Here is a 128127-nt window from a genome sequence, read left to right on the forward strand (position 1 = left end):
CGCCGGGCCGCGCTGGGCCGGCCCCCCGGGGCAGGGCCCGCAGGCGGCGGGGCTCGGTGGTCCGCCGGGCGGAGGCGGCGTCAGCGCTGCCCGGGGCTGGACTGGCTTGGGCCCCGCAGCCCCGGGCGGCCCCTCAGCCGGCCCCGGGGGCGGCTGGCTGGCTGGCTGCTGAGGGGGCAGTGCGGCCCCTCGCTGGGCTTGGAGCACGAGCGTCAGGCCGGGGCACGATGGCGGCCCGCACCGCCTGCCCGGCGCTGCTTCCCTGGCCGAGGCGCTTTCTCCTTCTCTAAAGGGTTTGCCCGCTGTTCGCGGTTCGTGGCCGGGCGCTGTCAGGCATTGTGTCGCTGCCGTGTGCCACGCCGCCTTGTCCCCGCTCGAAGAGGATCTATGCTGCTGCTGCGGCTGCCCCGGGCTCTGTAGGGAAAGGCCCTGGGCACAAAGGGGCCTGGCACAAAGACTGCTCTTTCTGCGGTCTTGGAAGAGCTGCTCAGACAGTGAGGCGGGACACAGCACATAGGGCGGAAGATGCAGCATTAAAAGATGGGAAAATGACTTACAGGAAAACAAGGACAACTCTCCCGACAGTGTTGTGCTGTTCCATACTGAGCTGGACAGAGCTTGAGGCACAGGATAACAAACACAGAGCATTTTACCTCTAGCCGATCCAAGTGGACAAGAGGATTCTCAGTCCTGTGCACCCTGAAGTGGTGTGTTTGAAAACCAAGAAATCCTAAACATTCAGGGCTGCAAGCAGCTGTACCTGTGAGTCTCCAGCGTGCGTTGTGACCAGCCAGCTCTCTCTCCCCAAAACATTTGAATTGCTGCTAGTATGGTGGTGGAAGCCGGCTAGCCAGTGTTTGTCAGCACGCATGTACGTGTATTAGATACATCTCTGTGTTTTAGATACACATATATATACACACACACATACTCATTCTGCATTGTGTGAGGGGTGTGTTGATGTTTCCCCCCCCCCGCCTTTTCTCTATTACTATACATTACCATGTTGACTAGATGAGACACTATGTTTCCAATATCCTTTTTGAGTTACATCCTGCCCTCTGGCTGCAGAATTCACTGATTTGCATTCATCAATATTCAAAATTCGATCCATCAGCCTTGAAATCACTAATCTGGAGCTATATTTACGCCTCAGCTCCTTACAGCCACACATTCAGGATTTCCTGCTGCCACTGAGCTCTGTTAGACTCAAGTCTTTTTTTTTTCCAGATGCTGGCCACTCGGTTACTCTTACTGCCTGTTCAAGTGCCAGCACTGTGGGATTCAGGAAGGAGTACCTTTATTGTATATTTGCATTCAAAGAATCCTCCATTATCCAATTCAGTTTTCAAATACAATAAATGCTGTCTTTTTTTCAAACAAGTGACTAGTTAGGAAAGGTGAAAATCGTTAAGGGAATTAATAGCTGAAATCCTAAACTGGGTAACTGTCAAGACGCAGTTTTATGATTGGCTTAAATCAACGTAAGTCCATGAGAATGTCTTGACAGCCCCATTCCTGGGCACCTGCTGCTCTTGGGCAATGTCATGGGCTGGGGTGGAGTTAAGTGGTCTCAGATCCTCATCGTCAGGATAGGTTAATGTATGCCAAAACAGTCTTCATGGCACTGCAGCCATGCTGTCATGGCATGCTGAGTGTCCCAGACTGGCATGCTGTGTCATGGCCTGCTGTGTGTCATGTTCTGCTCAGTGTCCCAGACAGAGGTCCTTGCAGCCGTACACAATGTCAGGAGGCAAATGGCAGCTTGGAGTTCCTTCACCTCGGCAAGCAGGTGTAGCTGTGCCCGTGCACAGTACATCCTCCAGAGCTGCTGACCACAGTCACTGCTGTGGGCTCAGCAAACTTCTTCTAACATGTGCACAAGACCATGAGTCTGCTGTGTGCGAGTGCCCTAATCTCGTGCCCTTGCAGAGCACCCTCAGCCACCCACATGGGGCCTCTGCACTGCATATCCCAAGCTCCTAAAATGAAAGGTGGGGAGTTACCAGCTCCAGAGTTGTGTACTCCAGGAATGACAACTCCAAAACTGTGCATGACTCACCCTCTGTTTTTAACACCATGGAAACTGAATAATGAATCAGAAGTGCTTGCTACTCTCTTCACCTCACAAGGTGCATACTTGAGGTACCCAGGCACTAAGAGCTGCTGCTGCTGCACATCACTGATTGGTACTTGGCAGCCATCAGAGTACAGAAGCAGCACAGCTGAAGGAGTATTTTCTGACTACAGAAATCTCTGAGACAGAAATGAGTTTACCAGAATTTGAGAGCATTTCTTAGAGATGAAAAACAGGTCACAGGTAAACAGAAAGGAGCTTCTTATTTTCAAGGAAATTAATTTTGAACTCCTGGTGACTGCAGTGATCAGAGGAAGAACTTGTGATAGAGCCCAGTGGTGAACTTTAGAGGCCACAGAAATGGCCAGTATCCAGCCAAAAGCAATAATGACCAAGCAAATCTTATTGCTGGAGCACACTCAGACAAAGCTGCTTCCTACTTCGGCATCTCACTGCACTCAGGAAGCATCGAGTTTCACTACCCCTATGCCACAAGACCTGCAGCCCACCAGGCAACACCGAAATAGCCCAATGATTCAGAGAGCCCAGCAGCAGCAGCACTAAAAGCTTTGTGAATGATACCCTCTGTGGAGTGCATGCCTCTGAGGAAGCCCTCCAAGCCTCCCCTCACCCTCTGTGGATGGAAGCAATGACTCACCGTGAAGCAGGAGGCACTGTTTGTTTGGATTCAACTCCTGGATGCTCATTAGTGAGAAATTATTATAATGGACTAAGCTGCCTTATGCATTGAAGCTCTTTGGTATCGCAGTCCTTTCCTTTAGTATGCTGTGCATCCTATTTGCTTCTCTGTCGTCCTCGCTGAACGCAGTGTTACCATTCCAGCTTCATTTCCCACGGAAGCAGGGCCTCTGCTTGGCCTCCTCAGGCATTCCCTCTCTCACTCGTGCTAGTCCTTGTCTCAGTGACTTTTTAACTTGTTAGCTTATTTGAGTTAAATCTGACAGAAGAATAGAGGTCACAAAAGTAATTAAGATCCTTAATTAAGTAATTAAATTTTATAAAATATTTCATTTGAGATAGAAGAAAGTGGGGCTATATGTCTACCAGTTCAATTCAGGAACCTGTTTGTTTCTGCTAGGAGACATCAGAGCTCTTATGATGTAGCCAGATTACCTTCAAGAAGAGGACTAAGCAGAGAGAAGGGTAAAGCAGAGAAACTTGCATAGATGCACACTGAAATAACAGAGTCTTAATATCATTTAGTTCAAAAAATCAACCTGTCAAGGGAGAGAAATCCATAGGAAACTGCATTTGATGAGATCTGTTGCTCAGGGCACTTCTTTTTCCCCTTTGATGTCCTGTTTACCCCTGCAAAATACCAAGTTTCCCTCTAACAGTTCTGTATTTTCAGTGGGAGCGCAAAGAATGCCAGACAAAGTCTAACTTTTGGTAATGTAAGAGAGTATTAGAGAAAACCCGTGAAATGCTAACTCTGAGTTTTTCTCTCTCCTTACACTGCAGATACATTCCTTTACAAAAAATTACAGTAAATATATTTGACTCTTAAGTTGTGGATCCTGGCACGATTTTGCTGCAAGTTAGCAAGATTTGCAGTGCCTCCCTGTGAGCTGATTCCAGGAGCCTGAAGCGAGGAGCAGGATGCCTGCGCTAGTGTGAGACACGGATCCCCAGCAAGCCCCATGAGGGAAGCTCCAGACTCCACTACCCCTTTTCCACGGATCACTTCTGCTGGTTTAAGCAGCCTCGTCCACCGGTACTGTCCCAAAATCCCTCTGGGGCTCCGAGCTATCGTTCCACTTGGCAGTGGCTTGGGCAGGGCTGCGGGCTCCCGAGGAGTCGGTCACGCCTGGTGGGCTCTGCCCGCGGCGGGGACGGGGCGAGCCGAGCGCGTTGCGTCACCTTCACCGGGAGCCGCGGCCGCCCGTGCCAGGACATTCCTCGGGTGAGTCACGGCCCGGCTGCTCCCGCTGCCGCCACCTCACAGCCCCGGCCCGCCAGCTGCTGCCCCCGGCGTGGGAGCGCTGCCTGCCTTCCCGCCGCCCTCCCCAGCCACCACCCGGGGCTCCGGGAGCCTCCCGCTCCGCCCCTCCGGCCGCAGCGCGGGGATGCGCTGCGAGAGGCGGGGTGCGCGGTCCCCGGGCGGCGATGCCGGCCTGAGGGCTGTCATGCTTCACTTGGGTAAAGCAGCCTCTTCCTCTGCCAAGCGGGGAAGGCTCTTTTTAGCCCGTGCAGGGATGCGGCTGAGGAAAAGCTCCTTTTCTCTCCCCATCCCCGCCCGGCCCCCCGCAAAGCTCGTCAACCATCCGCGTTCCCTGGACGAGTTGACCTGATGGCCGTATGCCAGAAGAGCAGGCAGAAGGAGGCAGCTGGAAGCGGCAGCAGCGTAAGCCCAGCAGGGATGCTCGAGGAGCAGCAGCCACATGTTTTTCGGGGCAGGGAGGAATTCCCCCTCTCCCGCCGTGCTGGTAACTCACACGTGCCACTGAATCACAACACCGGGCAGCCACGGGCCTGCCAATGGACAGCGAAAGATTTAATTAAAATGTTATGTCTTGTAATGACATCATGTTAGGGATGGCATTTAAACACAGAAAAAAAAAAAAGGAAATAAAAATTCCTCCTGTGAGAGAAACATAGAAAATAATGGCGGAACAGAACGAAAAAATCCCCTAAAGTCTAAAATACAGGGAAACTTCGCTCTTTACATGCTTATCACATATTCGACTTTCACAAAGGTTTGTACATTTGTAGCACTAGAAGAAATAACTGCTGTTTATCCTGCCAGCCTTTGTAATTCCTGTATGCCCTGCAAAATGTGCCTAACTGCTGCAGTGTCCTTCTGCTATGCACATGCATCGACAGCACTCAGCAATTTTTACACTTTCCCCATGTCTTACAACTTGAGTGATAGTCCATATGCTGGGAGTCTCCAAGTTTCTCTCCCCAAGCTTAGAAAGTCAAATTCTGCTGCCTTTTGTGCTAGGATTTCAGTAGAGTTACCACAGCACAGAAGCAGAAGTTTTTGTTTCTTTTAAAAATCAGAACAGAGATAAAAGTGAGGTTTCTTTACTTACCCTGTGTTGTGGCTCAACAGTTGGTTCTTTGCTCACAATATTACATTAATTATATTACATTACATATTATATTTAATATCTAAATATAATAGATCTTACACAAAGAAGGAGTAAGGACAACAGTAATGTTACCAAAGTGCATATCTACAACTCTCCTAACACTGAGTTAATCTTGTTTAGGTTTCTGAAAACTTGTTGAGCCACAGAGCAGCAACTCCTCTCAGCAGACGAGCATGACAGCTGGAAAAAGTCATTTCTTGAACAGCTTCAGCCTGTTTTGCAGGACAAGTGCCAGAAGTTAGGACACAGTCAGCCATCTCAGAAGACGGCACAATTTAACTGGTGCACCTCCAGGAAAAGGTGGCGATGGTTTCCAAAAGCTCTTTCCCTTTAGGATAGGTGCATGCAGACCTTCAAGTTGCTGGGGATGGCTGACACATAAGGTGTATAATGATTCAACTTTGTTATGTTCTTTTTTACAGAAAAGCCCCCCCAAAAGATGGGCTCCCTGAGACAGCCAGGGTTCCTGGTAGGACAAGGAATCCTTGTTTTTCTGTGCCTGGACAAGTGCAAAGCAGCACTATACACAGATTGTACACAGATTTCAGGCATTAATCCCAAGTCTTCCAGGCTTGGCCTGATTCTGCTACTAACCTTCATTGCTCTGGGCTTTTTTTCCTGCTGGGGTTATGTCATCATGTTGGAATAAGGTCCTTGGAAAATGGACTGTTTCTAATCATGATCAGCACTTCTATGACATTGCAGGTCTGATTTAAGGAGACATCTTTTAAATACAAGAAAGAATCACCAGCAAAGAATCAAATACTCTCCAGGAGATAGAGGAAGCCATGACAAAAGTGTTTAAATGTTGGAGATTAATTCATATGGCCTGTTTAGATTGGAAGTTGTAAAGGTCAGACAAAAAAAGAGGACAGACACTTTTGGTTCTGGAGTTTTAATACTCTTAAAATTGCTCCAGACAGATCTCGGACTCAGTTTGCAGCATTGCATCTGAATGAAAGGAAATTCTGTTTGATGAAGGTTGAACCCAAGGATTGGTTCTAAGAAACCTCTTAAAAGCAACAACTATGAAAACAAAAGATGCACAGTCTAAATCCATTCAAGCATGTCAAAGCTCCCTCAGAAGACATGGTGCTTACGAAGTTGATAGTCCCTTTTAAAACCCCTAAGTTTTTCTTTTTTCAGACAATCTAAAAATAAAACATTAGCTAAGCCTAACATGCTAAATACATGAGTTGAGATCACTTTCTGGTGGTTGAGGATGGGCTTTAGGATGATTGAGGCACAGGAATATTTATAACCATTGCTGGATTGTGGGACCTGTCGGTCAGTGCAGAAGTGTCCTCTGGTGACAGCAGCGCTCACAAGCTGTGCCAGGACTGCAGAGCCCAGCATGTGACTGATGGTGGGATCTGCACAGGAATGCTCACGAAAAGCAACTATGAAGCCCCACACTGCCCAGAGTCAAATGCAGAACTGCCACCCAAACCCCAAACATTTTAGCATCCTGGCTTCCATTTCTGCCGTTTTGAACACAGGATTCACAGCAGCTGAGCCACAGCACTGCCTGTCTCTTCATTCCTTTCCTCTCCAAGCTAATTTCATCTGTAGGGCACTCGATGGAGAAAAATTGGAAAGTACATAGATTATAACATACATTCTTATAGGACTGTTAACCTAGGAACTATCAATATAAATCCTAAATAAATTGGTAAGATAAGACTAGCAAATTGACAAAGCTGAAGTTGGACTGTGTGTTATCCTATTGAGGATTCCTTCTAACTTTGTTACAGGGAAATTACGGGACAAGCATGCCATTTTCAGTCCCTCCACATGGCTTGGTTAAAGCAGGTAGCACAAGCACCAGAATAACTCTAGACCACGATGCTGTGACACGATGTTGGTGCAGCAGCACTCTGTTAGTCAAATAAAGACCCTTTCTTTGAAATCAATCTAAGGAAAAAGACGAACAGCAGAGAAGAAAGAAGTGAAAGCTGATCTTCCATGGCCGTTGGCCAGCATTTTGGAGAGTATGCTGTCATGTAACATCCTTGTAGGAAACTTGGCCCAATCAAACATTTCTCTCATCAAAAGCGAGTGACCTGAACAGCTGGATAAACGCTGTGAGCAAGCAGGGAGGCACAGGCGGAATGCTGGAGCTTGCTGCCTTCTCCCCCCCTCTGGCAAAGGCTGTGGGACGTCGCGTGGGCTGAGCACCTCCAGCCTGGCCGGCTGCTGGCCATACCCAGAGCCTCTCGCAGGGCAGTGGCTGATACAGCCCCGTCTTTGGAAACACAGGAAACACTTTTTTTCCTTCTTTCATACCTAAAAAATTGTAAGGATTGAGTTGGACCTAAAAAAATATATTTAAAATAATTTCAGCAATTTTCCAGGAAAGAAGCACTGCAAACCCAGGAAACTGATACATTACGGTAAAGAAACAAACCTAAAGTTGGCCTCAGTGCACTTTTTGGAAAACACATGCAGTGCGTGGCTTTCTGCCCTGACAACATTTCACGTGTAGCTTGTACTGATGTGCATTTTAATGCACTCCAAAATGCCTTCCATTACCTGGAGAGAGCCTTTTTAGAAAGGCATGGAGTGACAGGACAAGGGGGAATGGCTTCCCACTGCCAGAGGGCAGGTTTAGATTATGTAAGAGGAAGCAATTCTTCACTGTGAGGTTGGTGAGGCACTGGAACATGTTGTCCAGAAAAGTTGTGGCAGTGTTCCCTGGAATGTTCAAGGCCAGGTTGGATGGGGCTCTGAGCATCCTGGTCTAGTGAAAGGTGTCACTGCCCATGACAGCTAGGTTGGAACAAGATGATTTTTTGAGGTCCCTTCTAACCCAAGCCATTCTCTGAGTTCTATAAATGAATGATTCATGAATGATAACCATTGTTTTAACAGTCAGTGACTTAGAGCAGTTAAAAATCCCAAACTTTGCCCAAGTACATACACACATATCCCCAAATACACAAACATATTTTAGGGATAGTGCTACATCAGCATCCCTACTGGGAAACAAGGTAATCAGTTTACTTACCTGTCTTTATAATTCTTCTGATTTGCAGCACAAGTTATTTTACCTTTTGCATCAGTCTTAATCCAGACATCATCTTCAAACCCAAGTGCCCCAAAATGGGAAGCTTTCTTTATTGGTGGTAACTGGAGATTCTCTGAGGGTTTTTACACAGGCCTGATACTGGACACATACACAGTCGAGCACTTCAAAGGCAAGGTTTTAGCAGAGCACTGTCTAAGGAAGCACCAAATTAAGGGGAGTAGGTAGCTGATGAAGGGGAGGAGGAAGAATACATCACTTGGTAGCAGGCTGAGAAATCTCAGAATATCCCCTTGCAGCAAGCTGCATAAAGCACCAGGAGCACCTCTGCAGAACTAGACCGTGTTGCTGTTGTGAACATCAAGGCAGTTTAGCAATGCAAGGGGAAGATCTCTTGGATTTACAGCTAAATGCTGTACAAAAAACTTTGCTGTACAAAACAATCTGGACACCGGCAATTTCTTTAGAGTGAGAAGGCTCTTGCAGGGTAGAAATAGTCCTTGGTAACCTCAAGAAGCATTATCTACAATTGCTGTGATCAGTTATCACAGTGATGAACAATAGGTAACATGACCAGTGCTAGATATTATTTATTGAATACAAACAGATAAAACTTAGAAGAGGCAAGATCGCTGCAGGGTAAGGGTTAATTCAGTGGTTACATCAACGATTCATAAACCACAAGTGTAATCTCCTAAATCCTAAAGCACTAGATTACCAGTGCAGCAGGAACACGGTGTTGGGCAGGACTCCGGTGCAGTCTGGCGTCCCCAGAGACCTGCTCCCTGCATGTGTCCATGAAGACTCTTCACTTCTGGACTGTGACAGATGCAGGGATGGCTGGGTGTGGGGCAGCTGGTGACTGCAGCAAGTGGAGTGGGGCTGTTCAGGGTCTGCCCCCCTATAACTATATAGGTTTCCAGCTGCTACTTACTGGTTTCTAATGCCCACATTTGCTAAGATCGTATTTCTTTATTATTAATACTAACATTTAAGTGCTCTCTCCCAAGTACTTAAAACCTCACCCCTCCACAAAAGAGGCATCCAGCAGTGGGTACTGGGGAACTGGCCCCAGCTCAAACCCCTTACAAAGAAGAGTGCTAGCTCACATCTATCACGTGAGCTGCCAGACCAAAGCAAACACAAGCTTTCCAGCATTTTTACAGGCTTCCAGAAATTAGACTTCCAGCAGGTTAATCTGACACTGGATATGCCAGTTAAGGTGATCACCTGCCTCCTAATACAGGTGAAAGGACTTGATACAACAAGTCCTAGCTACACTGGTGTTGACATCTAAACATGAACAGCCAGTACCAGCTTGACTGCAGCCACCACAGAAGGCTACAGCCAGCATTTGAAGAGGCCTTCTCCTGTGACCTCATCCTGCTTGGGTAGGAAGGGCTGCTTCTAATACCTGCAGTTACTGTAAGGATTGGTCTTCTAAATCTTTGGGAGCCTGTGGTGGCCAGGAGGTGAGCAAGCTGTCTTTGAGGAAATGCTGGTGTTTCCTGGACAAGAGAATCCTTTGGGTTGGGAGCCCAAAGGGACTGATTCCATGGCTATTAAAGAGTTATGTACAAAAAACATCAGAAGAAATTGCCTAGGGCAGCTACTCAGCTCTGACATGAATGAAAGGGGCAGAATTTGCACAGATACTGCTATACCACTTGGTACAGCAGTATCTGGATACATGCCAGGGCTAAGATCTATTGGAGCTACCAAGAAGGGCAAGACTTTCACTGTTGCAGCTTGTTAAAATGCTTAGAGAACAGGTGCTGCACTTGAAGCTCAAGGAAGCCTACTGCCTGTTTTTTTTAAAAGCCTGGTAGGGCCTCACTAGTTTGAATCCAAGACAAAGCTGTTTGCCCTATTCATTTTGACACCTTTGTGAAAAGCTTCTGCTTGGAGCCCCTGACAGATACTGTATAGGCCTTACCCTGGTGGTAAGATCAGGTGGGATGGCTGATCATGGTAACACACACATTTGTTAGGGGGGAAAGATGGATGAGGAGCATGAATATTTCAGCCCCTAAGACAAGGAGGGAGATAGAAGTAACTGCCCTCTTTCCAAGGGCCATAAAAAAGACATCCTGACATAGCTCAGAAAAAGCATCACTGAAGTTTGAAAAAGTTTCAAAGAAAGTACCAGCTCAGGCAGTCTGCTTTGAGGAACTTGGTTCATGCCCTGCAAGCACCACTAAAGCAAAGGAGAGTCAGATCTGAACTGCACATATGGGAAACAGGAGTATTTTAAGCACAGCTGTTCAAAGCAGAATACTACCTCCTGTATTTCACCTTCAGTCTACATAAGTGAGGCCTTAGGCTTTCAAACTTAATGGGAAATTTATAACTTTGCTCAGCACAAGCACACAAACACTGTTGTCATAAGCACAGATAGGGGTTGGACTATTCCCACTTGCTCCATCCAAACTCAAAATTATAGTTGCATTGTTGAGGGGATGCTATTGAAGGAAATAACCTTGGAAAGAGTGATAGGAATGAACAGCTGGGAGTAGGTTTGGGATAGAAATGATTTAAATTGCATCTGCCACAGATAGACTTATTCAGCTCACCATGCCCCTCCTCAAAATGTATTCACATTCAAGTCAATGGGGATTATTCATGTGAACAAGAACGAGCACAACTGTTTGCGCAACCTGCTAGGCAGGACTTTCAAAGCCTCTCGGGACTGGACAGATGCAGGGGTATCAAGTACATATACCCTGCAAAGAAGTCTGCTGCTGCTCATATTCCTTGCAGAATTTAGCATTCTTTACTGGGAGCATTTCTTTTGTGGGAACAAAAAATGTCTCTAATCTGGACAGAGAGGTCAGCTCTTAACAGGAAAGCTTCCACAGAAACTCTGAAGTATTAGCAGACATTTCTGACCAACATCCCTCCCCATTCTTATTCTTAGATTTTAATTATTTTAAAAATCCCCAACCCACAACTGCAACGCTTCAAACTGATCAGTCTCCTATCCACTGCCACCCATTCCCTAGGCTCAAGGGAATGCCCATTCTTACCCACCTCTAAGGCAAGGTAAGCACTACAGCAGCCAAAGAAAGCCCACAACTACATAGCAAGCAATTGTTAGGAGCATATTCAGGTTTTAACCCTTTAACACAAGCTGCATAAACACGGGGAAAAGATGCTGCAGCAGCAAGCCTCATGTTTCAGTTTTTCCTACCTCTCTCTCCTATCCCCCAAACTTCGTTCCACACTTTTTGCGCAGAGTGTGGCATATCTCCAAGAGGGCAGGACTGATTTAAAGATATTCACTCAAACTGAGCCTAATAAATTTAAATTAATAAATACTGAAAGTAAAACTCTCAAGGATAGTAAGGATAGCTTAAAGAAACTGCTGGTCAACTGAACAAATGTGTGAGGTTTTACACTGTAAGAGATCCAAATTAAAGATCCACGTAACTTACACTACTTAAGTTACTCTGTACATACTGATGGACACTTGCATCCCTAGAGGCCAGGTATCACAGTGGTTACAGCTGCCCAAAGTGCTGGTTGGGGTACTCATATTGGAACCAGATTCTGCTGTGTTGCCCCCAGCAGACTGTCCTCATAAGTTAATGGGAAGGTGGTGTAGCAGTACAACTCAAGAGGAAGTCCAAGCTCAACATACTTTGAAAAAATGTGTCATTTTATTTGTACACTTCCAAAGTTGTATGTAGAAATTTACGAGTACAGTCCTGCAAATTTACTCATTGCTAGAAGAACTGCCAGGGACACAAGAAAGTATTTATTGATTGATCATCAAGTCAGAGGGGAATAAACAAACAAACAAACAAAACCCCACCCCCCAAAATTAAAAAAGTTATGGGGCTTTTTTTTTTTTGCCCCAAGTACAAATTTTATAAATACAAAACAAATTCACAAATTACTTTGATGCTAAATAAATATCTACTTAATAAACTCAGACCGAATACCTCCAGCCAGCACTGGTACAGTACTTGAAAAGATATGCAGTTGTACTCATTAGTGTTGAGAAGATATGCTCAAACAAGTTTTAAAAACACACACAGTTTCTTCAACTGTGCTACAGCAGAAGATTTTCTCTGAGTTGATAAAGCCCTCAATACCACAGCTCCCACAGAATCTAGAGGATGAAACAAGGTTATTTTGTGCAGGAAAAAACAAAGTACTTCTGGAAGATATCTGGACACATGAACGTATTAAAAATGTACAAAACCTCTGTAAACCAGTACTGTATCCAGTACATCTATCAAAATTATTAGACACTGAATAAAACTGTAGCAAAGGTAATCTTTCCTACATTCTCCTGAGTGCTTAATATTATATTGAGAATATAGTGCAGGCCACACTTCAAGGTGGTTAAACAGTTGTTATTGCTTTAAATAGACATGACGACTGCGCAATTTAACAACCCATTTTAATGAATGTAATAAATTCCCTCAAAAAATCCTTTGGAAGGCAGAGGTTAGATTCGTGACTTCTTTGCCACGGGAGCGGTGTGGTCCACATTACCAGATGTGATTGGAAGTCCAAGCTTTTGAGCCTGAATGTGGAAGAAAGCTTGAAGTCTAGTTCCAGCTTTTGCTTCACTTGTGTTACGAGGGTTGTATTCAAAGCAGTTTGAAAACATCAGCTCAATATCTTCAATGAATTCAGCTAGTGAATAAAATAAATTAATTTAGCATGTCTCAAGTCATCAGACAGCAGTGTGATAAAGCAGTATGACATCAGTAAATTAATACAGCGATCCTACACAGAGCTGCAACACAAAAATGTCTTCACGTGTATCGAGTTTGTATCATTGTATCGGTGCTGTGCCATGTAAACATTCTTAAATTTCTCTGATTATCGGTACAGGAAACACAAATCAGACAGGAACACCAGTACCTTTTCTAATTATTTCATCAGTGTCACTCATTGACATCAAAGGCTTGAGAAATTACTAGAAGTTTCACAGCTGCCCATTTTTTATCTACCCATCATGTATGTTAGTAGTGAAGGATCTATGTTCAACAGATCTTATTTAAAAAAAATTAGTAACTGCTCTTTTAAAAAAACCAAAACACACCACAAAACCCCAAACCAAACACAATTTCAGCTTTCTAATCATCTGATGCAGTTCTATTTTAGGACAAGAACTTAAAGTGAGAGAACATGGTACAATATACCCCCTTCAATAAATAATACTTACATGCTAACTTATATTCACATTTATTCACTTTTTCACGGATTATATTTAAGGCAATAGGTTTTTTGATGATATCATAGTAGTCTGGTACCTAAAAATAAATCCAAACAAAAAGATTCATGGACAAACAAATGGAAGCTTAAATTCTGCCTATGTAAAACATTAAGGAAATCATGTATCAGCAAAAAGCATTTATGTTTTATTTTTAAATAAACAGAGGAGTCCTACACAACTACCTTCATTTCCTGAATTGAATACTAGTTTTCAGGCACTGCTTTTTCCTTTTTTTGTATCATTCAAATAGCAGACTACAACAAACATTAGCCAGAAATTAAATGAATAAATCTACTCCTAAATGCCCTGTGAACAACTGTAAGAAAATTGCTTGAACAGATAAACACTATGCTGTTCCATCCATTCCCACCTGTCAAGTACAAAAATTATTTCCAATATTTAAAATTTATTTTTCCTGTAATATATTACAATGTTAAAAGCTCTTTAATCCTGAGTAATGACCATTTTGACTCCACCACTATTCATTCAGAATTCTGAGATTCCATCTACTCGCGTTGAAGAGAAGGTAGTGAACCTTTCTGCAGCAAGCAGGAGATTGTACGCAAGGACCAGAGATAAACTGCCACTCCAGAACAACATCTATGTGATCAAGAGTGAGGGGAGAAAAGGACTGCCTAACCTTTAAGTGTACTGATCACTTGGCTCCAATTTTGAATTCCAGTCAGCACCAAGTCTAGGGTGACTGTCTCACAAAGTGAGGTGGGGGAAGCAAAAGAAAAAGGTTATCTGATCCAAATGTGATACCCACATGCACCATCATGTATGTTTTAAAACCAAGGTTTTGGTTATGGCCTGTAATTTTACTATAGATCAAGTGCAACCTGCAAATAAACCTAAAGGAAGAATGAGTAGAGAAACAGAATGAAATTGACTTTTTTCATTCCTTTCCCTTTAGAAGTGCTGTTTATGTAATTACTAAAAAGCAAAGTCATTCTTTCTGGCTTGCTGTGCACTGACCATTAGATGTATTCTTTACATTGTCTTAAAGGCAGCTGGAAGTTTAAACCAAAATTTCTATCATGATGAAGAAAGTTTGGGTCAGGTATGGGTTATTCCTTCCAACTATACAGAGATTATCTCTTAGTGATTGATTCAGGCAAACCAGAATGCACTGAATTCTAGCAGTTTAGTTTCAGGATCAAAATTAAGTTGAATTCTCCATCTTTCCTTGCATTCACCAGATGATTCTTGCCTTTCCCAACATAATTCCAATACTCTAGTAGGCAATCACTAATCTCCCACTTCATTCAAAATTCCTGTCCTCCTCCTCTATGCCTACTTCTTTCATTCACATTTGTACATCATTCTCTTTGTCCAGACAGATTAATCCTTCCAACTATTTATGACTCTGAATTCAGAGTTTCAGATCTTCATTAAACAGTTATCACTGATCATTTTAACAGAGCACTTAAACACCAAACTCTAGATCACCAAGAACGTCTGTGCAGAGTTGCCCCAGAGGGCTTGGAAAAGACAGGCACTTTGACAGGGTTGGATAGTTCCAGCAGTGCCTTACAACTGACAAGCCAGTGGAGCCTGCAGAAAGCAGGTTTGGGAACTTTTATTGTAGTTAGAACCTCTGGAGCAGCACTTACTTTGGGGTACCCACTTTATCATGCAATATTTTGAAATTTAAACAAGAGGGAAATTCAGAAGGAAGCTACAAGATCATCTTTTTACTGCATTATAGTTAACATCAGCATGAAGTTGTTTCTATCTTATTATTTATCGCAGGTCTGTTCTCAGAATGTCTTTGCATAAATTAAAGATTAATTCAACTAATTAATTAATAACCACAAGCTTACCTTTAGCAGTCCTGTGCTGTACTTGTTGGTTAGGTTTTTTTTCAAACCAAAGCATTTCACATTTTTAAATGCCCAATGAAAAGCATATTTAAAATTTTCCCGATACTGTATCAATTGTAGAAGTTATTGCTGGCACCAAATACCTGAGCTGAAATGCACGAGTTCTCCTGCATCCCACTGCTTAGCTCTATCCCCCTGTTGGGACCATGCTATAAATTCCCAAGGTTTACTGGCAGCAGGCAGGACTCTCAGCCATTACTATTCCCTCTACAGTTCTGTCAATTACCTGGATTTTGGAAACCAGTTTCATGAAAGGCCAGCTGTCATCATGTCGTACCAGTTCCACTATGAGTTGCTCAAAAGCTGAGAGTTCGTGGACTCCCCCCTGACGTCCTGAACTTCTCCTGTTCAGTATCGGAGGAGATTCTGGAAAAAAACCAACCAAACACCCCACCAGATAAAAATTAAAGCCTGACAAGTAAAATCTTAAAAAAATTTTTAGAAAGTGAAACACCATTATTTTGGGGTACTAAAACTATAGTTTAAAAGCACAAGGCATGTAGTTTGGCCTAAAGTATTAGCTATACTCCAGTCTTGTGTCTTACTACTAAAATGTCTCTCTCGTCATACAAAATGCTAAGTATCAGGACTTAGCTGGGTGCCTCCTCCATTGCATTAATTTTGGAAATGATTTTTTTCCACTGAATTCAATCTTAAAACAATCTGTTAAACACTTGAAGAAAAGTCCTATTAGAGAAAAACCAGAATAAGCTGCCTGCTCATAACTTTTACTTTCACAAAACCTCTATTCAGAGTGGTTTTATCTGCTTTCAAGAGTAGTCAGCAGGGTGGTTAAAGGAAAAGCTCAGAAATTCTGAATGGTGACGGACAGAAATGGTGCAGAATACAAGGCTGCCACACTGGAGTGGCAAGCTCTTTTACACTCTTCAGTCTTGCACTGGGTCTTTTTTGTTTTTAAAAGGTTATTGTATCTTTCCAAGTACTTCCTTACCATCAAACTATTGCCTTAACAAGCAAGGACACTGCTGGCCCTGTACCAGACAGACAACATTTTTCTACTGGCAGCAGTTTCTCATTGCATGTATATATTCCCAATTTCACTAACTTGCCTTTATCTGTGTTCTTCACTGTTTAATTCTTTAATAAAACAAAACCAAAAAGCTATGAGTAAATATTTGCATTTGTGTGGGTTAAAGCATTTTCAAATTTTCTATCCACTTATTATAGAGCATATTGTGTGCAAATATGAAATTTCAAATATGGATATGATAAATCTCAGATGGCTGAAATTATTTTTAATTTCAAAAAAAATTTTTTCACTTCTGTCACTGCAGAAGAAAAACTCTCATTGGAAGTGGCAAAACTGCCTTCAACCACCACTTCTAGTCTCCTTGCTCTACCACACAAATATTTTAGCAAGGAACAGAACATGGATTTTGCTGTGATAAACGCGTTTCTCTAACCTGTGGATTGTCGTTTTCTGCCTCTTCTCTTGGGCTCAGCAACAGGAAGAGAAAGCTTTGAAGCAGAAACTGGAAACTTCCTAAGCCGTTCACTAGAGTCTGCTGTATCAACAATTCTAAATCCAAGGGAGTTGGAAGGGCTGTTTTCCAGTGTGTTATCAGCACTCTTTCTTCCTCTTCGTCTTCTTCGAGGACCGAGTAATTCCACGAAAACATCTGCTTGTAATGAACTTTGGCTCTGACGAGTGGTCCGGCTATTAAGCTTTAAAGTAGGCTTTGTCACTGCTGAAGAGGCTGATTTTATGTTTCTCAAACCCCTTCTGGTAATTTTTGACGAAGATTCAATTTGCTGGCTCCGAGAAGCGTATCTTGCCTGACGCTGGCTGTTCTGACTTGAGAACGGATTGTTGAGTTTGGCTGCTCTCATTTTTAATGGAAACTTGACCTGGGATCTTCCTTGCTTTGATGGGCTGCAAAGTGAACAGTTACGTTTATTTATTCCAAAATTCCATTCGTCTCTTTTCCCTCAGTTTTCTAATTCAGCATTTAAGAAACCCAGCCATTCAAGGTTGAACTGGTAAGCAGCTGGCTTGTAACCTGATGCAGTCACCCATTATTACCCATCACCCATAATTACCATTACCTTAAATACTGCTCTGGGGTCTCTTAATGAAATATTATGTGGTGTACATACCTTAAAGAAATGCTCAGAATTCTGATCACCTTTGCAGCTTATGCAACAGGAATACATTAACTGGAGCACCAGCTATCAATTTCTTTAAATCAGTTCTTTCTCACAGCAAGTGTTAACTACTAGGATTTCTGAACATTATTATCAGCTGCATAAATAAACTGCAGTTGTAAAATGATACATATAAGAGTTATGCTCTGGTCAGGGTTTATAACTAATACTCAAGACTCCCCTTCCTTTACAGGGGAGAGAGAAGATCCCAAAGATAAATTTATTTCTCAAGGATATGCACATTCTCTCCAACTACTGCATTTCAACTGTCAGAGCTGTAAATAACTTGCTTCAGTCAGTTCAAAAGACTGTACCAAAAAGAAGAAAAATACTGAGATCAGAAAAGTTTCCTTCAATTTTTATGTTGCTGGCATGTGTATCAAATAAAATTTTTACTGAAATGATCACTTTGTATTATTTAGTTGATTGTGTAGGGTTTCTTGGTTGGTTGTTTTTCAAGGATGTTTTCTTGGGTTGTTTGTTCGGGTTTTGTTAGTTTTGGTGTTGTTATGGCTTTAGGGGGCTTTTTCAGGGGGTAAGGGTGGTGTGGTTTGTTTGTTGGCCTTTTTTAAACAGCTACTGCATTAGTCCTCACAAGCCTTCCCAATGCCACATGGCCTCCGATGGACTGCTTTCTCTAATGTTCTAATACAGTATGCATCTAGTCCTCCAAAATTCAAAACTGGACAAAACTAACTCCAGGGTTTCTCCAGAAAACCTTCACTGTTTGAAACCCTCTCCACTTTACATTCAAACAGTAGCTGTACAGAACTGCAGCTCTGATGGCCTTCTCTCACCCATACATCCAAAGTTGGAATTTTTATTCTGAAAAGTGGGCCTAAGTCCAGGAACTCAAGCTTTTGTCAGAATTAAATCTTTGGTAAGAGCCAAATTCGTAAGAGCTGCCGTTTGTCTAAAAATAAACATCTTTTTCAAACTAGACCTTCAAGAGACATGCTTATGTGAAAAATTACTCCACATAATGATCAAGGTGGTATTTTAAAGTCTATTTACCTTATCTCTTCCTCCTCTTGAGATTCATCCTCCTCATCTTGCTCTTCTTCATAATGCTCCTCCTCACTTTGTCCCATCTCATCGTAGTCTGCCTCTTCTTCCCCTTCTAGCTGTTCAGCAGTCTCTTCATCACTTTCCACAGAAGGTCTCTGTCTGGAGGAGAGGCGTCTAGAGCGCTGTTTTGGTCGGCACTCCGGGCAAAACCAATCTCCTTCAGGAATGACCTAGAAACAGAAGGGGAAAAGGAGAGGAAAAAGCATTAGCAATATACAATTAAGTTATAAGAACTATTCAAGTTCTGTGTAAAAAGGAAGCACTTCTTTTTCCTGAGATACCTTCAGCTTGGGCCTGATGCAGTAGGTATGATATCCTCGATCACAGCCATCACACAGCACCATGCTTTCTGCATCGCCTTTCTTCCGACACACTTTGCAGCGAGCATTGAGGATGGACTTGGACCAGATGACACTTCGATCCAATGTAGACAGATGAAGGAAGACTTGGGACAAGCTGGTAGAAGAAAGAAGTGACTCCCTCCAGCGATCCAGAACTGTTTTATAGGACCGTCCACCATCACTGGCATCTTCCATTGAAGACGGGGATTTAAAAAAATAAGAAAAATGACAAACCCCCACAGAATTATCAAACTTCTTTTTCAAAGATCCAGGTTATTCTAGAATATGAGTTAATACTGTGACTGTCAAGCAGACAGCAGTAGCAAACTGGGATAATATCTCAACCTTTGTCTTACCTCTTCAATACTGGAGTATTTTTTCTCCATAGTTTCCAAGAGGCTAAAGCTTTAAGATTTTACTCTTCAATACCTATTCAACTTAGAACTTGTACATACATAGGTCATGAATTAAACAGTAAACTCTGATATCAACCTGGAAACCTAACGATTTAATTTATAAAATATAAAAGATTACTTAAGATTATGAAAAAATGATCACATGTACAATTTACCTGCCTTTGTATTTACATTTGGAAATCCCCAAGTGTTTAAAGAAAAGTACCTGAAACTTCACTGGCAAGAAACAGCTTGAAGGGCACTTTTCACCCACACTTGCTCCAGTACAGTCTACCAGAGAGCCTTTCAGCCCTCTGCCCATGCCTCAGTGCCTTCATTCCTGCCCTGCACTCTGCCTTCACAAGCACCTGCATCTCTGTGTGGCTGACCAGGTTGGGTGACGGACCTGGATGAAATATAACTGTTTCCTTAATACCTTTTAAGCAATGTAGCACACAGGAATCTGTGGTACCCAAATGTGAAGCCAAGTAACACCTGGGTTCCTAATGATGTTAGAAATAAATAGTGGGGGGGAATAGTTGCAAATTAGATGGTATTTTCAAATAGTTTTGGTTTGCAATCCAGGCCATGGAAGTGGCCACACAAACAAACACACAGACTGAATAGTTAGGGGGACAGTACTGAATGGGAATGGGCAGCTGGGAACTAGAGAAGCAAAGAGGCTGTTTGAGGACCCAAGAGAAAAAAGAAGGTATAAATGACACCCTGCATTGCTGCTGCTGAGCAGAAAGCTAATTTCTTTATTGAAGCTGAAAGTTATTTCTTGCATTTTAAAGTAAGAAGGTTTGAGGACAGGAAGAGACAATACAACAGTGCTTTTGATTATGGAAACGTCCGCAGACCTCCCTTCTAAAAGTGACAGTCCAGCTACTGCTGCGTGATCTCAGCTGACTAATGCACTCTAATATAAAATGCCACTCTGCCTGCTGCACTACTGACAGTGGGCACACAAATGGCCTGTGATGCACCTGGTCTGCCAAATGATTTATTCTCAGGAATAGGAAGAGAAAATATCTAATAACAAACAAAAAAAGAACAAAAATGAGACTAATTGCTCTCCTGGCAAGGTCCTTCTGCCTACTCATCAACGGGCTGCCAGGATTTGTCTAATCTTGCATACATTTGCATTAGCAGCAAGCAGCACAAGAGAAGTGATGGGAGAAGGCAGAGGATAAACAGGCAACACAGCTTCATCAATAAAATACAGCCACTCCTGAACTGCAAACCTGTATTTCCTAACATTTCCTATTACTTAGTCCTTAGGCTTCCTGTGTTAAGTTCAGTCTTCTGAAGACAGTGGACAAGGTCCTTTTCACAGCACTGCAGTATACCTCCATGGATTTTTAAAAAATTCAGTAAGAAAATTAAAACCACTTAAATCAAGTTTGTACTGTAACTCTTACAAAGAACTTTATCTTAAGCACATACATAGTTTGGCAAGCATTTCTTTTGCTAACAATGGCAGCTTGAGCATTATTACTTTTATTTGGAGGTTATTTTCAGCCTGGATTGGTTCACCAATATAGTTCGTCACGCAACACAACAAATACACTGCAACTGCAAATTTGCAGAGCAAGTAGAGATGAAAATCACTGGCCACAACCTGCTTCAGCATGTCCTGCTGCTGAAACAAACAAGCCAAACAACACTCACTGTTTCAGATCCCAATTTGTAAAATAAGAATAACACTGCTTTCTTCCATCCATCATCTTTCTCATTTACATTGTTAACTTGGAGGGAGAAATGGCCTCTTCCTTTGTGTCTGAGCAGCTCTACACTGCACAGTGGGATACCCTTCTGTCAGCTAAGTCCTCCAAGCCTTGCTACAATGCAAATGAAGTCATTTGACAGATCTATGCACTCATCTATCAATAGCTAATTGAGTTCAGGGAAGGGTTTTCCATTCTAGTGTTTCTAGAAAGGATATGCAGTTGCACAATGCTGTAAGTTTCAGAAAAAATGGGGACATTAAAAGGAAGGGGAAAAAAACCCCAGGATTACGTGAACATGCAGATTTTGGTCCCCAAGTGGTAAAAAGAAAATACAGTTCTTTATTTCTGGTTGCAGAAACCTTTTTCTTAGTTTTAAATATTTGAGCTGTATTGTTTCAGTACCCATGTTTAAACCTTTGTCTTCAATACCACAATTCCTTCACTGTAAGGAACTGGCTACAAAATTAATTAAATAAAAAACAATAAAAAAAGAAAACCTGATAAAATATTCAATGCTTTCTAATTCTTAGCAATACAAATAACATTTAAAATTTACCATCTCTCTGACTAGTCTTGTCTTTCACTCTCTTCCTCCTTTTATACCCCCAGTGGTGCCTTTCATCATCTTCTGCATTACCTAACATTAAATTCATAGAGTTATTTCAAATACCTTTTTGAAGCATGGCAGATTATTTTTAATTAATTTTTATATTCTACACTTGTGTAGTCTAAAAATGTGACTTGAACAGTGATTCTAATATGTGCACACAGTGAAGGGTAAGACAGTACTGTGCATGGAGGAATTGCACATCCCAGTGTCTACTTTGACTCCCACTACAAACAGAAGGCTTGAACTGAAAGCTCTGAAGCCTACCCTGCCTTACCTTTCTGTCCATCTCTGGTAAAATGGCCACAGGAGCAGACACTAACCACAGGTTTCTCTCTCAGCAAACAGTTTGTCTGGTCTGTGCTACCACAAACCTCCTCACATCTCAAAAAATGTAGCCAGGTTATGGGCACAGTTCTCAAGGACCAAGAGAATTAGTTCATCTGTCCACCTGAAACAACACACTTTGGGTATTTTTGTGCAGGAGTGATCTCGAGCATTAAAATGATGAAATAACCTCCCAGGAAGGAAGAGCCATAGTTAACCTCATCTGCTCCAACTACAAGGCACCTTCCTTGACTGTCTTCTCTGAAGAGTAAACAAAAATTCTTCATCATAAAGAAGCCCATTTCCACCTTTGCTGCCTCTGCTCATAAAACTCTGCAGGGAAGTAATGAAAGCATGAGAACAAAGTATGTGCATACACTAATCACATCCCAGGATACTGCTGGGAGATGTCTGATGCTATTATGAGGGCAATTATAAATATGAAAGGAAACAACTTTGGGAGTAGAGGAAACAAAGATAATCAAAATCTAAAAAGAAAGGAATGGAATAAAGACAAGCAAAAATGAGCAAAAAAAGTTAGTTTGGGGTTTTTTGTCTCGCAAGAAGTGCGTGGCACAAGTTACAAAGTAGGCAAATGGTTCCCTCCATCAGTCTCAAAGGTGCTCCCATGAATTAGAATCCAACCTTTTGCATGGAAATCTGAAGGATGCTTAAATGACTGAAGTCCTGAACTAGTACAGAAAGCAGACTTTTTTTATGGATGCCTCACTGAACTCCAGGGCAACCAAATCACTTCATCATTTTATACCTCAACTTTCACATCTCTGTAAAAGGAATGATGAGACCTATTACTGCATTACAAAGTATTTTGAAATGTAAGGAAAAGTAAATTTATATCATGAAAGAAACAAAATTTGTAACAAAAATTGCTTGTACTACTTCTTTCCCAAACCATTTTTTTCTTAGAAGCAGCACTTCAGAGTTTCCTTCAAACAACTATTTAAAAAAGAAAAAGGCTTTTTTACATCTTAACTCCAAAAGTTTTGCAGGAAAACAACGTACTGCAACTGCACCCCCTCCTTTCCACGACTCTTCCCAAACATTACCTTGGGCTGCACTGAAGGAAGAAAAACCAAATTTTCACAATAATATTAAATATTTAATGAAAGGATTTCTAAAAGACAGTTCAAAATTAAGAAATGCATACAATTCAAATCATGTTACATTTAATCACCAGACAATAGAAGATTAGTGGGCATCTAGCAGCTCTGAGAGGCTGAGGGGGCCATTTCTGGGGTTTCCAGATCTCCTTTCACATCACTATCTTCTCTGTCAGTCTTTTCTTGCTCTTCCACTTGAACATTTGGTATGCACCTCAACTCTAAACCTATCAGAATCACCAGCAAGGCTCTTGGCAGCCTGATAGAGCCTCAGACAAAAACGGAGCTGGGAGGAGCAGCTGGTCCTTTTATTGCTGTGCCGGGTCCCTTTGTCTGCTCTGCACCCTGGAGGCCACCGGCATAAACCTGCCAGTGACTGCAGGGAATTTCAGTGTGCTGGCTTTAGGACTAGCAGCCATAAATGAAAACTAAAAGTTGTTAAGTATGGCTCCATTCTCTAACAGGAACAGAGTAGAGTAAAGGGGGGGATGGAGAGGGCAAAGAAACTTTGCAGTGAAAACAAGAACAGAAACAATGACAAAGACAGAGCATTTTCAGTGGGGTTTAAAGCAGAAATGTGGGGGCACTCTTTTTAATGCAAGTGTTCCCTTGTATTGCTACCAAAACAGAACTCCTAGCACTTCCTTGACTTCCAATATTTTTGCTTCAACGGTAAGTCTATCAGCCAAAAAGTTGGGATTATCAGATTTAACATTAGAAACAGATATGCAAGGCACTTTGTCTAGGAGCTGGTTCCCTTACATAACTGGAACAACTATTAAAAAAACAACCCTCCTGTTAGAAAAAAAAAGAAAATGCTGCAGAGACACAGTAATCTGTATAGGAACAGTCAAAGCCAGTAACTCCTCAAACTAAAACCCAGTGGTTACAAATTTATAGCTAATTTCTATCATAAGAATAATGATGGCCACACTCTACAGGGGTCAGGAAAAAGATGCATAACAGCTCTGAGCACATGACAGTCCTGAAAACGAAGCATCCACTTTTCATTAAATGGTTTAGTAGCACTATAAACACCTCCTTGCCAAGCTCAGTAGAGAACTTTTCTTTGTCTGTTACACATACGCAATCTTGCCTTCATTCAGATTCACCTCCTGCTAAAAGCAGCCCATTACGAAACTGAAAACATGAGATATTTGGCACCAAAAAGGAAGAGGGAACCCAACACCGTCGCTTAATGGTTAGGGCAGTAAGCCAGAGCAGAGGACACCTGGGATCCTTCCTGCTCCTCAGCAATGTAGGTTATTCTATACATTACTGTAATCTTAGAGCAGCAGCATTTTTTCACAGCAGAAGAGATGCACAGGCACGCTACAGTAAACAAACATCAGAGATTTAAGACATGCAAAACATGTACATTTGCTTTCCTTATATACTCCCTCTGTCACTCAGTATAAAACACCTAAGAGAGAATAGAATTTCCAAGTTAAAAAAAACCAAAACACCATCATTCCAAAGGTAAGGCAAAAACATGAACCAATGTAAGGTTATGGTAGAGTTGAAACTACCAAAAAAAAAGACACAGAAACTTTCTCTCCAATTCTTCTAGGACATTTTTCTTCTTTTAGTCTTCTTCCTCTAACTCAGGATCCATGATCAATGGCCGTAACCTCTAATAACCATGTTCTTCCCCTTAGGGAAATAGTAAACTTACAACTGTCAGAAGGGGGCCGTTGGCAAAACACTCTCACACCCCGCGTAGAAATGGAAGCATATAATGAACAATGTATTTACAACTTGTATATGAAAAGTAGGACAAATGCTAGCGGTACTGTCAGTTAACTGTTGCACAGGTTGCAAATCTAGTCATATAGCAGGAAATAAGCTGTATCATGCCTGGCTTAGAAAGTGCACACATATCTGAGTTGACTGAACACTAAGCCAAGTAAAGCTTTTAAACAGCTGTGGTTTAAACTATTCCTGTGCTCTCCCCTTTCATCTCAACCATTTGCTGCACTTCCCTCTTCTAGAGGTCATCACACCGATATCAAAAGCTTGTGGAAGGGAACCCGTGCCCACGTGTCAGTCTCTGGCACAGATCTAGCACAAACCCATCTTCAGTGGCAACTGATACCCAGACAGCAGGCTCCATGCAGGAGCTGCCAAAATGCAGAAACAACTTCAGGTCAACTGCACCACAGGGCACTAATATCTTGTGTTAACGCACCAAAACCTGCATCTTCGTCTTCAACTACTACAGCAGAGTCTGCCAGAGCATAACGATTTTATACACAGAGATTATGAGAGGAGAGTATCAGTCTACCAGGGTGTGTAGCAGTTGGTGCTCTGGAGGATCCTGGAGCGCGCTGCGCTGACAAACCAGAGCTGAGAGGTAAAGCAGCCCGGCAAGCACAGAGCACAGCTCATCCCCAGTGTGCCATCCAGACAGGAAATCTGACTAAGACAGCCACCTTGGGAAGTAGGAACCACCTTTACACATTTCTCTAAGATATAACTCCACTTCTGAGCTGTAAAAGGATTCTAAGGAATCCAGACCTGAGGGATCACGGGAAGACAAAGTCACTTTATGCACTTTGGACCCTTCTCTCTCACATCTGGAGCCCCATCAGAGGAAGCCAAGTAAGGAATATGTGTCAAAGTCAAGCTATAATCCTGCTTTGGTTTAAATTTTTCTTGCAACCTTTTATTTCCAAGTTTTACAGTATAAATGCAAAACCTAAGAATCTTAAAAGTTTGCAACGTAAATCTTTCCTACACTTACTATAAGTATTCTGTTATTGCTGAACAAGGTGATCCAGATACACCAGGCCTATATTGCTTTCACTGAAACGGTATAAAAAGCAGCACACATTTTTACAACCTAGAACTGGCCTCAACAGTAATTCTGAATTATAGTATTCCCCCACAAAGCTTGATCATTTCTGCCTAAGGGCATAATTTATCTCCCAATGCATCAGTAAAACTGTACGGCCACATAAACTCACTGAAACAATCTATGTTAAATAAGCATGTACTTAAGAGTAAAATTTGCTGTTAATTAATACATTTTATATATATATATATTTTAATATATACATATATATATGTGGGTGTGTTAATTTTTTTCTTTTCCGCAAGATGTCCCTCTAAAGCACCCAGTATCTTACAAAAAAACCAAGTGGGTTCACGGTAGGGGTTTTACTGCAGTATTGGGGTGGATGTCCTTGGCTGGTTTGTTAGTTACAAAATCTTACACAAGATTAGAGACATAGTTTCAATTCTGAGACTTACCAAGAGGTGCCTTGAGAAACCTGCGCTCAATTCCTTGTTCTATCTGAAGCAGTGCAGATGCCAAGTAGTGGACCACGTTACTGACTGGCTGAGGAGTACTTGTACTTGTTGATGCAGCACTTGGAGCTTCGGTTTTTAACCCAACAAGTCTAAAAGAGAAAGGTATTAAATTATCTTTGGCTCTGAATTTAACACCAGGGATATTTGCACATGTATGTATCCACAGCAGCTTCTTATTTTAACTTCATGTACATGGATTACGGACATGAACCAGTATGACACATTAGTTATCCCAGTTCCTATGTTTTCTCAGTTAGCCTAGTTCATCTAGATAAATCATCTTTAGGTAACAGTTATCCAAATTGCAAGAAATGTGGATGACAAATTTCAAGACAATTATTAATGTTTCCAGAAAGTCTGACACAACCTCCATCAGCTAGATTATGACAGATTTCAGTGAAGAATATAGTCCCAATCATTCATCGCTGAAAACACTTTCAGTGGTGAAGTGTAGCCTTTTAGAACACATCCATTTGCAGAAGTACACAGACCCCTACAATTCAAAAGATTTTTGAAAAGGAAATAAACAAAATAAAAACAAAGTAATTTAAAAATGTAAATCAAGAATTGTTAACTTGTATGTTCTCATCCTTGGAGGATCTCCCTAAAATACTAACTTCTTATGTAAGGGTGCTAAAAAAACCTCCCAAACAATAAAAAAAACAAACCTAAAAACCCCCTGAAACCAATCAAACAAAACACCAAAGAGGTAGTTTTCCAATAAAACACGACCAAAAGACTAAGTAATCATTTCAAAGTGTAGTTAATCATTCTGAACCACAAGCATTAAGCAACATGTATGAGAGCAACTCACACCACTGAAAATAAAATTCAATTTCTACTTAGGGTTTATAAAAAACCAACTAATTAAGACTGTCTGGATTCTGCTTTATTCTCGTGAATAAGCAATGCTTTTGGTTGTCCCTGTTCTTTTTTCACACTTAAAAGCTGTTCATTGTATTTTGCAGTCACACACATTTTGAGAGCCTGAAAGCAAACAGAAAGAAAGCTGCATAGTTATTTACATTTCACTAGTCAAACTCCAAGGTCTTAATGAGATGTCACTTGCTCTGAAATGGATAAAAAGCCCTGCATCAAAAGCAATCTGTCACATGATTTCAGAATTCCATAGTCTGATTTAATATGCAAGACTTTATTAGAGTAGACTTTACTCAGAAACTCTGATGGAGTCAGTATCGAATGGAAAAAAATTAAGCTACAAACTTCTGCAGTTGAGCTGAGAGGTAGCACTGAACAAGTACCCAGCATAAGCGGAAACATAAATTTCAGCTTCTCAGTTAAAACAGGGGATTATTTCTCTATTGTGGTTTTCAGGAACCAAACGTCTGTAAATTGTGTGATTAATATAAAGGATGACCCCATCCATTTTGCATGCAACTAGAGAACTCTGATTCAAAGGACAGTCTTAAAGGAAAACTCTAATTCAGAGTGATGAACAAGAACTGAAATAAAATGGGAGAACAACTTGAAGAACTTTAAATTCCCAACATCCAACACAGCACTCATTAGTCCACTGAGAAATACAGCTTTTATAAAAGTCTAACAGCATAAAGCCTCACAAAATACATAAGGCAAACAGTACGTTAGTACAATGACTGTCTTGAATGAATCTTTTTTCGTGAAGTATTTCAAGATTCACACCCTATCAAGACATACAATTTTGTACGTATTAACTATATTAAGGTGGACCTTTATTTCTGAGAAGTATATAACTTCTGAGAATTAAGAATTTGGAAATCTTCACCATTTCTGTGATTTCTGAAGTTCGATTTACAACAAGAACTGGTATCAGAGACCCACATCTGTCCCAAGTCTTTGTTTAAAAACCAAACAGAACACCACAGAACAGCTACAACACTGTAGGATTTGAGGTTTCCTTTCTTTTACTATGTTGCAGCTTGCTCTACAGAAGTATTATCATTCCTAAACTTGTAAGATCACATCTCCATTTCGCTGCCATGCTTAAAGTTAATCCAGACCATGGCCTGTTACCCTGGTGGTTCTTACTGAGACTCATGAGGTACACTGGCCAGTTCAACCAGCAATATGGTGCTATTACCATTTTTCCTTTTCAACACTCCATTTCAGAAATTGGAGTTTTTGTTGTGTTGTTTTGTTTGGTGGGTTTTGGTTTTGTGTCTTGTTGGAGGTTTTTTTGTTTGTTTGTGTGAGGTTTTTTCAGTTTGGGGGGTTTTTGGAGGGGGGGTTCTTCTGGAAAACAAAACATCAATTGCCAGTTTAATTTTTCCCTGCACTTAAAATTATTTTAAAATGAATCCACATGTTCCTTCTTTGATAATTAATGTTCACTTTGAACAGTGTAATATCTGACTACTGAAAGTTGTAAAAATTGGTGCCTTAGTCTTACATGGTAATAGAACAGCATCATTTAGAGACTTATAAACCAATGCAAAATCTCACATTTTAAGATTCACAATCTTAAAAATCACCATGTGGAAGAATTTGAGGGTAATAATAATTTGAAGGTCAAAAAACCCCCAACCAAACAAAACCAGAGCACTGCTATAAAACTCAAAGAGAAGAACCATTATTTAAGCTATAGCTCTTACCTGTCTTTCACAATGAACTTATCTTGATCATCAGTTTCCATTTCTTCAGGTTCTTCATTCACAGTTTTAATAATACCATTTTCTTTGTTTTCATCATTCAGAAACTCATATCGTCCATGCTCTAAGGCTGCTCTCCAAGCCTGTCTGTCTGTAACCTGAAGGAAACATACAAATTTGAGGTTTCTAAAGAATCAAAGGACACAAACTTTTAGTACCCATTACTGTCTACATTTAATTTAATTATGCTTTTAGTAAAACCACAGCATTCAAGAGTTCTCATTTAAGTTACAGACTTGACGGCACCACTGTGTTCCTACATGCTACCATTTACAAATACCTTAATAGCCCCCAATGTTCCTTGGTAGATTCTGTCTTCAATGTCCAAAAGGAAGTCTCTAAGTCTCAGTTCAAGCTGCTTCTCTGCAGGTAGGTGAGATCCATCATGGATATTCTGCATCCTTCCCCGTCCTATAGGAGGTCTGATGTCACTCTGAGGTTTTTCTGCAAGAACAGCAAGTAATTTGGCATCAGTAGATCTTGTTCTTTTAAAGCAGCTGTTGGCAGAGGAAACAACAGTACAAGCCAGAGCAAGCTGAATTCATGGGTTCAAAATTCCCTTCCTGTAGCAACCTGCCAACACCAGTATCTGTACCAACTAACCCATCCGATTCAACCAAGCAGGGTATTCTTTCAAGAGATGACCAACAGATTGGCATCCACTCGTAACAACACATGAGAGAAATCCTCACTAATTTAGAAGTAGTTCTTTTATCTTAAAATTCTTTTGAAAGTAGTAGGTAAGTAACACCAACCCTGCTCTAAGTGCAAGGAGAAAAAAAAAGAAAATAGTCATATTTCTATTACTTGATAGCTCTTACTTTACAAGAGAACTCTTCAACTGTCTTTCCTGCATGTATCTTTATCATAGAAACACTTGAAGTAAGCATGTGCAACTGAAAATCATAAAACCTAACAGAATGAGACAAGATAAAATCTCATTTAAAAACCTAACCTTAAAACAAAAAGAAATGATGATACAGGAACAGATGAGACTGACTGTGCCCTCTAATTAAACGCAGGGGGAAAACGAGCAAGATAACATGATAATTTATGAAAACAAGGTGAGAGCTGATGATGATAGGCTGTCAAGTAAAAACCTCTTCCTAAGAGAACTCAAAGTTCATGCAAAAACTTAAAAGCCACAGTAAAGAGCTGAAAGTTTGCCCAAATTCTAAATTAGTGCTTGCAAGTCTGCATAGGTGGTGAACATTTTTATTCACAGGATTTACCTTAAAACCTTTTGAGTGCAGTGATGAGAAGGTACATGCAAGAATTTAAGAGGTATTTAATAAATACCATACCATAAAGCTGTTGTTAAGAAAGCACAGAATGAATTCCTAAGGTGCTCTCAATTGCTGAAACAACTCCCTGTAACTGAAAGTAATAATGCAAATACTCTCAAAATATAGACTCTAACGCCTGGATGTGGGAAATGTCCTTTCTAGTTTAAAAGCAAAGAAAAAATGCAGTATTCTTTCTTGAGCAGAATCAGAAAAGCAGCAACTGCTTTTCAAACAACTGACAAGGAAAAGTTAGTGGATACTGGAATAAAATCAAGTTAACAGCACATATCAATTTTATTTCCATGTTCTTTTGAGCGGGAACTGGAAAAGGCAGAAGCACAGCCTGCAGTGCAGGAGAATCCCTCTTGTCCTGCAAGTCATTTGAGTGAAGATAACAGGGCAACATCTGGAGTCCACAGCAAAAAAACTCCCAACCAAGCACATCTACATGTGGCTATTATTCCTGCTTATCACAGTGGTGGCACCATTGGTACTGGACCACTGCATCTGAATTTCCATGATCTCTATTAAAGTGAAGCTCAAAGCTGCCTTAATTTTTTTCCCGATGTTATTCTACAATTCTAACATTGAAACTGAAGAAAAATCTATGTGGAAATCAAGTGGCTTCACACGAAGCAACACACAAAATACAGATAAAGGTGCAGCAATTAAGAAAATAAGGAACCATACATACAAACTCAAATGTATCAAAAGATGATGGAGATTTTCTCACAAAAAAACCCCCAAATATAGAAGAAAGGCCTCAAAATATAGCTTAATTACTACACAAAACCTCTGTCCTCTGCTAGTTTCCACCAAAAGAAATGGTAGGTCAGTTATAAATTTAGCAGTATCTGATGTGCCCACAGCATGTCCTAGCATACACACTTCAGGAAAACAGAATTTGCGTCTGCTCTGAATAATTTTCCTTTGCCCGAATACAGATAACCCAAAATCCTCATGGTAATTTGTCATAATTAAAAACAAAATGTAATTTCTTAAACATTACCCAAGGGAGCCTCACCTTGGTAACATTCTCTACCCACCAACACGCCATAAATACGCCAGCTTTAAGCTTGTATGTGTAAAATTGTATCAGTGATGGGAACCAATGCCTTGCCAATAAATTGCAAAATATTTGGCTAGGAGAAAATGGAAAAAAACCCCTAAATCCTAGGTCTAGGATGGTTTTCAGTACACTCCTATGTTTAAAAACCCATAAAAACATCTGCTATCCTGCTGTTTCCTTCTGTACTGAGTGTCTGCCAAAGCAAGAAAAGGGAAAAAAAACCCAGAAAAGAGTAACATCACAAAAAGCCACTGCACTGAAGTTAATCCATGTAACAACCAATGCAGCTACGCTACTTTTTAGCTCATATTAAATTTTATTCCCCAGTTAATCTTTTTCCAAAGCTAAAATTACTTCCTAAAGTTGTTTGTTTAAAAGCCACTCCCGGTTTACTAAGCAGTAAGATAACAGACAAATCACTGCCTTTTGTTTTTAGCATGAGAAACCAGAAAATACCACAAAGGTCTGTCAAGTGGTGGGGGGGGAAAAAAAAAAAGGAAAGAAGGAAAAAAACCAAACATGTTTTCCATCGAGTGAAAGAAAGCTAAAGAATAATTCTTAGATGTTAGAAATTACAATTAAATTAGAATTAGAGGTTTCTATACTACTATATAGAAGTTATATCTGTAGAAGCAAATTAAGACCCTTTCATGTACCTGGAATATGGAATTTCTCCACAGGAAAACTGCTTAGTTGTTCATATATTCTACTTTTCTCTTGTAAAAGAGTTTCTTTTAAGGCACTCTCCCTATGTCCTCGGGAATTGAGAGCCTCTAGGAGTTGGTCCAGTTGTTCCCGAGAACTGTAAAAGCACCAACGGTTTGGTTTGTATACTGGCCTTGGCACCTCTACGACAACACTGGTGTGTGAATCTTGGTCAATATTGGAGGTAGATTCAGAGGATTTCAAAGACTCTCCAGTTTTACTGAATACCTGAGGTTCATTTGTGCAAGACTGTCCACTATTCTGAAAGGAAGAGGTTCGAGGCAACAACATGTCTTCTGTGAGACCAGAATAGTCCTCCTCTACGAACAATCCAGGAACAGAAGGGAAAATCCAGTAGCGTCGGTACAGACGGTCTCGACCTAACGGGGTGATATTTGTGCAGGCTGTTGCATTCTGAATCTTTTCTAACAGTTCCTTCTCTTTCTTTTGCTGTTCCTGTTTTAAAGCTTCTTCATCTTCAGCAGTAAGGGGTTCACTCTTTTCACAAGTGGTCTCTTCTTGTCTTGTAAATTCTTTATATCCATTTTGCCCTCTCCTTCCTAAAGTTAAAAGAAGTATGATAGCAATTCATTTACCACTTTTTTTTTTTTTTTTTTAAAGCGAAAACTCAAGTAAAGAGCAAGTTTTAGTTCGGGTCCTTTCTGGTTATCTAGATTTACACTGTCAAAGACCATCAGCTCAGTCAAGAGACAATACTGGTTTTATTAAAGAAAAACTCAAGTGATTAACCCCCATTCCCTTGACTGAATAGGCAGCCACTTTAAATACACCTTTATTTTGCAGAAACTAGACTAAGTCTCATTTACTGACACTGTCATCTTCAATATCATACAAAAAGAACCAAAATTTTAAGAACTCAAAAATATATTATAGAAACATCTTATGATGATAAAGTAAAATTCTAGCAATTTCACTATTGAATACAAGCTATGAGTTAGACTTAATTTATCATACTCAAAATGATGAGATCTTAAAACTCCGAAAGTCTCAGAAAGACCAGAATCTCTACATAACAGCTTTTATGGTAAACTCTGGTATCTTACTTGATCACTTAAATTTTTAAGTGTATTAACTATTTTTTTCCCCCCTCAATTTGTACAAGCTCCCATCTTTAGTTTAACAAAGTATTAAGTCCTGGTAGTCATCTACAATAGTATGTCTCATAATTGATACATGCAACCTGAAACGTGCTGTGAACACTCAAGCTCTATGTGTTCCCTGTGTTACCTTCAATTCCCTAGTTGTAGGAATGAAATAAAAACACTTCTTTGTCATCCAGTCACAATGGCTCAAACATGGGTATTTGAGAAACCTGAATTTCTGTTTAGGATCTCATGACAAAACTGTAGTAAACATGTAAATCTGTATTACTGGATGACTCAGAATTTCCATCCCAGGTACTGTTAGGAACTGCACAAGTTCTCAACTTCAGTCCACAATCATCCAGGACTTTCACTGGCAAAGACACCAGCACAAAGCCTTCCCAGCAGAAAGACAGATGAGCTAGCAGCCCAAAGCCATCAACAATTCATCCTCCTGTGGTGACATCTATGTTTTGTTAGGAACAGCAGGCTGCACCATTTACTGCACTGCAGCTCCTACTAGCACGCTGCTGAGGAAATTAAATCTAGACTTAAGTCTGATTTTATTCTTGTATAGGAGGCATGCTGCTTCATTAGCAAAGGCAAACTACACCCAAATGCCTGATCTAACATTTTCTTTTGAAATACCAGTTGGTTTTGCAGTTTACTTAAAAAAAAAAAAAAAAAAAAATTAAAACAATGTATCAAACCTACACCATCTCCTATTAGACCAAACTCCTACAACAGCTCCTATGAGGGCAAGTACCTATAATGGTTTGTTAGGCAACATCCTAACATTTTTTAGACAAAAGAGGAATCCACACAGCAAGTATGGAAGACAAGAAAAAACAGCAGTGTGGAAGAACATAGAGCTGACCGTAAGAACTACACCAGGCTGGCTCAATGTACTTAATAGCCCATTATGCTCATGTTCGAGTGTGGGTTTTTTTCCTTAAAAAATAATTACAGCAAAGATTGATACTTTTACTATAAAACACAAGAGCTTTCCAGCTGCATGCATGCAGGTAATACAGGTATGCAAACAAATTCATTATAGCATTACCTCTTCGTCGCCTTTTGTTTGGTCCCAGCTCTTCTTCATCCTCTGTGACTGTGTCCATGTCTTGCTCTTTACGTTCCATCTCTTTGCTCTCTGTACTAGTATCGAGGTCTTCCCGTTCCTCCTCCCTGACACAACAAAATAAACAAAAGCTGACTAACCAACTGCGCAATATAAGCTAAATGATGAAAAATACACAGTAAAATATGGCATCTTTGACACAAAGAGTACTTTTCTCTCCCAAGTACTTAAGCTAGTAAAATACCTATACTGCTTTTAAAAAATAAACTGTAAGTCACAGGCTATATTAAAGCCCAAAAGAAATCCACTGAACTGTAAATGTGAAGTTCTGTATCAAAGACTAAAACCTGCTCTTTGGTACCCTTTCATTTGAAGAGTATTATTATAATCAGGTCATTTTTGGAGACATCTTAGTGTAGTTCTATTGATATAAATTTTTTTCATGTCTAAGCAAAGTTTCCTCCCCAAAATGTATACCATTCTGTAAAATGCTTGATAACACATTTTTGCCTCATCTAGCAAATATAATTAAAAACATTCAGAAAACACAGGCAGTTTTTACAGGGCAACATTTATTTTTTTTTCTTTATTATAATTTCCAAAGCATAGCACAAATCCATCTTTGGCCCATGCTCACCCTTTACAAGCAGATTTATTTACCTAACTATCTTCGTCATGCAGGCAAAGATTTAGTGTTGTTTGATTTTCTTCCTGGAATCATATACAGCTGCATATGCCTGAATCTTACGACTTGAACCCATACAGTTTTATTAACATAACAAAAACCCTCTGGTTGTATGGAGATCACCTGGCATAACACAGCATTTTTTTAAAAAATGCTATTAAATTTGATTAATAAATTTTTACATGAGGTTAGTACTATCTAGCTCAGATCAGATCAATTCCTCAACTCAAAAATGAACTATAATGGTCTGTATGAAGATATTTAGAGAAGTGAAATCAATGCAAGACAAATCAATGCAAAAAAACCTAGATATTGCAATTTTCTCTTGTCAAGCTTTCAACAGAATTCCGAGTATAACACAAGTTGATTTTAAAAATAAATCACTTTCATAAACCAATTCTACAGCACTATAAAGAAAAATAAAATCAACATTAAGGACTATGTACTTAAAACATACCTCTGTATATGATCAAGTCAATGAAACTACACATGTGGGGTCTGGCCACGAAGCTGTAAAAGTGCTATATGATCTACGAAACAGTAATACTATGTATCATACCCAACAGATATTTCTACAGCAGGAATTCTTTGCTCCTCTTCCTTCAGCTTTTCTTGTTTCTCTTTCATTTTTAACTCTTGTTCTTTTAACCTTTCTTCTCTTTTCTTACGTATCCTAATAGTAAGAAAGACAAAGAAAACCAGTTGCAATTAATCTGCTATCTGATCTATCCACATCTTTTTTCTTTTATATTAAAACATCATCCAAAACTAGCAGCAACATGGGAAAACAACATTTAGCATAACTGTTTCACTCCTGTCTACAGTCCCAGGAAACCAGCACAGAACAGAAAGATTACTATTGTTTCTCATACGCCTTCTGCAACTGAGGAGTTAATCTCACTTGCAGCACCAAAATTTAGTTTTCCATATCCTAGTTCTACCTTGCTGCTGCTGCCTCTCGTTCTTTGCGATGCTGTTCTGCCTTTAATTCCCGGAACTCCTGTTTTGCTTGTCGTAGCACGTCAACAGAGTCCTCAATGAAATCTCGAGTGGAGACAAGAGTCAGAAGTTTCCCACAGAGAGCATGAAGGATCTTCATCTTTTCTCCTAATAAAATTTAGACCAATGTTTATATTTCACTATTGATACAATTGATAATAAGCCTAACTCCTACAGACTCCAGACTGGATTTGTTCTCACTCAAGAACAAGTGAACAAACATTAGTAGTGCACCAGCTGCACTTGCAGAGACATTTCCTGAAAGCGTATCTGCTTTGCTCAGACACACAAGCCTTTATTTTTAATTTATTAACTTTTGCCAGCAAAAGAAGTAGTCAAATGCAGTATTATCTTCAAAATAGAGATAAAGGAACAGTAGACAGAAATTTTTCCCCATTTCCAAATAGTGAACAAAAGACCCAAATGAGAACAGGGGAAAAAAAACCAGGGGCTGAATCAAACACTTCAGTTCTTCCTCCAGGGAGATCCCCTTCTGCAAGTAACACCAACACTTTTGAAATGGGATGGAAAAAAAGCTACTCAGAAGTAATGAGACTGCCTAGCTCTGCAGTCTCTGATGGGGTGGGATGCACTTGTGGGGACAGAAGCATAGCGGATGACTGCTGGTCTACATATGATCCCCAGAGATCCGTTCCAAACTCAATTATTCTATGATACAGTAAATTTTGACCATTATTGGTCTGAAGCAGTTGCAAACTTGATCACTTAATGAGCAATCTAATAATCTCTAACATGTATTGTCTTTTATTACCTGGCAACAAATCATATACTGAGGTACTTGAAAGTTTCTTCAAGAGACCAGGATTACTTAATCTCAGCTCCATGCAAGCATCATCAGTAGTATCAAACCCTCCTCGTTTCTGGTAACGGTATTTTGCATTGGCTGATGTTATATCAGCACCTGACGCTAGAATGTGAAGTCTGAGAATCTCAGAAAGAGTGCAGCTATCGAGATCCAAGTTTTTCAAATTGCAGCCTACAGTTGAGAAGAATGAACAGTCATTTTATATAGACATTTAAATGTACATAAATATAAAAACAGTGCTTTAAATACAGAGGAAAATAATAAAAGTAACAAAACAAGAAGTGAAACCCACACATACCCTGATGTAACTGGGGCCATGCAGCTGCCAAAGTTGCAACTGCAGACAGTGCAGATTTTGTGGGGTCTGCATCTTCATCCAAAGCCTCTGTTAAATCTTTAAGGAAATAAACACTTTATTCTAGTGCAAATTAAAACTTGTACTGTGAAGGGGAGGAAAGGAAGCTGTGTTTTAAGAGTTGCAGACAAAGCAAAAAGAGGGATGATATTTACAGATGCATCAATGTATTCAAAACTCAATTCAACATCCAAATGAAAATTTACAGATCTTTAAATGCGACTAAAAAAATCCAGCTAAAAGCTAAGGACATGCATCGCATGCTATATATAGCAACAACCATATAAGCTGTTAAAGCAGCCGCAACACACAAAACATGCACAACGGCAACATAAAAGGCAGCAAAAGCAAATCCAGGAACACGCTCGAAAGCGCAGACAAGTAGCAATGCAAGAGTACCTGTATTTCCTTTCCTCAAATGAACTGTTTTTCTTACCATAATTTTGTTTTTAGGAAGCTTAACTCAAACCAATCACATATTTTGATACTGGCTATCACCATTCACTTTATACTTTCTATCTGTAACTTCGATACAGCCTGTTCTGCACAAACACAATTACTAAGACATTACAAATAAATCGTATTTCACCAAACCAAGCACCTGCACTTAATGATCACCATACATAAGCAAACTGACCAGGAAAGCAGGGAAGTCAAAGGGAGAAACAGCAAATTCCTGTTTCTTAAACAAAGGTTTCCTCAGCACTTACAGGTATTTCTCCAGAGGGTTGACAAGAGTATTTTTAGCACTGTATGCTGTTTCAACAATTTCACTTTATTTAAATCCAAATTATTAAGCAGTTAAAGTCACCAAGTCAAACCACAAAGACTGCATAAAATGCAAATCCACAACAGTTCCCGTATGATGATGAATGTTGCTTGAAAACTGTCACCCAGACACTGCAAAATTAATCTCTGCACCTCCCCTCTCACTCTAACTATGTAATACAGTTTGAGAAAGTACTGTACACCCCAAAACCACACATCCATGGTGTTCTCCGTTGCAGAAATGCTGCCTGTACAGAATTTAACTGAGCAAACGTGCTGACTACTGCTAGTTTGGTTAGCCAGAATTACAAAGCCAAGACTGTGTAATTCTTTTATGGGAAAGAAGATGTCTAAACAAGAGTGACAAGAAATGAAAGTTCTGAGGTAAGTAAAACGTAAGAAATGAAGTGCCTTACCCACAACTCGGCTAAATGACAAAGAAAATGGCAGACTTTTGCACATGGCAGTCCCATGAAGTCAAATTAAAATAAGAGAGTTACATTATGTTTTTTCTGATCAGCCATATGAATAATATAGAATCTAATCAACTATTCTATGATTACCTGATAATGGAATCCTTGCTTGTACTGCCAAGGCAATACGCTCAGCAGTTAACAAATATAGCTTAATTACTAAATTCAACAGTAATTAAAATACAGTCTAAATTTATTAACACTGTATCAAATCTGTAACTTTATTCAACTACCAAGAGCAGCCTCTGTTACTGAAGATAGCGCCCACAGCTGGCTTGTAGGGGCACCATGGAATTCACTCAACCTCAAACACGGAGTGCTCTTATGTATTTATCTACCCCTAATGAAATAAAGGCTAGGAGGATGGGTCAAAGCTTCTCCTTTAGTCAGCAGTCTGGCAACCCAAAAACACAGAACCACAAATTTGAACAAAGCCTGCGTTTCCTTCTGATCAGTGGTTAGTGCACACTGAATGCCTCTGAAAATGGGTGTATCATCAGCCTGAGAGCGAAGACCAAAGGCAGAGTGACTGTGAGACTCTTCACTGAAAGAACACACATGGTAGTATCCAGGAGCTGTGGATGCATACCTTCAAGTCTTGAAGAACAATGAATATTCAATTCTCCATTATAGTTGTGCTGGGGAGTTTTAGTTTTTAATCTAATTGGGTACAGATTTTTTTATAGATACAGATACCTTTGAGAAGACTTAGGAAAATTAGTTGTTTCCTGACCCTCAGGAGAAACACATAACAGTGCTGGAGGAAGAGGAGGAGGGTAAAGATGCTTCCTGCACCTCCGAAACACAAGCAATGCTGTTAAAAGCTTATTATGCTTTGCTGGATACAATCCTAGTAACAATGAGCTTCCTTTTTCTCTACTCCCCGCAGACCCTGTGGTCCATGCCCAGTTTAAGGCTTCAATTTCAGATAAAAGAGAAAAAACAAGCCCATTTACATATAATATCCATGCATAATAAGGCAAGGTTAACAAAGGAATGCCATAAATCATGCAGCTTAAAGTTAATTCCAGTGCAATTTCAGCTTTTCAGCAGTAAAATTAAGGATCTGACCTTTGGTCTCAGCATCAGCTATTTGCTCTTTGGCCACTTCCTCTTCCTCTTCGGCCATTGCCTGAAAGATGGCAGTCAGGAAGAAAAACAGCAATTCACATAGTGGGCCTTCAGTGTCATTTCCTACAAGAGCTTCCTCTAAAACCTCTGTGAATAAAGTTTAAGAAGCGTCACTTTTGCCGCAAAGTTGGAAAAAAAATTATGTACTGAAAAATAAAAACATTTTTTTCCTTCAGGTATGATAATTAAGTTACTTTTCCATAATTTACTGCATATATTCCTAAAATGATGGTGTCAGAAAGTGTGCTGACGAAACATTTTCTTAATATACAATCGCAAGAAAAAAAGTACAAGTAGAATAACAACTTGTACACCAAAATTAATTTTCATTTTACAAACGCCATGGAGTTGACCGTGAACTGAAAACTGGATTGATGTGCATGTGTTAGCACTGACAGATTAAAGCCACACAGAAAATTCTCTAGCAGTGGTACTTGTGTGTACTTAAGATGTTTGGTTGGTTGGTAGAAGGGAAACCATCAAAATGGGGCATCTTGCCACATAAATGACAACTTGCCTAAAGTCACTCCTTCAGGAAATTCATCTTGAAGATCAAAAAGTTCCCCAAAAGCATGTAAAAACTCCAAAACCATCAGAGCATCACCGAAGATCTCAGGAGGAAGTCTCGTCTTCACTGGCATTGGAATGGGAAGTTCCTGCAAACCAAATGGGGCCACTTAATATAGTACTTGGTTTCTGCAGAGTACACAAGTGATTAAAACCAAAGAGTGTATTATTCTAAGGAATGTATTTGTTGAGTTTCTTTACATTTTACTAAAAAGAGTCCCACAGGACATAATCATTTATCATGGTAACAGTGGTGATAGCACTAACTTTGGAAACCAATGAGCATGCAACTTGAATGTAAAATTTTCAAAAAGAAGTTTATTCACGTCCATGAAGTTTGTATCTTTATTAAATGAAGTTAATCCTGCCACAACTTAATAACATGGGCTGTCAAGATTTTTGCTTTATACCTGTATTATTTCACAAGAGTTTTGAATTTCAGCTTCCTGAACTGTCCAGACAAGCAAAAATAAACATACTCTTAAAGTTACTTATGATTGCTCGCAAAGACAAGCAAACAAAAACCCAACACGTTCACATAAAACACGCCCTTCTAATACTAGGATATGCAAGATCATGTCTAACAACTGCGTGTTCTGGTACTGGGTTTATTGCATTTGTAAGGCACTTACGGTAGCTGAAGACATGTTAAAGGGAGCTGATGTAACCATATATACACAAGACCACTTAACAGAGACACCACCTCCAAATCACAGATGACAGCGCCTAACATCAAGTTTGATTTTGAAATTACTGTATATTCATGTAACTCTAAGATTTGTCTTCATTTACTGTTTCTTAGCAGACATAGTTGAACAATTTTCAGAATGATGTCTCCTTTCCACAACTGTGGTAGCTCACAAATATTAAAAAGAAGAAGGCTGAATACTATGCTTCAGAAGAACACAGTAAGGTATTTCATAAATTTCCAGAGAAGGGAATCTCTTCAAAACCATCCACGTAAAGAAAGAATCACACCATGTGCCTGAGAGCATTGTCCAAATGCTTCTTGAACTCTGTCAGGCTTGGTGCTGTGACCACTGCCCTTGGGAGCCTGTTCCAGTGCTTAAACACCCTCTGGGTGAAGAACCTTTTTCTAATATCCAACCTAAACCTCCCGTGACACAGCTTCAGGCCATTCCCTTGGGTCCTGTCATTGGTCACCACAGAGAAAAAGATCAGTGTCTGCCCCTCCCTTTCCCCTCACGAGGAAACTTGACTGTGATGAGGTGTCCCCTCAGTCTCCTCCAGGCTGAACAGACCAAGTGACCTCAGCCACTCCTTATATGGCTTCTCCTCCAGGCCCTTCACCATCCTTTTTTCCCTCCGTTGGGCACTCTCTAATAGCTTCATGTCTTTCTTATATTGCAGTGCCCAAAAACTCACACAGCACTCAAGGTGAGGCTGCACTGGCAGAGTAGAGTGGGCAGAGTAGAGCAGCAGTGTCTCACTGTAATGATGACACTGCTTTTCCACCTCTCCTTTTTTCTTTCCAGTAGAAACACAGCAGCACTGTTTTCACAGCTTGCTCTCCCCTTTCAGCAATGGTCTTTTTCCCTTTCTTCAGCTTCCTTTCCCTTTCTACACAGCTAAGAGTTTTCACTCCCATCTTCAATGGCCATACAGCTCTCCTTGCAAATACATACAGCTCTCATATTCCTCCCAATCAGTGTTTTCACTTGAATTCATGTAACACTCTCCTTTATTTCCACTTGCCCTCCATGCACTTCTGTTACATCTCCTTGTGTATCGCAAACTCTCATCCTTGTGTTTCTGACAATTTGCCTCCTTTCACTATCTCCTGCCAAAATTAATCCAAATAAAGTGTACATAAATGTGTAACACTGGAAGATCTTCTGTTATGTACAGCCACACTATATTCTTGTGTGAAACCTAAGTTACTTGAGTAGCAAACTCTTGTTACTTTCTACAGGTTTCCAGTACCATCATGAAAGATGCTCATTAAACATGATATATATAGTATATTATAGTATACATAGTATACTGCTATAGTTTAAATCGAAAGAATGCCACAGGAAGTAACAAGCCAATGTCTTTTCCACCTTTTGCAGCCAAAAATTTAGTTTTTTCATTACTCAAATCTTTTAAGCAACTCACGTTTGTTCTAAGTGAGCTCATCTTGTATATTTAACAGAAGAATCAGGTATACTCAATACCCACCACACAGTAATGCCAGCACTTTGAAATACTCCATTGTAGACTGAGCACAGCCTGTAAAGCTTTTCTGGAGGTTGAAAATGCAGATGCAGATGATCCTATTAACATTGCCACTGGGAAATAAGTATTACACACTGCAGATGACTCACAGCCTGAAGCATTCCAATCAGATCTAGGTTTGCCTCTGCATTAGGGAATCTAATCAATCTGGAGACCCTGCAAACTACAACCTTCAGCTATTCCAAATTCAATCATACCTTAAGGTCATCACACTCCATATCTTCTCTAGGCTTACTCCACTGTTTCAGGTATTCCACATATTTTCTTTTTTCCTCACGCAGCTTCTCTCTTTCCTGAAAAAGAGTCACAATTGTGTATAAAATATCGTTACATAGCCCCATTGCAATTTCTAAAACTGCACCACTTACTATTCAGTCACACTGAAAAGTAAAACATTACATTTCATTAGAATGGAGTGATCTATTAATTTTTATTTTGTATAAAATGATACTGGCAAAAATATTTAAATGTGGTGATACTTTGTTGGACTAGTTGTTGCTTTTGTTGGGGGGGGGTGTTTTGGGTTTTGTTTTCTTTTTAATGGAAGTGGCTGAAGAAAAAATATCAAAAATTAGATGGCATTTATGAAAGTTGCCTCAGAAGGACCATCAAAATAAGATAGTGAATGTGGCTGTGGTAAAATATAGTAGAATATGTAATTTCTTCATATTCAATTGACAAAAAGTTATTTAGCCATTTACATCCAAAGAGAATGCACACAGAAACCCCCAAGCATCAGATATGCTGTCAGTCTGATGCAGTAGAGATTCTTCAAAAAGAAGACAACCATCAAATCAAATAGTTTTATGCATTATTAGCAAAAAAACCCCAAACCCACCATATTACTTCAGAAATAAGTTCAAATTCAAAATGAACTTTTGGTAAACTAAAATTATAGAGAATGTTATCCAGAAATACAAACCCATAATCAAATCTTGTAATTGCCTATTCTTTTGAAGTGCACTTCTAGGAATTGAAAATGATTAATGGAAAATAACTCGAAACAGCAACTAAGAAACAAGGAAATTAGAAAACCATTATATTGCTCCTATATGAAACACATATACTTCAAATGCATTACTTTTTCCTTTTCTATTTTGAGTCTCTCTTTCTCTTCTTTCTTTTTCATCCTTTCTTCTTCCACAATTTTCTTTAATTCTTCTCTCTTCTTTTCCTTATCTTCTTTCTCCTTTTTCCTAGCTTCTATAGCATTTGCCTTCTCTTGTTTTAGTTTAGCTTTTTCAAAAGCTATAAAGGAAAAAAACAAACCTAAGTTATTTTTTCTTTTGTAAAATATTAGTTTTAACTGATAAACAGACTGATCTTTTTATAATTACCATATGAAAAAGATATTGTTATGAAGACTGAATTATTTCCACACCAACCAGATATTCAAACACTTGAAAGTTCTTTACAGAAAGTTCTTTACAGTTTCAAGCCTAAGAATTAGACATGTTTTACAAGGTTGTCAACATGGTAATAAAGTTAAAGATATCTGCTTTTATGAGTCTAAAGAAGGTTATTACTTGTTTACTGGTTTCTATCAATTGACATATAAAGATGAGAACTCATTCCAACATATAATTACAGCAACATATTTAGTAATGACTGGTTAATAAAAGCATGTCACAACCAGGTGTGGCACACAACCGTGAAGTATCTGTGATAGTAAAAACCTTTAAATAAGTGATCTTTAAGTATTTAGTTATTACTGAATTACTGCAGTCAATACATTTGAAACCTATATAGTATTTCTGTGTTTTGTTCAGATTTTACTTCAGTTACACAGTTTAAGCTGAACTTTAAATGATTATAAATGCTGCTGCCTGAAGAGATGCAGATCTCTTTGTAGTCATCTGTAGAATAACAACAGGATACAAATTTCCACTTTCTGTGGACAGACAATGCCTGTCAGCCCACACACAGGCTAACAAATAAAAGGGGGTCTTACTGTTTTAATTGAATAAACAGGAAAGCTAGAATCGTAAGTGAATGAAATGAAAAATGTTCCTCGCTCTTACCAAGTGGATAGTAGTAAAAAGAAAGATTTTTATTGTATTTTCCTATAATATTCAGAAAATGGGCTAGGTTCCTTCTACAGAAAGCTACTGCACATACCAGCAATGTCTCTACCCAGCAAACAAATGCAGTGAAGCTGATCCCCAGGGTCTTCAACATACTGAGAAGGTTCATTTTTCACGGTACTTGGTATTTTGCTACCTTTTCACATTGTGAAAATGCGCCTTAACTAGACTTCTAGAAGCTATAGTTTCTGTCCACACAAGAGAGGAAGCAGCTTTGATGCTGATAGCTGTCATCTCATTCTATGCTGTCATTCCTAGCACATGAACAATACTTGTTGTGCAAAAATGTGAACAACTCTAATTTAATGGAAAACATGAAATTCTCATGTCCCCATCTCCTATAAAGGAAAGACCTAAAGCAGCATCAGAAAACTTTGCAGTTATTTAAGCAGATGTTGGACTAGGTAATTTCTAAATGTCCTTGCCATCTTAAAAAATTCTATGTTCAAATAAATGAGAGGTTGGAACCAGAAGTTCACTAAAATATTTCCATAGATGAAAGCCTTTCCTTAGGAAGGACATGAGTGCTACAATCCAGAAGAATATCTCCTTGTCTGAGCTTTGTCTCCTCAAGAAGGCATACCAGTTTATCTAGTTAAACAAAAGGCATATGGGTCCCCTTCCTTCATTTGAAATCAAATTTAAATTGATCAGAAACAGGCCAAAACTAAGCCAAAATAATTCAATCAGTCCAAACTAAAAATCTCTGAAGCAATTTGTGCTCTTTTACATCAGAAAAATTCAGAATCCATTTCAGTTCTTTTAAATTTTGAGATTGTTGAATGAGGAAAATGCATAAATGGAAAAACTAACTGATTTGTGTTACACATTCAAGCATTGATATACTTTCAGCTTGCAAAATTTACACATGACTTCACCATCCAAGCTTCTACAAAAAATTATTCAGCTCTTCATTTATCTGAGAGAGAAATCAACACAGTTGGACCACAAGCTTCCTACCATTTCCCCAGCTATGTCAAAAAATCAGGAGACAACCATCCTAACCACTGAAAGGAGCACTTGGCCATAGTGGTGTGGCAGTACACTCCTATCACATTTTCCCTTTGAAAGGCGCAACACCAAAAATACTATAATTATGGCCTGCTCTCAAACCTGCAAAAACTGGTTCTACTGGTCATATGACTAAACTTCAACTTACCTATGGCCTGCACATCATCTTTTTGCTTCTGGAACCTTGCCCTTTCCCTTGATACTTTACTTTTGTTTCCTGGGGTGTTTTTAGCTGTAATGTTGTCCTCCTGATAGAGAATTTGGAGATAGAAAGGGAAAAAAAAAGAACATAATAACTAAAGAGAAATGACCAACAAAAGATATTCCAAATTTTTCAACTGTTCTCTAGAACACAATGAAGTTGTACAGTACCTAAGATTCTCAGTGTTTAAATACAGGCAAGTGACATACCTGAATCCGAGGGCAAGTGACATAATTGTATCCAAGAGTTCAAATTAAAGCTTTTTAGCAAATTATTTATTCATCCCAGAATGGACAAGTACCCTGTGTGTCATCACAACACACTGAAAAACTAGTTTCTTGATGGGATCCCAGAAATAATGATAAAAATAAGAAGATAACATATCAAGTATGATCCCTTTTACCAGCTTAACTATAAAGCAATTACTTTAAGAGCAATTGTGGAATGTATCCCAATTGCCCTCAAAATAAAAAAAGCACAATGTCAACCTTGCATTTCAAATGATCTGAAAATTCAGACAAATAGAAGACTTAACAGACTACACTGATGTGTCTTCATCTGGGATTAGAGATGTTATTACTCACAAGACTTGCAGATGCCCTCTTTGGAGGTCGCCCTCGCCGTCTGCTTGCAGGACTGAAGACAAATGTGGGTGGTTCATCAGGAAAGAAATAGGAGAAGTTTTGTTCTGCTAGATTATATTTTTCAATTGATGTTGCCTTAGTAAAAAAAATGAAAATAGATATTAATTGTGAAATTCTTACCTCTCTATAAATATAAGCTAATTAATCAATCATTAAGTTACAAAAGAAGACAATAAAAGTAACCATATCCATAACTGGTTAACTGAGGATAAGAAATAAAGCCCTGAAATAGTGTTAAATGAAGAGTTAATCTACCCAGTGGATAATAATAATAATGTATGCAGCACACATTTGCAACTGGAATTTGGCTTCATTTGGTAAGATGTTATTTCTTTACATGCCTTTTAGCAAACACAGCTGGACAATGTCTTCCTAGCGAGTTACTGAAGTGTGTCAAGAATACATTCTGACAGATAAAAGCAGAAACTTAACTTACTGAAGAATTACATAATTCTCTATTACACAGTACTTATTTCTGGAGGAAGATTGTTCCAAATTGTCAAAGTTTCTTTTCAAGTCTACTTTCTCAACCTGATGACTTCAGGAAATCTGCCCTTATTGGACAATACAGACGAGGATACAAAGGAGACATTCCAAATAGGACATGTTCACGTAACTGAAAGGCAAGGCAATCAGCACAAGGACAACGCTCCACAGAAAGCCCAAATAAAGACAAGATGACAAATACACATATACAGAAAAAAACAATTTTCCTTGGGCTCCAGAAAGCATCACTAATAGATCACTAGTTCTTAATGTGGTACAGTGAGCTGGGTCAACATGATCACTAACAAGTCCAAGGAATGGGGTGGTTTATCCCTTTCAGCTCTATTTTCTTCTATTTCAATTTCTTTAGAAGAGACAGACTCTAGGAGTTACAAACTTATTTAGAAATTAATTGCCTTTGCTATTTTCCACAACTTGCAGAGGCAAGACTCTCACTGACTCTCATCTCACTGAGCCTTCCTGTGCAGAATGAGCATTTACATGGCTGTATAAGAAAATACCAGACATAATAAATAACCCTGCTACCTTCTAAAAACAAGAAGATAGCAAAGATTTTGGGGTCAAGGCTGCACCACACAGTGAAAGAGTCCACGGTCTCTTGTGGCACAGCAAGCAAGGCAAAGGAAATTGCTGCCTTGTGGGAAAAGCTGCTCAAATTCTCAGTTATCTGGTGCCCACTAAGATGTGAACTTTAGTCTGAGTTGCACTAAGTATCACCACATATCCAAGATTACAAAAACATACATACTCAACATCCTAGGCCTTATCAAAAACCCATTCCAGCCACCTAAACTCTGGTACTTGTCTCACTGAAGATCTGGAGACTGAATTCAATCTATCTTAAAGCATTTTCCAGCTAAAAGCATTAGAACAGAATAATATTGGCTTACTGTACCAAAACAGAAACAGTTCGTTTTCATTTGATTTAGAAATACCAGCTGCATACTTTGAAGAATGAAAACAATTAATGTGCTAGACTAAGCAAAAGTATATTATGTTTTAACAAATACAATTTTTCTAGATAACTGCTCTTTTTTATTTTGGGGACTTTTTTAAACTAGTAGCTAAAGAAGGAATTAAGAATTATGCTTCACGTACAGAAAAAATTACTATCTTGTTTACAAACAGAAGTTAAGAAACTGCTTTTGAACAAAAAGTTGAAGTATTCACCTTTTGTTTTGGAAAACTGTATTATACTTACAAAAAGCTAAATTCGATGCAGTTTTAAAAAGGAACTCTGAGCAGCTGTACAGGAAAGATACTAAACAGTGTCAATATTCTATCCCATAAATTATTTCTTCTTGCTTACCTTAGCTTTAATTACTCCATCATGTGGTTCACAGTGTTGTTTCAGAAAAAGTTTAAGTCTATCACGAGAAAAGAGATGTTTCCTTCGGCTGTATTAGGAAAGAAAGGTAGTATTATCAACTAACATCTTTAATTAGTGTTTAATCACAGCCAAAAATATGTGCAAGAACACATGTGATAAGCCATATGATTGATCTTTTTCTTATTTTCTTAATTATAAGTAACATCCTTACTATTGTAATTAATAAACATTCTTTGATATCCCAACTGAATTAAAATTTTCTTTATGAATAAAACAGAACTCAAGTAGTACATAAACAGTTGGTTTATGCATCTGCAATTTTTATTTTGAAGATTCTGTTATGTCCTCTTTCATAAACATGTACAAACTCCATAGCTTTTTCATCCATGGTAGATCCTCCAAATACTTCTTAAAATTCCTAAATAAAACTCAAGTCTGACTGTTTCAGAAGAGAGGGAGGACAAACAAGCAAACAGGGACAGCAGGAAAGCAACATTCACATCTCTCAAGTGGGGAGGCAAGCCAAGAAGTGACAAGGTGAATCCACACACTTCTCAGTCAAGCTATGCCACTCCTTTCTACAGGAGAGTGTGAACTCTACTGGCTCCTGGCATTCCAGGGAAGCTGCATTACTTCGTGGGAAGGAAAAAAACTTCACCACACAGGAGTAGTTAATGAAAAAACAAATCCAGATTAGTGATGGAACTAAATGACTTGTAATCACACGAACTGGGGTTTGTTTACAGCATCCAGTTAATATAAAGTTTTGATGCACAATCTACTCTAAACATATATTTTAGCTAAATTTGAGACAAATTTGTTACTTAAGAAGCAAAACCTCTAGACCTATTTTGAAATCAATATGATAGCCAATGTCTGCTCCAACATTTCAAACCAGCAATGCTGTCAGAGTGCCCACAATGCCAACAGTTCATTCTTATTATAGTTTTTAAACTTTTTTCCCCCTATTCCATCAATCACAACAGTAGCCAAGGTACCAGAAGTGAGAGTGCAAAATGTGGAATACATAAAAATTTTCTTAAGAAAGAACGTTCTTTGATGTTTGATCTTTGTATACCTTCAAGCCTAATCAACAAGAAGGGAAATTTAAGACATGAAAGAGAGAGCTTGGTTGTTAGCTACTATAAGTGATGTCCAGGTGTTAGAAAAATAAATTATTTGTTGGTATAATGCTGTCCCTGGCTCGTTTCCACGAGCTCTGAAGTGTCCTCAGTCAGAAGAAAATGCAGCGTTGGCTGGGTCACCGCAACAACAGTAGAATTGCTTTGTTAAGGTTTAGGGCTGGACATGCTTCAGTGGTCTCAGACCTGGGGGGAGGTTAACAAAGCCTGGGAAGAAGAAAGCCCACTGACAGTGGGCACAAAGAATGCAGAATTCAGGGGTCACAAAGACATCTAGCAGAACTCCCAAGACAAGGAAATATAATATAGTATAATACAACTGAGCAATTGTGCTGAATCAACTCCAACTGGGTAAAAGCTAATTCTGCAGAGGGAGATCTGCGGCCACGGACGCAGCACCACCGACCCAAGAAACCCACTGACTCAAAAGAGAGACTGAGCATGCGGACTAAGTACCATAAGATGCAATAATTAATCAATTAATTGGAATCATTAACCAATAGAAAATAGAATACTAATTAGTAAGAGAACTATGTAACTTGTAGCCAATGAACACTGATTCTTTTGCTTGCTGAAATGTGCGTGATTTATGGAATACCACTGATCACCTAGGCTTGTGCACCTCTGAAATAAATAACGAGCATCTCTCTTGAGTGTGTAATTATTGGCTTGTTGCACACTGGGTAACTGATCCAATTTTTGCAGACAACAACAGCAGGTATCATCTGTGCACCAACGAAAGCAGAGACTTGCAAGGAGCTGGAACCTGTGTTAATGCTAGCAAAGCTTGGATTCCTTGATACAGAAGGCCTGTAGTACAGTATTTTGTTCCACTGCTTTTAATTAACAGCTCTAACATTGTTTTAAAATGCCATTTTATATCAAAAACATCTCACACAACTCACAGTTATAAAGTACAATTTTAACTTCCACATACTAATTTTTACCTTAGTTGAGATGCTTTAACAACAACAGGTTCATATAGGTGTTTTTTAATAGGTTGGACTTTGTATTTGAACAAAGAAGGATCAATTATGGCTTTCTTCTCCCTAGGAAAAAAAAATTTTAAAGTTTACATTCACACTTCATCAGCCTCATATTGTACACATTTAATACATTTATATGCCTACACAATGGACCTCTTGAAAATACCCAGCTTGTAACTTCCACCAGTACCAAAGACCAAAGCTGGCCTATTAACTTGTGCCAACTTTTCTGCTGCTATATTTAAATCTGCATCAAAACCAGTTCCTGCAAGGAACAGGAAGAACAATGAGGGATGTTTTCTTAGCAAGGAAATGGGAGATAAGAAGGGAAGGAAGGATGAAGAGAGAGAGACAAGTAACATTCCTATACTTCAAAAAATTGTCTCCTTTGTACTCTCAGAACTCATGATGGCAACAGGAAGACAAGAAAAAGGAGAAAAAGATGATGAGGAAGGAGTCCAAATGACACAAATAAATCAAATGAATAAAAATAGTAGCTCTTGATCTACCAATTGCGTTGCAAAACAAATAAAAAACACCTAAAATATTTTTCCAAAATAACACTAGAAGAAAAACCCAAACCAAACACTTTACCAACAACATAACAGAAAGTAACAGAAATCATAAGGCAACATATCTACACTTCAAAATAAATGCTGACAAGGTTACATGCTTTATTAGCCAAAGTGCACTTCCCTTTTACAGGTATTGCTACAGAGAACTAAATTTTTTCCGCTCCTCATGGGAAATATTTCTTCAGTTTTAACAGAGCATTAACTGTTTTGTTACACCTCCTCCTAGGTGAATAACACCCAGGTCTGGTGTGCTACCAAAATAATCACTCCTTTACATGAGAGGGGTTTTGCCACAGACAACATACTTTCAAAGGAGTAGTGTATTTATGGACAGACTTCATGAACAGAGCTAAACTAATAAGGCTTTACTTAAATAATGTTGCATTTTGCTATTAAACAACAGAACTAACTTCACCTGAGGTGACAGTTTGTAATCATGAGTTGTACTGCTTTATCAGGAAGAATTCAGTCATCATCTTATTTCATCACTAAGTAAAGTACCTAAGTAGACGAACTAGGAGATTTAAAACTATGCATTTCATCATTGTCAGCCCTTCCAGCATTTACAAAATGCTTTCAGGTGGAGTTTGTGACAAAATAAACCAGAACATCACTTGCTGTTCTTTAGCCTTGTGAAAAACATGCACAAGATATTGAGAACTGTACTTTGCAAGGCTGCTGAAAATGAAATTTGCTACAATTCTTGTTTTTCCCCCAGTAACTCTGTGAAAGATAAATACAAGAAATGTTAACATTCCAATGTCTAATAAACACATTAATTCATACAAACAAAATGAAAACAATATTCACCATTAGTGTCATTTCAGATGAGAAGAATTTGCAAATTTCTCAAGGAAAATAGTTTATAATGATTAAATTAGCAGCATAGTTAATAATAAATGGACTGACAAAAAAAACAAGACAGACTTGGAAACAGCAACACATCTACTAGACCTACAGGGAAGTGCTGTGATATGCATGCACTGTCTTGCACGATAGTCTCAAGTTGCTGAAGTCTCAAGTTGAGTCAGTCGGACCAAATCGAATTTAAGAAATATAACAGAAAAAAGTCCACCCAGCAAAACACAGATCAACTGTAATCCAGTATATCCACTGGCAAGATTTTAACATCTCTACGTAAGTTTGTTAAAAGAGCCTTCATATTCTGGTCATACCGTGGCTTGGTCTTCCAAGACCATCTTCAGCCTCAAGACAGGAAAGCTAAAGTAATGAAGGCTGTCCCTAGGAATTTCTGGATACTATGGAAGACAAACTTGCACCTCACACACCATTGCATTTCCAGTCCTTTAGTCTAATAAGCTGAAGAATGACCCAAACAGATGATGTTCAGATACAAAATAAAAGGCATCAGAGTACCAATATTAAACCAAAAGTATATCAGTTTGTTTATACATTTTGAACAGATTCTAAGCTTCAATACTGTCTGCAGTCAAATTCAGAGCCCAAAGAATAATCAAATTTTCAACTCTATTGTTAATCTTTACTCTTCGTTTGAGTAAATCTTTCTCAACTTCAGTGGATCATATATAATAGCCCAAACATAATTTCAAAACACACTACATTTTTTCTGCTTAGTTTCTCAATTTCCAGCTATATCCCAAGTAAATATATTCCTGATATCTTCTTCCAAATTTGTAGTAAAAATTTTGCTTACTGCAGAAGAGGAAGAAAAAGGTCATTCAATTCACATAGAAGCTTTAAAAATTATATAGATTATCTAGCTGCTTTGGCATAAAAATATTCTTAGTTCTGGTTATATTTCATTTTGTAAAGCATTATATAAAACACACTGGAGTTAGAAAGGGTTAGACCCATTTCACAGCAGAGATCCCTTACAAAAAAATCTTCACAGCATAGCTCTGACACACAACCAAATACATAGTATTTTGTAATTTAGTAGGTAAAAACTGCAACTGACTCACCCATATTACACTACTTTCTACCGCACTCAAGTGAATGTGGCTAGTACTTGCGTCAAAATCCTGCATTTTTAATAAGGTTATACTGAACCACTGACAGGTAATCATCTCATCAAGCCTTCGATTACTTTGGCATGCTGACCACATGACCTGAACATAAATTTCTTCCTACAGTACTGCTATCCTACATCCTGACAGCACGGTACTAAGGGAGCAGTACCGTAACTTCTGAGACCTTAGAACCATAAAATCATTAAGATTGGAAAAGGCCTCTAGGATCGAGTCCAACTACCAACCCTGTTCATCACTAAACCACATTTTCAAGTGCCACATCCACATGCCCTTCTGAACACTTCCAGGGACAGCGATTTCATGACTTCCCTGGGCAGCCTATTCCAATGTCTGATTTTTAAGTGGAGAAATTTTTTCTAATATCCAATATAAACCTCCCCTGGCACAATTTGAGGCCATTTCCTCTCATCCTGTCACTTGTTACCTGGGAGAAGAGACCAACCTCCACCTCACCACACCCTCGTAATCAGGTGGTTGTAGAAAACGGTAAGGTCTCCCCCAAGCATCCTTTCCTCTAGGCTAAGCAAACCCTGCTCCCTCAATCTTGTCCTTCTCAATTGTCCAGGACACCTATCTACACCATCTGGTCTGAGTCTTGCCACAGCTACCTCTATCTTACTGTATTAACAGAAGTAGAAAAATTGCACAGAAAAATACTGAGAGAGGATCCGGAGCGCTGTCCTGAAGTGCTAAAATGACTGCTGTCCCACTTTTTCAGAAAGAGGCAGTAGCTTTTCTTCTTCTCTTTGACTAAATTTGGGAATGGAAAAAACTCCCCTGAAGAATGCTAGCTAAATAACACAATCACTTATGGTCTCCTCGTGCCTTACACAGAGGTAACCGGGCAGTAAACTGATCCCCACAGCAAAGCTGCCTCTGCACATCTTTGAAGGTTGCCACTGACAAGAAACTGTCCTGCGCAGTAATAACAACTGCCCATTTGGAATTTCAAATATTTCCTGTAACTTAAATAAAATTTCAGCAACAAAACAGAGCAACCTGAAGACTGTTAAAAACAACACTCTAGGGACAAGACAACACCATTTTGTAACAAAATTCTGACTTTTAACTTTTTGGTGAAGATTTTAAGGTGTCTTTGATCCAAGTACTTTGTCTTTCCTTATAATATAAAGAGGACTAATACCCATCATTATTATTCTTGGATTCAAGTGATGGAGGAATGAGAGAAGAAGAAAGGAAAGGTAAGAATTAAAGATGAAGAAAGATTTTACTGTACTGAAGATATTTGTATAGCTTTAATGACAAATTATGCCCACATTTTGACATATCCAGTTCATAATTTTTTCTCCACATAAAGTTAAAAAACTCATTTGAAGATGGTAAAAGGCCTGGATGGTAAGGTTCCACTGACATTATTTCCAAAAACTGTTCTCTCTTATAACCCAAAATTTGCAGAAACAATTAGCACTTTCCCAAAATTAAACTTTAATTCAAATTGAACATCCAAATTTACTGCCACAAACCAGCTCATAAACCAAAAATATTTTTTTCTAGTATTTCTGATGATGCTTGATGATTCACACTACTCACTGCCCTGGCAAAAGGAATGACATGAATAATTAAGTTGCAGCTGAATTGTATGCATTTGGCAGCAAAAGCCCCTCACCTCCAGGCTGCTGCCGAGTGCTAAAGCCAACACAAGAGTTCAACCTCACCTTTAAAAGTCTAGCAGTTTAAGGTGGGAATACTGCTATTCCATGTGACCACTAACCTATGGTACCAGAGGCTCCCAGGGCACAGTATAAATGTTTTAAGAAATCACAAGATTGCTACCTCCTGCTTTGTAACCCAGGCCTTAAAAAGCAGCCTGTTTTTTGGAGGGAAAGTAAAGAGCATTACAGACTCTTTCTCCCTGTACCATCCCAACTTTTACTGCAGAACACAACAGAAATGGTCAGCGGGAACACTTGTACAGACTACATGGCTATTTCTGCTCCATACAGACAGGAGTAGGGTCACAGAAAGGCTGGGATCTCTCTAATGACATCTATTTTCAGTTAAGATTCTCTAGCCTTACAGATTCTTTAGGAAAAATATTTGCAGATGGCCTATCAATCTGTGCTGGGCTCCCCTCCCCCTCCCTCACAAACACCCTGAGCATCTGCTGTACCATTGTTTAACAGCACTGCAGGTTTGCACAAAGGCTGGGTCTCAAAATCTGGAGATTTGTGTGCAGGCTGAGGCAGAACTGTCCTGCACATATCAACTTGACATTGGTCCCAAGGTGACTAACATCCATACTTTTCACATGCAAGTCTCTCCATAAACAGCAAAATAATAGTCTCTGAAAGATTAGGGCTGCAAAACAATGTCATTCAGTTCAGTGGGATTTCTTACTGTTATGAGCAATGGTATAAAGAATCTTATCTGCCAGCATACAAAAATTCACAGCAATGCTTTACTTTCAGATAGGTTTTACACATAGCAAATAATACTTTTCAAGTCTGCATATACCCAGAATATATCTAGAAAACAACTGTTATTACACTCTCACATTTGTTATAAACAGACTCACTTAAAACTTCCAGTAAGCACTTTAAAGCCACAAGAGGTTTGCAATTTAACTTGTAGCATAAATGTTACTTAGATATGTCACAGAACACTGCTTCAAAGTCTGTATATTCTCACAAGAATTCCCTTTCTAACAGAAAGAAAATATTTTCCCTCCCTTCTCTGTACTGTCCAAGTAACTCATCAGCTGGGGAGAACGACAGACTGACTGGGAGTGCAAGACTTAAGCCTTACCACCAGCTCTGCACGCATGGAAGTGACAGCACTGTAACAGGACCAATCCTACAGTCAGCTCTGTGCATGCTTGCCTAATTCCAAGAATAACCTCCTTTCAAATGCCACATGCTTTCTGGAATACTGAAAATGCATTTATTTTTTCAAATACATAGGACATCTTCATGGACAACTTAGACACTGCCTTCAAGAGACAGCAAAGAAATTTTAAAATTATTTATCCCATGTTATTTTCTTAATGAAGTGAGTGAGGAGCTCCACCCTAGTTATTCTAGGCATGTCAGGACATGACTTCCTCATGAAGCAATCAACAAGATTAACTTCTGCATCCCTGTGACATCTTGAAATCAGTAACAGTTCATGCAAAGCCTGTACATTGCTAGATTCTAGATTAGGGCCCACTTCAAACCTTCCTCTTTCATCATCATGCCTATGAAGCATAGAAGTCTTTCATCCCATTATACTGCTAGGATAGGCTCAATTACTGGCCAGTAAAGGGATACTCCAAAATAAATACCACGGTTACAGCCAACAGGCTCTCCTATTCAATGTTATTAAGCTACTCCAGCCTATAGAAAGTTCCTCAAGACAGGACACACACAGTTTCAACTGCACCTAAACTCATAATCAAATTCATTAAATACAACGACATATTTATATGGACACATGCACAATGAAGAAAGCTTTGTATGTATTTGGTTTTTTGGACAAATACATGAAGTCTCTGGGAAGGTTTTCAGAGAGTTCCAGTAAAAGTGTGTCCTCCTGTCATAAAGCAATCTCAACTCTTAGCCCCATGATGGAAGTGAAGTGACACCAGACTCCAGAAATGCAGAACATGGCTGCACTTTCTGCTACAGCAGCACAGGTTTTGCAGCACAGAAAACTACCAAGAGATAAACACAGCTCTTCCACTATCTCGCAGCAAAAACACTGTCATTGCAAAGAGATTAACAATGATTATTTGGTAGGTATTCCACTTCTCATAATGCAGAGTTTTCTAGTTCATTAGCATAACTGGCACCTCTGAATGTTCAGCTTGTCAACCTTCAGCTCTCTGAACACTCCCAATCCATACAGATCAAGTAATTTGTTTTGGTCAGACTCTGACACATCTGCTTTAGTCTCATTTCCACCCAGTCTGCATGACATACAGTAAAAGCATCATGTACCCATTTTGTGCAGAGCTATTGTGCGTTTCTGAGTCGTCACTGTCGCTGATGACAATTGTGTCCCCATCAGCACTGCTGGTGTGGCCATTCGCCATTCCATTGTGATGGGTTGGAGCTATGACTTCCAAAACCTTACACTGCAACCTGAAATAAAACACAGACATTTATTAACGTCAAAAGTCTTTCACTAGTACAAGGAGTCTAAAATTGTAGCAGATACTATTTTAAGAATACATATATAACTGAACACTTTACTGTCTAGTAAATAAGTAACTAAGAGCCTTGCACTCAACACTTGGTAAAATACTAATTTCATAAGTACCATGGAGAAATTAATCTGCTTATACAGCTATCAGCTTCACTTCTCAGGAAAACAAATCAAGTTACTTGTGGTTGTGAGGTTTTTTTTCAGTTCTCAAGTAAACTAAAAAGTTAATTTAGTGTGTTGCTTTAAAACTACACAACAAAGCTTCTATGTTATTTTCATAGCAGTCTAAGAAAAGCAAAAGATTGTCAGATCCCAAAGTATTTTTACTTGTACGAGATCATCATCTACTACTGTCGATGACCTAAATAAACAAGGCTGAAATGATCATTATGCATCTAATCTTAATAATGGCCCATTCATCTGCTGACACATATTAAGGCTCCATCTGGCATACACACAATTGACAAAACAAGCCTATTCCTTTGCCATCCTGAATGCTAGTTATAAAAGGGAGAATTAACTACATATCAAAAAGTATAATTAATCAACACTTCATGCTGGGTAACTGTACTATAGCTGGTTCTTAACCACTAACTTTCACCCCTTTCTAGAATGCCATGGCTCCTATTCTTTAGCTTAACATCCAAAAGCCTTGTCTGATTCATGAAAATTAACTGCTGTAGTCAATGGACATTGCCACATTCTACCACTAAAAGCTCAAAGCAGGGGGAAAAAGAACACCTAATAATTCTCTTCTCTGAGCACCAAAAACTCCCACTTGAAATACGTAAGATGAAGAACACATGAAGTCCTGGGCTTGAATTAGTGTGGTGTCACACTTAACTTAAAAACAAACAAACCTCACAACATCAATGACAAATTTTAAATGTTCTTCTATCTGAATTGAACAGTGGCAAAAAGGAAGGAATATCAAAATATTTCTTGAACATGTCTTTCTGCAAGCAGGCAGTACTATCCAAAACTTGTACACACTGGGAAGGGGCGGGGGGAGAGGGGAGGAGAAGAGGGGAAGGGGAAAGAAAAGACAGTGGTAGCGGGAGAAAAACCCGAAGAATTAAAATAACATGATAACATTAAAATACTCTAGGTAGTATTCTTGTGGCATTATCAACGATCAGCAATGCAGTTAGACCCTGTAGTTGCTCTCTCCAACAGGAAGAGAACTGTTAAAATATTAAAAAAATATGAAAATAATTTAATTTAAAAAAAACCAACCAACCAACATAACTGTTAACATCCTTATATACTCCTAAAGACAACAATATGACCAGTGCTTACAGTATCCATGGGGACACCAGAGCTGCCTGCACACAGAGGCAGCCTGAACCCAGTTGGACTTGCTGGCCACAGGCACACCGCCATTCCAATGCAGCCTATCTCGTTTCCAAAGCTGGTCTGGGGCTGGAACACACGTCTTCCCAGCCAGTGGAGACCAAGCTAATTAACTGTAAAAAATTATATAGACTCTGTATAATGAACCAAGAGCACCCAAGTACAGTGGAGGTAGAACCTGGTGACTGTTCCCTAAGTAAATCCAAGTCCCACAAGGCTTATTAAGGTCTGGCCCAGCACCAGACTCTGAGTCCTCTAAGAAAAGTCTATTATTAGTAACTTGGTTTTCAAATATTTGGAACATCACAGTCACCCCTTCATAGTAAATAATACGGAGCTGACTGCATGGCAGAATGTATATTATTAGGCTGGGTTTTTTTAAATCCAACAAAGATCACCTGCTGAAAAAAGACTTCTTAGTAGAACTACTTTGTTTCAGATTATAAAATATATTTCCTAGGGAGTCCGATTCAAATTAAACCACGCTTTTAATTTCTAGTGGAAATGCAGCGAAAGCTCCCGACACGCTCCTACTCTTACCCCGCTCACCACTAGAGGGGGCGGCCCACGCAGCAGCCACCGCGCAACCGCCGCACCGCGCCCCGAGCTACCCGGGGCGCCCACGGACAAAGAGGCTTCCGCGCACACACCCCCGGGCCGTCCTGCACAGAAACACTTCAATATTCGAGCCACCGAGGAGCTTTCCAACATTGATTTTACCTGTTCATCCATCGAGCATCCCTGTAATTTACAGGGCATTACATCTCCTTATCTAAGAATGGAAATTATACATTCTACACGCTTGATTAAGTAAGCGGCAAAATCCCCAATACAGTTGCATTCCACACACCACACCCCCCCTTCCCCTTTCTTTTTCAGCAGGAAGAATGACTAACAGATTAAGCTATCCCAGAAAGGAAGTGATACTCCATCTTCTATGCTATTCAAATCATTACCAGAAACCTTTGGGGAAGGAATCAAGTGAAACACACATTACCTGGTTCAATAAAAGCACAATCCCATGCAATTCAGTGCTTACTGATAAACGGGAGATTAAAGAGAGTGATGCAACCGTTCCTTCTGGCACTAAAGAACTAATCTATTAATGATTTTTTTAGCCTTTTTTTAGCCTGTAGTCAAACCATGGCTAATAGCACCAATTCCCTAGACTAAGCAGCAAAGACACACTGTTTCTAGTGCAAGTAGTTTGCTCTTCTCAATTATCTTCAGCATTCCCTGAGTTCACTCATTACAACTCTTACAAGGCACATAAAACAGCACAGCTGAAAGCTGAATCAAGACATTTAAATGAAGCATACTACTTGAACTACTTCCAAAAAAAGATACTCCAAGATATTTACACAGCTTAAGTCAAACCATACTCATTATTTCCCATAAAACAACATTTGGGGATAACGCAATCTAAAAAGACAGCATCGAAGTATGTCAATATGTACCCTAAATATCCCCATCAGTCAGGAAGCATTTTCTTCAAATTACAATAAAGATTACAGTCACATTGAGTGAATCCCAAAGGCTTTCAAAATAAATTGAGAATAGAACCATCAGAAACTTTCACTCAACAGTCCCAGCAACTCTACCTCAGACGACACTGTACTTAAAACAGTTTTGCTTACCTATTTCTGCACTACAGGCTGTTTTCAACAATGGGGTCCTCCAGCTTCTTGAAAGAATGGCCTCATGCTTACAGATCTATTTTTTGTTAGGCTCAGAAACTTAAGTTCTTTAAGGTCTCCTATGTTATGGGAAGGGCTCCAATAAATGCTTGGCCTTATGGTTTTATCTTTGCTTTCTTAAAAAAAACCAAAACAACAAAGAACAACACAGGAGCCCAAAAGTTTTCAACACAAAGCCAGTGGTGGTATCACCAACATAATTATTTTTTTGAATGTATCTTCTCTCTCAAATGAAAAGGTCTGAGAAGTCCCACTGATATCCATGAATGTCGAGCAGGGCTGGTCAGCTGAACAAGCAAAAGAACAGAACTGACTCCAGCAGCCATCTAAGGGCTAGAGACTACAGACTGTGGCACAGGACAGTTTCTCAGGAAACCCAACTCCATCAGTCTCTGCACTCCACTATGTAACAGGCCAAAACCATTACAGGATATCAAGTGAAAAACCTCGACCCTGCAATTACTGGCACTTTTGTTTCCCAGAGAAGTTCTTCCCAAAGGCCAAGTAGGCCTTCACATCCAGCCAAGGCTGGTGTTAGAGGCTCTGAGAGGAGAGACCACTTCTCACAGCTCCTCAATTGAGCATTCCACACAGCAGCTTTTGATCTGGCTGGCATTAATCACTCTTACAGAAATAACAGTCTAGCACTCTGCTATGTCCCCATTTCAAGTCAAAAAACCAAGATACCCTGAAGGCTCAGATGAGTTCTAAATGTGTCTCTGTATGCTTTGCAATAAGCAGACAAAACCATCCCTTGGATGGCACATGGCTGTTTGAAATGGGACACTGGGGTAACATTGCAACACTTTGAGGCCAACTTTTAAAATAAACCCACAATGATCAGTGAGTTAGAGGCAAATTCACTTTTTAAGACACACAAATGAAAGCAAAGTTTTTCAAATGTCAAAGTTAACATTTTGACATACCTTTTCTAACAGTATGTAAAGTTAGTTGAATACAGGAACCCCCAGAAGAGTAATACAAGAAGCTGCAGTAGCAACTGCCAAAAAGTACCAAAAAGCTACAGCATCATTCTGTTTTTCCGCTTTTAGTAAGTTTTTAAGAAGTAAATGTCAAGTAAGTGCAGTAATTAATATCCTCATCCTAACAGTTCTCATACGCTTGAAAGTAATTAAAGAGATAAAAGAGACACAAGATCTGAAGGAGTAAGCGACATCTTTTCCTAAGCGAACTGGTACTGTTTAATGCACACGCAAAACAAAAGCACGCAACAAGGAGACAGGTTTTATGCACATAATGGCTTCCTAAAGTACGGAATGAGCTGCTGCTTTTGAGTTTTAGCATCTTCATTTGTCTGTCAAGTTATAGTTAAGATTGTATGTTTCAAAGAAACTAGTAAGAAATATGGTTTTGCTTAGGACAAGAGTACATAGAGAATAGCTGCATCAGCTATCTCCTAATTCAGCGGAATTAGGGCAGTAGTACACTGGTACATGCATTATTTTGACAGCCCAGCCTTGGGTTCATAACATTGTACTGATTAAAAACAAACCCAAACCTTTACCTTTGAATTTATAGTTATAAAAGTAGAGAGTGTGAGAATGAGATCTAACAGACTGGCAGTGCCAATTGCTCTAACAGCTGTTCAACAACCTTTAAGAAAGGACTTGCAGGTTCTCTCCCATGTATCATCATCTCATAGCTTCCACTAGTCAAATACAAATATATTTATTAGTCAACAAATTTACACTTACATTTATATCCCAAAGGATTTAAGGGCACTGGAAAGTGAACGCCTTAAACATGATTTTTCCAAGCCAGAAGCTGACTGATCCTTAAACAGCTATGCTGAGAAAACACATACTGTATTTGCTCTATGAATCAGTAAGCTGCTCTCCAGTACTATCAGAGATGCTGTTTCAGACACTACACTAGTTTTGATACTTTCTGGAATTCCAAATTCACCTTTCAAAATAAAGTAGCAAACTTCCTTTGTACACAGGAACTTACATTTAAGCCTTACCACTAAAAAGCACAGTACAATTAGTAATTATAATTTAAATTCTCCATTAGAGTCTAAACATGGAAAACGCTTTGTCACTTACTACCTAGTGGTCTTATAACAACTCATCCTAGTACTCAGAAGACAACTACAGAGATATAGATATGGATATAAGCAAGTTGCCAGTTTGAATAAAAAAAAGTTGGAAAATTAGCTATAACTTTATCTCTTACAAGGACTATCTTTTACCATCCTAACTCCTTATCAGCTGTAGTCATGACCAGCAACATGCTTCCTGTGCCCCAGTTAAGACTTAGAGAGATGAAAACAGTATGCAAATCTTTTAATTGGCCTAATGCAGTGGTTAATCCACTATGAGCACTCCTAAAGCACTGGGACACCAGTCAAACAACTGATGAGTTAAAAAAAGTTCCATCTGTGATTACCTGTTTCCTGAAGCCTTACAATTGTCAACATCAGATCACTCAAAGCAGAGAAAGGATATTAACCTGTATCAAACATATGATCAGATCCAGCAATCTTCCTAACAGAACATCATCTACTACTTCTGCAAGTAGATTCATTTTTAAAAGCATTCTGGTGTTGCTTGCTCACAGACATTAGGCAAGTATTCTTTTGCAGTGGTGTCATCTAGTGGTCAAATTCAATGAAAAAAAGATATTCCTTTTTTATATCTGCCACATTCTGTATGATTTTCTTCCTTCTTATACACTGACCTTTAAGGACCCTATTTTAGTCTGTAAGTGGTTGACCTTTTAATTAAGTGCCATACTAACTGATGGACAAGAATTGGTAGTGCCCCAACCTCTACATGAGGAAGATATCACCACATAAGCTATTTTTAAGAGTGGAGGTAGAGCTGTCCAACCTAAAGCCTCAAATCTCCTCCCTGCTCAAGTCAGACAAAAAGCTTGTCATTTAATTAACTAATTATCAAACTGCTCACTTGTATATCCTAATATAGACAAATATTTTTTTGTGATAGCACCTAGACTCAGAACACTGACAATAAATCACAACTGGTTGCTTACACATGCTTTAAATGTAGTTTTTCCTCCAACAAATTAAAATAGCTTTAAAACCCAAAAAGCATGCTGCTGTCTTCAGGCAGAAAAGAACAGGTCCTACTGCTGAGCAAGTTAGGCTGTTGAAGGGGGGCTTTTTTTGTGTGTGTCTGAGGCATTAGCTGAGATTATTATTTCAGCTAGGCCTTCCATACCACATAGTTCCAGCTTTCAGGTAACCGCCTTCAGACATCAAGATGATGAAAGTCAATTTCTCAAGTTTCAAGTACCAGTAATAAAACACAGTACTAAGACTTCAACAAATGGACAGGTTACTGCAAGAGATGCCATTCCTTGTGGAAAATCAAAATACCAACAAGTATGTAATGGGTCTTGAACTTCTAGTTCTGAACGTCAAATACAGGAAGCAATTCCAGTAATGTGATCAACATTTTTCCTCTCCTTCAATAAAGTGTGAGCTAAAACATTAGCTGCTTATTTTACATCTTAATTGACCATGGCTAACATGAAATATTGCTCTAATCCCCGCCCAACAAAATCTCAAATAACTTCCATGCCTTTTTCAATAAACTACTTCCTATAAACTGCAATTTGACATTCTAAACGATAATATTTACAGTGTCAACTGGTTGCAATTCTTTAGCAACTCAAACTTAATTTTAGATTAAGCTTTCTCTTTGTATTATTTAATGTTTCTGACCAATGTTTCAAATAATAATTTTGTCTTTTGTGAAGGCAGTACTAGGAAAATGTTGTTACACAATTCCTATGTTTCTTTAACTGGAAATCTGAGCACCTTGTGTTTTAAAGCATAGCACAGCTTCCACTTTGGAGAAAAGTCAGCCCCAGTTTGGCCAGAAAAGTCAGGACACATACAAACCAAGAAAGATGGCCGTTTTCAATCAAAACATCACTTGAAAGGATTAAAAAGCAAGCAGAATTATCTCGTTGCTTCTAACAGATTACCAAAATACACCCATAATTTTCAGAGACCACCTGAACAAGCCACATGATAGGACTGGGGGGGGGGGGGGGGGGGGGTGCTTTCTCTACACTTTGTTTCTGGTTGACAAGGGCTGTTGGGAGACACCAGACATACCAAACTAAGAGGAGGACAGTGTATCCCAAACTCTCCTGAGTTCCTCCTGCCAGACCTCAGTAACAAGGCAGAAGTGGCCAAATTCAAAATTGAGCAGCACAGCAAAAGGCTAGAAACCAGAAGAGACATAACACCAGAAAAAGCAACGGGACATTAGACACTGCAACAACCAGAACACACAGGTTTCATACAACCAAAAAACCCAGTATCTACCTAGACTCTAAACGTCTGAACGAAGCACTTGTCCTCTCTTTGCAGATCACCTGTCATTCCTTGCAGTATCATAAACAACTTCATATGCTCAAGATAAACACATTTGCATAAAGCCAAAATGCTAATCCTTCTAGTGTTTGGGCTCCCTACTGCTTACTTTGTTCAAAATCTAGAAAGCTGCAGTCTATCTTACAAGCATATTACACATGCAAAGTTAGGAGTTATAAAATATCAATATTTTAATTGTTTGAGCAACCCTTGGTTACACATGCATTATACAGTAGGCTTGGCATTAAATGATGTACAGAGCTCAGAAAACCAAATGATCCTGCTGACATTACACATGCAAAAAACATACATAAAAGCAGTGGAAGAATTTACACCACCACAAAACAACTGGGTTTTCATGATCTTCCAAATTCTACTAGCCTCATAGGACGCTATTAGAACATAGATGGACTGTGATAGTTTTTGCTAGAAAATATCACAAAAACGTAGCTGTACATGACAAATGCGCACAAAGAGCTCCGGTGAAAAGCCATATTATGCACAAGTAACATGAGTTGGTACACTTAATCCCCAGTGTAGTACTTCAAGATACAGGTCAAAGTCAACTGTTAATTGGCAGACAAATAACAATGCCTCACCTCCTCCCACTTTGTATTCTTTAATTATGTACCTCTAAGCATAAAAGTCCCTCCGCATTACCATGCTATTTGCAGTGTTTCCTGGATCTAGCATTAAAGGTCTGAACTAGCTCCCTGCTATACCTTTGTCTAGAATATCAATGGCATATAATCAGCTGAGGCAAGTTTTTTATTCTTGATTTTACACCAATTTATAGTTATGTAGTTTAAAACATACAATCTCTAGCAGGCTAATTTTTGATGGAAATAAATTTTATTTGAAACTTTCATCTTTTGAATGGTATCCAGCCCATCTCAGAGGCTTAATAAATTTAGCTTATATCCTATTCATATACTGATCAAAGTAGAATATACATATCTAACAATTTTGTGTTTATCTCTACACAGCTTTGAGTAACCAAGAAGGTTGAATTAAAGACGTTAAAAAAGCTGCAGCACTCTCTTAAAGAGATATCACAACTTTACCTTTGGAAACATCTTTGGAAAGCTACAATGCACACACACAAATATTTTAGAAAAGTAATAGAAAGAGTCATTCTTGAGGGAAAAAACTTTTAGAAATACAATCTTTTTTTTTTTTTTGCTATTATTTTGGAAACTAACTGTTTTCTACTTCTGAAGATACTAAGGCATTTCATTGAGCAAATGAAAAAGAACACCTGAACTATACTGACAGTTCGTAATACTCGTTTCTAAATAAAACGAACAAATGAAACAAACACCTTATTCTCTAAGCAAAATGACTGTAATACCAGTGGTAACCTCAGTCTAGTCATCTGACAAGTACAAAGATGAGAAAGAGAGAAAGACACTTTGGATATAGGTTTTCCACACAGAAGGCAGTAACTCTACTGAAGTTGCTCTTGTCCTGGCTTTACAGACTGGGACTTTACTGGCTGAAAAGAACAGAGCAGTGAAGAGATGGAAAGCTTTTCTATTAAGCACTGACCTTATGTACATACACATACCAATCTCCTTACAACTTATCTCCTGCAGTGCATCAAGATTTTTCTTCCTGGTGTAGTACAAAATTTGCCATAAATAATACCTGGATCAGCCACTACAAAAACTCACACAGAACAACTGTTCTCCAGTGACCATTTTGAACCAGCCCATTCCTATCACCCAACAAACACCAGACTGTGCACTGTGTATCAGGCTACCCACAGGAGTCCCTTCTACTCTGAAGTGTAAGCTGTCACCTTCCTCCTGAAAAAAAGCAAAATAAAATGACCCTACAAACAACAAAAACCACAGCAGCAGCAGCTGAGCCCACAAAGGCTTTAGCACCCATTCTGGAGGTATTTCCAAACTGAGCATGTTTTTTCACATCTTAAACTTCAATTAAGTGAAACTGTAAACTCATTTAGACAAAACATGGACCTTTTCTAGACCTCTCCCAGAAGCTGCTTTAAAGAAAGACTCAAGCTTATTTATACTATAGAGCATTATGTACCAAAGATATGAGAAAGAAAGCATCTGAAGCTCAAAATTCTTCCTAGGTTTTAAACAGTCTAAGATAACAATAAAGAACTTTGCAATAAATACACCAGTATAACAGTAAGCATAACACTAGCTCTGAGTGGGAAGAAACCCCTATCAACCAAAATTCCAGATAATCAACTATTTATAAATATCTTACAATAAATTCCCAACTTTGCTGATAATGCAATCACAATTTTTGCACTACCTAAAAAGTAAAAATCCAACATTTATCCATTATTTTAAGCTTTCAGTAGTTTGGCCATTTATTCTGAATGATTCATCAAAACTTTTGTATGTTTTTTTGACATAGCTTCCCCTAACTTCTCATTAAATCTCGTTCTACAGAACAACCCACCTTTCTCACATCAAAAAACCGACATTCCTTTGCAAATCCACCACATACACCCAAAAACATGCAGTGTCAAGACCTGAGAGCACTGCTGTATCTCCACAGCTGCGTCAAAGCTAAGGAAAGGTATCAAGCACAGCCACACAATCCTGCTCTTAATTAACGCAGGGAAGTGCAGCAATAGTATCACCAGCTTAACATCACACCTCACCTGGATGTAATTGTTTGATGGAATTTATTACCCTGGGTTTTGGGTTCAAAAATGCACACACAAACCCAACCAACATCAAACAAAAAGAAGTATTTATTTTTATACATACTTACCTTGCACCATTATTTCTAAGTACTTCCACTGTTTCATCAACAAAATAGCGATCCTTGACATAAGCAAAGATTTCATCACAGATCTCATGAAGTCGGGTGCGATGGGTAAGGGTGGCCAGGTAGAGAACTGGAATGATGAGTGCCTCTGGAAAACTCTGAAGATTATGTCTGGCTTTCTTCTCTGATTCCAGTGCTTCCTGATACGTGAGTCCTGGTTTACCTGTGACAGCACAGCTCCACACAAGACTGTTGCACAGAATGGTGCGTTCAAAAAAATCACTGAAAAGAAAGACCAGAAGGAGAAGAAAGAAAGAAAACAGTTGAGTTCTGACTAACATTTTCAACTTGCTCACAGTTAATATAGCAGGAAATTGCAAATATCTTTTACAAGCCTGAAATGCAAAAGCAGCTCTACTCCTCTACAGTTTGTAGATAACCAAGGGTTATTTGCCATTTTTCAGCCATGGCATGGGAAATTGCTATCGTACAACCAAGTCTCCTCTCGTTACAGACTACAGTAAGAGAATCAAGACCTAGAAATGCTTCAAACAAATATTCATATATAAGAAGCCTTTTGCATAATAATAATCATACTGAGTTTAATAGGTGTCATATCACACTCACATCTTCCCCATTTCCACAAATATTTGCAAGCCGAGCACCTAAAACTGTACAAACACGAAATAACTTAAGATCACAGAAACATGTTGCAACTTGAGTAAGTTCCAGATTTTGAGTGCCTTAACTCACAAATGAAAAGATGAGAGAGGTAAAAAATCAATGTCAAGTAGTTCTCTAAATAGTTTTTATTCCTTCACTGTTTGCATACCTCTTACAAGAAAGCACTGAAACATTTTTTCCTACAAATTCTTTTCCTCCCTTGTTCCATTAGTAAATATTGATTCTCCTCCTTCCACACATTTCCTATTAAGGCTAAAATTGCATTGTCACTGCTTGCTTACTAGCTATTATACTGGAATCAAGAATGAAGAGCTTTCATTAGTCAAAATCTGTCCATTTATGACAGGTATGAGAAGGACAGCAGTTTATTAAAACATTTTCTAGATGAAGTAGATGATGTAGCTATTCACAAAGCCATGTTTAAACATATCATATACTATGGATCAGTGATCAGACAGCAAAGCAATCTTTCAATATGCCCCAGTTCAGACAATGCTTTTATTTGCCTTTAGAAATATTAATGGATTAGTATTGATAACTACTGAACACACATGACAAACTAGGTTTGTTCTGTCTTGTATCAGTCCAACATAGCTATTTCAAAGCACACAGAACTTTCAGACAACTGCATGCCACATGAGATACCTGCACTGAAGTTTCATTTAATTCCTTTTAAAAAAAATTCCAAAACTAAACCAGAGTGTTCCCATTTTTAAAAGGATAGACCTGTTCAAATAATTTCTAGTAAGGAGGTTAAGAGAACTGGACAGTTCACACCGAGTTTTTTCTTGCAGTCTCCCTCCAAACCCAAGCTGGCAAACGTTCATTGGTGACACTGATGCAGATGAGTGTTCACTGCAGATGGACAGATGAACCATAACATTTTTGTAAATGAAAATGGAAATTCCAGATTGAGGACAATGAAGAGCCTTGGCTCAGATAATCCTTTCTGTATGAGCACAGGATTCCTCTGAGTGAGATATGCTTTCGGAAGAACATCAGCTGTGAGAAGGGGAAAAGGACAGAAGAGATAAATTATCTGAATAATATTTAATAGCTACAAACTTTCAGATTTTATATCACCTGCTATCCTGCTATCTATGTAATATATTTGACAGTACATGGATAATGTGGGCCTGCTTACTCTAAACATGAAAAGCAGAAGAACAAAGGAGTGAGAATTAGATAAATTATCCTTCAATATATGAAGAACAGATGGCTGTCAGTCATTCTTTGTGCATCTTTATTGTGTATTATACTTACTTAAACATATTAAAGAACAGGTTAGACAAAAATCTGTTTCACAAGTTTGGTTTGGGGCTTTTTGTGAGGTGGTAGAATAGATAAAATGTGATCCCTTCAGGTCTTGTCCTGCCCTACATTTCAGTATTTCTGTATTAGACTGACACTGATTTTTACGGATGGATATTCAATGAATAACGTAACACTTACTTAAATCTTCATTCAGCTGTGTTTCTACATATATTTTTCTGTCTCACCAAAGAGGCTCTTGATAATTATCTTTAGCCAGGAAACAGAAAAACACTCTAAAGAGTTACTAAAAATGTACCAGAATATAATTTTTAAAAAACTATGAAAGTAAAAGTTTAAAAAAAAAGTCAAGGTGGTGTCAAAGAGCAAGGGAGAGACAGCGGTTCACAATGACAGTGTCTCTTTAAGAGCTGCTGTTATTCTTTGTGAGGGGACGCTGGGCAGTCATGCTATTTAAAGCAGCAGCATTGAACTTAGAGGAGGAAAAAAAATTTAAAAAAAACCAACCAAAAAAAATTTTAAAATCCCAAACAACAAACCTTTCTCTAAAAATTCCTAATCTATGATTATTACAAGTACAAAATGCTAAGATTACTTTAACTGAAACATGTTTGAAGAAAGCATGTTCCATTTGCATACGAGCATGTTTTGTGTATCTAGTTTCATTCTCCCTCATTTCCTCTTTTGTTTTGTGTGGATTTTTCCCCTGTGAATTCACAGGGAAGAAAAAGAAACAGTGTAAAAAAACCTACATTCAATTTTGAAAGCAGTATTTGTCTTTAGCTATCATTACCTATAGTACATCAAAATCATCTGTGCCTTAGTCTATTAACAGAGTTTCATTGCAATGTTTTAAGGATGTCACTTTAACTTGGTTTGAGAGCAAACAAAATCCCACAGTATAGCACTAAATATACTCTTTCTGCCCCTCTCTCCAATGCACATCAGTTATCACAAAATTATTGACAAAGACCAGACACAACAGCTACCAAACCAAGGGAATGGCAGCAGCAGCAATACACTTTCCCTTTATTTGAAGGGTAATAATGCCCTTGATCATATTCTACATACAACTTAACTTCACAAGAGCAAAGCATCTGCTGCTACATCACATCTAAAGCCTTACTTTTACATCTTTATCTAGGGTATTATGGTTTCTGGGGCTTCCTTGCTGGTTTAAGATCTCTGTGACTCCTGACAACATGGAGGAAGAAGTTCGTACAAAACACACCCACAAAGTTCACTTCCATGGTCGCATCTGCATTCAAGAAGTCAAATGTGACTGCAGCACCCTCGGGATGTCCACATCAGCCCAACTACACAAGGAGCATGGACTAAAACTAAGTTGTCTTTGTAGTTGTAATTAACACCAACTTCTCAGCTGGATGTCTCTTTTCATTTAATTAGTTAAGTTTTCTATGCAAGGTAAGACTAACTGTAAAATTACCAGCAAAATCACTGAGTAGCAGTTTAATGCTGCTACTCAGTAGGTATTTGATAGGAGGCAGTTCATTAACAGAAGCTAGAAATAAATTACTTGCAATCTCTGTACTTACTGCATTTGCAATGGGTATAAAAATCAGCCCAGAAATTATGGCTATCTTTTGCTTGAACTAACCAAATACTCCCCTTGAGTTTAAGATCTATTATATTTTTAGTGTGCTTTAAGAGCATTTGTTGCAAAGCATTTACTTCCATTCATTTTCTTAGCATATGTTAAAAACAAGTCATTTAGTGTACCACACGAGGGTAATAAGAGAAGACCAACTCTGCCATCCTGGATCTGAGTTTTCTTATACTCTTCATCTCCAGATGTAGTCAAGAATATGTATTACAAATAATGCACAAAACAAACAAGCAAAAAAACCATGATACATTTATTCCTTAATATTTACAGGTTAATTATGCATTAAGGAATACATTTAAAGTGATGAGTTTCTCTCCGAGGAAACAGGAAAATTCACCTAATTTAACTAAGGACACTTAAAAAGCCTTTTGAAAGATCTCTATTTGACTGTAACCAAGAACTCCACAGGCCAACCTGCAAAGAAGTTTCACTAAGTTTTGAAGATGAAGAGAAACAGCTCTTCCTCCCCCTCTCACGTTCTAGAATGAGAAACATTCCTACCACTATATCTATACTACTAATTTTCTTTTTCAAACTGTCTTCACATGCAGGACTTCCCACACTTTAAAAGTGGTTTTCTCTGCACATCTATATCAGCTATTAACTTTCACAGACAAGGCGTCAAAGACTGGTGGTAACATCCCACTGGTTCAATATGTTTTTCATGCATCCCATATATCTCGTGCACATCCGTACTTGATTTTCCTACTATGGCCTCACAGACTCTCCTTGCTGGTCTGTCCCTCTAACCAGGAATACAACCAAGCATGAAGAACATCAGCTCTCCCACTTTCTCTTACTAAGGATAAATACAACTGGACATGGCCCCCCCCTTTTGAAAGGGTTACAAAATTATGTGATTGTATTTCAGATTAAAGAGGAAATACATTCTTACCAGGAAAGTCACTTTACAAAATACTAGTCTTGCCAAATTCTTCTCATATTAGTATAAGCATTTCTTATATAGAAAAAAGATGAATACTAATGTATGATTTGTGTTCAACTCTACTAAAGCTGACACAGGCATGAAAGCAGCTTTTCAACACTAAGTCTGTGCTCTGCCAAAAAACCCACCAAACAGCCCAACAAAAAACAAACAGAAAACCAACTTAAGTCTTAACTGTTTGTACTAGTTAAAAGCACTAATACAGTTGATGAAGCGGGTGAATTCGGATTATCATATATATCTATACAGCCCTCTTGATCGAGTCAGACTCTGTAATTTTGAAATTCTCCCCTTAAAAGCAGATACAGAGAAGCCCGATTTAGACAATGGCTTTCTTTCATGAAACAGCTAATACAATTTTTAAGAAATGGGCCTTCCCTATCCCTGTTAATCTAATTGCCCTTGCTTGGACAAAGAAATAGGAAGTGTTGTTTTCAGAAGACATTATCCATCAGCAACCAGCAGAGACAAGGATCAGCATCTTTAAAACTGTCTCAAAGATGACCAACCCTATGTTCTCCAGCAGATTATGACACAACCAACATTAACCTAAACTTACCCACCCATCTGTCAGAACACTTTGCTAAGTAAAAAGTACCACATTTTTCAATCCAACACACCAATTTTACCCAACCTAACAAAAAAATCCAGAAAACAAAACCAACAAAAACAAACACACTACTGAAACACACACACAAAAAAAAACAAGCATAGCAGAGTTTTCTGCAGTCTTCCCAAATACCACATTCTAAGACCTGACCTCTCAGCTAACCCACCTACTGACATTTCTAAGGATTGCCTGTGTGAACACATCTAAATTTACCCCTTAATTCATGAACTTTGGTTAAGTAAGGAATTTGGTCTTTCATACTTCTTAATGACAACACCTTTACCGTATAAGTAAGCCTGTCAGAATACTTGAAATCGTCACCAAACATTTTGAGAACAGACAGACATTTTAAAAGGATACTTTTCATACTGAAATTTCAGTAAAACTACCTGTACCTGAAACTTATACAAATACATGAGAATCATCTAACGATGTGATAATAATTCTAACCAGAAAAGCAGCTTCAAAATATCGGAAGCTGGGGGAGGGGGACTTAATTCCTACAGAAACAGGAGGCTGCCAGCTCTCACTTGTTAGGTTCTTATACATCCTATAAGGAAAATATTCCTTCTAGAACTCCCAACAACATATTCAACACCCCTAGAGTATATAGTTCAGGGAACAGTAAGGCATTACCCTTCGAAGTTACCTAATCTAGCTTCTTAAAAATTTTATTAAGTGAAGTGTATTTAAGTAAGAAAAACAAGTCTAAGCATGAAAAAGATTTAGGTGTGCTTTTATTTTGTATGTTGCAAATGAAAAGCATTTTAGATTTAACCTCGTTAGTCTGCACAGCTTTAAAAAAATTATAGTTTGGATGTGGGGGCCTTTTGTAGGTAGGGATGGTGCTGGATCAGACCGGTGGTGAAAACACGTAATTAATCGGCCTTTGATAAACGTCTCGCTAAATACTTTCTGTCCATTGTTCTTACAAGCGCTGAAGTGAGTGGCTCTAAGTTCGGGACTACCCGTGCCATCCGCCTTCTACCGTTAACGGGAATTCCACCATTCCTATTCAGCTTTTCACACGCGAAAAAGAGGAAGAAGGGAAAAAAAAGGGCGGGGGGGAGAAAGAGTAAGGGGGGAAAAAAAAAGGAGAATGGGAAGAGCGATAAAAGCCTCACTAGAAAGAAATCTCCTAAGGGGACAGGTGTGCTCGCTGGCTTTCAGGCCGGGTTTAACCCCCGGCGGTGCCACCCGCCCGGCCGGCAGGGGAGAGCTCGGGCGGCGGGACCTCTACCCCGCCGGACAGGTGCAGCGACCCCGCGCCCGCGCTCCCCCGCCGGCCATTTCCAACCGCGTCAGCCGGCGGCTCCCCGCGGAGGCGGGGCGAGCGCGGCCCTGGGCGGCGCGGCGAGGGCCGGCAGCAAGGGGTTAACCGCGGCGGGAGCCGGCCGGGGAGTCCAGCGGGCCCGGCGGCCGGTGCCCCCCGCCCGGCCGTCACCACAACAATAGGGCGACCGGCACATGCCGGGCGGCCCCGCTGCGCCGGCTGAACGCGGGCCCGGCGCGGCTCCTTCCGCGGGGCGGCCTAGCGCCGTGCGCCGCCGACACGCGGCTGCCGGCGGGGGCGGACGGGAGGGAGAGCCCGAGCCCGGCAGACGCTCGTTGCCGCCCGCCGCCTCCCACACGCGCAACTTTCACTTCCCCGGCGGGGGCAGGGGCGACACCGCGGAAGGAGCGACAGGAGTGGGGGGGAAGGAGCCGGCTGTCTTTCTTCCCCGCGAGTGAAGGGGGCTGCGGGGTACCCCTGCCAAGGAGGGGCAGGGATTCCCCCTGCCCCAGGCGAGAGATCCGCCCTCTCTTCCCCCACCCCCCTCGCGAGGGCACAGGCTCGGCGCCAGCCGCGGTCCCCCCTCACACCGCCCGGCAAGGCTCCCCGCAGCGTTCTGGGGAATCCCCTTCCCTCCCTCCCTCCCTGCCCGCCCAGGTGTCAGAGTCGTTGGGGGCTGCAGCCGCTCCCTGCCCGCCGCCGCCGCCGGAGCGCGGGGGGGTTAGCGGGGGAGTGCAGGACGGACATAGGGACGCGGACACCGACACGGGGCTGTTTCTTACTCGTAGTTCCTGAAAATCTCGTTAGTGACCCTGCAGTAGAAAACACGCTCGTCCGGTCGGAGGTCGGCGGGGGGCTTCACCCTCACGAAGGGCTTTCGGTGCAGCAGCGGCATCGCCCCGCTCCCGGCTCTCTTCCTGCCCCAGGATCGGCTTCACGGGGTAGGAGGAAAAATAAAGGAAAGAAAAAAACAAAACACGGAGGGATTAAGCGAGGCAGCGGCGCCCACCAGCCCGGGGAGGAGGGAGCGGGCCCGGCGTGTCCCTCCTCCCGGGGTAGCCGGGGTAGGAGCGAGCGGGAGCGGCGGCTCGGCGGAGCCTTTTGTGTGCCCGACACGCCGTTGCCTGCCTGGGACTGCGCGCGGACCAACGGCGGCACCTTCCTCCGCCTCCGCCCGCCTCACAATGGGGCCATGACGCCGAGCGGCGGGCGGAGGCGGCAACCCCCGCGCCAGCCGCGCAACGTGCTCGGCTCGGGGATACCCCGGCCGCGCTTTGTCTCCTGCGGCGCCCCTGCCTCTGGGTCACCCCCTTTCCCCCGCCTCTGACCCACACACGCCGGGCCGGACACCAACTTCCACTCCGCCTCCGTCTCCTCCTCCTCCTCCTCTCCGCAAAGCAAACACCCAGGAGGGGCAGCGCCGACCACTTATCTCCCTCCTTCCCTTCCTGCCGGGTCGCTGCCTAACTGGGGTCCTCGCCCTTCCCGCCCCGCGCCTCGCCCCGGCCCAGCGGCTGCCGGGCTCCGCCGACGCGGGACAGCGCGGCCGCGGCGCGGGGGACAGCCCGGCCTCCGGCCTGTCCAGCGGGGGCTGCGGGGCTCCCTCCCTTCCTGCCCACCTGGTGCGGCCGCAGGCTGCGCTCGCTGCTCGGTCGGTACGGAGCGCGGTCCCCCTCGCCGCGTTTCTTTCCTTTCCTCAGCCCCCCCCCCCCCCGCCGGCTCCTGGGAAGTTTTTGATCTACTTCTTCAAGCCCTCAATCAGGAAGAGCTGCGGGGAGGAGCCTTCCCCTGCTCTCCCCTACATCTTTATTGGCCGCTCGGTGCCTTCCAGCGTGTGTCACACAGGAAGACAGCGAGCTACATTATTAATTAATGGCTGAGAGGGCGCATCCTCCATTTTTGAATTATCAGCCGGAGACCTCCTGTGCGGGGGGTGGGCACAGCCCGGCTGCCCGGTGGGGGAAGGCGGCTCTCTCCGCGCGGCCGTGCGACCGGGCCGGGCCGGGCCGGGCTGCGGGCGGCACAAGCACGGCGACCCCGGCACGGCGGTCACGGCTCGGCGGGGTGGCCGAGCCTGCGGCGTGCGGTGCTGCCCACCCGCGCCTCCGCCAGCGGCGTTAGCAGCCGGTGCCGAGGGGTCACCGAGCAGCTGTGAGACCGCCGGCCGCGGCGAGACCCAGCGCTCGGCCCCGGAGCCACCCCTGTCTGCCCTTCGTACCTGCCCTGCGAGCAGGGGCCCCGGCGCGTCTCGCGCGGGGCTGATCCCCAGCGGATTTCGGCGTTTGACAGTGCAGTGCCGGGGACGTTGCTCTCTCAGTTACAGCCCCCGAGCCATAGTGCTGTTGGCGCGTGCGGGGGCGTACGGGTGTATTTTGCAGAAAGTGCGATTGTATATAATTAAGATGACCAAGGAGGGTTATACGTGGGCCCCATAACATTGCTTTTCCTTCCAGTTCACCGAAAATGCCATTAAATGGTTTCATTAGTGTATTCATTTTTCACCGCCTTTTTTTTTTTTTTTTAGCACTAATGCATTTACAGTGCCATAGGTAATTAAAACTGGAGTATTAAATTAATTGTGTTCCTAAGAGTGCTAGCCATGTTGGAAGACAAAAACCACAGAAAGTCCACATCCATTATAATTCATCACAACTAAGTACAGTGTTTATATTAAAAATCTACAGAATAATTGTAGAAAGTCCTCAGAACTATTGAGATGGTTAATATCTGAAGGCTGATACCTAAATAATTCAACAACTGAAAATGCCGTTTTTCCAAATAAAGGTCCCATGCTGTTTCCTGCACCTGTGCATGATTTGCTTTCTTTTGCAAGTAATCGGCACTGCTGTAGCACGTGTGACTAAAGCCTAAAAGAATGTGTACATACAATCCATTAATGACTTTATTTTAAAATGATCAGGTTTTAATCAAAAGCACTGAGAAATGTTAATGTTCACTTCCTCAAGTTAAGTTTACAAAGCCTGAACTGACACCAGGCTAACTCCTGAGTCCTACCAGTTTATTTTCATTTACCAGCTGGCTTCCCTTTCAGTTTTTAATTTCCTTCTAGCAAAGGGCACAAATGCTACCTGAATTAATGCACTTGTATCTAACATCTGATAATTTTTAGTCTGCTTTGCTTGAAAACTGTATAGTATGCCATGCTTATGACATTTAGTGTTGCCAACTCTTAGGGTTACAGTGAAGTTTTGCAACACTTTGTTTTAAGCTCTTCAGCAGATGCAATTAAATTGGAACCTCAGGTCACCTTAAAAATAATTACATTCCTAAATCTCAAGTTTGAGAGAAATGCTGGAATATGTCAGCCCCAAAAGGCTTACTAATTAGAAGGGAAAGAAAAGCTCTGAGTTTCGAATTCTTTTAAATCTTATTATTTTTAAGCCAGTATCATTTTGTTTGAGAACCTGGCTACTTTTTTTCATGCTTGTATTGTCAGCACAGCATTATTTTAGCACTAGTTGGTATCCATGAAAAATGCATGAGCTGATAGAACTGTGACATCAAAAGCAAATTCCCTTTTCCTCTTTGCTCTCTCTTGCCCTCTTTCTCTTTTCTTCTCACCTTTTCCTCCTCCTCTTGTTCTTCCCCCCTCATTATTCCCTCGGTGATTTTCCAGTGAACAGATCCTCACTGAGTAATAGGGTTGCACTGTGTTTTCATGTTCTTAGGACAGAGAGGAGCAGTTCATTTAGTTTTCACCTTTGTTCTTTAAAATCTACAAATCCAGGCTCTGGTTCTTCTTGCAATAAGGTCAACAGGACCTAGAACAAGTTTTTATGAAGCCAGCTAAATGTCTACTGAGTGGGCATTGAGAAATCAGTGTTAAATAATTCTGAAACATCAGAAAAAGTTTACTTTCCTCCCATGGGAATATTTATTTTATTGTAACACTATGTTTAATCTTTACAATAATTTGGGACTTTTTTACAAATTACTCAAAGGAGTTTTAATTTAAGATGCGGAAATGGGATGATTGATTGATGACATTCAGTGGTGCTGTTGATGTGGATTTTACCACAAAGCAGCAAAAATGAAGCTGCTTTCTTTTAAAAGATGACTTAGACACTAACAGATATATTAAACTTAGTTCCCTAGCCGGGGAGATTGCAGTTCTCATTCACAGAACTTTAAAAATAGCTGTATTTGAAACATAAAATCTTATAAAACACTATACTGTACTCTATGCTGTACAAGGGTAGAACAATTTCCTAGGGACAGAGTCAACCCAGGCTTGGGGCAGCCTCCCCCACTCCTGCCCAGCTGCTCCTTCAAAGCTCCCCACAATTTGAAAATTTTATATTTCTTTTCACTGGATCCCTCCAGTATTACAGATTCACTCCCCTATCCTATTTCTTCCCCTCTTTAAACTACCAAGAACTGCGTTACACAAAGACGCTCCAAAATATCTATTCAGCTATCTTCATTACAAAATAATCCCATATATGACTGTTGCTATTCTGGAACAAGTAGAGCACATGCAATATTTTACTAAAGGATTGTCACTTTAAAATCACACTTAAATTTATGTTGGAATAACTAGTATTTGTCCAAATCATATATTTGGAACAGTGCAAAAGCAGAAATTTTACTCAGTTTTACCTATATTATCATGCAACCGGGAGAGTATTTCCTGTAGAATGTGTTTAGCCACTTCTTCTCCTGCTTTTTTTGTTCTTTTTATTTTTTCCCCAAAGTTGCCACTTTGTTCTCTCAAGGTTTGGCTGAAGTTAGAGAAAAAAAGTAATTGGATTTCTTCATCAAGAACATCCTTGGACCGTGAATGGCATGCTAGGTTCTCAACTATAGTTTTTGTAAAAAACATATGGTTGAAAAGATAAATGTGAAAATGTGTAAATGATAGATTGCTAGTGAGTTGTTCTGTCAAATGACATGATACCAATATTGTCTACCTTTTTCCCAGTTTACTGGATCATACATAAAGGGGGAAGTATAACATATATGTAAGCATTGACTCATTCTAATGCACTGAGTAGATTTTGGGGGAATAGTGTCATCCTTTTTCATTCCAAATGCTATTTTGAAAATCCTTCATTTCTGTAATGTAAACATGAAACATAGATCACTTTTTTTTAAAGCTTAGGGCACACAGCAAAATATTTATCCAGTTAAGCATTTTATAACTTACTGATACAGCTTTTTTTCACCTTTTGCCCTTTCTCTGTCACCTAGCTAAGTCAATTCACTCTTTTGATCACATATCTTTATTTAGACTTTAAACGATGTGAGCAAAGACAATGTGCTAGTTTTATCAATCCACTCCAGCTGTGGGTAACAGTAACATTTGGTCTATTGTCTTTTACTGGCTGTAAAGCACTATGTTCAGTGTTTAATAACATACTCACTTATAAATAACATACTTCAGTCAAAAAAAGAAACCATGGAAGAAGTACACAGATGATTTTTCACAACGCATTTAATCTTTCGTTCTAGTGCAGTTATATTTCAACATTCTTTTCAAGTAGTTCTGTAATAACAAGGACAGGAGGTTCCTTATTCTGCAGCTGCTTGATATGTTCATCTCTTTGTTGCTTTCATGAGTCACAAATAAAGGTAAAGAATCAATCCCTGTTGACAGTGAATTTTTGGTGTGGTCACAATTTTTGGTAGTTTCTTAATAATCTTAAAACAGGCATTCCACAGTTGCAAATGCAGGCATAATTGTTGGGTCTTTTGCTATCATAGAGGGCAGTAAGTCATGGCCAGAGTCTGCTTTGGCTCTTGTTGAGGTTAAAGAACACGCAGTACAGCAGAACCCATCCCTCAACAAAGCCCTTGGGGAGCACTGGGATGTTTCTTATATCATCAGATTTATTCTGTGGAAAGGCATTCACGTTCTTAATATTTTTTTCACAGTTTAATAGGATTTAGACATATGGTTCTCACTGCTTTTAATGGATATTGCATGTTTAATTTCTATGCAACTCCAGAAATTAAGAGATATGTTCCTTTAAAGTTTACTTTAATCATATCCTGTTTTTTCTCTCTCAGAAAATACTATTAAAGGTATTTAAGCTGATAACTTTATACTAGGGGGGAGGAACTCTGACCTTATCTACTTTACAGCAATGACCATGTATGACTGGCCTCTAACCTGGTTACAAAATGATAAAATCATGTTGTGAAACCACTATTCATTTCCTAATAGTGTCTCTAAAACCAGCTTAAACTCTGAGAGAATTGCTACTGCATTTTCTCTCTTACAGTTATAGTGCACATGATACAGAGTATTGGCACTACTGTAATTTTCTAACACTAAAATATGCTGAATTTCTATTGCTAACTAATATTTAGAATGAATGATGACTGATTAAGGATTTTGAATAAATGAATGAATGATGGGCAGATTTGCTAATTTTTGCTACATATGCACATTGTCACTACTGGAGCAATGTATGGCATTTTACAATAGACTTGAATATCCTGCATCAGCCTGCTTGAAACCTGGGTCTGTATCATTAAGAGATTATTTATGCAGTCAAATTTAAGATTGGAAACTCTCAAGCTGCATAATACTAACCTACCATATAGTAAGTTTGCATTCATCTTATTTGAATTGCTTACATTGAACCCCTCTCTGTCAGGTCGATGAGTAGAACAAATAATTTCAAGGATGTTGCTTTATGATTTTTGTTATATGACTATACAGTCCCAACTTGTTTTTTGGGGGTTTTTTGTTTGTTTTTGGATTTTGTGGGGTTTTTTGTCACTAATACTGAGATTAGACAAACCTGCTTGCACACTGAAATGATCCCATGCTGTGCAATTCCTGTTGAGGAGCACATGAAGAGAAGTTGGCCCAGTAGTTGATCTGAGTTATTTAGTCAAAGTTTAAAGTGATGAGTCAATCTGAAGCATATACATCTGCTCAATCAAATACAGACCGTGCTGGATTTTCTTTGAGTCATTCATTCAACAAATGACTCACAACTGTGACCAGTATTCTGACTTACTTATGCCTTTAATATGAAACTGCTTTGGCCTCCACCTTATTTTCTTCTGTCCTGCTACTGATCTCTCACAGAAGACCCTAAGAGCTAAGGCAAAGAGTTTAACTATCTAGGCACTCTGCTGCTGGTAGATCCCAGATAAGCACAGAATTGGAAGGAGAGAGTAGCTGGCTAACAAAGACTCTGGATGTCTCCCCACTTGACAACGCATGGGTGAGTCACGGTGCGTACAGGTGGAACAGCCCCACCATGATGCTTCTGCGCATGCTTAGACCACTTCAGCCAAGGTAGACGAGGGCTGGAGTAAACTGGTGGCTTGCTCTGGGTACAAAGTGAGCTTCAGTTTTGATTTCATGCTTTTACAGGATGCTCCAAGCCTAGTCTGCTGAGTCCTACAGCTGGAGGGGAGCCAACCATACTACATCACAGCCACAGAATATAGTCTTTAGGGAATGCTATACTCTGGGGAAATCCTCTGTAAGGAAAGCTTCTCAGGCACAAGTCCAAATGATCATTCTCCCTTCTCCCACAGATCCAGGGACAGACATGTTTTAGGTGGACACCACTGTCCACAATACCCACACTGGGGCCTCACACCCAAGAGAAAGTGATATACTGACAGAATTTCTACATTTCTTAGAAGTCAGGCACTCATAGATATGTCTGGTTTATATAAAGCACGCATGTAGAGCAGAACTAAAGGAAACAAACTTTAAAGGTGGTAAATCCAGTGCATACTTTAGTCTTGCTGTCTTTGGAAGACTTAGGACAGCTGGAAAGTTATTCGGATTGTTACCATAGAGTTGCTAAGCATTCATGGCAAGGAAGACAATGTAAACCTTTTTGTTACCAGTACCAATTTAGTGCACAGTTGATAGAATGAAATTGCTAGTTTCAGTAACTTATGAATTAAGAACCAACAATTATTTCAGTTGTAATTTCCAGTCATCCAAGAAGTTCTTAGACAAAAAACAAAGGCAAAGGCAATCCTAAGACTACCTTCACACATGGAACTTATAGACTGCAGTGTGGACACAGATATAAAGTTGCAAAAATGCTTATATCCACATAGTTTATTGTTCTATAGGAACACTTTCTAGTGATTCAATGTATCATTATACATCTTTAAATGTACCCATGTTTAAGGTTGAATTGGCATAAATATCTCAGCCTAAAATATATTTGGAAAGTTTGCATCCTTGTTATAATTACAGAATGTTGTAAAACATTGCATGTAAACCCAGATTTACAGAGACAGGAGCACTTAAACCAGCATACCAACCACTGTGTTGCCCCCAGAAATCTTAACTGCAAGCTTCCTTTAGTGCAAAAAAAAGTCATCTACAGCTCTGCCTAGTCCTTATTGGATGCAATGGATAAGACCCCTCCTTTAAAAATAGCTTTCAGTTACACTCCGTACCGCTGACTCATCTGAGGTACAGTGAAATAAATGCAGCTGATAATGAGAAAAAGGAGAAAATGTGCAAAATATTTCTTTTACACCTTATCTCGGTTGGTATCCCCACTAAAGTCAGTACCAAGAAGAAAGGTTTAAAAGATCAGATGAAGTTTAAAAATGGCCATACCTTCTCATTACTGCCCTGAACTGCCTTGATTTTTATTTTCTAATGTTTGTGAGTGGGTGTGTTGTGCCTCTGTGACAAAACTGGAGTTCAGTGAGAGAATTTCCTGCTTCACAGATAGATTTTTAAGCATGCAAGGCATATGCATGACCTCAATTCTCCATTTTTTGCCTGTTGTGCAACTGAGAGTTTAGCAGCAAAAGAGTTACAATCTCAGCATTATCTAATACTTGTGCATATTGCATGCGCACATGCTTGGATAAAAATGTTTAGCAGCTGACACAAGTTGAAATAAAATACTTCCTCCCTCCTGCCTCCAATAATACTTCTTTCACACCATCTAAAGGAATCTCCTTGGCAGGAGGACAGTTTGTCAAAAAATCAGGAGGAGGAAAGGGAAAGGTATGCCAAGAAACACAGCTCATGTCTGTGACGATGGTGGGATTCTCAATGAGTTCAACAACAGCCTGTGAGTACAGCCCATCTCTGAGTCCAATACATATTGATTCTTCTTAACATTCATGTAAAACCTGGTTACAAAAAGTGGTGACTTTCCAAACAGCTTTGCAGAACCAAACAGAACTGCTCTTTGCCTGGTGAAGCTCAGTCCGACTGTGTGAATGGGGAAATGCTGCCAGAGGAGTTTTATTCACTGCCATCAATTTGTATCTGTTAGGCTGACATTGCCACCCTGGTGGGCACCACTTCGCAGGCTGGCCTGTCTGTGGGATTTGGATGGATTTTGGCACTAACAGTGGGATCTGGAAGAAAACACTTTTGGGAACTACACATTTTGTGCCTAAACCATGAGCAGTTGGGGGTGGGGGTCTCTAGACATCCATATGGAGGGGCTGGTAGTGGGACATGGCAGTCATACGGGAGAAGACCCTCACAGCTGCCCATTATGGTTGGCCTTGTTGCAGGTGGAGTGTCCGCCTGCTCACCTCTGGATAAGGCAGATGGTTAAAGCTTAACCTGAGCGGGCGGAGGAGGTGATGTAGGGACAGCCCTCACAGCTGACCTGACCGTCTTGCAGGGGTGTGCAGGGGCTGGAAGCAGCCATTGCCCAGGCCTGCAGCCTGAGGAGGCAGGCTCGGTGCTGTGGCTGCCATGGCAAGTCCATCACCATGGCCTCCTCCTCATGTCCGTCCAGCACATCTCCAAACAGCTCATCAGGAGCCTGGGCAACGCTGGGGCTGCTGCTGGCCCCTGCACAGCAGTCGTGCGCCACCAGCACACCATGGAGCAGGTCACCACCTGCTCCAAGGAGGCCCATGGCCATACCCACCTTTTAAGCCTTTGCCAAAACTGGGTAGGAGGTGTCTCTTGGCTCCAAGCCAGGTAAAAGCTTTGAAGCCTGTGGGTTATGGGCACTGGGTTTGGCCACCCATTTAGCCGACAGGGTAAGAAACAGCACTGAGTTCAGCACTGTAAGCTGGGCTATTCCTCCTACACCAGCCGGATCACGTCCAGTGCTAGCATCGGTGCGTGGTATATATAAAACCTCACGGAAATTAAGAGGTCCTTCTGCTGAGAGTCATAAAATGTAATCAGTTCCAGTGGGGGTCAAACAACAAAATGCTCCTGGGAATAATTTGGACTTTGTTTCTTCAGTTAAGCCAGAATGAATCTACTAGTGATTCATATTTCAGTGGTGTATAACCTTGTGCATGTGACCATCCTTTGTTCTAAAATTAAGTCTGTCCCCTCTCTCCCTTTATTTTGTAAACTATCAGTTCATAAGGATTTAGGGAAAGATAAAAGCTCCTGTAAATAGTTATGGTTTCACAGTGTTAGGGAATGCAGGACAGAACTTTCCTGATTTTTTTTAACACATTCTACTCCTAAATCCTACTCTTAGATGTACCGTAAGCTTTGCATGCAGACCAGACCATGAACTAGTTTAACTAGAGTTATTTTGGCATCAGTTTAGTAGCTGTGCTGTGAACTGTCAGGTGAACACATTGAGAAACAAGGTGGAAACACCACATTAGCACATTAACACAGAGGTTTAAAGGTATTTAGTTAAGTAGGAGTAAAAAGGGGTCTAGATGAGCCAGCGAAAGCTTTGTGCATAGACTAGTTTTTCCTTTTGTCCGGATTTTGCTTGTGTAGGAACTCTGCTTAATTCTGTATCAGATGACTGGTGTAAGTATATGCTTGTCCCACCAAAGGGAGACTTGCCTTGAAGTATCTGAAATATGTCTCCTAGTATGCTTCCCTCCTACAGTAGTAGTAAAGATAAAAATCCATCTCTGTCAGCTGACTTACACACTGTTTCCTTTACACTTAAGCATATTATATTAATTCCTTTGACAATCAATAACCATGTATTTCAAGAGATAATTATTTTCCCCTAGATGAATATGTTCTAAAGCCTTTGCAAAAGGTCTGCAAGGGGAAAAGCTTATTAGTGTGTTTGAACTTCTAATGAAATTAAATGAAGAGTCCACAGTAAGATGAAAAAGTATTCAGAAGGATGGCGTGTTACGTAAGTGAACGTAAGTTCAATCATACTAAAATTATTCTTTTGTTCATTATGAAACACGATTATTTTTTCCTAATAAAAATAATGTGGATGAGTAAGATCTGCAATTTTTCTGAAGGAATATGTGTAGATAGATTCTTTAAATATTCGGTGGTGCTCAGTATGTCAAAACACTGGAGCAGCTATAAGATCAGAACCCAAAGGCTAACAAGCAAGCATGCAGCATCCAGGAAGGTGATTAAGGTAAAATGAAAGGCGCTTATATGGGTTCCATTCTAGTTGCTATTTAATAAACCTATCTGAACTTAACTTGTACATAGAAAAATAATAAACTCTTGCAGGTTACTTGTGCTTATGCAACTTGAAAACAAAATCTATCGGTTGAGCCAGGTCCTTGGCTGTACTCCAATAGCTCAAAACAGGTCTAGAGCCAGCTTAACTGCCCCAGCCATAAGTATTTTCACATCTCCAGAAACAGCTCTGCCAGGCATAGACCTGCCGAGACAGTGTACACTTCCCTACTTCTGAACTCTGACTCCCAGAACACAGACAAAGAAACAAAAGGCATGGGAAGCATGGACCTGCTCTGCAGTGTGTCTCTGCCTCCAGAATACTCCCCCTGGGCTAGGAATAGCTGATTAATTCTTTAAACAACAAAACAAACTCCAAGATAATTAAACAAAATGTTCGTCATGTCTTTCTTCCCCTATCCTTCATGGCTTTTTTTTTTTTTAATTCTTCATCTTTGGAGATTGGATAGAATAAGTCTTGAGAAACTATTTAATGTCAACTGATAGGGTTTGGGCATGTTTTCTTTTCCTTGGTCTTTAGTGAATCATCCAAGGTATCATTTTAGAATTCCTGTTGCTTGTTTTATACAAACATGCTCTCAAAGCTTCTGTCTGATGAGGAAGTAATGACAATTTGTGGAGTAATAAAAAGGAGTCAATATTTTACAATGTTGAAAACTGTTAATAATCAACATCAAAAGGTTTCAATCTGTTGACAGTTGTCCACTTGATTTATACATCTGGCTGCCCTACTGTCTCCTCTTTCAGGCTAACTGGAGGCTGCTCCTCTAGTACAGCGGTAACTCTGGAAACATGGAGGTAGCAGCTCTCCTAAGCAAGGGGTTGAACCATTGCTGAAGGCCTGAGCAAGAAGTAGTCCAGGCAGTACATGTGATTTTCCCAGGTTGATGTGAATTAATTAAGAGCAAAGACACTGCCTCTAGGAACAAAAATCCCACCAGCCCCAAAACAAAACAGAACAAAAAACCCAACCCTCTTTCTAGCAGTTGCCTAGAGCAAGGGGATGGAAATTTTGGTTTTGTGTTCTTGTTGCCTAGAGTGATGTAAAACCTTTGCCCTGTTATAACTAGCTACAAATCCTGGGGCTGACTGGGTACTACACTGTGTGAGAAGGAAGAAGAAAGAAAAGAGAGAGTCATTTGGGGCACTGAGTGGATCTGAGGGCCAAGCACAGTGTTTGAGAAGAAGAAATTTCTTACTGTCTGTTTATTTAGGAAGACTTGAAGGGATAGAGTTGATACTGCCCTATTATCCTCCTGAAAGACATACTAATTCAAACATTCCAATAATAACTTCTCATGCCAGGAAGAAAATGTTATTTTTCCTTTTATGACAATCAGATGTATAGTGGGAGGAACGCTCAATGTGCATCTAAGAGATAGGTGATGCCAGTTATGAGAAAAAGAGGACTTCACACCCTCAAACTAAACCTGTTTGGTTGCCAGTACAGTAAGCAGCCTGAACAGTGCAGGGATAGAATTACAGTAATTTAAAGTGTAGTAGGTAACACATAAAACCCCTTATCTAGAGACACCATAAATTTGTATGGCTCACTTAGCAAAATGAAATGATGGCTAATGTTCTCCAGACTCAGGCTTGTCTCTTTCTAGGTTTGACTGAGAAGGGAACAGAACAAGGACTCTGGAGAAAGATGCTGATTTCAGCCTGTTTAAACCTGCTTCTCTGGTGTAAATGATCACTTTCTGTCCTCTTTTTCTGCAGATGCATGAAATCCTGGTTCAAAGAAAGATTTTCATCCATATCCTATTTTGGAAGGTTAGGTAGCAACAGGGATGAACACGTGACAACCAAAAAATTAAAAGGCAACACAGACACCTGTTTGAAAGTACTCTTTTCATACTTGTAATTTGCTCCATCTCCTTATCACTTTATGTGAACTTTGTCTCACAAAAAGATAAGAAAAATAATATGCACCGGATGATTCAGATGGCTCCCTATTATGACACTTTGCAAAGAAAGTGGTATATAGATGTTATCTGTACAAGGTGAATTTCACCTTGCCCTTCACCGCCCGATTTCAAAAATATTAGATTTTAACATTTCTGTTAATGTCACCCTTTTCAGCTTGGTTCTTATTTGTTTTTCATTTTATCTCTGAACTTGTTACAGTTTCCTAGAACTTACAGTTCTGGAATAGTTTAGATCATTAGGCAAAATCAATTGTTAGTGTTAGTTTAAGTGCATCCTTATCAATCAAAAACACAGCTCAGCATCGAACTGTTACATCCAGCTTTACAGCAGTAGGGTAAGTCAAAAGTTAGCTTGCACTGATGTTATAAAAAGTTTTTGTGGGAGAAAGAGTCACAATTCCTTGGGATATTTATAGTATTTAAGAATGCTTTTAAGTCACTTGTAATGGCAGATGTCATTGGGTACTCTGTCATAAGTGGTTTTCTTATTCATAACAAGTAATGCATATTGTAGTACATTTCAAACCAGGCCCACATTAAACTTCATAGAAAAAATAAAAGACCGTGTCTGAATTACTGTATGAATTCCATTTGGATCTTGTTAATGCCATGTTGTGTTTTGATTTTTGTTTTGAATACAGCTTTAAGTGGGGTTTTTAGCCATCAATTTGATTGGACTTCATGATGGATTTCACTGGATTACATTTAAAGCTCCAACACAGGTACCAATGTCACAGGCTAAATGGTGTTACCATTGGACAGGTAATGGGCTTGTTACAACAGAACTAACCTTGAATGGCTTGGGCAAGAGGCCTGCAGACTAAGAGTCCTGCTCTTGCAAGTGCTGGCTTCCTTCTCCCTTCCACAGGCCACCTCCTCCTACCTCTACTACACAGGAGTGCATTCTCTTCCCCCAGGGTATGTAGCTGCGGATTTCTGCTGCTGGAAACATTGAGAGGGCTACAGTGCATCCTGGCTTGGATTAGAAGAGCAAGAGGGACTTGGAGGACCACTGGGAACTCAGAGGGACTGGGATACCAGATCTGGAGTCTAAACAAGTTCCAGTCACTGGTCCAGAAGGATCCCAGACATGGAGCTAACAGTTGTCAATGTGCTGGAAAATCAGAGTTAGAAATGATTAACCTGTAAGTGATAGGATCAATTCACAACACCACAAATCTTAGAACAGGAGCAGGCCATGTTCTAATGGAAATTGCCAAATTTGATAAGATTTTACATTTCATTCAGGCTTCTCCAGATTAGTGATTTCACAGCTGTTGAAAAACTCCCAAGAAAATAAATTTGGAACTTCAGGGGCATGTAGGTAGAACTGTTTACAGTCATTGTTAAATAGGTTAAAAAATAGGTCAGTCTTCTTTCATTTCTACTCTTTCCTCAGCCATTTAACATCATGTGTGAGGATTTTAATTTTTTAAGTTACACAGCTCCCTTAATCAGCACTTCTTTCCATCTCATAAAAATCAAAGAGTCTGGACTGGGAGCTTCTCACATGTTAAGGCCTTTAGTCCAAACTCCATCTTAAGCACTGTTAGTAAGATCCACACTGGGAAGATGTAGCTCTGCTGATTTCTGAGTGGTATTTTCCCTTGGTTTTTTTTTTCCATTTTAATACATTTATGTAGAACTAAGCAGATAAGGCTCTGTGTGGTATGCCTCGACATGCCACTTGAGTCACTCTGGCTTCATCAAAGCACTGAATTGACACCCATCTTGGTTTACAGTTCTTCTTGTCGCTGCTGAGTCCTCCTTACCGCAATTATTCCACAGCCTCATAACTCAACAACCTGTCCTTTTTCCTGTCAACACAGCTTTTCTCTAAAGAATGCTGTTGACCAAACAAATACCTTCAAAGAGGATGAGACTGCTATTGCATGTGTAGCTTTTTAAAAAAATCAATCATCTGCTGAGGTGATGAGAATTTGGGGAATTCTGTGTTATAAATACACTGATGTTTATAGTACATGTATGGCTTGCTTGTGAGACTTCAGCATCTAGATAGAGCTATAAACAGGTGATGTTTAGTTCTGTCCTAGTGAATTATGTACCAGACACAGAGACTGGAGGTTCTGAGGATTACTTTTGAACAGTCAGGTGTTTGAGTTCTACACCATTTTAAATGCTCAGGGTGAAGCAGGGGCTGGAAAAGGCAGATTCTGGTGGCAAAGGGGAACTTTTATATTATATTGCTGCTAGCCTACAGTTTTCACTTATTGCCTTTAATTATTCTTGAATTGTATATTAGGTATGGCTTATTCAGGTGTTTCTCAAGGGCAATGAGTGTTTTGTTTCAGCAAAGTGTAAAGGTTACCAGAAGAGTGACTCCTAGAAAGTTACAATTAAGTACAGAAATGTAGATTCCATTTACAGGAAACTATTTTTAAGATGTGTCATCACTGAGAGAACAGACTTGGGTTAGTATAAGCTAGTTATTAATGGCTTTCTGATGTTAGGCATGGTAAAGGTCTGAATGTGATTAAGTTAGTAGGAATTCTGCTGCTCTTTGGTGACAATGACGTTGAGTCCTGAACTGAAAAATAAGAACATCTTAGCAAAAGAGTAGCTATTCTGAATAATTGAAGTAAAATATTAGAAAATTTCAGGATAAATGGAAAGAGCAGACCTCAGCATGAGTAATTAAAAAGAACTACAGTTGTTAAGATCTAATTATTATGCAAAACCTGAGAAGCTTAAAAATCCTTAATGTTACAGTTACATTTTCAGTCTTTTGACCACCTTATTTCTAGGTGATGGCATGATTAACATCTGACTATGAAGGCAGCTCAAATTACTTTTAATACTGCTTTACTGTAAGTAATACTATCAGCCCTAGCAGAATCTCTAAACCTAGTTTTCAGCCTATTAGTACAGGAATCATTTGTTTCTCAGCTGTTACTTTGAAACATATTGATTTTTCAGCCTACACATGCTTTCACTTGTTTGTGATCTTATCTTACTCAAATTTCAGTACCACACAATTCACTGCTAAGATAAAGAATGCAAAATTATTCACCTAGTTTGGCTTCAGACAAACAAATGGAACTCAACACAAACAAAGAGAGTTGAATCCAAGCATTATTTGCCTGTGTTCTTAATATTTCAATACTTTGTAGAAAAAGCAAGTTGGGTAACAAGCTGTTTTGACTTCGCTTCCAGTACACTTTCAGGTTTCTCTAGTCTCCAAAGCCAAGAATCCAGTCTAAAGATGCCACAAAGCTTCAGAATGCTTCAGGCAAGACAGTGCCGTGTTCTTTTGACCTTTGTTGCTATACTTTGGAATAAAATAAAAGTTTTGCTGTAGGTAAAAATAAAAGCAGTCTAAGATGCTACCTAAATTCTTTTACACTTATTCCATATGTGATTTATGCTTAGAGGAAAGAACCTTGAGTTGGAACTGGTTACATTTGTGTTTTCTACTGAAACAAGTTCTGAGCTTGAAGCATGTCATTGGAAGCACCCTGCTTTGACAAAATTTCAGCAATCAGAGCTGAAGCCAATCTCCCCAAAATGGGGCAGTACACTGCCCAGATCTCTGGTGTCCAACCTGTTGGCAAATGGTCTGTGCGTAGAGCATCCAGATCATCCATCTCAATACCAGCTGACACAACTTCCTCAAAGAACAATTGTGATTTTTCCAGGAAAAGCACAAGTCTTGCAAGTGTCCATGTTGGCATGACACTGTTGCTCCACTGCTATGAAGGAAACAGGACCAGCTTTGTAGAGAGCAGCCTCTCGACTGCTCTGGGTTATTGAACTGGCAGCTTGAAAGCCAACCTCCTGCAGCCTGAGAAACATCCTGAGAGTTTGCAAGCCTGAACTGTGGCCCTGTGAAGGACTGCACTTTCTAGCTAAGTAAAATCTTTTTGATTCATTGTCTTCATTTGGTAGCAATTTGTTTGTCCCCATCAGTACCAGAGGACAGGACCTGACTTCTTGAAAAACTTTTGTTTGTCCCCAGCAGGACTTGACACTCCTTGCCCATGTTATGCAAGCCTGGCCTACCCTACATGTGACAACTGAGAATTGTCTGGCAAGATCTACCACCACCTTTCTTGAGAAAGGGCCTTTCTGAGACAGGGCCACTCTTTCAATGCCAACTGAATGGAAAGTGTTTGTCAATTTCTGTTTTATTTTAGTTTCCTCTGCACAGATCTGGAGAGTGCCTGCCTATAAATACTTGCTTATAGGGTACTTGGGAAACCACTGTTTTCTCCAGGGATCATGTTTTCAAGTCATATCCTGCCATGGAAACAGAGGGGTAATAAAGGACCTGAATTTAATTTTTCTGCGTCAACATCTCAGTCATTCATTCATTTGACCAGGTGGAAAAGCTGTATCACAAAATAAAGTCTGCAGTCTAAAATGATGGTTTCAGAGAAAGCAGCATCCCAAAGCCAAAGGGCTCACAGTGTAATAATAGAGGTAAGCAATCTTTTCCAAATCAAAATAAGTAGTGTAGTGATAACGACCAAATATGATACTCAAATTTTCAAGTCTTACTATAAAAACTTTTCCAGTCAATTCTGAATGTGTTTCAGACTGGCCTATGAATCAAAAAATATGTATTAAAACAGAGACTAGAATGTGTGACTGAATTCCAATTCAGTCTTTGCAACTGAATTCCAGACATCATAGAATGTTTTTCAAGATGTTATTCAAAGCAATGGAATATGTATCTTAAAGCAAGCTTAATCTTGACTGAATTTTGAATAAAACATTTGGAAATTCATGCTAATGCAATTTTTTATTACACTTCAATCTTTTACAGTATTCAAGAAAGCTATTGGAAATTAAAGGCTACAATCCTGCAAATATCACCATTAACTTTAATAAAACTACCAGCATGCTGTTAGGAGGGGCTGCTAAACACCAAGAATTAATAAATGTACATTTTCTTAAAAGTCTTTGCTGAACCAGTACAAAACTATGTCAGCATTAACAATGAAATCATTCCAATTTTTCAAGATGCTATTGAAATTATCATTAATTTCTGAATATACACATCAATCAAAACAACCAGTGAAAAAAATTAAGGTTTTGGGAAAAACCAGATCTTTATTTGACAATGTACCACACTGAAATGCCTAGAAGTCCCTGAAATGGATGTAAAAGATTTGCTGTGAACAGCTTGCTGTGCTTTTGAGAAGTACAAGAGACAAAGAGTATTCCCAAAAAAATCACCATGTGTTTCACAGCCCCCAGAGAACACTGAAAAAAGACTTCAGAAATTTGTTTGTCCAGGGAGAGCACATAGTTTCCATCATCTCTGGTAAACCTTGTGACAAGTCTTGTTGTAATATTTTAAAGATTATTTTAAAAAATTAATCTACAATAGTACTTTACAGTACTGTCATTCCTGAGTAGGAATGACTAATTTCTTGGAGCTCTTGATATATGTTTGCTAATTGGAGAATGGTGATCAGAGAGAATGTCAGAAACAATTTTTTTTAATCTTGCACTTTGCTTAGCCCTCTTTCCTCTTTTGGGTGAAAGAGTAGTGGTAGCATTTCATTCTTTGTCCTCATTACTCCAGGAAATTATTATTTTGTGCTTGATCATCTTTCAGTCCAGTTTGTACCTCACTCATGACACCAGGGTGGTAGGAGCATTCTGACAGAAGGGAAAAAAAGCTATAGAAGGACTATCTAAGTGAAAATGTTTGAAAGTCAAAGGGAGGGCATGTTTGACTTCACAAAAGAAAATGCCGGTTTCTGTTGCAATGTTGGTTACACAATCACATAAGGTTTTATTTTTAAAAGCAAGTAAAAAAATCATAGTGCATCAGCTCCTTGACTGGTGTAAATCAAGATGATTTTATTGACTTTGATGGAGCTATGTCGATTTATACCAGATGAGGATTTGGCCTACTGTATGGAGATATTTTTATTTCTCTTCTCACTCTATCAGTTAAGGAAAGGGTAATAATCAGCAAGCTGGAAGCAATTATGTGTGTGTGAGGAGGGGGTAGTTTCATAATAGCTAACTTAATATTATTTCCTGTAAAATGCATCAGGAGAAAAAAGCCTGGAGCCTGCTGACCAGTTTGTTTTGTAAAGAAATATTTGTTCAAATCTGTTTATAATAATTTGTCAAATTATGGGCAGACTCAGCTCAAGCACTTGCCTTCCACTGACACCAGAGGCAGCAGTTCTGGAGCTGATCAGGGCACCAAGTGGCACCCATGAGGAAAGGCCCAGGCAAAATTTGGCTTTCACTTGCATCTGCGTAAATCTGGAATAATTCTACCAAAATCAGTGGAAATATTTTCTATTTACAAGTGTGCCTAAAAGCAAAATTTGGCACAGTCTTCAACTGAGCATTTATAAGCTGTTTCTGGCAACAAATGAAGATGGGGGAGGGGAAGATTATTCATTGCAGATGCTTTGTAAGATTACCAGAGGCTTTCTGGTGACAATAAAATCTACTAACATAGTCACTTTTGGAAAATGCTTTTGAAAATGTGATTTGAGGGGGTTTTCTGTCATCCTTTAATTCTTAGATTGTTTCATGGTGGTAAAAAATACTAACCAAGACCTCAAGTGAAATTACTTAAATTTTTCTCCTTATCCTGGTGAGGCAGATAAGTCCCAACCTGCAATTCCAAGTGGACTAAAGCAATCCATGGGAAGCTGTCTTCTTCATGGGAAGAAACCATCTTGCATAAATGCATTTCATAAGATGCAGTTTAATTATTGTTAAGCAGCCACATATTGACAAGGGAGCTGAGGACAAAATAATCACAACTAAAATAAATTGAAAGATTAATGAATTTATTTTTAAGTTACAATGCAGATTATTCTAAAGTACCAACATTAGCACTATAAACACTAAAGTATTTCAACCAGCTTTTGCAATATAGCTCATTCATCTGTTATCTTTGCTCCCAGGAATGATTTATACACATTTTTGTAATGTTTTAACTTAAGAATATAATTAAAATTACTTCCTACCCTGCTGGGGTGAACACAGTTATACTAGGCTAACAATGCTTTTAGCACTATAGCTTATACCCATATAACCACCTCTTTCTGAACTGATCTACAGGTAAATGAATCCCAAAACCAGCATGTAGGTGAACCTTTAAGCAGTAGCAGACAACTCATAAAAGACTGGAAAATATGCAGTTCAGAAATTATTATGCATGAATGCAGTTCTTGTCCCAGCTAGGGAGAGCCCCGAGGAGCTGCGCAGCCCCTCTTCCCTGCACCGGCCCTCTCCAGCCCTCGCTGCTGTGTCTCCCTGGGAAAGGTCAGGTAGCCTATTAATCAAGCTCTGGACTTAAATTTGGAGTATGTATATGTCTACCATTTCCTGGATCCTTCTGAGGCAAGGAAGAATCAGCAAATTTCCAGGGAAAGTAGGTTTACTTATTTTGGGATTCTTTTTTTCAAGAGCTCGAATGCAACCACCTTAAAACCAAAATAAGGTGTCGTTTCAGCTAGGGCAGGTGATGGCATTCTGACATTGAATTTAAATCCACCTTCCTGTAGTGAATATGCAACTTTATGTATAAAGTGCTGCCTGGTTTATTCTGTGTGTTGGTTGCTACAATGCATCTTTCGCCCGTTTTCTTACTCAGCTTTTCAGCTATGCATGGAAATTCATGAGGTGTTTTTTCCCAATGAGTTTCAAATGTATACGCTGTTCTACACTGAAAAAGACAACTGCAAGGCCATTATCATCTTTTCTAGTGAGAACACAGAATAGAAAAAGAAATGCATTAATGTAACCAGGAGCTACATTGATTGACTGAATTTCTATGATTATGTGTGTGTATGTAGGGGCATGTGTTATATGTATAAAAGAATTATTCTATTTTTTATAAATACATGCACTGAATTGTTTTTACTATGTAATATATTGCACAAAATATAACTGCTTACAGACAGTATTCCTAGAATCAATACCACAAAATCAATTCACACTAAGAATAATTTAAAAGGATGAGAAAACTTTGATTATTTTTCTGCTTAGGTTTCAGATCTTTACAGAAAAAAAAAATTAAAATATCTCTTTCAAATCTGGTGTATGCTGCAAAGATGATGTCCTAGCTAATGTTGATGTGGACAGAGGTTATGACTGAAGTCAGGAATACATAGAAGACTAAATTCTAAACCATGACCCTGTTTTCATGGAAACGTATTAAAGAAACAAAATAGAATGACATACCTAAACCAAAGCATTTCTAAGGAAGGCATCTGTCAGATTTTTCCATGAGGTATAGGCAGTTTAAGATGTACTGTGACGGTAAGATTGATGCATTTTAGTGTTGCTCAGCTTTCAGGGTAAGAGTGGTCCAAAGCCTGAAAATGAATTTCAGAGATAAGCTGAACAGTAGCCAGGAAAAAGGTTAATATCACAGTTAATATTAGATTTATATGTGTCAGCTAATCGCTAACTTGAGAAAACACTAGAAGAGGTCATCACTAAATCAAGTGAAGCTTGAAGGTATGAATGAATTTGAGTTTGGTGTTAAACTACACAGAGGATCAGGTACTACACCAGTATCTAGTGCTGTGCATACTACTGGAGTTGGTGGTTAGTGCAGCAGAACTTCAGGCTGTAAGCACAAGTTCTCATGGGGAATATTTGTGGGATGCACTGCATGCCTGTTTTGTCCTAATCAGGGACCAAAATAATCCTGTCACCAGGATCTGTCATCTGCTGAGAGATCTCTGAAAGCCACCTCTTGGGGTCCTGCAGGAACCACTGCTCATCACTTGAGGCTTTGTTCACTTGCTGTTACCCAGATGCAGGAGAGAAGTGACCCAAGTACCAGCTCAACTCCCTAGACAGGCAGGACTAGGGTAAAAACCGACAAAAGTACCAGATTTCCCTTCCAAGTGCTTTAGCCTGATCTGAGAAGAAACAGTAATCATATCTTTACTGTCTAAAATAGAGAAATAGTGTTCAGCAATTCTGAGGTACATATTTAAGGTTCTGGAGGCCTCCTAAGCTTTTTTTGGGGTTATTTTTTGGTTATTTGGTTGGGGTTGGTTGATTTTTTTTTTCCCTACACATGTAGTTAACTTGTTTACCAGCTAGGAATAAATCTTTGGAAGCAAGAGGCACCCACCACTTTTCAGTCATCATTTTCCCATGGATATTATGAAGAGTGGAACAAATAGGGCTGGATGGGGTCTCTGAAGGTCATCTATTCAAACACAGGTTGAAATAGCAAACATAAAATTGCTGGAATATTTTCATTCATATTACCTATTTCTAGTGTGTAGCCTGGATCTGACTCTACTGCAAGGTTTTACAAAAAGGATTAGTGTGGGACTTAAGAGTTCCTTGGGAAGAAATGCAAACAGAAGTGGAAGTAACAGAATGACTTCTAAAATGCAGTTGCTCAGCTTGGCCTCCAATTGAGTATCAGTTTAGGAGAACTTTTAATTAAAAAATTCAATTTCATTAGTCTGGTTAGTCCTGAAATTTAAGAAGCTAGTGTCAAGGCCCATAGAGCCCGAGACCAACTACAGTCTAATTACCAGACTGGAATTTTTTAATTACTACAGGTAAGAGTATTGGGGGAAAACTGTCATGATTCAGAATTCAGAAACCACATCCTCCCTATTTTCTGGCCATCCCACTCAGCCTCTGAGAGGGAGAGTTCAGAATGTAGTAAGTGAAGGCAGATAACCACATCCCCAATCTGCTGTCATCCTCAGACAGCAGAATTTCCGATGATGTGCCTCCTGCTTACCAAAAACAAGTGATGAAATCAAAGAGGGTTTAGGTAACCTCACTTGTCAACAGTTGCCTTTGCTATAATTATTCATAGTTGGCCTTTTGCCAACAGGCAAAATTTCAATTAGCTTTTCAGCAAATTTCTGCCATGTCTCCACTTAGAAAACTCAAGACGAATCAGCTAAAATGTGTACAATTTAAGACATCTTAAACTCTACATAGATCCTCTCATTCAAGAGCAAAGGGTCTGCAAAACTCTAATGGATCTCCCCTTCTTGCGGTATCATAGTCACAAAATGTTAGTCTCTTTTGCCAGGTAGCAGAGCAGGATTTGAACATTTGTGAGGGATATCCTCATTTACAGCTTGGTGTTTTTGCACAAGGCCACCATTTTTAATGGCTTGAGACAAAACCCTGGGCTGTGAACGGGAAGGGATGAGGTGTGTTACCCATCTTGTTCGACTCTGCAGGGAGGAGTAGCAAGTTGGTTATGCTAATGCATTGAACTGCTTAGCTAGATTTGGCAGACGTGCCTGTCCAAGTTTTTGGTTCATTATTAGCAGATCCTACTAAATAGCATCAAACTAAAGCCTCTTGTTTTGTACTGGGACTGAATGCATTTTAAAGGCCCTGACAGATAGGCTCTGATGAACTGAACAGCAACAATCTGTAACGCTTTACCTCCCCCATGTCTGCTGTGCCCTCTCCCAGTGCCGTCTGTCCCAGCAGCAGTCCCAGCAGCAGGGGAAAAAAAAGCAGATGCTGATAAGGGCAATTTCTCCAAGTCTGGCTGGTGGACTGTGCGGGCTGAGGCAGCAAGCCCCTGCTTTGGCCACTGCTAGTGCAAGGACCCCGGCAGTGAGGTGGGGAAGATGGGAGGTAGACAGTGTGTAACCATCACTGTTATACCTGACAGGGTTCCACCAGGATGTCTCACACTTGGCTGATTTGCCAAAACCTGCTGCAGCTGCCTCATGTGGCATCTTCTTCACATGCATCATTATTTGACCACAGTCAAAGGTTTTGCTTAAAGCAAAGCATAAGAGAGTGCTGGTGCAGTGCAGGAGGAGAGCAGAATGTGTTTTAAAGCCCTTTCACAGCTTTGATCTGAAACTTTTTGGGTTCCAGTTAAACCCATTTGGCCCTGCCAGCAGCAATCCCCACAAGTACACAAACAAGGGCCCTGTCTCCTCCCTTTTGCAACACTCACACCCCTTGTGTCTGGGCTTACCTGCCAAATTTTGTGCATCTCTGTGTCTGGCACCTATGCAAATTAAGCAATCTGTATCTAATGTATATATTGTCATAAATATGGCTTCTGAAAAAAACACTGGTAGGGGTGGTTAAAAGTATTAGGCTGAGCCTAGGCTTCGCAGAGAGAGCTCCCTCAAAGACCAGGGTCTGAGTGCAGTGGAGATGGAAAGAGCCTTCTTGATAGCCAGACTGGAAAGCCTTTCTGTGGCAAACACAGGTAACAGGTGCACTCAATGGTTCTTACGGGTCTCTTCCAGCTCAGGATCTTCTGTGGCCAATGAGCATAGCAGGGGAAGACCAGAACTTGACAGAGGGCTGTTCCCCGTGGAAGGAGGAGAACTAACTGCTATCCCATGCTGCAGACTCATCAGGTGCTGCCAGTCCTCTGCTGGCTTCTTGCTCCCTCTTCCCCCTAATCTACCTCTTCCTCTTCACTGGATGTCCAGTGCCCTAAAACTGTCCTGGGAATGGGGAGCACACAGAGGAGAAAGGGAAGGCTGTCCATCAGCTGTACATCACCCCAGCTCCCAGGGATAGATACACAGACTCCCTGCCTGGAGCAATTTTCCCCTAATTCTTTCAGAACAAGCCTTGCTGCTCCTGATTTCTCCTACTTTTCCTTCTTGCCTTGCCCCTTTCCCACCTCACAGAAAGTCTGGTTGGGAACCAGCATCCAGGTGAACCAGTTTGGGCAGAAACAGATCCCAGTCTATTGACTTCTGTAGTCCAACTTCCCTCACCGAGGGGTGAGGCAATTGGATAGCTCATGTAAATTTCTAAAAACATTGTAGGAAGAGTAAAGGAGGGAACATGATGGGGGGAGTTGGGATGGTTCTACAAGGCAGGGCAGAGAAAACAGTCTGGGTCATGCTAGAAGCAAAGTGGGAATCTATGGGGAGAAGTCCTGACTGACTTCGCAAACCCAGTGGCTGCAGCAACAGACAGATGGCTGCTCAGGGCTGTGAGTGATGGAAAGGGCTCAGCTGTGGCACAGTGCTGAACAGGGCTTATCACTAGGCTCAGGTCATCATTGAGTCTGCAGGCTTTACCTCCTCTCTGGGGCACCGAGCAGTGTATGACTGCTTTTCCCACCAAACAGCCACCAGGCTGCTCTGGTGATGCTGAGAAGTTTGCACCCTGTTTCTCCTGTGCTGTGATCCCAGAGGTAAGGTTAGCCCATTCCCATGTGCTGGAAATACTTGTTTTGGAGCCTAGATATCTGTCAGTTAATTTAGGCTGTGAGCAGGGACGCCATGCACATGTACTGGATGTTTGTCTGCTCTCCTCTCTGCCAAGGTCCTTCATTACTATTAAGACCTGCATGGGGAGGGGACAGAATTAGTTGCTGACCAGCTGTGCCTTCTCCACTCCCTCCATGCCCTTTGCAGCCACTTGCAGAAAGGACGAAGGAATAATCCCAAGTCTGGGTACCATAACACTGTAGCTACAAGGCAGTAAAATAAAGTAAATCCTTATTACTGAAAGGCCATTAGCTCTGGGTTGAATGGTCTGCTTCAAAGTCTCAGTGAAATAGCTCTTTCTAGCTACTAAATACTCATCCCTATTATCTGTGAGAGGTAAACCATATGCACAGTTACGATTAAATGTGGGTGCTGCAACTAACTTCTGTTAATTCAGAGCATGACAAGCAACTCAAAGCAATAAGTGGTAAGAACATCCTTCTGTTATGAGAGTTTCAGGGTGGCATCACCTGTTCTGCGTGGAAAGTTTGGGTGGAACAGTTGACCAGGAAAGAAAACCCCACTGAACAAAACCAAACACAAAAACAAGAGACAAAACCAAGAAGAGCAGAAAAAATTAATGCAGTGGTGGATTTTATATCATACATGTACTGTAAAAGAGGATCAGTTTGAAAGAGATCAGGAAATTTCACAGAAACCATCTTGTTATCTATGCAAGTAAAACCAAACCTAATTATCAGGCTTGCTCAGTCATGCTGTTCCTGTTAGCAAAGCCCTCTCAGAAAGTGAACAAAAACCAAGTAATTTTAGGGTTCCTCTTACCTGGAGAAAAATCTGAGGACGGAAAGGAAGAAAATAGCAGCCTTAAGACGTACTTTCAGCCTTCCAGACATTAGCTGGTAGTAGAGACCCTGGGATTGCTAACCAGCTCATGTTTGGCTATTCTTGCAAGTTAAAGTATTATTTATTTTAATCAGAGCAAGCAAAATAATACAGATAAGGCAGAAATTCAAAGGTACCTAAATCCATTTTTGTACTCTCTCAGCCCATATCTTTGGCTGTAGCTCAGGATCTGACCATCTGTGCATAAACAGGCTTAAAGATCCATCTTCAGAAGTCTCAGTGCTCAGAGTTGAAGGTGGAGAGCCAAATACTCAGATGATGAGAACTGGAGGAAATTCAGTGAAGTCTTGCACACATGGAGTTACACCAGCAAGCAACCAAACCAGCTCCATATCCCTTTAATTTTATCTAACAGTTCCAATGCTCAGGACCATCTAATGGGTCCTGGTGGCTCTTGTAAAGGGAAGATGCTTAAATTGTGTCAATTTTGTACTGCAGAGACACTTCAATTCACTCTGTTACCTGATGGGAAGGGATGAGAGGCCTGCAGCAACCTCATTTGCTGGTGCCAGCCTTTTGGTACGTAAGCTGGCAAGTCTCCCTTTCCCACGCATGCCTGAGGCACTGGTTCCAGGGCAGCAGTGCAGCAAGCCTCATTGCAGAGGCATCTTAGTCGAGGCATGGACCAGAACACAGGCTAAAAACCTCTGGGCATGAGCTGAGGCTTCTCTCCAAAGCTGTCACTCATCAGCAAGCAGTAGGCAAGAGCCTGGGGAGTCAGAGTTAGAAAAAAGCCCTGTAGAGAAGCAGAACATAGCAAAGCTGGCAGCAGCCAGGGACATGCCAAGAGGCAGGATCACACCAGTGGATAGGAAGAGCTGAAAGAGCTGGGACCATGCAGCAGCAGCATGAAGTCGCCCGAAAGCTGGATCTGGGAGAAGATGCTGTACTCAGAGCCTCCATGAAAAAAAAAAGCTGAAAGGTAGCTCCCCAGCTTTATTCCCCAGCTGAGCGTGTCCAAGTAAAATGGCAGAGGCAGCACTAGAAGTTGGTATTAACACCATCACAGCTAAATGTCAGAAGTAGCCTAGAGAGGGAATTTCACTCTGGAAAATGCATAGCTGTGAAATCCATCGACAAAACTGATGTCTGCTTCTATTAGTACCACAACAGCAGTTTGACCTAAATAGTAGTTTCTGTTTGGCATTGAAAGACAAACAGGAATAAGGTCCAAAATATGAGTCATTAAAAATAAAAAAAGGCCAACAACATGTACTGTACTCCACAATTAGCCCCTTCCCGAAAGGGGGCCAAAATCTGTACACATTTTGGATTCTTCCATAGCAAATCTTACTGCCACTTCAGAATTTTTGGCTGACACCTTGATGACACTGAAGTAGAGTCAGTCTATGACACAGAGATTTTGACTAAACAGCGGTGGTCCTTACTAATTCCAGTAAGTGCATTAGAAACACAGGCTCACAGTTTTGCAACACCACTTGTTGTACTCACACATGTGGTAGTTTTGACTATAAAATCCTTGAATGCTTGGTGACCCCCTCAGTGCCTGGCTCTGGTTTGGATTTTTTTGCTGATGACCTTTTGGGTTATTGCCCTGGCAGGAATGGAGTGCTGACAATGACCTACCAGTCACTGGTCCAGTCTTTCTAATATACACAAGTGGGAAAGGATCAGTGGGAATGCCTGAGATGTTCCTGTGTAGACTTCTTGAGAATGACACCCCTAGTGCAAAATATGTAGCACAGTAGTTCAAGATTACTTGAGCTCACAAGCTCAAATAATTGTTTTCCCCAATTGCCACAGCTCCTAACTGAAATGTACTTACTATTCAAAATGCTTTCAAAATTACAAAGCAAATGTGTGTGTTTACTTACATCCTCAGCATGGACACCTTATACAGGACTGAAAGAAAACATGTAGGCATCTGTGATCTCTAGTAGAGAATACTGTTCCTCAGCATCCAACCCTAGTTAGTTGGAAAGTGCTTCTGCAACATCATGCTTAGTCTCATTTTAAAATGCTAAGTCCAATGTTTTGTTAGCTTTCTCTTTAGCTTACTTTTAAAATTAGTAATTTTTCCTTTGTTAGTTTCTTTGTTCAAGCAGTTGGAAGCAGGCAGCTCCACCCAAATTCTTCATTACACCAGTGCCCTTACAATGTTTATCTGTGTGTCAGCTTGGTGCTTGTATTCTAGTGTCTTAAATTGTTTTGCCAGGAAGCCGTCAGTAATGTTCTGTCTCCCTCCTTTACTTCCCCCAGTAAATTGTGTACTATTTATCTTTTTAATGCCATTTTTAAAATAGAGATTATTTATTTTAACAGCTATGTATTTTCATGCTCCCAATTTTAAGTCCCTAAAAATACTGACCACAAAAAATACACTCAGCAACCCTACAGACCATGTGCATGCAATTACTTCATTTACACAATCACAATAACCACACAAAATTCAATGCCCCATCTGGTAGATAGGAAATATTATTTCCTTTCTTCTACCTTTATTCATGTACATAACCAGCTCTCGAGGATAACCAGAGTCTCATTTTGTGGGTGGATATATATACACACACATACACAATACATACGCTCACACAATACTGCAGACAATCGGGGCCTGATCTCTGTTTGGGCTACTACCAACTCTGGTAAATTATTGGGCTTCAAATTTTGGCATGAAATCGCTTGCCAGCTTTCCCCATCCTTGCTATTTCCAGCTCAGGCTGACAGTTTTGGCTGGCTGCCTTCCCTGCTTGGGCAAACCTGGGGAAGCACAGCAGAGCAAAGACATAGAACCTGCCCCATACATGTTTGGTGGGGCTTGAGCCAGGTGATGGAAAGTAAGCCCTCAGACTCATTTTCACAGAGAAAGGGGCAGATCAGGAAGAACCTAGGACTCTGATGCACCCTGTGATGAAGAATAAAAACTGTTTTCCTCTCTTTCTGTCCCACCAAGTGGAAGGAGTCTCCAGAGAAGCATGAATGCAAAAATCCCCAAGACAGGGTGTCCAGGTAAAGTAGTATCACAACTGCAGGAGGAGCTGGGACATCACACGAGTCATGCAGCAGAAAAAAAGGGGGGAAGTAAATGCTTAGTACAAAAGACTTACAGGGAATAGTGAATTTCTGGGCTTGGGGTTTTAAGATCTCTTCATTGGATGGGGAGTGACTTCACCATGTGCTCACGCAGAGAACTCCTATGTTACAAGCAACAAGGGACTCTGGAGGTGATCTGTTCTAAGCCTTCAAGCATACTGCTACCTTGCTCTTGTTGGAAAAGACTCACCACTAGGGCGACACAAACATGGCAGTTTTTTAAGAGATACAAGCTGCACTGAGTTTCAGGAATTTAAAAACCGTTTGTACTTAAGCACGATGTTCCATCCCTCTTCCTTCCCCAAAACACTGTGCCACATTAATCTGGTCTCAAATAATGAATGAGTGAAAGTATAGACATTTCCAGAAGGAGCATTTAACATGCATTTGTTGGAAAATAAGCAGCACTGCCTTCTTCTCCCACTTATTTCTACAAATACAACCCCCTCTACTGCAGAGGGCTTGTGACAGCCCAAGGGCATATGAGAGGCCATTTGTTAAAATGCTGGCAAAGAGTACTGGCATTGTGCATGTCAACTCCTGCTTTACCGAGGGTGGGCAGCAGGCAGCCAGAGCCTGAGTCTGTTGTGAGGCCTCAGAGATGAGATGGAGCAGCTTTTCACTGGAGTCCCCACCAGGAATTCCTGGAGAGCACAAAGCAGCCCCTTAAAAATGTTTCTGCCTGCAGCGAACCCTAGAAGTTGCTCAGCTGAAGTTACCGGTCACATTTTCTATTATTGTCTTCCAGTAACAGAGGGAACATGCAGGCTGCTGCCACACTCAAGCACAGCTCCTGCTGCACCACAGGCTGGTCCTGGCACTGGCAGCAGGGAGAGAAAATATAGCTGGTAAGAGACAAGAGACAGAAGCAACCTAGGAAAAGAGTAGGATACGGATGCTGAGGAATGAAGGAGCTGGATTTGGGTTTTCCCAAGCATGGGTCATTAGCCCCTTCCGGTATTGCTTGCCGTGAAAAAAGACACAGGGAAAATGACACACCTTTGAGGGCCGGGCTGCCCTTATTAGGCATTTGGCAACTTTTTGAAAACGAATCCTCAAAAATATTTGCAATGTTTCCTGTCTGCAAAGTGAATCTATCATTCTTACAGCTTAACAGTTTTGTGCTTTTACAGAAGATCCAGAAAGTCTTTTTTTTCTTCTTCTTCTTTTACTACTACAAAAGTAGTTCTTGATGGGTTTAAATTTCAGATAGCTCTTCCTGCAGAAACCAGGGTACTGCATGGGAAGTTATGCTACTTACTGTGGAATAGCAGAGCTGCTTTCCATGTGTGACAGGAACTCCTGGTGATTACAAGCACTGCAGATGTGCACCTCCCTCATTAATTTTTTCTAATTCAGGCATACAATAGTGAAATGTTGTGATTTACGAGTTGTTCATGACCACAGTGTACTGCTGTTGTAGCTGGGGTTGGGACCTCTGTCAGGCCATACGGAGCTGTGTTTCACAGGCACTCGCAGCACACACCAGCCGTGCAGCCCCAGAGCTGTGTGGGGCAGCGAGCAGCGAGGGCTGGCAGCTTCTGGCAGCCACCGTGACATCTGCAGCTGCTGTCACAGGGCTGCCCTGCATGCAGACCTGAAAATCTGGGTGCCAGTGGGAGTTTGTTTCTCCCCTCTCCCTTCCTCCCAACACCAGTGGCCATCTAACAGCAAGGGAAATGTAAAAACTGAGAGCACTAGGAAATAATTATTTATGCATTTTCAGCACTGTACTATGGTTAATCTGTGCTTCCTTTTCAATGCTGTCAGGTGTAGGAAAGAGCCAGAAAAGTGTCTCAGAGAGGTACTGGTATTTTTTTTGCCTTTCAGGTCTTTTAAATTAGGTCACTTTACAAAGAAGAGTTTCACTGTTTAATGTTTTTTATATGACAATCTCAAAGCAATTGATAGTCAGTTAATTCACAACCTTGCTCTGATTTTGTTGTTCTCATTTTCACTTGGTAGACACCACGGAAAAGTTCAATCACTGGCCAAATACCATGCAATTCAGCAGTAGCAGAACCAAGAACAAGGACTCAACATGGTGAGTATACTCTGGCAGCTTCCTCAAGCTGAACAAGCAAAACCTGACTTGAGGCAGTACACACACTCTCTGGAGATTTCAGCTGATGTCCGACGCCTTCCGAGCATGCACAGGGAGGACTGATTTGCCCCCTTTTACACGAGGTTCTGCTTCATACTTTACCTTTGCTACTCCTGTGTGTGGGAATGTATAACAGGACTAAAAGGGGCCAGAGACAATTACTACCTTCATTCATACATTTGTTGTTTCTACCTCTTCAGTAGGTGAGTCCAGCAGGTCATAACATCCTTAAGAATGGCCCTATAATCTCTGGCCCTATGAAGTCAAGTTAGGAAGAGGCTTCTAAAAGGACAGAGGGGTTGTATTTCTTAGTATCAGTTTAATCAAACCAAACTGAATTACCACCTCCTCTTCTCGGTGAACGTGTCAATGTGAGGTTTTTAACCAAGGACCCATTAAGGGCGAGAGAGGAAAACACACATTTCAGCAGCTCAAACTTACCTCTTGAGTTTCTCCTGATGTCTAAAAAGACAGGGGGACCTTCCCTTTTGCACTCTCTGTTGCATATGAGCTCCAGATGCGTGCATGCTATTTTCAGAGTCAGAGGATACAGATGTCATTAAATATGCTGGTGATCTGCTCCAGTCTACTGAATTTTTTTTTTATCTGAGATCAACACCCAAAAAAAGTATTTGAAGACTCAGCATGAAGAGGGGAAACAACTGCAATGAAAGTTGTAATTCCCATATTACCAAAACAAGGTGCAGGGCACAGATCATACCCAGTATCATGAGCCCTAAGTCCTGACAATTGATTCTGGAGATCTTGCAGGACCTCTGGAAAAAGTAAAAAACATTCCAACATGGTGTTTTCTTCTCACATGGTAGTAGGGTTATGAAGTAACTTTTTATGACCCATTCAGTCTTCCTTTTATAGCAGCCTATTTATACACTCCACTTCAGTCACAGCTTCCACTGTACTGATTACTACAGTGCTCATTTCCTCATTCTGAACTGCGCATGCATTTCTTTTCTCAATTTTTATTCTCTCCTTATTAGATCTATTGGCCTTGCATTACCCCTCCACCCTGTTGCTTAGCCTCTCCCAGGGTTCCTTTCTAGGGGCACTTGTTTCTCTGACAACAAAGTAACCAACAGTTCAGTTATTGTACTTTAATAAAATAAATGTTTTAAGAAAAGCTTTCTATCTTTGTTCATTTTTAAATGCATGAAGATTAGATTCGACACAGTATTTGAACAGCGGTTCAGTATCACTCAAGTTAAAACATCCTTTTCCACTCCGAACAGGCCATGAAAGTAAGACTTCTTAAAACTCACTATCCTTTCTACAGTCCCAATTATTTACTGTGTTGGTGAGTGCCTAAAGGTCACTGATACTTTTTGCTTACAGCATGTATTATCAAAGTCACTGACCTGTACATCATTTGAAGACTGAAATCCAATTTAATGACTTCCCATTTACACTAGACATAAATTGTGCAGCAAACTTTTTAACAACACTTCTAAATTCACAACACACTTAGTCCAAAACTCCTGAAGTTAATATTTTTGCACTTGGGATTGTTAATGTTTGCTAAAACCCGAAACATACTTCAGCTGACTAAAAGCTTTACATCCTTAGAACGTAAAATCTAAATATAAATGTGGTGGGCGTATGTGGATATTTTCTCTCTGAGGAGGCTCTGTTACAAATTTCCAATGTTTTACGCCACCACCAAGCCTCTGCTAAGCTGTGACACCTGTTCAGAATTTTCAGCTTCTTAACCCCTTATTACACTTCCTACCATCTGCAGCAGAAGGTGGAAAAGAGTTCCATCATCCCGGACTTGCTGTATTAATTCTCAATGGCTCCTTGGTGTCCTTCAGTATTTTATATTAATACCCACTTTAAGGACAACTAACTAAATGGATGAACTTGCCTCTCTCATAACATATGCCAGTAGATAATCTGGTTATCAAGCAGACCCTGGGAAAAAAACCTACAAATTCCATAGGAGGAACACCAAAGATAATACTGTTAATAATAAATGTTATTACTGATAATAATAAATGGTTTAGAGCAAAATGGAACAGCACTAATCTTTTAACATTATGCTAAATGCATTCTTATCATTCACATTAATAAGGATTCACTATTCTTAGGTTTGATATATTTAGCAAACATTGGCAGTACACAATGCTACTGACCGAAAATTCTTTTAGTATTACTATGTAGACATTCATTCTAACATTTCTGAAAAAAATAAACCATGAGGATATCTCCTAGTTAAAAGTCAAAATACCCTGTTGAGACAAAATGCCTCTGTAAGAAAACCTGTTTCAAAAGACTCCTTTTAATTAAAAACTACACGAGTCAAATTAATCACAATATGAATTTTGACCTGATTTATTCATACAAATCAATCCAAATTCATTTTAGGCCCAAAATACATATGATAAGGATACTAGTAAATTTTTCCAGGTACTAGAGAATCTTGTATAAATGTATCTGTTCAAGTGCTTCTCTGTCAACATCCTTTTCCATATACACATCATAGTTCAGCTGCACCTCTTCGACCCATTGACTGAGCTGTACATCTGTCTGAAACAATGAAAGCAGAGCTTTAAATCAACACCATGTTTAAAAACAGCAGGAGTTTCAAGGTCAATACAACATTAAGAAGGCAAGACATAATATGAGAGATTAGTCATTCCAAATTATATGGCAATGATAAATTAATTTCTGGAAAAGCCATTTTAATTCAAATAGGAGATAACAAAGATAACTTTAAAAATTATCTCAGTCAATAGTCTAGATATTTTGTTAGCATATTCCAACTGCCTTTCTGTATGCATTTGTGTAAGCCTCAAGCATCCTGATCAGAGAGCAACACTCTGACAGATGTGCTGAGGGAGCAGCTAACAGTACCATGGAAGAATTGCAGGTATTTTCTTGTTTTACACCCAGGGAGTATTGTATTAAGGCTACAAAGGGCTTGTCAGCTGCTGTGTGACTACAGCCTGCTCCAATAAAAGTTCAAATGACACCATTGCTGCTCTTGGGTCTGAGGATCTACTTCACCCATCAGCATACAGGCAACAAGTAATTCAATTTCTCTAAAACTAACTAACTACTGTGGCGAGCAAGTCACTTTATACACAACCTTGTCACATCTGATCAGTGTTTTGTTTCCTAACTAAAGCTAGACCACATAATTTGACTAGGTATCACATACATGATCTACCAATGAAAGACGGCACTGTTGTTGTTTCCAACTGCCATTTAAAGCTATGTAACTGATTCAGGATGCCTGATGGTAGTCACATGGCTAGCTGGGAGACCACATCTCTCACTAATCTGTACTTCCAAAAGCTCCTACTGGCATATTAATACACATGATAATACAATGATTCATGCAGACTACTGATACAGGCTGGGATTTTCATTTTCACATGAGGACAATCGAAGCACAGGAAGATGTGTTGGTGGTCAAAACAGAGTCCAGAGTCTTACACCTTTTAATCTCTGCACAAAATTGTATATCCTTCCCTACAGCAATACTGGCAAGCAGCTTACTTCAGCTACAGAGATGCCACTTTGATAGAAAATAACGAAGTGTGTCAGCTAAAACTGGCTGAGGGAACTTACCTGGAGCTTTGAAAGTGATTCTTCAAGACTTGGAACTGTCACTAACAGGGACCCTCTTTTCCTTACATTACAGGCAACAAATTCCCAAGCTCTGAAACATATTTAAAGGTAGATGACCAGTTTTTTGGGGAAAAACCACCCATATTTGATATACAATGAATCTAACACTTTATTTAGTTTTTTGGCCAGAGGTAGAGTAGGCTTAAAGATTTGCAATACATGCTTATCAGTCATTACTAATATCTAAGCAAATGTATTTGCAGGAATAAAACCAAGCTTTGTATTAAAAACACAGGGAATATAAGGTCTTAAAATGTTAGATTTTGTAACTTTTTATTTCCCATACATACATGCATATCATTTGGTATTGTGGAGACTTTCACTTTGAACAAGGGTTAAACACTGACATTGAGTCCCTTTAAATCTTTGGGTTTGAAGAAAATCCAGTCCTGAAGTGCAGTCTTTTATTAAGCTTCACAACAAGCTGCTCTTTACATACATACCTCGTGTACAGTCGTGACAAAGTACTTCTCTTAAGACATTAGTAATCAGAGTATTTAAATATAGCCCCTAGCACTCCTTTTTTTTTTGATTTTGCAAGTAAGATAATTTCTCACACTATGGTAATTCAGACTAAAAAGAATTTAATTTCCAGCATTCTTCAAATGTCATTTGTCTTCATGCTACTAATGCAACACTAAACCACTATCCCCAAGTTAAGACAGAATCAAATGAATTCTTAGTCATGTGCCTGGAAACATATCTCTTGGCATTTTGAAACACCCACTATCCTTCACCCATCCACTCTTTGCCTCTCTGGTTGGCATTACCATCTGGTATCCAGGGCAGCAGGGCAAGCCTTAGCTGAAATTGGTACAAAATGTCAGACTTGGCTGGGACCAAGTGGAGACACAGGTACTCCTTCTTTTTGACTGCCCATTCTAAACTTCAGATGATCAAGTTATTTACATTTTAAATGGATGCTGCTGGATTAGCAAAAGCTCATCTGTGAGTGTCTTGTACCTGAAAGAGAACCGTAGCCACATGTTTGTTTGCTACCACATCCTTATGAGTATCTATTAGAAATATAATTAATAACCATGCTTTGTAGTCTGCATATATTACAGCTCTGACATCTGCAAGTCAGTGACCCATCTTACTTCTGAAGATTGAGCTTTATGCTGATACAAAAAAAAAATTTCAGATTCTTTAGCAGCAAGATACTATTTTAACATATCAGTGCAAGGATTCAAGCCAAGGTTTGGGTAAACAAAGCAGCAGGGTTTAGTGGGTTTAACAATAAGCAACTGCCAGAACACCTTAGCAGTTAAGTATAACAACTAAAAGTAGGCAGTCTGAAACAATTTCCTTATATAAATTATGTATGTGCCTTCAAAAAGCACAACCTTAAGGTTTTCCATAATTCACAAGGTTACACACACACTCCCAAAGAAATAACTTGTTTGGACACAGAGCTTACCTGGCCTGTTCCTGTCTGTCAAGAAAATATTCAAAGACATTATTCATTACAACAACATCAGCCTTCTGCAGAAGTGAGGGCTGAGTACAGATGTCTGCATGAACCACCTGAAGGAGAAAAATTTCCCAAGGCATAAGTTAAGAGACAAATACAGCCTTCAAGTAGTCATGAAGCCTGTCAGCCTAATACAGCACCTGCTACCACCCTTTTGAACCAGCCACAAAACCAGGTATTTCACTGGCTCCCCAGGAGATAAAACTGACATACAAAACCATAATAACCTTTCAAAAACAACAAAAACCCCAAAATCAGATTTAACTCTTCTAAATAAAATACTCAATCCATTATGTTAAGTAAAATAAAGTACATCTTAATTTTGGTTTAGAACTGTGTGCCATAAAAGAGGAGATGATGTATGTGATGGCTGTTATATTCCACTTACCTATATTTTATAACAAATGTCCAGTGATTTCAGGAAAGATGTTAAGCTAGTTGAAGCTATTTTGAGGATATTAAAAGGTATCTCACAGGGTCAGTGGGTTACTGAAGGATTATAGCTAGAAAAGACATAAAGGACCCAGATTTGACAGCCGAATTCTCACAATGCATATTGGGACTGGGAATGCTGGAAAGGCAGGATGCTCAGCAGCACTGGAGGATCTTACTAAACAACTTCCTCTCCAGTCAGCACAGGAGGAGCTGTTTTGATTTCATCTAACTTCACCTACCAAAAAGGATATTAGCACATCATGTCATTTTTCAAAACAAGTGAGATGGGAGAATATGGATGCTCATTAACACTCTGATGTGTTTGATTTCCTCTTAAAGACAGAAAAATCTATCAGTCTGACTTGATGATCTATATGGGTCTTTTTCAACTCAGGATATTCTATTATTCTGCATCCCAAATCTGATGAGAAATGTAAATTGGAATATCTTTTGAAGGGGTAAGTGCTAGTCAGCATGAATTCACTAAAGGTAAATCATGTTTGACCAACCTGGCTGACTTCTGTGATGAACCAACTGCCTGGATGGATGAGGGCAGATCAGTGGATTTTGTCTACTTTGATTTCAGCAAGGCCTCTGACACTGTTTCTCACAACATCCTCACAGGCAAACTCAGGGTGTGAGGACTGGATGAGTGCACAGTGAGGTGGATTGAGAACTGGCTGAACAGCAGATCCCAGAGGGTCATAACCAGTGGCACAGGGTCTAGTTGGAGGCCTGTCACTACTGGTGTCCCCTGAGGCTCAGTACTGGGTCCAGTATTGTTTAACTTATCCATGAATGACTTGGATGAAGGGGAGATGCCTCCTCAGCAAGTTCACTGAGGACAGGAAGCTGGGAGGTGTGGCCAATACCCCAGAGAACTGTGCAGCCCTTCAGAAGGACCTGGACAGGCTGGAGGGATGGGCAGAGAGGAACCTTCTGAAATTCAGCAAAGGCAAGTGCAGGGTCCTGCACTGGGGGAGGAATAACCCCATGCACAGGATAGGATACTAATGGCAGTCCTAATATTTTAGGCCACAGTTCAGAGAGATGCTTGAACTATAGGCAAACTTTGACCGTAAGTTGATGTTTCCTTGACTTGAATGATACTTAAGACTTGACCTAAAATTACTCTGCATTTACAGAGTGGGTGAGCATACTGACCAAAGTGACCTAAGCACCTCATTCTCCCCAAATACATCCTCATTCCTGTTAGGGAATTAGGGACCACATAAGCATGTATGGTTGCACAGTGAGCCAGACCCAGGTACTGCTCTAGTCAAAACTCCAATATTGCTGGGTCCAGTTTCAGCTCAACCAGTTCTCTGATCTGCTTGGCTGTGTGCTGGCACAACAGAGGAAGCAGCAACTGATTTTAAAACTGCCCTGTTGTCCAATGGAATACACACCAAGCCTTTCATGATTACAGGCAATTTCTGAATTGAGGTCACAAGTTTCCTAAGATCTGTTGAACTGTTTACTTTCCTCCCAGTATTTGTTTCCTCAAATGGCAAAAGATGCTGAGCAACCTTCTATGTACTTTAACAAACCAAGTGTTGATCAAAGAAACACAAGGATCACTCAGAGCCACTAAAAATATCATTTCACTTTGCTATCCTTTAGGAACGTATTCTAATAAAAATTCAGAGTATCTTGAGAAAAACAATCTCTATTTAAGAAGAGTCTCTTAAAAGTTTTTCAAACTTGTGTCATGAATTATGACCAGCAAATGGATTCTCACAATTTTTCAAGCTGATATGTACCTCTAGAGAGGATTCATTTGGGGGTGAAATAAAAATCTAAGATTTAAATGTTCAAAGCAGTGTGATAACAGGAGTCACATGACTAAATTAGCATTTAATGAGACTCAAATAGCTAAGTCCTCAGGCACTGCTTTGAAAACCTATTATCTTATCTTTATGCTCCAAAATTAATACTTCAGCAGAATTACAAGGTGTGAAGAAAAACCATAAAAGTTTATAATAAAAAAATACACAAGGCTGAAAAGCATGCTTACAGATCTCCAGCTCCACTGAATTAACATGACAGAGTTCCTAACTGTACTTTCAGTTTCATCACAATAAAGTGTTATGAACACAAAACATATGCAAAACCCAAAGGTTATGGATAAACTGTCAGCAACTGCGATTGAATTGAGCAACCCAATGATACTGCTTACCCTGTGTTAAATATTTTATGTTTATTATTTCTTTCTAGTTTAAAATTGGGTTACCTTAATTCCAAAGAAATTACTATACTCAGCAGTTTGTGATTCATTTAAGAGCACATGCATACAACACAGAATTAAAGCCAGTATTTTACCCAGCATATTCTATTTACCAATTTTTGCTGGTAACAAAATAATGGGTATTGTCCAGAAAGGATTTTTTTTTTCCTCTTTAAAATATTAGTAGCTATTCCCATAATGAAACTAGGGAAATGGTTCCCATAATGATAGCACTTTGTTTGAAACCCATTTTGTTTGTGGAAGGTACATATACACAGACATTCTATGGAAGGAAATACTGATAATTCTAAGTCCTTTAGGAGTCCTTAGATGCAAATTTGCGAATCCTACAAACACCTTTCTGCTAACAAAAGTGAATCACAGACATATACTTTTGTATTCATGACAGAAATTCTTTATACACTCAGTTTCACAGAAGTGAGTGGCAATGATATCATTGATTTTACTGGGAGAATCAGCTAAGATATATCTGTTTTGTGTGAGCCAATGGGAAAGCCCAGTCAGGAAAAAGGCTAAGTGATTCATATTTTGATAATTTCCCTCTTCTTCTCTGCTATAAGATTTCTTTTTTCCTAATGCAAAGCCTTTGTATAGGATCAAAACAAGCAAAGGCAGAAACTTCTCAGAATGCTGATTTACCAGCCACTCACTTAAGCCAGATACCTTGTACACAGTGGTTAAAAATACATAAACTAAAACATATATTTAGTTACCTTTATTCTGTCAATGAACTCGTACTTTGTAATCATCATTTCTTGCAACTGGCAAAAGTCTGCATTCATTTCTACTCCGTGCAGCTGGGAAGCTGAGCTATAAAGATAACCCTACATTAGGAAAAGGAAATTTAGTAACTGTGATGCCTTTTAAACAAGTTCAAATTTTTAATTTAAAAAGAAGAGAATAAAATACAAGTTAAGATTTAAAAAAATTTTAAAATAGTGAGTTGAGAAATGCCTTTCAGTGGATGTGACATATTTTTCAGAGCTAAGCCCCTGATCTGGCAATTCCCACTTATGTCGCATGAATTTTAGTAAGAGATCCGAAATGACATGTCAAAAAGACAAGAAGGAAAGCTCCAAGTTCACTTCAGTTGCAAAACATACGGAAACTAGTCTAGGAAAAAAAAAAGGTGTACCAAACAAGTTATGAAAATAGTGTGAAGGGAAAAGACTAAATGTAATTTTTGTTTCTTGGGAGAATTGAAGAAAGTATCAAGGGAAAAGAACAAAACCAGGAGACATAACATAGTCAAAGTGAGTGAAAATGGAGGACAATGTACCAATAATATAGTGGGATATTTTGATACCAAGTCTATATCAGCACCTCTAAGTTACTGTATTACTGACATTTTCAGATGCTTCATACAGGTACATGAGCAAAAAAAAGTTAAACTATGCCTTAATCTTAAGCCCAAAAACCAGTTCAGTTTGGACTAAGATTTTGAGAAGTTGTTCGAAACGTCAGAGAAGAAAAAGTACAAATACTTGAGCATACAGGGCCCGAGCAAAGATACTGCTTTAAGTACCACTATCTCCACTGAGCACAGTTACACCTTGCCAACAATGGCAAAGGCAAACTGCTGAAGATACAGAATATCTGAGATACACATGTATTACAGCTTCATTATTAAGTTTTCTGAAACCATTCAACTCAGAGAGTAGAAAAGCAACCTGTGAAGGTGAAGTCACCCCTCCTCCAAGGCAAGGACATGTTACAAAGCAGAACCCTTTTTTGAAAGAGTGCTTTGAGAGTACCTTCTACTGTAATAATACAAGCATTTAAATACTTCAAAACAAATTCAGCCTAGCAAAAGTGTTACCATTTAAGGACCCAATGCTGCAAATATTTACAAATGGGAGTAACTTTCCTCATTTGAGTAATCCCAAAATTAGACTATTCAAATGAGTAAAATCACATGCTCAAGTGTTTCCAAGATTGAGCCCTAAACAGCCATTGACTTTTTAAAGAAAATAGTAATGTGTGTTTTGCATTGCTGTTGGCCATATGTTGCACCAGCCATGCCAAAAGCAATCAAAATTGCACTCAAGTTCCTCAATGAAGTATTTTATGTGCATTTTAAAACGCAGAGCAGGACAATATGTTTTTGGAGACAAATTCATATCAAAGTCTTCCTTTGTGTAATTTAACAGTTTGTCAGCTTCATAAAGGAATTTAACATAACTAATCTATATATAGGCATGGTCAAGACATAAGAGGACAAACTTACTTATGAAAGAGACAGCAGGAACGAGTAAAAGAGCAGCATGTGTGACAGCAATATGCTACTCTGTTGGACAACACAGTTTTCCTCTCCATAAGCAAGATCATTTGTGTTCCCTCTTGTGAGGAACAGCGGAAGAACTGAAATCGCTAGTAAACAGCACCTTACACTATTCAGAGAGTCAGATCAGAGGTGCCTCTCAGAATGACCCATCCAAGATTGAGTAATGAGAGTAGGCAGTCAGAAAAGAGGGAAAATGTTTGTCACAGTAATAAAATATGAATTCCTGTGCTGGAAGTTACCGCAAATAGCACTGCACCAAGCCTGGAGCCAACGTCAACCACTACCTTTCCTGTCAGGTCAGGCAGTACATGTTGATAAAGAAACTTCAGTTCCATGAGGGAAAAGGAATGCGAAATAAACTCTGGGAAATAAGAACAGAACAAAGGTGTTGGGTGGGCAGTACTAACTACAGTGTAATTAACTATTGAAATAGTAACCCAAAGAATTATCTTCACTGAAAACTTGTATGGTTTCCTGCCTGCACTAGCGCTGGGCACCCTGGAACACCAGGGTTTGCAGATCAGAGGTAATCTGCCAAGCAATCTGTCCCAAGTCTGGGGATTCTTTGCCTTACATGGAGAATTTTGAAATCCTTCATGAAACTGAATTACCTTTTTCTGCACAGTAACATATGTTAAAGAATACAAAACAAAGTAACTGGGAACTGTTCAACTGAAAAAGGAAATGTGGTATCCAAGGCTCAATACAATTTGTGCATAACGTTTTATGGGCAGACACCTTAATAGCTTTAATTTCAGCTCTAAGGTTTTAATGAATGAAATGTTCTCCATATAAACCATTCCTTCAGTGGCTGTGCTATACTGGCAACAGCACTGATCTGTACCACACCACACAAAAGCTTTAAGACAGATGGTGTTTTCTACTGTTTTTCAGCATGTGAGAGGAGACTGAGGCTACTGCATGGACTCCTACAGTGTTGTCTTCCTCTCCAGGGGTACATAGCCTGCCTCTTACCTGCTCAGTTTTTGTGGGCAACAACCGTCACTCATACACTGCAAATTAATTCAACTTACATGTGTAGGAGGCTCCTTCCACTGGTTATGGGAAATAATTCTGGCCTGTGTATTGCACCAGTCTGGACAGAGTCCTCCATCAGCTGGATGTTGTCTTGTCCAGCTGAGTCACTGCACAAACCAGTTTAATTAAACTCAATTTGTTTCTCTTGTTCCCAAAAGAACACTTACCTAAAGATGCAGTTTTGTATGAGCCACACTCTGTGCAGTAGCTCCTACTCATTTTCCCCTCCTCACACAATGAATCAACAACATCATCATCATAAAGGAATGCATCAACATGAATCATGGGCAGTGGATGCTGGTGTATCTGAGAAGAGGAATAAAACCTTAGAAAGGCATAACCAAGTCTCTTAATTTCATTTACACTGTCACATGTTAACTGTCCCACCATCCTACCTTTCCTAAATCTCAGAGATCCATGTTTTTCCCTATGCAACAATTACAAAAAAAAATTAAACAACAGAAATCCTACATGTAAACTGGGTCATCAAATTCCACTGAAATAACCAGTACGTGACAGTCGACAAATGAAAGCAACCTAGTTTTGATACCTGAGCAGGGGCCCGATGTGAGTTTTGTCTCCTTAGTGCTTGCTTGGCTATAGAGAAGATACACGGTAAAGGAAGCTTTTCCTCTTCTTTTAATGAGGAGAATGTAACTTAAATTTAGGAGAAAGGTCAATTTGCTTCTCAGCCTCAACTGACTATTTTTAACATCATGCCTTATGCCTCTACCTAGAAGCACCCCTGATTAACATGAGTGTCACTTTCAATCAAAAGTACACCAGGTGGGATGCTTGCCTTCTCATCATTTCAAGGGATATGATCTTCATCCTCCTACTCATCTTTCCTCCCTTTTCCAGGCTTGCTGCATGTGGCCAATCCACTTTTCCCATTGAAGAGCCATACACCACTTTTCTGGGGAATGCATTAACTTTCCTTGTATACTGACAGCTCAAGTAGAAAAGGTGCACTCCCCTCCCACAGGACTCACAGCCCACCTCTTTCTGAGACATCAGAATCTGAAAAGAGCTGGATTATCATCTCTGGGCTGCCCACATTATGGCAACAGCAAAACACTGGCCCTGGGTTCCTGTTGCCTTTAAGGGGGCTGTTAGAGCCTATTATGGAGCTAGCATTAAAGAATCACTGTGACAGGTGCCATACCACACAGAATTAAAGCTATGCCAAATAACTCATGATCAAAGTATTAAGAACTATGAAGAAACTTCCCTGGAGTCATGCAAACACAGAGCAACAGACCTGAGAACCAAACTGAGATTTCCTACACTTCAATCCACGCTCATTCTCTATTATGAACTACTGCTAAAAATGAAATCAGAATAAATGATGTGGTTCAGCAAAAGCAGACCGTAACAGTTAGCTTACTTTCTGAACAGCTTGATGTTCCGAAGTGAACATTGCCTCAACGGGTAAACGATTCCGCAAATCTTCAGCGATATTTCTGAGCACAACATCGCTGTTACTCACCACAAACTCATCAAAGTCATCTATAAATCAAGACAAAAAAAACCCCCTGAACAATCACATGCAGATCACGTGGACTAAGTGATGACCAGTACAATACAGTTGCAAGACATAAACAACACCAGATGGATAAAGTTTTTTATTTGAATGCATTTTTCAGCCTTTGTTAGCTTTTCCAGCCAATGACAGTTTTGGATTGTAATAACTTTGCCATGTAAAATAAATGCACTGCTTTTCTGAAATCTCAAATTATTTTCATATTTATAAATTTATAACTCACATATGATGGTCTGGGCTGCCACCAAAGTGATACTGTTTCAGCTTAAGATATAAAAAACATCAAAGATGTTTTTGAACTATTGGAGAAATGACAAAACTCGATAGTTGCCCGAATGCAGGCTCTTTTTTTTTAATACAAGTTTCTTTTTATACATATGATCTTTCTAATAAATTTACAAAAAAATCGGGGCTAATGCACAGTTCAACAGTTCAACTCACAATATATTTTACATTACCTAACCTATCAAAATATTTCAAGTGGGAAGGAAAATAGGAATGGATGTAAACCAATACATTTTTGCAAAGCCAAACTGTAAATTTTTGCTATTTTTCCAGGATATTCCTGCATTACTTTAGCACATTTTTTTAAAAGACATCTAGAAAAAAGATTGAGAAGGAAACCATGTCAAGTCACTAATCCTTTCTTCTTCCAAGGCTCAATCAATACTGTCATTACTTCTCCAAACTGTTCTTTTAAAAATGATTGTTAATCCTGGAGACACTATAACCACCCTTAGCCATCTATTTCAGTGTTTGACTACCCTTAATATTAGAAAGGAATACTCTTCGTAATTACTGATTTAGACTTCCTCTGCCACTACTTATTCCTTTCCATTATATAGTAACTATTTACTTCCCTGAAGACTTATCGTGCATCACATCAGTCTTCTTTCCAAGAAAAAACGAGATTTGCCTATCCAGACCCTTCCTGATTTTTTTTCTCCTAGAGTATGATCATTCTCAACACTTCCCTTTGGATCTTCTGGACTCTCTCATCCTTTATGGCCTGCAGTATTGAGTGCCAGACACACCAGCCAAAGGTTTACTTGCACTTACCAGACTTCACATCTTGCAGCCAATATCCTGCTTACACCCCCCCAATTTCACCTTGAGAGTATGATGTTCCTAACTGGCATTCAGCAGCTTTTCCTGCTATGGTTTCCTCAAAAGGACTAGATGAAATTCCTTTTTGTCTGGACATCCCACTGCTTTGAGGATGTTGAACTGGATCTAAACAAAGGCTCATCTCAGATCAAAGCTACATACCTGTAAAAGACAACAACCGCTACCACCAAAAAGCAATCACTAATCTAATCCTGAAAAAATACACCAAACCCATCTATTAAGTCACATCTAAAAACAGACATGTATGTCCTCTCTTCCCCACCCCTTCTGTTTTGTTTCTTGTTTTATTTAGACTGCCAACATGTTGGGCAGCAACTGGGCTTTTTCATGTACATGCATCACTCACAAAAAGAAAATCTGACAGCTTTTACAAGTGTTTTTAAAAAAAGCAGTGTTTGCTAGCATTGCTGTTCCAGGTGGCAACATTAGTACAGAAAAGCTTGATGGCAAACAGGCTCAAAATAAATCTACAGCATACACTACAAGTTTCTCCATGCTAATATATTTAATCTTTCCTGTGGATCATGGGAAATGCTAGAAAGAGTGAGAAATTTTAAGGCTAGTATAGAAAACAGAAACCTGCTAACCTTTTAAATGCTTCTGAAATGCTTTTTGCTTAAGCACTGTAGTGAGAACAGTATGATTAAAGAAACCATCATTTATTGGTGCAAAATGCTCTCCTCTTAACAGTGCAAATGTAAATGGTTCTTTCAACCCATCCCAAAATGGACTTGAACAGATAATCCTGAATCCCCCTTACGACTGCTGTGTAGTAAGCAGCAGAAACTTTAAATTATCCGTATTCCCTTAAGATGTATTTGGTTTATAATTTATTAAATGCATAGCAGTAATGCTCCAAGGCCCTGATGGGCCATTGCCATTGGTAGTTGTTATACTTCAGGAAGACAATTCACTGCTCCAAAGTGCTCACAGTTGCGTTCTCCAGAACCTCAGCTCCTAAAGAGATGCAGACTTTGCAGTGAGGAACACAGGAGGGATAGAGGCAGCAGCTGCAACAGCAGCAACACCAACACAACAGGTGCAATGTAGCAGCTCCAGCTTGTCAGCATTTTAATTTGAAACCTCTAATGAGCACCCATCCTGTTAAACTCACAGTCCATCCAACAATTTGTAGATTTGTTGTGAACATCCCAGCAGCAGTGAGTGATTTTTCCAATCAGCTCAGGGAAGATTTCTATGGATGTGACACAGCACAGAATAAACCCAGATATTATGGGAAAAGAAGGTGGGCAAATCTAAGTAGCTTAACTGGGACTATCAGCACCACGACATGCCCTCAAGAGTGCCAAGGTGCCAATTTGCTGAGGTGGATAACATCTGAGGAAGCAAGGGGAAAAATCATGCTAGAGACAGGAACAAGAGACTAGAAAGCTGATATTAGCAGCTGAACAGATCAGTGCCTGTGGGCAATAAGCCTCTACATCTGGCATTTGCTTTAAAACAATACTATTACTATGCAAGAGAGCTCATCCAGCTGTTATAGTGCCTGTTAAGAGTATCAAATTCATATACAGCATTTAATGAAACACAGGAAGTGTTCCTAGACCACCAGGCCAGCCACATCACGCTGCAAATACAGAACTTCAGCTCTCTTCCTCACAGACCTAGTGCATCAATAGGATCTGCTTCCTCATGGCCTGGGTGACCTTTCCTGGCCAACATTAGTGACTGACAGCTCTCCAGACTATTCAGTGTTCCAGCTCCATAGTAGAGAAACACACACCTTCAGTGGGAGACAGGCAGCACATCCGTCTTCCTCTAATCCAGAATATCCCTTCCCTGCCTTGAGTTCTATCTGTATGCTACCTGTCACAACACTGACCATCTCGCATGGGGCCCTCTGATCTCTTCTTGCAAAACAAAGTAGGACACACACAGGTTCTTGTATGCTCTGTACAAAACAGGTCCTAAGGACAACACACATGCAGCCCAATGAAAAAACTGTTGAAACACTGACACTGAAAAATAAATGATGAATGGAAATGCTCCCTTCTGACTATCAGTTAATGCTCTAAAACAAAAAGGAGAAGGACATCTGAACAGACTCCATCTGAGACAACAAAATGGCAGCTGCAGCAGAAGTTGTGTGCGCAACACTCCACACCTGTGTGTATAGTCTGTGACTGAACTCTGACATGGAGAGTCGACTCATTCCTGTCAAAGCAAGAAACAGCAACAGCTACCATAATAACTCATTTACTTTTGCAGTATGTAAATATTTGTAGATTGCCATCAAGTAGGAAAGACCAGTGCCAAATATGAAAATATGCATCTCTGCTGGTATAGTTTTATCAACTCCACCCTTGTGTTTAACAAATTGTTCACTCTTGAGAATCTCAGTATCACCTTACAAGGGATCTTCAAGAGGAAACAAAAATAGAAAACTATTTTATACATCATTTTTGCACTTGTTATATACATAAAATATATATAACATGAAATGGAGAGTGTGCAAGCCAACCTGTGTTCATTGAACAGACAACTAACCAGGAAACAATGTACAGTTCATGAAACACTGCAAGATGAATCACAATCATTTGTTTATGGAGGAAGTCTGAGTGCGTAGTGTTTGTATTTTACTTCAAAAACCGGTTCCACTGGATTTACTCAACATGCATTTATAAAATTTAATTAACACATTGCAAAAAGCCTCATTATCACCCTGGTGCTAGTCAGCCTTTCTACACAAGCTAAGAAAACATCACAAAGCTTCACACCAGACAGAGAGCACCACTATACCAACATCTGAACACCCAGGCACTGCAAAATACAGGATTGAAGACAAGCAATGTGTGATTTCCAAATGACAACAGAAGATTACAGAAAGAAGAGGATTTAGCAAAGGCAACCATAACAGCAAGCACCTTATGGTCTTCTAGATATATTCTCCGACTCACAGAAAAGCAAATATTAACAGCCATGTTACTTAATACAAGGTTAATTTAGTAATTCAGCATGTTTTCATAATACTGGACAACCCAGTCAAGGAGGAAGCACCACATCCCTAAAACTTTAGTATCGCCCTTTTTGGCTAAACCATTTGAGAAGCAATATGTGACCTCAGTATATCAAGTACCTCAGAACTCTAAATATTATTTCTATCCCAAAGCACACATAGCCACTAGTAGAAAGTAACTGGCTTTTCCCAACAGAAATATAACGAGAGCTTATTTTGTTAGTTTAAGTCTTTTACATTGATTAATTGAAAGAAGCTTTAAAGTTAAATTTTAAACAAGGTAAGTCACATGCCTGTTTAACAATCACTAGTTTTCCCCACCACTATTGAATTTCAGTGACTAACAACTTAGAAGTACTTGGTACTCTGGAGACCTCTCTCGCACCAGTATCACTTGTCACAACAAAGGAAATTAATGACAATTCCCAAAGTTGATGATTCATGACATTATACGCAACAACCCATTTTAGTTTACCAAACAGAATAGTGGAAAAGAATTGGTATGGTATAATTTTAACAAATAAATCCATTCCAGTTAATGTGGAAATGCAGTGTTATTTTTATCTCTTCTGAAAGGGTATTTTACTTGAATAAATCACTTCTACAAGTTTGGATATGAAGCCTTGTACTAAATTGCTTTTTCACATGCACATGCACAAAAGCACATACTATACTTGCCCAATTGCAGAAGCCCAGATTTTCATCCTTTTTAAAGCTACTCATTCCACTTTAGTTCCATTCCATTAAAAGAATCAAGCTTTTTCTTATCCAGTTTCCTCTTCTTGTCTTGTGAAAATTATCATCTGGTAACTTTACCTAGCAGGTCTGAGAACATGCTAATGCCTAGATAATAAAGTACATGATAGAAAATTCTGGACACACTTGGTCTGCTCCCAAGAGTCTGATGAGAAGTCTCTTCTCCGTATGCAGAACACTGTCCTAAAGCAGCACATCCTCCATAATCAGTTAGGTTAATTTTATAAGATACTCCTCCCTCACTGCCTGTTAAAAGCCTGAATTTACAGCACTGACTGCCCTCAACTTTCAAGTCACAAGACTAAATTGTGCTCCAACCTCTTAAACAGCTGGTTGCTCCCAGTACAAGTGAAACCACAAGAAAAAAATTAATTTGTACTTAATTATATGTTTCTTATCCTTAAATTATAAGATTTGTAATGAGATTTGCAAGGATTATTATTCAATTATTATTTTGAGCAATTCTCTTGATATTGGATATTTTGAATACTGTAGGAACAATCAGCAATTCAGACCAGTATATCACTTCGAAATCTTAGCTTCAGATTTAAAAGTTTCTAAGGCAATGCATAGATTAGAATAGGTTTGCAACAGTGTTTTATTACACTGTTACATGAGCTAAAAAAACCTTTTAAGTTAGTATCAAAACAGTAAGTTTTAGCCCTGATGGAAAAATATTTCAATCTTAGACCCCATGAACAGAACACAAGAAGCATAAAGGGTCTTATCACCGTATCTGTGCTTCACTGACATTAACTAAGAGGCAGGCTTTGTAATCTATATTTAAGTGCTAAGTACAGCCGAAGTGTTCAGTAGTTGCCAGTACATAAAGTGGTTTGGTGACTTCAATCTCAAACTCAAGATTCAGATTCCTGTATTTACCTCCCCTGATTCCTGTCTTCCTGTTCATGTAAACACATAGCTTGGTCAATTCTTTCACTGGTTATCTCCTCCAGCACTCATTCTTACCAAATGCAACCTTTTCTGCTACTGAAAATTTTAGAATCTCAGCAGTGGAGGTTCAAGTGGGAACATGACATACAACAAATGCTGGACCCAACTGAGGGGAATCATCAGGGGGGTTTCCCCAAGTGGTTTGAATTAGCTCTTGGGCTTCACCCAGGTTTTCTTAGCCGGAACTTCTGGAACATGGTTATTGCAAAAGGATATTAAAGCATTAATCATCCTATTATAAAAAAGTTAAGACACCAAAGGTTCCTGTTCTTTTTTCCAACTCTTACTATTTTATTTTCTTTAAGATCTAAGACTAACTCAAAAGAAAAGCTGGAATGCAAGTCACCGTGAAATGACGTACATTTCACTGCAGTGTGTGGGAAGAGCTAGCTGATTGTGAAACAGCCAAGCAGTGTTGCTAAGCAGCTGTTTTAAAACAGTAATGTCTTCTTCCATCACACATAAAGATTCGGAATGTCTAAAATTCTCAACACAAAAAATCCCCACATTCATACAAAGAAAAAACGAATAGAATCTTGCATTCACTTACATTCCCATAATTACTAAGGAAGGTTAGTCAGAAATCATCGCAGTGAGAACACGTTCAATGTTCTCTCAGTTCAAAATATGTAAGGCTTTACTTCAGGTAAGATAACCGGCTTTACTATAAATAAATTTGTCTCTTCTACGGAAGTTTCTCAATAACGTTTCATGCATTCAGTGTGCGAGTCAGAAAACACCAACTAACCAATAAATAAGGCTGTCTTTGCAACAACACTAATCCTAAAGGTCAACCACTTTATGCAGGACTTTAAGGATGCATGTACACTTTAATTCAGAGAGTGGCGTGATGAAGGAAAAAAGCCTGACTACAGCTAACACTGGAATCATGCCCAGTTCTCCTCAGCTGGAGGTAAAACTATAAGCTCAACATCTTGACAGAAACAGGAATGGGATTCAGGAGGACGAGGTGGGGAACTGATACACCACAGAAAAACAGTTTGTCTGTGGGGATACCATTTTTGTTTCCATTTATCCTATCCTAGTTTTCATTCAGAATATTATCTCTCCATCCCTACCACTTTTTTTTTTTCTTTTGTTCATCAGAGGCTTGTTTCTTTCCTATGTCTATATCACCAAAGACTAGGCTTTTATTTCCATGTGGCAAAGAGATCTGGTAATTTTACATCTTCCATAAAACAGTCTTTTCTCTGCACAGAGAGAACACCATATTCCCTAGCTGTATTCAGGGTACAGCAGCAGAAACCTCTACCAGCTCCTCATTATCCTCAGTCCAACTAGTATTAATTATCACAGGACTATCTAGGTATTAAAATGGGCAGTATAATTACTCAAATGCAACAATTCTGAGGGGGGAAAAAAAGCCACAGTAAAAGTTACTGCCAGTATGCAGCCACAGAAGTAGCTCAGAGAAACAATCGAAGAGAAGTATCATCAAGAGTGCTGTGCTGGGGACATCACATAAAATATTTGCATCTCTGAGGAAACTGCACAAAGGCTAAAGGAATGTGACCTGCAGGACAAATGCCTCTCCTCCCTTACTGTTCAACGCTGCGAGAAAATAAAACCAGTAAGGGAGATACTGATCTTGTACTCCAGTCCTGTACTCATCAGGGTGAAAGCTAGAGATAAAGCAGGACACAGCCATTCAGACAAAGGAGATTAGAAAAACAGGAACAGGTTAATGACCCAAAGAGGCAATGAAACATATCTTGATTGTTTAACAATGAAAAGTTTTTACACATAGCCAAAAAGCTTTCTAATTCCCACTCTTTTACTATGTAAACATAAACATATGTTAGAGAGGGAGACTGCAGCACCGAGAGAGTACAAGAATTGGACAAACATTAATACTTTTCCTTAAAACACCATAAGCAACAGATTCAGAAACTGGTAACTTCTACAAGCATTAGCATGAGACCAAATCCTATAGGCTCTAAATTCCTCCACAAATGTGGCAATCAGGGAAATATGATTTAACTAAGTCACGCATTCTAAATGACACACCTGGGAACAAATATGGTTGCCTATAATTCTATACTGCATCAGCACTTGACACAAAGTGTAAGCAAATGCCGAAGATGCAGATGCCTAAAGTGCAACTTGATTTCTCAGAATATTAATTAATAGCATCCAGCCAGGATATTAACAATGAGCATTTTTTAAAAGAGAAAATTAGCATAAAATATTACCAGAGCACAAGCCTGTAAAGAAAGAATTCTAAACCGAAAAAGATTCTGAAGATGGCCTGACAAGGAGACTAAAGAGATGAAATTATATTAATTACTTCAGCTGCTTGATCCTGATTGCCCTGTCCACTCTGTTCTCTGATCTGCAGCATAAGAGCTGAAAAGCCATTGAATGGCAACTGTAAAGCTAATTATGTTTAAAGATGATGCACACAGTGAAGCAGCAGCAATCACTACTGATGTGAACAGTATAAAAATAGAAGGACACAGATTGCTCAGATGTACCACACACAAAGTAGATCAAAATTTGGAACCTAATTTACACTTTGGCTTGTATCTTAATTATGAAGAGCAAATATGAGGCAAGAATATATGTGTCCTTTCATTGAAAGGACTAGGGAAAGAGCTGCATCATTAAAATTCAGGAAAAATATTTGAGAGATCATAATCTAACAAACACTAGGAACCGTAGCATATTATCTTTCACAGAAACCATCTATGGTAAGTTTTGGAAGCTGCAACATAAAAAAAATACTAAAATGTATTCACTGACAAAGGATTTTGGAGTCTACATAAACTACGCCATTGGCTAAAAATTCCTATGGCAGAAGTAAAACACGATCATAGAATCAAAACAGAGAAAATAGTAAGTATTAGTTTCCTAACTGAAACAGTTCAGCATTTTCAAGTTTCACTAGTAAGTTTCCATGTGCTTTACTGTATTTGTAAAGGAGTCAGGAAGCTGAGAAAGCCATATATGCACACCACACGAACTAACATAGTGTATAGGAGCTGTGATGATTTCTGTTAAGTGAATAAGCAATATGAATGATTGCATATGAAATTCAATGAGATTTTTATATTAGAGCATACTGGATAGAAGAAAACCACCTCTAACAAGATTATTTACAGTAACCCAAGCCCTGTTTAGCAAGCAGAGCATGCTACTGTGTCCAGACAAGACCTCAAAAATGGAAGGATGAAGTGCTTACAGTCAATTGCTCCAGCATTATGTCTATACACACATGCAGACGTATGCATGTGTAGATATATATATACACACAGATATGTATATGTACATACACACACAGAGAAAATTAGAATGTTTAACCACAATTAACACTAACTACTTCCATCAAAATTCAGCCTTCAAGTTCTAGGGAGGCTCATCTCTGCTCTAGTCACGGCAGCTGACGCCCAGACGCTCTGCAACATTTGGCAATGTCTCTTCTAAGAAAGTACCCGTTTGGGTGGGAGGGCTGCATGCCTGTCACTGGACAGTAAATGCTGTTCCTAGCTAGCTCCCGTCCCATAAATCCAGCAGAGGGCCTGCTCCACCTGAGAAGGATCTGCCCTGCCTCTCCGAGTGACTATGGGAGCCGCAAACCACAGGGCAACGATGAGTTTGCAGTTCCAAGTACCTGGACAGCTGGACAACTTCTTGGTGTCAGATGTACCTTTGTGCCACGGTGCCTGTGTGTTGGCTTATGAAGTTTTCACCTTGAAGTGGAAGTGCTGGAACAAAGACCCAAACAGGAAGCATAACCCGAGCACAGCAGGGCATGACTTGGAGAAGTATTGTTATCATATGATGAATTTCTAACACGTGATCATCAGGGTAGATTTATCATCCCAGGAGACAATCATTAATAAACAGGACACACACGTACTGGATGCTTGGGACTGGATCACAAGACTGAAGGGGTCTTCCAGATTCCTATCTGCAATGGCAAACTGCACATATATCCTGAGACTAAGCAGCGTTTAGACTTTATTCAGCATGGCACTGTGTGCGTACAGCTTTAATACACTGCCTATATTGAGGTTTTCCGTGTCATTCTTTGTGTTCAGTTGCAAATTAACAGCTTCTGCACTGACCCGTATTTCCCTTCTTCATCTGCCACAAAATGCTTGATTGCAGCACACTGATGAAATTATATCCAGGCATAAACAAGGGAGTAAACAGAAAACTATGTTAACTTAAGGTGACATCAAGTGGTGAAAGTAGCGTTTGTAAACTAGCTCAAACCGCTATCTCCAAACTTGTGAAAGTCTGCTGTGAGCACGTGTGAAGTTAAACAAGACAAGCCTAATACCCAAAGACCTCTCGGTGCCGCAGGAGCAGGGTGGCTCCGCACGACCTGCGCCGCCGCGGGGCTTGCGGGTTACCCCGCAGCCCGTCCTGCTCCGCTGCCGGGCGCGCCCGCGCCGCGACACCGCCGGCCCCGGACACGGCACCGGCACCCCAGGCCGCGGCGGAGGGGGCGAGCGCGGCCCGGACCCGGGCAGCTGCGGCACGGCCACCCCCGATCGGAGCCGGGCAGGGCGGGCGCCACCGGC

At 40.0% G+C, this 128127-nt stretch overlaps 2 protein-coding genes across 8 annotated transcripts; both read right to left on the minus strand.

Annotated features, from left to right (window-relative positions):
• Positions 1-11855: 11855 nt before the first annotated feature.
• Positions 11856-75273, minus strand: BAZ1A (bromodomain adjacent to zinc finger domain 1A). 2 transcript variants are annotated; one of them, XM_042047248.1, is made up of 27 exons: positions 75185-75273; positions 74348-74497; positions 67157-67435; positions 56773-56916; positions 50209-50310; positions 48099-48186; positions 46223-46357; positions 45585-45684; positions 43423-43589; positions 42539-42634; positions 40054-40192; positions 39477-39623; positions 37108-37203; positions 36756-36980; positions 35926-36091; positions 35544-35657; positions 34282-34406; positions 32067-32675; positions 29336-29499; positions 28999-29153; positions 26348-26496; positions 18853-19100; positions 18518-18741; positions 16762-17231; positions 15564-15703; positions 13401-13488; positions 11856-12865 (listed from the first exon to the last, which is right to left on the minus strand). In XM_042047248.1, exons 2-27 carry the CDS (start codon positions 74458-74460, stop codon positions 12675-12677), a joined length of 4674 nt encoding a protein of 1557 aa, XP_041903182.1. In that variant the 5' UTR covers positions 74461-74497; positions 75185-75273; the 3' UTR covers positions 11856-12674. The 2 variants fall into 2 exon arrangements, with proteins under 2 accessions (XP_041903182.1, XP_041903183.1); XM_042047249.1 differs by lacking the exon at positions 37108-37203.
• Positions 75274-91614: 16341 nt separating this feature from the next.
• LOC121673737 lies at positions 91615-128005 on the minus strand. 6 transcript variants are annotated; one of them, XR_006019294.1, is made up of 10 exons: positions 127666-128005; positions 117607-117728; positions 116387-116525; positions 115421-115542; positions 113611-113721; positions 110161-110267; positions 108681-108771; positions 107498-107633; positions 95055-106934; positions 91615-93607 (listed from the first exon to the last, which is right to left on the minus strand). XR_006019294.1 is itself a non-coding variant. In XM_042047373.1 (9 exons), exons 1-8 carry the CDS (start codon positions 127733-127735, stop codon positions 107517-107519), a joined length of 879 nt encoding a protein of 292 aa, XP_041903307.1. In that variant the 5' UTR covers positions 127736-128005; the 3' UTR covers positions 93635-106934; positions 107498-107516. The 6 variants fall into 6 exon arrangements, 4 of the variants coding, with proteins under 4 accessions (XP_041903307.1, XP_041903308.1, XP_041903306.1 ...); XR_006019293.1 differs by lacking the exon at positions 91615-93607 and having other exon boundaries at positions 93635-95188; positions 99854-106934; XM_042047373.1 differs by lacking the exon at positions 91615-93607 and having other exon boundaries at positions 93635-106934.
• Between the last annotated feature and the right edge of the window lie 122 nt (positions 128006-128127).

This window comes from Corvus kubaryi, unplaced genomic scaffold (genome assembly GCF_017639235.1).
Source record: "Corvus kubaryi isolate FWS band 111438036 unplaced genomic scaffold, C.kubaryi_AGA036_p1.0 66, whole genome shotgun sequence".
Taxonomy (NCBI): Eukaryota; Metazoa; Chordata; class Aves; order Passeriformes; family Corvidae; genus Corvus; species Corvus kubaryi.

Bases quoted from the DNA above. Each gene is read 5' to 3' on its own strand.
- BAZ1A (XM_042047248.1), bottom strand. From the start codon at position 74,460: ATGCCGCTGCTGCACCGAAAGCCCTTCGTGAGGGTGAAGCCCCCCGCC. The intron at 19,101-26,347 runs GTAAGTCTCAGA...CTTCAATGGAAG, and splicing joins GTTTCTCAAGGCACCTCTTG to ATGCCAGTGATGGTGGACGG. The intron at 17,232-18,517 runs GTAAATAGACTT...TTCACTTTGCAG, and splicing joins CAAGAGGAGGAAGAGATAAG to CCCATCAAAGCAAGGAAGAT.
- LOC121673737 (XM_042047373.1), bottom strand. From the start codon at position 127,735: ATGCCTGGATATAATTTCATCAGTGTGCTGCAATCAAGCATTTTGTGG. The intron at 113,722-115,420 runs GTAACTTCCAGC...TTCCTAATGTAG, and splicing joins TTGGTGCAGTGCTATTTGCG to GGTTATCTTTATAGCTCAGC. The intron at 108,772-110,160 runs GTAAGCTCTGTG...AATATGTTTCAG, and splicing joins GACAGACAGGAACAGGCCAG to AGCTTGGGAATTTGTTGCCT.